Genomic DNA, 144,179 nt, shown 5'->3' on the forward strand with positions numbered 1-144,179 from the left:
ACATGTCATAAAACATCATACATGTACATTAATTAACACAACTGGCCATTTTATTTATTTTTGATTTTAAATATTTCATGAAATGGTATACAATTAGTGCAGGGCATTGTAGAAAATGTATATTGCCAAAAATGTGACTAACCTTTAGGTGTTTGGTAGAAATAACAACTCCAACAGATCTAATTTTTTTTTTTTTTAACATCAGTTTCCAATTTTCTCACAAGAATTTTTATGATTTGAGCAGGTTTTGAAGAATAGAAAGATAATAGAAACCAGATCCATAGAGCCATTGAAAAGAGTAAATTTAATGAAATAACGGATGCTCTCCTTAGCAGTTGTGGTTTTAGGAGTGGAGAACATTATAGAGACATAGAGCCTTCACTCTCAAATGATTAGAGTAAATGAAGGTGCCCTGGTAGCGCAGTAGTTAAAGCACTCAACTACAAACAAAACTGCCCCCCCACCATTCCAGTTTTTGCACTGTTTCTAGGGAAAATCACCAAACTCTTTTTGAATCTTACATATTACATATTGATGCCTCTTTCTCTGTAACACTTAATTTTCTTCTTCTTTTTTTTTTTTTAAGTTCCATGAGAGCAGGAGTCTTGCCTGCCATGTTCAATGATATATCCCAGACAGCTAACACGCACTAGGTGCTTAACAAATAGATGTTAACAAAACAGGTATCGTTTTCAATGATAGTTATCCCATATATCCCACAGGTATGGATCCTTCAAGTCCCTATTGTTGCTCATAAATTTTTAACTCTCTGAGGTTGACTTGATCTCATAATTCACTGAGAATATTGGGGCCATACAACATAGGATTCTTCACAGCACCTCTCATGATAAAATGTATCTGTACAATTTTTCCCATATGGATTTTTTTCTTTATAGAGTCTGATGAAGAAGTGTTACTTGTCATATCCAAGGCTATCCCTGTCCTTTTGATCTTATCACCTTTAGTCTTCTAACAGAAATTTTTTAATTACCTGCATCTAAATACTCTCTGCTTAGACTTCTTGCAACATATATTTCCTGGACCTTGCTGTATCTTTAATCAACTGCCCTGACCTTCTTCTTCAATTTTATTTGCACAATCTTTTTGAAAAAAGAATTTTACTCTACTGGCTCTTTATTACCATTTCTCCTCTCTTTAACTTCTAGCTGTATGTTCACTATCCACATTACTTAATCTAGATATATGAATCTAACCTTATCAAGTATTTTTGTTCTTTATTTTCCTCAATTTATTTTTATTGACATGTAATATGCCTACAATAAAATGCACAGAATAAGGGGTCAGTTTGTTGAGTTTTAACAGTTGTGTACACCATGAAACCACCACCCCAAACAAGATATTGAACATAGCCGTCAACCCAGAAAGCCCTCATATCTGTTTCTAATCAATTTCCTCCTCCAGAAGAAATCGCTTTATGAGTTCTTTAATCATAGAGCTGTTTTGCCTATCCTTAAAGTTCATTTAAATGGAGTCATAAAGTATATATTATTATTATCTGATTTCTTTTGCTCAGTGTGATGGTTAAGGTTGTAGGTCAACTTGGCTGGGCTATGATTCTTAGCGGTTTGGCAGTTATGATGTAGCCTGGCAGTTTTGTAGTGATGTGGTTTGGTGATTATGTAATCAATTCCATAATCAGATCTGTTAAAGGCAGCCAATCAGTTGAAAGGGAGTTTTCTTGGTGGTTTGGCCCTTTTCCAGTGCATAAACAGGTATTCCAGGAAGGCTGTCACTCTGGATCCTGCATCTGACTTCTGGTTCTTGGGACTTGAACTAGCAGCTAACCTGCCAATCTTGGGATTTGTCAGCCTTGGCAGCCTTTTATCCAGCAGCCTGCTCTCTGACCTTCTGATCTAGAATTCATCAGCACCTGCAGCTATGTGAGTCAGGAGAAGCCTTTAGTCTGATGCTTGACCCATGGACTTCGGTCTTCCCAGCCTCTACAACCATGTGAGCTATATTCTTGAGATAAATCTCTCCCTCTCTCTCTCTCTCTCTCTATATGCTTCACTGGTTTTGCTTCTCTAGAGAACCATCCAGCCTAAGACACTCAAATACCATTTTTTTTTTTGAGATTTGTCCATGTTGTTACATGTATCAATAGTTCTTGCATTTTTATTACTGTGTAATGTTCCACCAATCACTAAGGCCAAAGATGAAGAAATTGAAGATTTTTACCAGCTTCTGCAGTCTGAAATTGATTGAACATGTGATCAGGATGCATTGATAATTACTGGTGACTAGAACATGAAAATTGGAAACAAAGAAGAAGGATTAGTAGTTGGAAAATATGGCCTTGGTGACACAAACAGTGCTGGAGATCCCATGATAGAATTTTGCAAGACCAACAAGGTATCATTGCAGATACCTTTCTTCACCAACATAAATGGCGACTATATACATGGACTTTGCCAGATGGAATACACAGGAATCAAATCGACTACATCTGTGGAAAAAGATGATGGAAAAGCTCAATATCATCATGCAGAACAAGGTCAGAGGTGGACTGTGGGACACACCAATTGCTCATATGCAAGTTCAAGTTGAAACTGAAGAAAATTAGAACAAGTCCACAAAAGCCAAAGTACAACCTTGAGTATATCCCACCTGAATTTAGAGACCATCTTAAGTATAGATTTGAGGCACTGAACACTAATGAGAGAGGACCAGACAAGTTGTGGAATGACATCATACATGAAGAAAGCAAGGGGTTGTTAAAAACACAAGAAGGAAAGAAAAGACCAAAATGGATGTTAGAAGAGACTCTGAAACTTGCACTTAAACATCGAGCAGCTAAAGCAAAAGGAAGAAATGATGAAGTAAAAGATCTGAACAGAAGATTTCAAAGGGTGCCTGGAGGAGAAAAAGTAAAGTGTTATAATGACATGTGCAGGGAGCTGGAAATAGCAAACCAAAGGGAAGAACATATTCAGCATTTCTCAAGCTGAAAGAACTGAAGAAAAGATTTAAGTCTTGAGTTGCAATAGTGAAGGATTCTGTGGGGAAGATATTAAACGATGCAGGAAGCATCAAAGGAAGATGGAAGGAATACACGGAGTCATTATACCAAAAAGAATTGGTCGACATTCAACCATTTCCCCCCACTTAAAAAAAAAAAAAAACCTACTGCCATCGAGTAGATTCTGACCCATAGTCAACCATTTCAGAATGTAGCATATGATCAGGAGCCAGTGGTACTGAAGGAAGAAGCCCAAGCTGCACTGAAAGCATTGGCGAAAAACAAGGCTCCAGGAATTAATGGAATACCAGTTGAAATGTTTCAGCAAATGGAGATACAGCACTGGAAGAGCTCACTCGTCTATGCCAAGATACCTGGCCAACTGACTGGAAGAGATCCATATTTATGTCTATTGTTAAAAAAGGTGATCCCACTGAATGTGGAAATCATCGAACAATATTAGTATCAAATGCAAGTAAAATTTTGCTGAAGATCATTCAAAAGCGGCTGCAGCAGTATATCAACAGAGAACTGCCAAAAATCCAGGCCAGATTCAGAAGAGGACATGGAACCAGGGATATCATTACTGATGGCAGATGGATCCTGGCTGAAAGCAGAGAATACCAAAAAGATGTTTACCTATGTTTTATTGCCTATGCAAAGGCATTCGACTGTGTAAAAAAAAAACCTGTGTAGATCATAACAAATAATGGATAACATTGCGAAGAATGGGAATTCCAGAATACTTAATTGTGCTCATGAGGCATCTGTACATAGATCAAGAGGCAATTGTTTGGACAGAACAAGGGGATACTTCGTGGTTTAAAGTCAGGAAAGGTGTGCATCAGGGTTGTATTTTTCGCCATACCTATTCAGTCTGTATGGTGAGCAAATAATCCAAGAAGCTGGACTAAGTGAAGAAATAGGGCATCAGGATTGGTGGAAAACTCATTAACAACCTGCATTATGCAGATGACACAACCATGATTGCTGAAACTGAAGAGGACTTGAAGCACTTACTGATGAAAATCGAAGACGACAGTCTTCAGTATGAATTACATCTCAACATAAAGAAAACAAAAATCCTCACAACTGGACCAATAAGCCACATCATGATAAATGGATAAAAGATTGAAATTGTCAAGGATTTCGTTTTACTTGGTTCTATAATCAGTGCCCATGGAAGCAGCAGTTGAGAAATCAGACACATCGTATTGGGCAAATCTGCTGCAAAAGACCTCTTTAGAGTGTTGAAATGCAAAGATGTCACTTTCAAGACTAAGGTGGGTCTGATCCAAACCACGATATTTTCAATCGCATTATATGCATGAGAAAATGAATGAATAAGGAAGACTGAAGAAGAATTGATGGCTTTGAATTGTGTTGGTGAAGAATTTTGAATATACTGCCAAAAGAAGGAACAAATCTGTCTTAGAAGTACAACCAGAACGCTCCTTAGAAGCAAGGATGGCAACACTATGTCTTACATACTTTGGATATGTTGTCAGGAGAGATCTGTTCCTCGAGAAGGACATCATGCTCGGTAAAGTACAGGGTCACCAAAAAAGAGGAAGACCCCCAAAGAGATGGATTGACACAGTGGCTTCAATAATGGGCTCAAGCATAACAATGATTGTGGGCATGGCACAGGACTGGGCAGTGAGTGTTTCATTCTGTTGTACGTAGGGTTGCTATGAGTTGGAACTGACTCAACAGCACCTAACAACATCAATAATATTCCTCTGTATGACTATACTACAATTTGTTTGTTTACCTGTTTATTGGCATTTCAGTTGTTTTTAGCTTTTGGTAAGTATGAACAAGGCTGCAATAAATATTTTTACAGAAGTTTTTTTGTGAATATATGTTTTTATTTATCTTGAGTAAATATTGAGAAGTGGAATTTCTGGGTCGTATAGTATACATATATTATACATATATTTAACTTAAAAAACTGCCAAACAGTTCTGCACAATGGTTTTAGAATTTTACACTTCCACTAATAAGAAAGTTCCAGTTGCTCCACATTCTAACATTTGTTGTTTATACTCTTATTTATTTTAGTTGTTCTGGTGGATGTTAAACAGTATGTTGTTGCTCTTATAAGTTACATTTACCTGATTAATAATGTTGAACACCTTTGCATGTGCTTATTGGCTGTTTGCATATTTTATAATGTGAAGTGCTTATTCGGAAAGTTTTAAAGCATTTTTATTGGGTCGTTTATATTTTAATTGTTGATTCGTAGGAGTGTTTAAATATTCTAGATGAGTCCTTTGTCAAATATGTGTAATGTAATTATTTCCCTGGCTGTTGTTTGTCTTAATGTGGTATTTTGATAAGCAGAAATTTTTAATTTCAAGTAAACCCACTTCATCAAATTTTGATGTTATTGTTAGTACTCTTTTTATTATTTCTCTGAAATCATTGCCTAGCATATGGTTGTGAAGAGACTATCCTATACATTCTTATGGAAAATTTGCCCCTATGTGACACAAACATTTTGCCCTTGACTGCTAACCTAAAAGTTGGTGTTAAAACCCACTCAGCGGTATCTCAGAAGAAGGGTTTGGTGGTCTGCTTCCATTAAGTTTACAGCCAAGAAAACCCTATGGAGCAGTTCTACTTGCAATCTGCAAGTTGTTGTGAGTAGGAATTGACTTGATGGCAACAAATATTTTTGTTTATTTTTTAAATGATGTATCCCAATTTGATTTTTTTGGTATGGAGTGAGATAAGAGGTTGAAGTTCTAGTTTCCATGTACATATCCAGTTGTTCTAGCACTAAAATATTTTTTCTTTACCCATGGATTAAAAATCATTTAAACATATAGCCAAGAGTGTATTTCCGATCATTCTTATTTGTTGAATTTATCTATACTTATAATATCATGCTGTCTTGGTTTATATTATGTCCATAATTCAGGTAGTTTAAATTCTCTAACATTACCCTTATATATCGAGATGACTTTGACTACTTTAGATTTTTGTGTTCTTGTTTAAATTTTAGTATCAGTTTGTCGATTTCTGTAAAATATCATACTATGATTTTGGTTGAAACTGCATTAAAAATAGTTTGCTCAAGTCTTCTTTAATTCCTCTTTTCAAGACATTGCAATAACCTTTTGTTAGATTTATTAATAGGCATTTGATGTTACTAGATATGTCTGTAAATGATACTGGTTTCTATTTTTATTTTCTAATTGCCTTGGCTGGTAAATAGAAACACAAGTGATATTTTGCATAGTGACCTTTTATTCTGTGACTAATTAGTTTGGGTACTTTTTTGTAGTTTAAATATTTGAATAGCACTTTCTATTTACACAACAGTGTCAACAACAAATAGAGATTTACTTTTTCCTTGTTGATCTCTATACATTTCATCTCATTTTCTCATCTTGTTATACTGTCTAGGACTTCCAGTACTATGTTTAATAGAATTGAGTAACTAATATCTTTTTTTTAACCTTTGGGAAAAGTGTCTGATGTTTTATAATTAATTATTATATTGGCTTATGGTTTTGTACTGCAGACATTTATCAGATTGAAGAAATTCACTCATCTCATTTTTCTGAGAGCATTTTTTTAAACATGACTGAGTATTGAATTTGTCAGATGCTTCTTTTTTTCTGTGTATCTGTTAATGTGATTAATTGCGTTGTTTGTTTTTTGAATGTTAAACTTTGTATTCATGAGATAAAATCCAATTGGTTATGATCTAATATCCTTTTTATATACTGATGGACAAAATTTACTAATATGTTCTTCATGATTTTGTGGTTATAGTCACAAAGGATATTGGTCTCTAATTTTTTCTTATAATAGCTTCATGATATTTTGACATTTTGCCCCACATAACAAATTGAGAAATGTTCTCTTCTCCTCTATTTCCTGAAAGCACTTGTTTAAGACTGGTATATATTTTTTTTAATTTAATGTTTGAATTAAAACCCAAAACCCAATGCTGACAAGTCAATTCCGACTCCTAACGACCCTATAGGACAGAGTAGAACTGCCCCATAGAGTTTCCAAGAAGCGCCTGGTGATTTGAACTGCCGACCCTCTGGTTAGCAACCATAACACTTAACCACTATGCCACCAGGGTTTCCAATGTTTGAATTAAACTACTTTAAAGTTCTATCTAATACCATCTAATTAATATATCCCTTTACTATTCCCCACCTCAAATGGAATCTCTCTCTCTTGGCTCCTGTGAAAAATATATTTTTTATTTATGCCCATTTCACTTACTTATCTTGGAAAAATCTGAACTTAGTGTGTCTTTATCACTACTTAATCTCAATTTTGGCTTTCATGAAGCAGAACAATCTTGGTAGCTCCATCTACTACAGCATCTAAAGGGATATCTGTATATTCCCTTTTCTTCCCTCTTTAATCTAGCAGCTGCTCCATGATCCAAACATGGTGAATGGGATACTTATTCCTATACTTGATTGTGGAGGTAGTATAGCAAAGGTCCTGAGTCAGATTGTCAGATAACCTTTTGTTAGTTTTATTACTAGGCATTTGATGTTACTAGATACGTCTGTAAATGATACTGGTTTCTATTTTTGTTTTCCAATTGCCTTGGCTGGTAAATAGAAATACAAGTGACATTTTGCATATTGACCTTTTATCCTGTGACTAATTAGCATGGGTATATTTTTGTAGTTTGAATATTTAAATACTACTTCCTATTTACATAACAATGTCAACAACAAATAGAGTTTTACTTTTTCCAGGTCAGAGTCAGATAGCTACACTATGGCTGCAGCTGAGTGGACAGTCTATGAGTGCAACTGAGTACCTGGGGCAGGTAGTGTAGTGTCTGTCTAACACTATGTCAGGAGCTGACCAGTGGTAGTGGTGGCCCTAACCGTGTCAGAATAGTGATCAGTTTGCTCCCTGCCTTTGAGGGTAAAGACCGATAGAGAGTGACTGGGTAAGGCATAAGTGAGTGAGTGCATCTTGAGTTGATAAAGTAATAGTATCTAGATTTGGGCGGTGGTTAGAAGTGTACTGATGCTGTGAATGTCCATTAAGCTGTAGACATAGGATTTGTGTACTTTCTGTGCTTTTTATATTTTAATAAACATTTTATTACAGAAAAAATAGTTGACAGAAAATTTTAAAAATTTATTCATGCCATTTAAGTTATCTAGTTCAAACACATACTGCTAAAAATAATGTACAATAAGAACAAAAATGTTTTCTACTTAAAAAATATATTTTTCTTAGTGCATTGTCTTCATTGTTTATAAGGGATAAGGGACTACAATAAATGTAATGATTATTCTTCTCATAGTCAAAGTTGGTTATGAGTGTAGATTTCATGCTTTAGAATAGGTAAAAGAAATAGGGTAAGATTTTTATTTTCTTAAGCTCTGAAACACCCCAAATTTATATATATAACCTTTGTATATATTTCTTATAGAAGAAATGCTTAACATCTCATCTAGGTTGATAATATATATAGAGAAGGCACTTTGGTGCTTTCTGTACTGCTTTTTATCATTCATTCTATAGAAATCCCTGGTGGAGTAGTGGTTGAGTGGTAGGGCTGCTAACCAAAGTGTCGGCAGTTTGAGTCCACCACGTGCTCCTTGGAAACGCTATGGGGCAGTTTTACTCTGTCCTAATTTTTTTTTTTTGTAGGGTTGCTATGCGTCGGAATCGACTCAACGGCGCTGGGTTTGGTTTTGTTTTTTTGGTAAAAAAAAAAAAAAAAAAATTTATTTTAGTTTTTTTATAGAAAGCAGTCTTGAAAATCTTTATTATAGTATTTATTATGCTTTCAGGGAAGATTGAATATACAACTTGTCCCAATCATACATGGGTGACATGCTTTTTTTTTTTATAGTCTATAGCTCAATATTATTGTAATTTTTTGCCTGAAATAAGAATTATAATTATACATACTAAAAATATTAACTAAGTGAGAGTTGTCATACAACTCTTTTATTATTATTTTTAATTATATAAATATATATCCTTTATGCAAAATTAAAAAAATAAATAAATAAAATGAAACTATACTGGGATTAATTTCCACTGATTTCAACGGTATTTGGAGTGAGGTATTTTTCCACTGAAAGAAAATGATAAATGGAGTTGCATTCAACTCTTATGAAAGTGAAAGACCTCAATGAAATTTTACATTGATAGAGTGCCTTAGGGTGTCAACTTCCAAAGGTAAAGTATAAGGTCAAGAATTGATCCTTGGGGAAGCCAATCTTTAAAGTTTCATAAAGGTCAAAGCATTTCACCTCAAGGTTATTTCTTAATGGCTACTCTGAATCATTGTATAGTCAATTTGATTGATTGTGCCATTTGAGACACCTAAGAGAAAAAAAAAATCTGCCAAAAAGCAGTCAATATGTTAGTCACTTGTAGATGGAGCCTGAAGAAAGCAAAAAGTTTCCATTTTATATGTTGTTTTTCATGTACACATTTTGTTTGTTAGAGCAAAAGATTTGGAATCTGAAGTCATCATCTAGAAATATTTTAAATGTTTAACACATATATGTGCAGACATACACACACACACACAAATGCTCATACATAACACTAACTGTAAAATTACTTCCCAGAGAATGTTAAAGTAGCGTAGTCTTCCTAGGGTGGTATGAAAGGGTCCCTATTATGTATCTAATCTCTTGTCTCCTTTCCTGTCCTATATCCCAGCACTTTTTAGCCCCCATACACACTGGTCATATGTGTGGTTATTCAAACTTGTCTTCTTATTTTTTCACATGCTATTCTCTTTGGTTTTAATGGTCTTTCACACCTATCTGGGTAATAGTTTCCTCATCTATCTATATTTAATCAAAGTAATACTTTCTCTAATAATGTTTTCTACCATTCCCCCTCCTATCTAGCACAAAGCAAGGTGTTACGTGTATTCACTGCTTACGGCATCAGGTACACTCCTCTATTGAAGCTCTTCTCACAACGTATGAGAAGAAACTCTGGTTTCAGTGTCCTTCACGCTGTTTAATGGTGCGTTCCATTCATATTGTTTGACGCACAGTAGACTTTCAATAGATGTTTATTGAATAAAATATATTAATTAACATGATCACAGATTTGGGATTGTCTAATATGGCGCAGTGGTTAAGCACTGGGCTGCTAACTGAAAGGTTGGTGGTTGGAACCCACCAGCCTCAGGGAGAAAAATGTGGCAGTTGGCTTCCATAAAGATTCACAGCTTTGGAAACACTGTGGGGCAGTGCTACTCTGTCCTGTAGGGTCTCTGTGAGTCAGAATTGACTCAAAGGCAGTGGTTTTTTTTGTTTGTTTGTTTTAATAGGACCCCAGCACAAAATAATTTGAAATCATCTTGACATGTGCAGTAACAACAGAAGACGACTTGAGTGTCTCCTATGGGTACAGCAGTAAACCTAAGCTATTTGATTCTGGTAATTGATTTTTATGAAGGACTGTAATAAATCAGAAAGGACCCTACGGAGCCCGACCAAAGTGCTTAAAGGGCTGACAACTAAATTCTTATGAGGAAACACTTAATGAGTTGTTGTAGATAAGTTTAGAGAAGAGAAGGATGTTAATTCACTGTAACTATTTGCAGAGTTTTAAAAAAATGATTAGTTTTTTTTTTTTTTAACCAGAAGAGACAACAAGAAAAAAAGCTTAAATTATATAAAGAATTTGGATAGGCATTCAGAAGAGACTATTACCTAGGAGGATACCAAGAATGTTTCATCTGTATCTACTTTAAAATAACACGAAAAACCTAGAATTAAGGAAGTTGTCCAGAGAGCTTTGAGACTCCTCCTGACTATAGAAATAAACATAATATACAGCATGAGAAGTAAGGATGTGTGAATGTATCTTTGGGTGTGTTTATTCCCTTTAGTCATATTGTAAACAGATTATTTTATGCATATGACCAACGACAATCAACAAATGTAGTATTATGTCTATTTTGAGGACCCTGGTGGCGCACTGGTGAAGTGCTATGGCTGCGAACCGAAAGGTGGGCAGTTTGAATACACCAGCAACTCCTTGGAAACTCTATGGGGCAGTTCTATTTTGTCCTATAGGGTCGCTATGAGTCGGAATCGACTCGACGGCACTGGGTTTTTTTTTTTTAGTCTCAATTTAATTACCTACTTATATAACAGACAGCCATTGACTCCACAGGCTCTTAGAACATAATAGGGTTTTTAAAAAATAATACTTTTAGAAATCAGAGTGTAAAACCAAGTATAAAATGACACTTTTAAAATTAAATTCTTTGTTGTTTAAATAAGCATTAAATGCACTGAAAAAGAGTCCGATGCAAAAGAAGACAGCAGTAAAATTCTATTGTCCTCCATTGCTATTCAGTTCTCTTCTCCAACAGTAAACTTGTAGGATCAAATGCAGTCTCCTTAGGGTGCCAGGAAAGTGTCTTTATATTCTTGTATTTCCCCACTTTCTAACTCAACTAGTGTAATCTGTATTTTATTTCTCTGTATATGTACAAATACGTGTGCGCTTGTGCACATGTATGCGCTGTTCTGCACCTTGTTTTTTTAATTGCGGTAAAATTAACATAACATAAAATTAACAATTTTGTAGTGTACAATTCAGTGGCGTTTAATACATCCACAATGTTGTGCAAATATCACCTCTATCCAGTTATAAAACATCTTTATCACCCCTCAGAGAATGAGTCAGAATTGACCTGATGGCAACAGGTTTTTGGTAATGGAAAGGAAATCCTATACCCACTGAGTAGTCTCTCTCCCTCCCCTACTCCCACCCATGCCTCCAGTCCCTGTAACAACTAGACTGTTTTCTGTATCTAGGGATTTACCTATTCTGGGCATTTCATATAAATGAAATCATACAATATATGACCTTTTGTGTCTGGCTTCTTTCACACAGGTTAATGTTTTTGAAGTTCGTTTATGTTGTAGCATGTATCAGCACCTTATTACTTTTTATGACTGAATAATATTCCATAGTATAGATATACCACAATTTGTTTATCCATCCATCACTTCATGGATATTTGGGTTGTTTCCACCTTTTGGCCATTGTGAGTAGTGCTGCTATGAACATTCTTTACAAGTTTTTATTTGAATATATGCTTTCAACTCTTTTGGGTATATCTACAAGTAGAATTGCTAGGTCATATTGCACCTTGCTTTTTGACCTGAAAAAATATCTCAGAGGCAATTATTACATATTAGTACATGTCGATGTCGACTCAACGGCACTGGGTCTGGGACATGTCGATTTGACTCATTTTTAAAGTGACTGCATGTTATTACATTTTATGATTGTAAAATAATTAATACAACCCATCATTTATTATAGTATAAAACTTTCCCAGGCAGTATGTAAATGAAAGGAGCCTCTCCATTTGTGTTGTTATAATATGATGAACGAATGGACATATGAATAAAGGCCACTTGTCAGAGCATGTAAGACATAAAAAAAAAAACATGCTGAGTATTTATTCCTCAGGGATAACTCAGGACTGGACAGCATTTTGTTCCATTGTACATGGGGTAGCCATGAGCCAGGGGTGGACACAACGGCAGCTAACAAAAACAGCAAGGGCCCCAAGGAAACACAGAATCTCTTCATGGTGATTATATTTTGAGCACATACCAATGTCAGATTTCTTAATGGATGTCTTTAAGAAAAGTTTAGCTTAAACTCTTATATGTGCTATGAAATATTCAAATCTGTCGACTAGGATCTTTGACAGAGTCATAGCAAATAAAGATATAAGAGGATACTGGATAGATACTGAGCTTACTCAGCACCTGTTGGCTAGATAGTGGGAATCTGAAGCTTCTTGGGAGGAGGCAGAAGCAACAGATTTGAGGTTCCCCTCCTGTCTCATCCCTAAGGAGTGTTAGTACCAGAGAGACCAGAGGAATATCACTTCCAAAAATGACATCACCTTCTAGGTCCCAATAGAAGGCTGTCCCTGGGGCACTATGATTGTGGTCCATCATGCCTATTTGGAGCATGAAGGGGATTCTCTAATGTCAGAAACAACCATTCTCTCTATATGTTCTAAAGTCTCTGCTCTCTCCATTTCATTCTCTTTCTCTCTTTTGCTCTACTTGTTCTGTAAACTTTACTGTGTTTTTGATGAAATTTAACTAAAGTCTGGAAATTTTAGAGTGGCTGTATATGGTAGCATTGCTCAAGACCAAGGCATAAAGCAGACAGGGAAGAGGCATCTGAGGAGAGGCCAGAGTGAGTGCTGTTCTCCTATGCTCTGGTTAATAAGAGACCTGTCCGTTGTAGGTAAGGGCTCCCTCTTTTCCTTCCTAGATCTAATCTCTAAAAGCAATCTCTTCTAATCAGTCATATAGCCTCATTAATTATTTAGCCCACTTCTTCTGCTGTGGAAAGGATATATTTAGTAAGAAAGCCAACAAGGATAAAGAGACCCATTGTTTACAAATTCCTATAATCCTTGACCTCAGTAGAAGAGAAGGATGAATAAATCAATTTTCAAAACCGTTCAATTACCAGCCAAAAGGTTGGCCCTTCTAATGCACCCAGAGGTGCCTCAGAAGACAGGCCTGGCAGTCTGCTTCTGAAAGGTCACAGTGTTGTAGGGTTTCTATGGAGCAGTTCTGTTCTGCACACATGGGGTCACCAAGAGTCAAAATAGACTTGACCACAAGTAACAACAAAAAAAACAACAAGGCTTGTATAGAAAACACATGGCTAAAACACAAAAGTTTCAGTAAATTGGCAACTAATTCTCATGCCTGATTCATGAGGGTTAATAGCCTAGCACATGATCAAGTTCACTGACTGGGCACTGGAAAACAACCCAGCTTTCTGATGGTGACAGGACTTATGTCTTGGATGTCCAGGTCCCAGGTATAACACATATAATGTTTATGCAGAACTTGCCAAAGAACAAATTTTAAAATGGAATAATGGCCTATTTTTTAATTGAAGACATTTGTAGATAAGCAGTGCATCCCACCGGAAAGTTTGGTATTTGCTCTTCATGAAAACAGATGAGACATAATATAGGTGGGAAGAAAGAGACACGCAATAGGGAAATCATAGACCAGTGAATGAGCCTGATGACTGTCAATGGAAATGAGGCAGGGTTTCAGCCTTTTAGGCCATCTGTTTAGGTTCTGAAGATTTAATAAAGTCATAATAGCAAGGCTACATAGATGCTAGCGAGGAGAGAAACTGACAACTCTTCTAGGCCAACTGATGATCTAAAAAGTAATTAAGAGAATAAAATATTGAATGATAATGTATGCCAAAGGAGCTCTGGTGGTGCAGTGGTTAAGAGGTCGGCTGGTAACCAAAGGGCTGGCAGTTTGAATCCACCAGCTGCTCCTTAGAAACCCTATTGGGCAATTCTACTCTGTCTTATAGGGTCGCTATGAGTTGGAACCAACTGGACAGCACATAACAACAACAACATGTATAAAAATCTATATTCTTTTGATTAGGGGTGGAGCTGAACTACAGGGTGCAGTTAGGGGTCCTGTGTCTGTCTGATGGTAGCTTTTGGGCAGGAGGTTTGGCACATCCTTGGGATTTTGGGGATAGGTAGAAAAAGCATCATCAAAGTGAGCAAGGTTTAGAGCATGAGCTCCAAGTCAGAACCTAAAGAGCAAAATTGTGCCAGTTCCCCAAAGAAAAAAAAAAAAGTTCCCAGGAGAGACTTAAATAAATAGGAAGCAAGTTTTTGGGTCAAGAGTGAATAGAAGTAGAGTGTAAGCTGGGCATAGACAAGTGTTTCAGGTTACAGGTCCTTACTGAGGTTCACTTTTACTTGCTGGTAAAGGTAAGGCAAGTTTCCTAAACAAATCCAACCGACATGGACACGAGAGAAAAGAAGAACCTTCTTTTTCAGGACTCTGAATACATGGGTTGAATAACTTGGAGAATATGGAACCTTTTAGTTTAGATACAGGTAATGTCTTAGGCTGGGTTCTCTGGAGAAGGAAAACTAATGATATGTGTGCATAAATAAATATATAAGTATATATATATACTGGAAACCCTGGTGGTGTAGTGGTTAAAAGTTCAGCTGCTAATCAAAAGGTTGGCAGTATGACTCCACCAGGTGCTTCCTGAAAACCCTATGGGGGAAGTTCTACTTTGTCCTATAGGGTTGCTATGAGTTGGAATTGACTTGACAGTGATGGGTTTGGTTTTCTTTGGTATATATATAGAGAGAGAGAGAGAGATTTTTATCAAAGAAATGGCTCACACGGTTTTAGAGGCTGGAAAGTCCCAAGTCCGTGGGTCAGGCTGAAGGCTTCTCCTGACTCATGTAGCTGCAGGGCTGGTGAATCCAAGATCAGCAAGTCAGACAGCAGGCCTCTGGCTCACAGGTTGTGTAGGCCAACAAATCCCAAGATTGTCAGGTAAGCTGCTAGCTCAAGTCCTAAAAACTGGAGGTCAGTCAGACAAACAGGAGCCAGCTGCACAATACAGAGTGAGCAAAAGCCCATGAACCTTGCCAGAAAGTCCACCTTAATTGGATGCAGGCCACAACCCCAAGGAAAATCCCTTTCAACTGTTTGGCTACTCACAGTAGATCCGATCATGGAGGTGATCATAGTGATCACATTATATCAGATCTCATTGTGGGGGTGAATATATCATTATACAACTGCCAAAATACATCATAACTGCAAAACCACTGAGAATCCTGGCCCAGCCAAGATGACATACAACCTTAACAATCACAGGTAATAAGGTGTCATGGATTGAATTGTGTCCCCCCAAAAAATGTGTCAACTTGGTTAGGACATGATTCCCAGTATTGTGTCATTCTCCATTTTGTGATTTTCCTATGTGTTATAAATCATAATCTCTGCCTGTGGTTAAGAAGACTAGGGTGGGATGTAACACTCTTGCTTAGGTCACATCCCTGATCCAACATAAACGGAATTTCCCTGGGGTGTGGCCTGCACCACCTTTTATCTTACAAGAAATAAAAGGAAAGGGAAGCAGGCAGAGAGCTCGGGACTTCATACCACCAAGAAAGCAGGGCCGGGAGCAGAGCTTGTCCTTTGGACCCAAGGTTCCTGCATGGAAAAGCTCCTAGTCCAGGGGAAGATTGATGACAAGGACCTTCCTCCAGAGCCGACAGAGAGAGAAAGCCTTCCCCTGGAGATGATGCCCTGAATTTGGACTTCTAGCCTACTGGACTGTGAGAAAATAAAATTCCCTTTGTTAAAGCCATCCACTTGTGGTATTTCTGTTATAGCAGCACTACATGACTAAGACATAAGGGAACAGAAGAACTTTGAAGGGAGAATTGTCCTGTGAGAAATGAAGTTGTCATAGTGGGACTATTTCAGGTAGCTTTGGGGGACTTGGCAGATGAGGATTTCCTGTGAAGGAATTGACCTAAACTCTTTTTCCCCAATTTTTTCTGTTGGTTTGAAGCAGAAAGACAAGAATTTTCAAGAACAAGTTACAAGTTAGACAATGCCCAAAGGGATGTTGTTATGTGGAGAGGCTGATTTTGATACATAGCAAGTACTCTCTCAAATTATAAAAGGAGGCCTGGGTTAATATGATGCCGATGCCACATTTTGGCCATTCTTCTTTTGAGGTCTCCCTTCTCTCCTTTCCTCTTGCCTTCCCCTCCCTTCCTCTCCCCTCCCCTCCCCTTTCTGCCCTCCCTTCTCCTCCTATCCCCACCCTCTCTCACAGGCATACACAGTAAAAAAAAAAGAGGGTATGAAAAGTTTATTACTTAGATAAGGGAGGACTCTGGGGAGAGCAGGTCAGTCCTCTCAAGCAGGTCTTAAATGGCTTGGGAGACCAAGAAAAGGAGAATGTCTCAGGGTTTTTATCGTGGTTAGGAGATGTGGCCAGGGTGAGAATTCCCGCCCCCGAGCAGAATCTTGCATTATTTAAATTTCCTTCTGGCATCAACGGAGGGAACACCCACACTTTCTTTTTAGGTTGTCCAGATGTAGGGTACAAGGCAAAGAGAGAGGGATGAGGCTTAAAAACTGTCAGCAGTCAAACGTCAAAGAACAGAGTCAGACTTCGTGTTACAAAGGCACAATCCCCTCCTATCTCAAAGCTTGCTGTATTGTATTTCTCAGCTTGGTGATAAGGGGATGATGCGAAAGCAGCAGCATTGGTTTGGGGGAAGCTTCCCTTAGCCACTCTAAACCATAGAGCTTACTGACTATGCCTGTTTATACATTTTTCTTCCAGTAAAGAATACTGATCCTGGTTCTTTTAAATCAGTAGTTTTAATGAGGGGACATTTTCTCCCTAGGGGACATTTGGCAATATCTGAAGATATTTTGTTGTCATAATACATTTATTTTGTTTAAAGTTGCTAAATTTTGGGTAATTTGTCATGGCAGCCATAGAGCCTAACACAATGAGTAATAACTTGGCAGGATAATTTTTGGAAATACATTTTGCAATCAAAGAACTTCATACTATGGCAGAACCTGTGCCTTTGAGCAGGAATATCACAGATCAGGGTAAGGAATCTGCTTATTCGAAATATGCTGAAGCTATCTGTGGAATAAAGGTTTTGCACCTCTTATAGATATCTTTTCTCTAAGTATTTCACTTATCTCAGAGTATGAAGCTGGAGCTGTAACATTCTCTCCCATCTGCACTGTCATTTTCTTGGTCTGTCAATAGTTCTGCTTTACGATTTCATTCTACTGTTGTATATTCAGAGTGTACTTGTACTTGTTGGTCACCTGTGTAATTGATTAGGAAAACCAGTCTATGAAATGGCATTGTAGTGCTGGAAGGCTGTCTCTGTGGCTCAGCAACCTAGCTGTTGCTGCCAGAGGTACTCTCAGACACCACAGTTTTCTATGTAGGGCTATGTGGTTCCATTCGATGTTAAATTCAAAGTCTTCATATTGAAAATAGGATGCATTTAGCATGAATATGTGTGGAGCAGAAGGCACTGGTTTTAGACAAAATACTCAAACGGAATCTTCAAGGGAAGAGTAGCTAAGCAATTAAGAAAAGAAGGGAAGTGATTTAAATGAACCGAAAAAGACCAGAGCTGAGAAGTCTATCTGAGACTGGATAGGGGATTTTATCAGCAGTTCTAAATTTAAGAACAAAATAAGAGTAGTTAGTCTGGGGATAGTATCTAATACAGGCGGTTGTCTTAGTCATCTAGTGCTGCTATAACAGAAATACCAAAAGTGGATAGCTTTAACAAACAGAAATTTATTTTCTTACAGTCCGGTAGGCTAAACCCAGTGCCGTCATAGGCTAGAAGTCTGAATTCAGAGCATCAGCTCCAGGGGAAGGCTTTCTCTTTCTGTTGGCTCTGGAGGAAGGTCCTTGTGATGCATCAGTCTCGCATTGGTCTGGGAGCACCTCAGCCCAGGAACCTCAGGTTCAAAGGACGCGCTCTGCTCCGAGCACTGCTTTCTTGGTGGTATAAGGCCCCCAACTCTGCTTGCTTCCCTTTCCTTTTATCTCCTGAGAGATAAAAGGTGGTGCAGGACATACCCCAGGGAAACTCCCTTTACATTGTAACAGTCCCACCCAAATCCCTTTTAACATAAAATTACAAACACAAAATTCTGTGGACAACCACAGAATGCTGGGAATCATGGCCTAAGTTGACACATATTTTTGGAAGCACATAATTCAATTCACGAGAGAGGTAAATTGAGGATATGACTGAGCAGTAGAAAACTTTGATGACTGATTGTGCTGAGGTAGCTTAATTTCCAGGATGTCAAACAGTAATGAGTTACTCCCCCACGTGTGTCCTAACCACTCCCCACCCCCCCCTCCCGTGTTCTGGCCACGTTAACCTCTTAGCATCTCCTACTCTTCCCCTCTTGCTCACTTTGTTCCAGCCACACCAACCTCTGCCATCCCTGAACTTGCCAGGCATGCTCCCACCTTAGAGACTTTATAGTTGTCATTCTGTCTGCCTGGAAAAATACTTTTGTTTTGAATAGGCTCCTCATGGTGTTACCTAAAGCAAGTCCTGCTCAGTGTAGCTTTTTGTCAATAAAGAAACACCAAAGTGAGGAGGGAGGAAGAGCATTTATTGCAAGCACACAGGCAAGGTGCAAGGAGGTGTATACCTCAAATCAAGCTCCCCAAACAAAGGGAGGCAGAACCTTTTATACCATCTCTCACAAGGAAGAACATATAAATATTATGGGCTACGTAGATTATCACGATGCACAGGCGCAGTAAGATACATTGCATTTTTTTCCTTTGACAGGTAGGCTAGTAAATTGGGTTTGACTGGCTTGAGCCACACCCAGCACTTTGAGGACAATAGTTGGGAGGAACAGGTTGGCTCTGGTCTGAGCAGCTCCCGGTTGAGCCACACCCAATGCTATCATTTAAGGTTTTGTTTGATAATGGCTAAACAGTTCCTGGCTGCTTTGGCTATCAATGGCTCATTGGTTCCCTTCCATCAGCCATTTGTTCAAAATCTCCTTTTTAATGAGATTTTCCCCAACCATATTATTTAAAATTATAATTTATCTTCCGAGACACAATTATCCCCATTCCCTGCTTTATTTTCCATATCACTTACCATCATCTAATATAATAATATTTTACTTATTCATTTTACTTTTAAGACTCCACCTCCAACTTAAACATCAGGTCCATCACGGTAGGGATAATCATCTGTTTAGTTCAAGGCTACATTCCCTGCAACCAGAAAATACCTGGCACAAAGCAGGTATTCAATAAATATTGGTAAAAAAAGTGAAAAATTACTTTGAGATGGAGAAAAATGTTTGAATAGTATTCTACAAAGCAGTTGGAAAGCAGTAGGGACTGTGAATAGCAAACAGACATGGCAAGGATACAGACAAAACATATGGATTTTCTCCTTTATGGTGCACAGGAAATATGAATGAGCTTGATACCAGGAGATACCATGCAGAATGCTGCACTATTCAGTGAAATCTGAACTACCCAGGCCCTAATGTTGTTGCTGTTGTTAGGTGCCATTGAGTCAGTTCCAACACATAGTGACCCTATGTACAACAGAACAAAACACTGCCTGGTCCTGTGCCATCCTCACAATTGATGTTATGCTTGAGCCTATTGTTGCACCTACTATGTCAATCCACCTTGTCAAGCATGGATTGATAAGATGTCTTCTCCAGGAACTGATCCCTCCTGATAAGATGTCCAAAGTACATGAGATGAAGCCTTACCATCCTTGCTTCTAAGGAGCATTCTGGCTGTACCTCTTCCATGACAGATTTGTTTGTTCTTTTGGTGGTCCATGATATATTCAATATTCTTCACCAACACCAAAATTCAAAAGCATCAACTCTTCTTTGGCCTTTGTCATGGGTTGAATTGTGTCCCCCCAAAATGTGTGTACCAATTTGGCTAGCCATGATTCACAGTATTGTGTGATTGTCCACCATTCTGTCATTTGATGTTATTTTCCTATGTGTTGTAAGTCCTGTCTCTATAATGTTGATGAGATGGGATTAACGGCAGTTATGTTAATGAGACAGGACTCAATCTACAAGACTGAATTGTGTCTTCAGCCAATATCTTTTGATATGTAAAAGGGAGAATCGGTCAGAGAGACAGGAGGACCTCATATTGCCAAGAAAGCAGTGTCAAGAGCAGAGCAAGTCCTTTGGACACAGGGTTTCTGTGCCCTTAGACCAAGGGAAGCTCCTAGACCAAAGGAAGATTGATGACAAGGACCTTCCTCCAGAGCCAACAGAGAGAGAAAGCCTTTCCTAGGAGCTGATGCTCTGAATTTGTTCTTATAACCAACTAGAACGTGAGAGAATAAATTTCTCTTTGTTAAAGACCTCCACTTGTGGTATTTCTGTTATAGCAGCACCAGATAACTAAGACCGTCTTCCTTATTCATTGTTCAGCTTTCACATGCATATGAGGTGATTGGAAATACCATGGGTTGGATCAGGTGCACTTTAATGCTCAAAGTGAGGTCTTTGCTTTTTAACAATTTAAAGAGGTGCTTTGCAGCAGATTTTCCCAAAGCAATGCATCTTTTGATTTGTTGACTGCTGCCCCCATGGGCACTGATTGTGGACCAAGTAAAATGGAATCCTTGACAACTTCATTCAAGCCCTAACGGGGACTAATTAATAATCTAGCTAGCAGAGATAAGCATGCCTCACAGAAAAGGCAGGCCCTGAACAATGAAGAGAAATATTGGACATAATATGGTGGAGAGAACTGGAGAGGATTACTGACCTTTTTAATTTTGCCAGTGGATCAACCAGCTTGAATCCACACTTAAAATTAGTTCAAATTGCAGTATTTATCATGTACTCTTTTTTCTTTGGTAGGGTGAGCAGGTAATACACTATCCCCTCGCCTGACAAGGTTGTGATTAACAGCCCAGCACATATTAACAGGCTAACTGACAACAGTGCTGCTGTAGGGAAAAAAGTATCTTTGTGGCAAGTATTCCAGGACTGACTGATAAGAGAAGTTTGGACATGCTAAGCAATGCAGACAGGCCATTTATAGTAGTGAGTAAAGGATTTTCAAAATAGGAAATATTTACCAGTGTGTGATGGCCCAGTTGGAATAATTTGTGCAGTTTACTATCCAGGGCAAGAGACCATTTGCATACAGCTTCCTGCTGTGAAATTTTCACACAACCAGGCTGGTTAAGAAAGGCTTCTTTGTTTTTGGAGCCATTGATGTGATTGGAGAGGCTTCTAAGGTCACTCTTTCTGGGAGAGTCTCATCGTTTGATTGACTCATTGATAGAGTCATTCATTCAACCAACAGACATTAATTGGTAACCTACTGGGTGCTTATCAGTAGTGTGTCTGCTTAAGGACCCTGATTTTGAAGTTGGACAAAGTTCTGAGTTCTTGAAAAATTAGTTAACTTCTACACCTCAGTTTCAGCATCTATAAAAGTGAATAGATCTTAATTACCATATAGCATGGGTGGGAGATTTAAATGGGACATTGTATTTAAAACAGATGAGGCATCTGGCATACAATGAGCTCAATAAGTATATCAATACTTTTTTGTTCTACACAGTAAGAGAAAAGAGATACTACAGAGAACACAGAGGAGCTGCTCATGACAGACGTCAGACAGGGCTCAAAAATATTCCCAAGAATTTAGCAGCCCCTTTGAAAGCTAAACCAATATTGTCAAGTTGGATATGAAATATTAAAAGCCATGCACGGTGGGATATACAGCACATGTCAAATAAAAGAGGATATGTCACTTGGAAGAATGTTGGCACTTTTGAGGCCTGTGCAATAAGGCATATCTTCACAAGATAATATACCCTGTGGCTGGAGTTCATAACATGAGCTGAGACCCTTCCATTGAGGGTTAGCTGCAGGGAAAAGAGGGAAGAGATCATTCATAAGTGTCATAGGTTGGATTGTGCCCCCCCCAAAATATGTGTCAACTTGGTTAGGCCATGATTCCCAGTATTGTGTGGTTGTCCTCCATTTTGTGATTGTAATTTTATGTTGAGAGGATTAGGGTGGGATTGTAACACCACCCTTATTCAGGTCACCTCCCTAATCCAAGGTAAAGGGAGTTTCCCTGCACCACCTTTTATCTCTCAAGAGATAAAAGCAAAGGGAAGCAATCAGAGAGCTGGGGACCTCATAACCACCAAGAAAACAGCCCTGGGAGCAGAGCATGTCCTTTGGACTCAGGGTCTCTGCACCTGAGAAGCTCCTTAACCAGGCAAAGATTGAGGACAAGGACCTTTCTCCAGAGCTGACAGAGAGAGAAAGCCTTCCCCTGGAGCTGACACCCTGAATTTGGACTTGTAACCTACTAGACTATGAGAGAATAAATTTCTCTTTGTTAAAGCCATCCACTTGTGGTATTTCTTTTATAGCAGCACTAGATGATCAAGACAGTGAGCAAAGCCACCTGTTAACCAGTCACCTCTGAGACTTGAAACTCTGAATCCTAAAAGAAATTTTTCTCTTTTGACTGCTGGCCATTCCCATCCGGGGGCTGCATATTTTCCATGAATGCTTGCCACTGTCTAGTTGTCAATCATTCTCTCTGTGTAAGGGAATTAAAGAAAAATTTGAGGTACCTGATATAATCTGAAAATGTCCAATTTAAGGATTGGGTGTGATTCCATTTGCAGCTCCATCTTCACCCTGGAGATAGTCATCTTCCCTACTGTTTCTAAGAGAGGAATGTCCGGTAATGATGACGTAAATACACCGCAACCCCTCTCTGTCACATAACCATGTAATTGCTGCACTGTAATCAATCTAAGAAAGAGAGGTATACATACCGTTTTAAGCCAATTGCCTTACAGAACAGGGCACAGGAAGCCCTGCCTTAAAATGATCTACTACCATTGAGTAATGCCTTTCCATGATCTAAGCCTGTGCTTACCAATCAAATAATATCTTTCAGTGACCTAAGTTTGTAAATACCGATCAAGTAACATGTTTTATATTCATTGTTCTCCTATAAAATGTCACTGCTTAGTGGCCATATTGAATTTCTGGATTCCACTGTGTGGAGTTCAACTTATTCCTAGCTCCAACTGCCTCTTTTCTTTCAATAAATCTCTCAATTTTATGCTAATCAGAGTAGGGTGTTTACTCTATGACATCTCTCTCTGTTTCTCTTCCTCACCCCTTCCTTTCTTATTTCTCTCTTTCATTCCTACTGCTTTGGTGGCCTATTCTGCAATAAGGTCCACTTTGGAACATTAAATGAGTCAAGGATAAATATTTTTTAAAAATGGATTATTTATGGATGAAATGAAAGGCATTGGAAATTAGACTGACCCACCCCCCAAAAAACAAAAACCTAGACCTCTGGGGTCCTGGAATCTTGCTGTGTGATGCCCCTAGGGAAGTTAGCCGAAGGAAATTAGGGCTTTACTTGGCACTCCAATTTCTAACGTAGCTATATTTGGGTCCCTTTAAAAAAGCTCTGGTGGCACAATGGTTAAGTGCTCCACTGCTAACTGAACGGTTGGTGGTTTGAACTCACCCAGCCCAGGTCTGAAGGAGAAAGACCTGACAATCTACTTCAGTAAAGATTGCAGCCAAGAAAACCCAAGGGGCGGTTCTACCCTGTCACACGGGGTTGCTATGCATCAGACTGGACAACAGGTCCATTTTGAGAAATATTGGATGAGAGACTTCCTAGAAAATCTTGATTTGAATATTGTCAGCTTTTCAGTCTTCAGATTATGAAGAATCATTGACAGCAGTACTGGGGGATGATAATCTGTTACCTATTGCCACGGTTATCTTTACTGTACTTTCCAGATCACCTTGAAGAAAACAGTAAAGAACAAGACAGAGTTCAGTAGTAATAAAATCTACTTTTCAACACCAGAAATATATACCAAGTCTTGTGGCAGCTAGGGTGACTAAAAAAAGACAAATCACAGGCTGAGATCATAAACTTCATGTTTATGAACACTCTCAATGATGTGTCACAAAAGTAAAGAATTTTAGAGAACAAAAATTACTGTTGTAAAAGCTTTAAAATAAGAATAGCAGTATTGACTCTAGGGCTATAAAATTATTCTTTCCCTATTTTAACCTTTTATTATTTCTATCTTTTAATTATTTCCCATTTGCTTATTCTTTGAATGTTGCTATTTGTGTGTTTGGAGTATTTTTCATTCTGATAGTCTAGAGCTACTTCCTGGAATTACTCAATTGGAATACTGGGATGGGGGGTGCTGTTAGCAATCCACCATCCCTAGTCCTAACAAGACTGTAGTTAACATTCGTGTTCCCATTGTTCTCTTTCTTTTTCCTCTGAGTCTCTCTCTCTCTCTCTCCTTTTTTTTTTTTTTTTCCTTTACTTTGTTGTGAAGTTTGTGGGATTGTTCAAGAAGACTACTGCTTGAAATAGGAATGAAGGAAAGTAAGCGGCACTTGGGGAGTAGATAAACTATCTTTCCCAATTCCTCTGAGTGCTTAATAATAATGTAATAATACCCTTCTTCAACACTAGAAATACTCTTGAGGAACTCTGGCAAATACTGTGATTAGGAAGTCTTCAAACCCAAATCTTTAAAATATGCATTTAATAAACCGGATTACAGGAGAGAAGGACTATTGATATCTTGGAGAAGTAAATGTTGTGAGTAGAAACATCTCTGCCAACACGTGTCAGTAATGTTAATATTATGAGGTGCACAGCATGTTACTGAACAAGGACAAGAGCATAACAAATAAGTTGAAAGCACTTTTTAGATTTGGAAATAGTCATCATCCCAGCTGGAGTTATTTTTGCAATTTTCTCAGCTAATAAAAGCCCAAGGAGATAATCTTTGATTATTCAATGAAATACTCAGAGCAAAAAAAGCCATTGGTGCATAAATGTTCACAGGGTGTGTATGGCATTTATTTATTTTTTTCCAGTAGACTGGTGAAATTTTCATTAAATAAAGATCATCAAGATTGAACTTGAGCTTGTAAATGAATTGCTATTGCTCTCCCTACCTCTTTTTTCTCTCTTGTTGTCTGCTTTTTTCCATACAGCCATGCATGTATTTGGGCACATTTTTAGTCCATTGGCAGGACATACAATGTGAGTCTGAGCATGGAGTTCACCAGTGAAATTTGAAAGCCCATTCATGGAGTAGGGGTGAGGGCAGAAGGTAGTCTCTTTGAGGTGGCCAGAAAAAAAGTTCCTCGTGGCCTTAGTGACTAGAATTTTCTCTTACATGGAAAGGGAGCCATGTTAATACCATTATTAGACAAATAACCCCACACCACTATTTTCCATACCAGCAGATAATCTTACTGAGAATAATATTTCACACAGAATATCTTGAAGCAATTTTTGAGGAGCTGCATTCCAAAAAGATTATTCTAAAATAGAATCATCAAGATTTGATTGAGAGAATATGCATTAAATCCTGGAATTACTAAAAACATGTGAATAAAAGTCGAAGGCCTTATTAAACTTTGAGGAAACCTGGGGAATTGAAAATATGCCTGAGACTGGTTGGAGTAAATGAAATAATGTTTTAAGTTAAGAATGATAAAATATGAGAAGTTCTTATTCAAAGCCTGAAACAGTCATTAAAATGGTTTATTAGGAGTCTTTATCAGTTCTCAGAAAAGTGTTCTTGTGCTTCAGAAAGCTTTGGTGGTAAAATCGATGAGGAGGTTTAAATTGATGGAATGGCGTTAAGAGTTAGAAGTCCTTAAGATAAATTTCAAAAGGATGTGGAGAGAGGACTTCTGCATCAGGTTAAACTGTTGAAGGATTCAAAATACTTTATTTCCAATGTAACAAAAAGAAAAATTGCAACAAAATAAAGATTTTTCTACGGGGTTAATGAAGAACAGTGGCTGCACAGAAGACTTGATAAACTGAATTCTAGAGAAAAACGAAATCTTTCATAAGACAACAGAGAGTTTCAGGGCTGGTTTTGGAAATGAAAGAGGGAGGAATGGGCCTGCTGAAGGGGAGACTTCAGAGGGACAAGGAAAATTAATGGAGCGTTAGATGACATTATGAGCTGCATGGTTACAGTATATTCTTGAAATTGGCAAATGTAAAAATAAAGCACTAGACTTAACAATTCTCGTGAAACCCTTGATTTTGCCATAAAGTGACAGTGTAGAAGGGGCTAGAAAGTGGAGAGAAGTACTGTAGTCCTGTACTATTAAGACTTGTACTAGCCTATACATGGCATCTGGATTCTTGATATGTGTCAGAGTTAAAACTAAACATGATCCAAACGTATCTGAAACTTCAACCCCATCTGTCTCAGGTCAAATAATGACAGGTTTAAAAAGGAAGCATAGCCACATGAGATTGTCAGTTAGGCTAATGACAGTTGCCTGCTGTCTAACTAAAGCTAGTCCTAACATTAGCTCACCTTGTTGGTAGGAGAAATCAGAATGTTCAGCCTTTCACCCTATCACATACAGGAAGGGACATGGATTATCTTGTAATAAACAAAAGAAAATATTATATTTCTGTCTCCATAAATTTAAAACAATGTCAAGAATAATCCAGAAAAATAAAACACATACAAAGATGTAGGAAAGTATGACCCCAAATGCACAGAAAACACATTAGAAGCAGACGTAGGCATGGTATAAAAAAACCTGTCACCATTGGGTTGATTCTGACTCATAGTGACCCGAGAGGACAGAGTAGAATTTCCCCATAGGGTTTCCAAGGAGCAGCTGACCTTTTGGTTAGCAGCCGAGCTCTTAGCCACTGTGCTACCAGGGCTCCAGGCACAGTGTGGTTATGGTAATTAGCAAAGACCTTTAAAACAACAATTTTAACTGTGCTAAAAAAATTTACAGGGAAAGATGGAAATGATGGAGAAACAGATGGGGACTCTCAGAACAGAAATGAAAACTCTAAAATGAAATAAAGCAAGAATTCTAGAAAAGATTAACACAGATCTGTATTGTGTACTGGATGAGCTTAAAAAGAAATTGAAGACTAAAGAAGAAAGGATCAGCAAACTTGAAAGCAGGTCAGTTGAAATTATAAGAACTGAAGAGAGAAAAGTTGTTTTAAAAAAGTGTCAGTAACCTGTAGGATAATGTAAAGCAGTCTAACATATATCTGATGTTAGGAGTAAAAGAAAATAAGGCAAAAATTTTTTTAAAATTATTTTCTTCTCAAATTTTGATGAAAACCTCAGTCCACTGATCCAACAACATAAAAAAAAAATAGCACACCCAAATCAAGTGAAATACCCATCATAACCAAACTGTTGCAACAGTAAAAACACTAAAAATAAAATTTAAAAAACAGATCAGAAAAAAAAGACACATTACATACAAGTGAACAACAATAAGAAACACAAATAACTTCTCACCAGAAATGAGGCAAGATAGATAGGAGGTAATGGCATAACATCTTAATGTGTGGAAAAGGAAAAAAAATGTCAAGGTAAAATTCTTGGTTCAGTGAAAATAGCTTTAAAAAATGAAGGTGAAATAAAACTAAGAGCTTCTATCTCGAGAAGACCTGTATTATAAGAAATGCTAAAGGAAATTCTTCAAGCTAAAGTAAAAAATAACAGAAACTGAGATCTACTAGAAGGAATGAAGAGAATGGGAAATGATAAAATTTGTGTGAATATAAAGGATTATTTAAATATTTTAAATAATTCCTTTTAAAGAAAATGAACTATTTAAAGCAAAAAGATAAAAAAAAAGAATATCTTCTGAGGTTTGTAGAATTGATTTTGACAATAGTGTTTCATTATTCTGGATTCCTAGTCAGATTTCCCATTATCCAGTACTCACTAGTTGTGATGGTTAATGTTATGTGTCAAGTTGGCTAGGCCATGATTCTCATTGATTTGGCAGATATTATATAGACATTTTCCATTTTGTGATCTGATGACAGCAGTGAATCTGGTGAAAGGGTAGTTTCTTTGGGGGTGTGGCCTGCATCCAATATATATGGATGTTCTGGCAAAACTTGCATTCCTGTCTCTCAGTCCTGCATTCATATCATCATCATCTGACGTCTGGTTCTTGGGATGTGAGAAGCTTTCAGCCTGCTGCCTGACCTGCAGATTTTGGGTTCATCAGCCCCTGTAACTATGGAAATCAGGAGAAACCTCTGGCTTGATGCTCTGCTCACAGATTTGGGACTTGTCAGCCCCCACAATTGAGTGAGTCATTTCCTTGAAATACATCTCTCTATATATACTTATATACACATTTCACTGGTTTTGCTCCTCTGGAGAACCCAGCCTAAGACACCAGAGATTAGTCAGAAGAAATAAAAAAATAATTAGGGATTAGGAGTGAGGGAAGGAAACTAGTTCCTGGGACAGCTAACAGAGTGGCATCTGTTACAGCCTGGTGTGCAGAAGCTTGTCACTAATGTACATGTAGCCTCCTCACTGTCCTCCTGTTTTCTTCAATCCATTGTTTCGTACACATAACTGTTGGACCCATCTTTTGATCTAAAGCTCTGCATTATTAACTAGATATTTTCATATAAAGAGGCATTTCATTAAGGAGCTGATTCCAGAGAGAGTATCCAAATTCAAATTGTGTTGGAGAGAAAATGAACTTCTGAGCATTGAAACTTCAGGTTCTCTAAGCAAATATGAATAACAATTTTGAACCATATGCAGTTGAGGAACATTGTGGAAAGAGGACAAACACTGCTAGGTATGGGAATTTGGAAATCCACTCACATCCTACCATGGAGATATGCAGGTCCAGTTGTTAAGACAGAATAGGGCAGCTTAGCCTCCTGTATGTCTCAGGCTGGGCAGACAGTGCTTCCTTGCAATCTATGCCAGAGAAAGGGCAGCATACAGAGGAGATCCCATAGGTGACTACTTTTTCAGTTCACGTCAGTGTGTCACATAATACTGAATGATGAATATAAACTGTTCCATTGTTGTTGTTGTTTTTGTTGTTGTATGCTTTGAGTCTATTCTGATTCATAGTGACCCTATATGAGAGAGTAGAACTGCCCCTGGGAAAGCTGTAATCTTTACGAGAGCAAGTATCCAAATCTTCTCTTCTAAGGAGCCCTTGGCGAGTTCGAATTGCTGACCTTTCAGTTAGCAGCCAACTGCTTAACCATTGTGCCACCAGGGCTCTTTTAGCTGTTCCATAGTATTATAAAAGATTAAGTGACTTATAGTAATGGATTTTCATAATAGATATCTTCTCAGAGAAGATGTATCTATTAAGAAAGAGCAAGAAGTTGTAGGAGGATTTGAGTTGTGTAGAGCCTCAGGAGGAGGTGGGAGTTGGTAATAGGATATTTTCTGAGTAAACAGAAAGTTCCTGTGTCTGCTACAGCTGGGCTGTGTTCTCCTACCATACATGTTTCTCCCTGCAAGGGACAAGGGAAGCATCCATTACAGACATAAAATCACACTTCTGATAGTTTTTCTCCTTTTAGTACAAGAGTTACTCTCAGTTTGTATAACGCCTTTCTCTCGTCTATTTTTCTCTCTTGCTCTAACACACTCCCCAATTTGTGACAAATTTCCTTGCTCAATTAATGCTAGTTACAAGCTGAAGATTTTACTCCACTTGACTCTAAAATCAAGGTAAATGTGTGTGGTATTATTAATTGGAATTAACTGTGCATGCCAGGATTAGAAGTAGGATTGAGAAAAGAAAGAAAGGATGTGAGAAGTGGCCAGATTCCAGCTTCTCTGTGGCCTGGAGGATTAGACACATCTATGTACTGAAAAGTGAGACTCCTTTTTGTCCTTCTCTGATATACTTTTTATTCCACATTGAGCAAATAGCCCTGTTCATTGTCTGTAGTAATATTTGGTGCTGTGTGTTGTGACCTAATAGTAGTTTTGAGGTCTAAAGATGAATATATTCATTTAGGGAACAAGATTTCATATGAAATCCTGAAGCTCTGGGAATGAAAGTTATCCTAAAACCAAACATGTCTCTAAAGTTTATACTTTCTTAGCTAATACATGGACAAAACTAGCTTAGTTGTGGGGGAGACTAGATATACGGGAAATATGTTCAACCTTAGATGAACTTTATAAAGACTCCCAACAAGAAGGAATTGCTTGTTAGGGATAAGTCCATAGTTAAAAAAATATGGATAAATGGAAAAAAATCTGAAAAAAAAATCCAAACTCTAACAAGTTATAGCTCTGTGACAAGGCGTTTTATTGTTGTTTGTTGTGTTTGTTTTTACTTTTAGGACTTAGTTTTGAAATCTATAAAATGGAGTGAATATTATCTCCCTCATAAAGTTCCTTTAAGGACTGAATGAGACAATGCTTATAAACTGCTTAAAGTGTCGGCACTCAGCATGGGCTCAGTAGTTGTAGCTAGTCGTTTTTTATTATACTTCATTAAGAGAACAGAAACCCTGTGGAGACTGCAGAGGAGTTCCTTGTGAGTGATTGAAATATGGAGCTCGTAAAATATTTCAAAGAATAATAGATATTCTCCATTGAAAATTAAGCTGTCATATCAGAAACAAAATATTAAGAAAATAACACTGTACCATATTTACTACACATGATTAAAAAAATATGTTAGGGAAAATACAATAAATACTATGTCGAAGTTGAGCCAACTAAGCAAGTAGGAATTGTAGTTAGATATGTTTGAAGCTTGTGGAAAAGGGTGAAATTTTCTCACAGTAAATGGAGAATGGTTGATTCTGGGAATTTCTGAGATGACATTGCCTACCTACCCATCCTCTGACCCCCATATATAAGTACACACATGGTGACTGACAGAAAGAGAGAGTGATGAAACTCAGAAAGTCAAGTCTCAGGTGTATAGCCACAAACATTGAGAACCCTTTCTGGGAAGGACATACTGTGATATATCATCAACCAGTCTCTGAAGCATCAAGAAGGATGTTTTCCTTCTTGTGTCATTTCTTATCTTGTGCCATGTATTACTCTGACTCGACAGCCACGGGTTTGGGTTTTGGTTTGGTCAGCAGGGTCAATAGGTGGTACAGTCTCAAAAGAAGTTGAATCTGGGCTCTACAGGGGAACAAATTAGTCTCACAGAATATTTCATGAGATCGTTCTATACCCTGGACTTGATTTCTGGAACCATATATTGTTGACAAAGAAGTCTCAAGTACTACCCATAGTCTAAACAGAGCCCCAAATAATTGGGGTCAGACATCTTCCCAGGACTTAGTTGTTGTTGTTGTTGTTAGGTGCCGTCGAGTCGGTTCTGACTCATAGCAACCCTATGCAAAAAAGAATGAAACACTGCCCAGTCCTGCACCATCCTTACAATCGTTGTTATGCTTCAGCTCATTGTTGCAGCCACTGTGTCAATCCACCTCGTTGAGGGTCTTCCTCTTTTCCATTGACCCTGTACTCTGCCAAGCATGATGTCCTTCTCCAGGGACTGATCCCTCCTGACAATATGTCCAAAGTATGTAAGACTCAGTCTCACCATCCTTGCCTCTAAGGAGCATTCTGGTTGCACTTCTTTCAAGACAGATTTGTTCCTTCTTTTGGCAGTCAATGATATATTCTATATTCTTCGCCAACACCACAACTCAAATGCGTCAATTCTTCTTCGGTCTTCCTTATTCATTGTCCAGCTTTCACATGCATATAATGCAGTCGAAAATACTATGGCTTGAGTCAGACACACCTTAGCCTTCAGGGTGATATCTTTGCTCTTCAACACTTTGAAGAGGTCCTTTGCAGCAGACTTACCCAATGCAATGCGTCTTTTGATTTCTTGACTGCCGCTTCCATGGCTATTGATGGTGGATCAAAGTAAAATGAAATTCTTGACAACTTCAATCTATTCTCCATTTATCATGATGTTGCTTATTGGTCCAGTTGTGAGGATTTTTGTTTTCTTTATGTTGAGTTATAATCTATACTGAAAGCTGTGGTCTTTGATCTTCATTAGTAAGTGCTTCAAGTCCTCTTCACTTTCAGCAAGCAAGGTTGTGTCATCTGTATAACACAGGTTGTTAATGAGTCTTCCTCCAATCCTGATGCCCCGTTCTTCTTCATATAGTCCTGCTTCTTGGATTATTTGCTCAGCATACAGATTGAATAGGTATGGTGAAAGAATACAACCCTGACTCACACCTTTCCTGACTTTAAACCAATCAGTATCCCCTTGTTCTGTCCAAACAACTGCCTCTTGATCTATGTAAAGGTTCCTCATGAGCACAATTAAGTGTTCTGGAATTCCCATTCTTCACAATGTTATTCATAGTTTGTTATGATCCACACAGTCGAATGCCTTTGCATAGTCAATAAAACACAGGTAAACATCCTTCTGGTATTCTCTGCTTTCAGCCAGGATCCATCTGACTTCAGCAATAATATTCCTGGTTCCATGTGCTCTTCTGAAACCAGCCTGAATTTCTGGTAGTTCCCTGTCGATATACTGCTGCAGCCATTTTTGAATGATCTTCAGCAAAATTTTGCTTGCATGTGATATTAATGATATTGTTCTATAATTTCCACATTTGGTTGGATCACCTTTCTTGGGAATGGGCATAAATATGGATCTCTTCCAGTCAGTTGGCCAGGAAGCTGTCTTCCATATTTCTTGGCCATAGACGAGTGAGCACCTCCAGCACTGCATCTGTTTGCTGAAACATCTCAATTGATATTCCATCAATTCCTGGAGGCTTGTTTTTTGCCAATGCCTTCAGAGCAGCTTGGACTTCTTCCTTCAGTACCATTGGTTCCTGATCATATGCAACCTCTTGAAATGGTTGAATATCAACTAATTCTTTTTGGTATAGTAGCTCTGTGTATTCCTTCCATCTTCTTTTGATGCTTCCTGTGTCATTTAATATTTTCCCCATGGAATCCTTCACTATTGCAACTCGAGGCTTGAATTTTTTTCTTCAGTTCTTTCAGCTTGAGAAACGCCAAACTTGTTCCTCCCTTTTGGTTTTCCATCTCGAGCTCTTTGCATATGTCATTATAATACTTTACTTTGTCTTCTCGAGAGGCCCTTTGAAACCTTCTGTTCAATTCTTTTACTTCATCAATTCTTCCTTTTGCTTATCTGCTCAATGCTCAAGAGCAAGTTTCAGTCTCCTCTGACATCCATCCTGGTCTTTTCTTTCTTTCCTGTCTTTTCAGTGACCTCTTGTTTTCTTCATGTATGATGTCCTTGATGTCATTCCACAACTTGTCTGGTCTTCGGTCACTAGTGTTCAATGTGTGAAATCTATTCTTGAGATGGTCTCTAAATTTAGGTGGGATATACTCAAGGTCATATTTTGGCTCTTGGGCACTTGCTCTGGTTTCCTTCAGTTTCAGCTTGACCTTGCATGTGAGCAATTGATGGTCTGTTCTGAAGTCAGCCCCTGGCCTTGTTCTGACTGATGATATTGAACTTTTCCATCGTCTCTTTCCACAAATGTAGTCAATTTGATTTCTGTGTGTTCCGTCTGGCAAGGTCCATGTGTATAGTTGCCGTTTATGTTGGTGAAAGAAGGTATTTGCAGTGAAGAAGTTGTTGGTCTTGCAAAATTCTATCATTCAATCTCTGGCATTGTTTCTATCACAAAGGCCATATTTTCCAACTACTGATCCTTCTTCTTTGTTTCCAACTTTCACATTCCAATCGCCAGTAATTATCAATGCATCTTGATTGCATGTTTGATCAGTTTCAGACTGCAGTAGCTGATAAAAATCTTCTATTTCTTCATCTTTGGCCCTAGTGGCTGGTGCATAAATTTGAGTAATAGTCATATTAACTGGTATTAGGACTTAGTCATGGTTAAGTTAGATCTGCTGCCTCAGTAGTTAAAGCACACACTGCTAACCAAAATGTCAGTAGTTGGAACTACCACCTGCTCTGCGAGAGAAAAAAAGTCTGTTTTTGTAAAGATTTACAGCTTTGGAAACCCTGTGGAGCAGTTCCACGGTGTCTATGAGTTGGAATTGACTTGATGGCAGTGGGTTTGGTTTTTGTTTGTTTGCTTACCCTTTCCTCTACCAAATTTACATAAAACCACTATGGGGAGGACAGATATTTCAAAGAACCCCCTTTGAAATCTTATATATGAGCCAGCCTTGAAGGGAATGACATGGCCTTTCCCACTCTTCCTGCTGAAGAAGAGGTGAAGTGTGTTCCCCACCCATAAGCTAAGTGCAAGTAGTTCTGAGAGAATAAATGTAGAGATGAGGGATGCCTAAAAGAAGAGGAGACCATCATTTATTTCCAGAAAACCTCTAGGCAGCAGTGAACAATCCTTTTCTTTAAAGAGCCTGTTATGGATTGAATTGTGCCGCCTTGAAATATGTGTCAAAGCCCTAACCCTTGTATCTGTAAATATGACCTTGTTTTGCAAATAGGAGCTTTTTTGGTGTAGTCATACCAAAGTAGGGTGCATCCCAAACCCAAGATTACTTCTAAGTGCTGTCTTATCAAAAGAGGAGAATAGACACAGAGACACACATAGGAGGAAGACAGACGCCACGTGAGGACCCATCTACAGGCAAGGAATGCCAAGGATTGCCCACAGTCAGCAGAAACTAGTAGAGAGGCCCACAGAAGGAATCAGGATGACTGTAATGCTGATTTGAACTTTTAGCCTCCAGAACTGTGAGAAAATATATTCTTCCTCTTTAAAGTCACCCACTTGTGGTATTTCTTATTATGGTAGCACTAGGTAACTAAGACAGAGGTAGATCCTAAATATTTTAGGCTTTGCAGCCCATATGGCCACAACTATTCAACTCTGCCTTTGTTTGATGAAAGCAACCATAGACAGTATGTAACTGAATGGGTGTGACTGTATTTTTAAAACTTTATTTACAAAATAGTCAGCTGGCCTGACTTTACCTCCAGACCATAGCTTCGTACCTCTTCTCTACAGTAAAGCAGAGGAGATCTGGGATGGATAGTTGTCTACACCTAATTTCTGGGCCTTCTTATTTGGTGTGAAGAGAAATAAGATGGAAGTTTGATTTGACTGTGGAACCCAGACATTCTGGAGCCATGGCGGCTGAATGAACCCCTGAAACTATTTCCTTGAGAGAATCTTGAAACCTTAAACCAAAAGTATCCCCTGAAGTCTTTTTAAAACCAACAATAGTTTAGCTTAAGTAGTAAAGAATGCATGCCTTGAACATGGTGTTCTTTTAAGAACTATCTATATAGGATTAATTGACAACACCAACTTGAAAGATTAGATAGAAAACTTAGGAGGCAGTAAGTTTATGTTAATGGTGGAGGAATAGTTTGCTAAAAGAGGATGAGAATGGTTACATAACTGAAAGAATGTAATCAGTGTTGCTAAATTATACATGTAGAAATTGTTGAATTGGTATATGTTGTGCTGTGTATAGTCTCAACAATAATGATAACAAAATAAATTTTTATATGTAATAACTGTTAAACAAAGATTCTAAAAACAAAATAAAACAATAAAAATCATTTGGCTTTATGAAGAGAACTAGTGGGGTTGAGGATTAGGAAATTCATAATTCTCAGGCCAGGCGGGAATGTGGGAGCAGGGCTTTGGGGAGCAGCTTAGCCTGTAGCTAACTCTGCACTCAGAAAAAAAGTGCCCCTGCTGCACAAATCCCTTGCATGTGAGACCAATGATACTGCTGAGCTTATCGGAGGAATCAGCTAAAATAATGCAGACATCAGACATTCTGTAGGCTTGAAACTAAAGCTGGGCAGTGGCTGGGTGGAAATACCTTTTGGATTTTGCATTATACGGGTAATGTCAAAGCAGTTTTCTGCAACATCATAGATAGACTCATAAAAACATCATAGGCTAAGGGTAGTGATAAATTTTGTATACTCTTTGGAAGCAAAGAAGATGAGGCTTTACCTCCCTTACTTTGGACATATCACCAAGAAAGACCAGTTACTAGAGAAGGACATCATATTTGGTAAAGTAGAAGGTCATCAAAAATGAGGAAACCCTTAATGAAACGGATTGACACAATAACCACAACAATGGACTCAAACATACCAAGGATCACAGAGATGGTAGAGGACCAGGCAGTGCTTCATTTTATTATGCATAAGGTCCCAGCCCACTGAACACAACTAACAACAACAACAACAAAACCATCTGAGTGGCTAAATATTTTTCCCTTTGAAATAAATTCTTCTGTAGTGAAATTGATTCTGTTTTGCTGGACTCATCAAGACTTTAAAAGTGATTTTGTTATCTCAGCTGGCATTTCCTACTGTGTAAATCTAGAAACCAAAACTTACTCAGCTTTCATTTGTGTGCCTAGCCTGTTGCCGTCAAGTCGATTCTGACTCATAGGACCCTATAGAACAGAGGAGAACTGCTCCATAGGGTTTCCAATGAGTGCCTGGTGGATTGGAACTGCCGACTTTTTGGTTAGCACCTGAACTCTTAACCACTACACCACCAAGGTTTCCTTTGCGTGCCTAGAGTGATGCAAATAGTCACGCTAGCCCAGAGGCAATAGAGTGAAGTAGCTAACCATGTGATATCAGACATCTGCCTGGTTTGTCTCACTGTATAACCTTAGAACAATCACTTATCCACAATATCCTCATCTATGAATCTGGAATAATAATATTGACTTCATAAGGTTTATTGAGGATTAATAGACATGTATTATCCCATTGCCTAACAAATAATTATTCATATTCAATAAAACATGACATTTTTGTTGTTTTTTTTTTTTGCTGTTACGCTTCAGTAACAAGAAGATAAGTTGCCCTATTGAAAGTCTACAGGCATTCTTCAAGACGGTCTTATTTTCTTAGCTGACAACAGATTGTCCCAGAATAATGGATGCCTCTATGGAAAATTAAGCCAAAAGTCTCATGTGAGCTGTGAAATATTAAAAGCCTTACTCTGTGGGATTTTTGCATGTTCTCTGAGAGACAATACAAGTAATCAAGTAATAGTAAGACACTGAGGAGGCATTAAATCTATTTAGAGTTGTCAGCCAGTCAAAAATCTTAATGGGAAATTTAAGGCAAGAATAATGGCAATAGAGCTTAGATTTCCTCTCCAGAGTATTTCTCAGAAGCACTGTGGTAGGCAGCAGAACATTTAGGAGCCAAAGGCTATGAGATGTCATTACTGGAGCCATCCCAGAGGGTATCCATCCGAATGACTGTAAAGAATTAATTCTGCTTGATCATCTCTCTCTCTCTCTCTTGCTGAATGAGAGGAAAGGGGATATGGGTGGGGCAGGAGCTGGTACTTAGAATTCCCTCTAGACACAAATCTAAGTCCCAATGGGGAAATTTATGTAGCTTTGATTAAAAAAAAACAAAAAAACAAAAAAACAAGCTTGGGCAGTGACATCCTTTCTGTGTTTAGTCAGAGCTTCTGTTAATATGGTTCAGGGGTAACTGAATGTTCAAGGTGAGCCGGCAAGTGGTGGTGACTGTGGAATTCGCTGGGGAAAACTGTATTTGAAGTAGGTGTAATAGGAGAAGGTAAGTTTAAGAGAACATCGTAGTGGTCCTTAGTGGTTTGGGTTACCAGAGACTAGTTTCTGTTGGTCAGTGGACTCTCTCCTAATTGCCCTTACTGGACATCTCTCAAAACCCATTGCTGTTGAGTCAATTCCAACTCATAACATCCCTTTAAGGACAGAGTAGAACTGCCCCATAGGCTTCCCAAGTCTGTTCTCTCTACAGAAGCAGACTGCCACATCTTTCTATCTCCCAGGAGCATCCAAAGAGTTCTTTTATCTAGCACTAGATCTGTTCCCACAATACTTCTAACTTGAAGAGTTGAGAAAACCAATTCCAGGAATATTCAGTGTTTGAACAGGAGAAATATCGAGGTGAGCATCCTCAAAACACTAAAACGCCTGAGAAAAGAGGAATAATAAAAGAGACACATGTAGACTCAAGGAAGACTAGGACTTTGTGATATCTGAGTTTGGGAGAAAGTTTAAATTACCCCAGTGTTAGAAAGAATAAAACTAGTATTTGTTCTTGAAAAATACTATCATAAAGTATTTGTCCATGCATTGTCCTGGAAACTTTAGAGCTGTTAAGAAGGAATCACCTCCTAGCTTATAACTAATATCTTTGCCTCCTTCGATAATCTTTAGTGTCCTCATATACAAAACTTACATTCATTTTATGGTTGTAGAGAAGATAAAGCAGGACACAGTTAGGACTTATTAAGTGTTAGCTATTAATAGTAACTTATTTTATTTTTATTGCAATTATAAAGGGGACAATCAGATACCCTACAGGAGGCACAAAGATAAAAATGAAATTTCTTTGGTTGTAAGTTTATGTGTCAGTTTTTCTCCTTCTTTTGCCAGATTATGTCTCTTTTTCTCTTTTTATTAAAATGTTGGTGTTCATTTGGATATTTAACTATACTGGTTGAACATTTAAGTTAAACTTGTGGTAAAACAGGTAGTAAAACCAGTTCTTGTACTTGAGATGAGGATGACCTGTGCTGAAATTGGGGATGTTACTTCCTTGTTTAAAGCCCCCAATGTCTTTCTATTGGTGTAGATTGCTATTGCATTTAGAATCAAATGTTAAAAAAAAAATCCTCCCCGTGACCTACAATGCTCAAGATGACATGGTTAGTGATGATCTGAGAATTAGATTAACACAATCTTTCAGCCTTGAGATACCTTCATTTTAAGTACAAGATACATCTAGTTACTCCCAGGCTTGTGATCCAAGTGGAAATTTTGAATAGCCTTTAAAGTATACATGGAATTTCCAAATTGTTTTTCACTGCACGTTTTAAAGTAAAATTTATTTATGGAATTTTTTTCATGTCTCAGAAGGAAATTGATAAATCCTAATATACCATTGCTGTTGAAGCATTTCCAAGTCAGGTGAGACCAGGGAATACTCCAAATGCCAAAGAAGGAGATGTATTATTTAATTGTATAGATGATTTCATAATGCACTCAGAGTAATCTGAAAATGTACATTGGGCCAGACACATATCTTAAATGATGCAGCAAAAATTGGAAAATAAAAATAGGTTGGAAATATGTTTTCTTGGTTGTTTATTAGCATTTCTAAAGTTGTGTTTCTACCAGAGTAAACTAGAGTTCTTTAGATTACAAGGTATTACTACAATTTGAGAGGTATGATCGTGTATTACTTTGTGATAATGACTCTTATTTTTCCTAATTCTCTGGGGGAAAAAAAGCCCCTCTTTTTCCTAAAGCCTATTGGATGTTAGCACTCATTCTAGGTGCCAGTTTATTACCCTTAAGAACATTAAAAGGCTCTGTTCATATTTGCATGTGACATGTTTGTTCATATCATATAGGACATGTTAAGCAATCTATTAAAACAAAAAGAAAAACCCAATAGCCCAGTAACTACAAAAATTATGAAATAAATTTTGCTAGGACACATAATTCAAGGTCAACATACAAAAAGCAGTTGTATTTTCCTTTAGCCTACAGCAATTCTTTTAACATCTCTTTCAGTACAGATTAAATGGAAATGAATAATTTTATTTTTTGCCTATCTGAAAATGTATTTATTTCACCATCATTACTTAAGGTTTTATTTTTTCAGTTTTTATGATAAGCTCTAATCTATATACAATAAAATTGCCCCTATTTAGTATACAATTCTGTGTTTTCACAAATACTTACAGTCGCATAACCACCACCACAATTAAGATACAGAACAGTCCCATCATCCCCCCAAATTACCCGTAACCCTTTGTAGTCAAACTGTCTTGCCACTCCAGTCCCTGTTAGCAAAGTTGAAGCATTTATATTATTTGATTTCAAGATTTACTATAAAGCTGCAGTAATCAAGAGAGCATGGAATTGGTGAAAGGATAATCAAATACAACAATGGATCATAATATACAGTACAGAAATAGACTAGCTTTTATTCATTCTTCAAATCTTAAGCTAAAGTCACTTTCTCATGAAAACTTTTTATGGCCCCTGAAACTAGAACAGGCTGCTCTACTAATCCCCTTCACGGTCCTCTGTCTTTTTGTCTACTTCATAGTATTTATGAAAGCAATACCGAATAATTATTTCTATAAATATTTGTTCACTGTTAGTCTTCCCCATAAGAAGATATTTTTTATGATGGGAACTATGTGTTTTTTTGTTCACCATGTATGTTAAGATTTAATACAAAGACCAATACCTAACGGGTATATAATAAATACGAAATGAATTAAAGATTTGAGAGTTATGTGAAGAGCAGTAAATAATTGGAGATCATACTGGCATATAACCAATGGCCATTTATGAACAATATTCTCTGAACTACAGAAAGAGAACATGTGTGGGAGACAATTTTGTTGTTTTGTTTTTGTTAGCTCTTTTTCTTCACTGCTTCTCCCTTCCTGTTCTCATCCAGTCTTTAGGTATTGCCACTAGATTGCTGTATCAGTTGGTGCCCTTAATTTCAAGCAATCAGAATCAAATGTGTTTTTTTGATAGTCATAATGTGCAGCAAATTGTCATTGCTTTAAGAATAAACTCTTTAAAATGAAACATTGAGTTCCCCAGCATTTCATGAGATTGTAGTCCCATTGCCCCCTTTTTTTAAAGTTTGTGTTTTGAAATAATTTCAGAATTATAAAAAGTTGTAGAAGTAGTGCAATGATTTTCCCTTAAGATTTTATCCAAATCCCCTAAATGTTAACATTTTCACATACACATGTCATTCTCTTTCTCATTTATTTTTTTTGTGCATATATATAATTTGTATACACACACAGATATATATAAAATTTGTACATTCATACACAAATAAGGACCTCTGATGGTACAATGGTTAAGTGCTTGGCTGCTAACCGAAAGCTCAGCAGTTCAAACTCACCAGGTGCTTTGTGGGAGAAAGATGTGGCAGTCTGCTTCTGTAAAGATCTCCAGCCTTAGAAACCCTATGGGGCAGTTCTTATCTGTCCTATAGGGTTGCTATGAGTCAGAATTGACTCAATGGCAATAGATTTGGTTTGGGTTTTGGGTATATACGTATATATATTTTTTCCCAAAATCTGAAGAAAATTTGTAGATATCTTTACCTCTAAATATTTCAGGTGTATTGCTTAAAAACAAGGATATCCTCCTACATAACTAAAGTACAGTCATCAAAATCAGGACATTAACATTGATACGATACCATTATCAAATCTACAGATTATAAGGGCACTATGAGTCGGGATCGACTCAACGGCAACTTTTTTTCTCTTTTGATTTATTATAGTATATAGGAGCCCTGGTGGCATCGTCACTAAAGTGTTCAGCTGCTAACTGAAAGGTCAGCAGTTCGAAACTACCAGCAGCCCCACAGGAGAAAGATGTGGTGATCTGCTTCCACAAAGATTTATACCCTTGAAAACCCTATAGGGTTGCTATAAGTCACAATCGACTCAACGGCAATGGGTATTACAGCATATACTCAAAAACTCAATAATGACTGGTTATTTTGGAAGTTCCACTGAAGGTACGGTGAGGTTGATTCATTTAATTGCTCTGTTGAATGCCTAATTCCTATAAACCTCCACACAGACTGGTAAACAAAAACATGCAGTGTAGGTCCCCCAATAGTGTTAACCAGTACCCAGTAATCTAAATACATAAATACCTTAAGTACTATAATTGACACTTAAAAGTATTATTAATATATTATCTATGTTACGTATATTACATCCCCCACGTATCTGTCAGTTTGTCATGCTCGGGGCTTGCATGTTGCTGTAATGCTGGAAGCTATGACACTTGTATTCAGATACCGGCAGGGTCACTGTCGTGGATTGAATTATGTCACCCCAAAAACGTGTGTGTTAACTTGTTTAGGCCATGTATGGTTATCCTCCATTTTGTGATTTTCCTATGTGTTATAAATCATAATATCTGCCTGTAGTTCAAAGGATTAGGGTGGGATGTAACATTCTTGCTCAGGTCACCTCCCTAATCCAACGTAAAGGGATTTTCTCCAGGGTGTGGTCTGTACCACGTTTTATCTCTCAAGAGATAAAAGGAAAGGGAAGCTAGCAAAGAGTGTGGAGCTCATACCACCAAGAAAGCAGCACCAGGAGCAGAGTGTGTCTTTTGGACCTGAGGTTCCTCTGCCAAGATATTCCCAGACCAAGGGAAGACTGATGCATCACAAGGACCTTCCTCCAGAGCAGACAGAGAGAGAAAACCTTTCCCTGGAGCTGATGCCCTGAATTTGGATTTGTAGCCTACTTGACTGTAAGAGAATAAACTTCTCTTTGTTAAAGCCATCCACTTGTGGCATTTCTGTTATAGCAGAAATGTAACCTGTGGCGGACAGATTTCTGCTGAGCTTCCAGACTAAGACAGACTATGAAAAAGGACCCAGCAGTCTACCTCTGAAAAGATTTAGCCAGTGAAAACGTTATGATTAGCGGCAGAACATTGTCTGATATAGTGCCAGAAGATGAGCCCGTCAGGTTGGAAGGCACTCAAAAGACGACTGGGGAAGAGCTGCCTCCTCAAAGTAGAGTCGACATTAATGACGTTGTCATGGATTGAAGTATGTCCCCCCAAAAATGTGTGTATCAACTTAGTTAGCCCATGATTCCCGGTATTGTATGGTTATCCTCCATTTTGTGATTGTAATTTTATGTTGAGAGGATTAGGGTGGGATTATAACACCACCCTCACTCAGGTCACCTCCCTGATCCAAGGTAAAGGGAGTTTCTCTGGGGTGTGGCCTGTACCACCTTTTATCTCTCAAGAAAACAAAGGACAGGGAAGCAAACAGAGAATTGGGGACCTCATACCACCAAGAAGGCAGCACCAAGAGCAGAGCGCATCCTTTGGACATGGGGCCCCTATGCCTGAGAAGCTCCTCGACCAGGGAAAGATTGAGGACAAGGACCTTCCACCAGAGCCAACAGAGAGAGAAAGACTTGCCCTGGAGCCAACACCCTGAATTTGGACTTGTAACCTACTAGACTGTGAGAAAATAAATTTCTCTTTGTTAAAGCCATCCACTTATGGTGTTCCTGTTATAGCAGCACTAGATGACTAAGACAGACAAGGATGGAGTCAAGCTTTTGGGACCTTCATTAGCTGAAGTGGCATGACTTGAAATGAGAAGAAACTGCTGCAAACATGCATTAATAATCAGAACCTAGAATGTATGAAGTATGAGTCTAGGAAAACTGGAAATTGCAAAAAAGGAAATGGAACGCATAAACATAGATATCCTAGGCATTAGTGAGCTGAAATTGACTGGCATTGGCCATTTTTAATCAGACAATCGTATGGTCTACTACGCCAGGTAAGACAACTTGAAAAGGCACGGCATTGCATTCATTGTCAAAAAGAACATTTCAAGATCTATCCTGAAGTACAACGTTGTCAGTGATAGGATAATATCCATATGCCTACAAGGACAGCCAGTTAATAGGACATTCAAATTTACATACCAACCCCTAGAGGCCAAAGATGAAGAAATTGAAGATTTTTAACTTCTGCAGTCTGAAATTGATCAAATATGCAGTCAGGATGCATTGACAATTACTGGAGATTGGAATGCGAAAGTTGGAAACAAAGCAGAAGAATCGGTAGCTGGAAAATACAGTCTTAGTGATAGAAACAATGCCAGAGATCACATGATAGAGTTTTGCAATACCAATGACTTCTTCATTGCAAATGCCTTTTTTCAACAACATAAACAGTGACTATACCGCTGGACATCACCAGATGGAATACACAAGAATCAAATCGACTACATCTGTGGGAAGATACAATGGAAAAGCTCAATATCATCAGTCAGAACAAGGCCAGGGGCCGATTGCAGGATGGACCATCAGTTGCTCATATGCAAGCTGAAGTTGAAACTGAAGAAAATTAGAACAAGTCAACGAGAGCCAAAGCATGACCTTGAGTATATCCCACCTGAATTTAGAGACCATCTCAATAATAGACTTGATGCAATGAACACTAATGACAGAAGACCAGATGAGTTGTGGAAGGACATCATACATGAAGAAAGTAAGAGGTCATTAAGAAGACAGTGAAGAAAGAAAAGACTGAAATGGTTGTCAGAAAAGACTCTGAAACTTGCTCTTGAACATCAAGCCCGGCACCCAGTGCCAGCAGCTAAAGCAAAAGGAAGAAATGATGAAGTAAAAAAGTTGAATAGAAGATTTCAAAGGGCAGCTCGAGAAGACAAAGTAAAGTATTATAATGACATGTGCAAAGAGCTGGAGATGGAAAACCAAAAGGGAAGAACACGCATGGTGTTTCTCAAGCTGAAAGAATTGAAGAAATAATTCAAGCCTAGAGTTGCAATAGTGAAGGATTCTATGAGGAAAATATTAAATGATGCAGGAAGCGTCAAAAGAAGATGGAAGGAATACACAGAGTCACTATATCAAAAAGAATTGATCAACGTTCAACAATTTCAGGACGTACCAACTAAGCAGGAATCAGTGGTACTGAAGGAAGAAGTCCAAGCTGTGCTGAAGGCATTGGCGAAAAACAAGCCTCCAGGAATTGATGGAATACTAATTGAGATGTTTCAACAAATGGAGATGCAGCACTGGAAGTAGTCACTCATCTATGCCAAGACATTTGGAAGTCAGCTACCTGGCCAACCAACTGGAAGAGATCTATATTTATGCCCATTCACAAGTAAGGTGATCCCACTGTATGTGGAAATTATCAAACAATATCATTAAAACCACAAACAAGTAAAATTTTGCTGAAGTTCATTCAAAAGCAGCTGTAGCAGTATATCGACAGGGAACTGCCAGAAAGCCAAGCTGAATTCAGAACAGGACTAGGAACCAGGGATATCATTGCTGATATCAGATGGATCCTGGCTGAAAGCAGGGACTAGTTGTGGGGAAGATATTTTCAACCATTTTATGGACATTGGTTAGACCCATGCCTGCATTCTCCTCTCCTGAAATATTTGAAGTATTTGCATTATGCCAGGGACTGTGGACATCTCAATTCCACAAAGAATATCCATCACCACATACAGGTGTTTGTTTGTTTATTAACTACAGAAGGAAACATTAGAACTGGTCCCAGCTGTTCAAAGTAGCACATTGAATCCAGTGAAAAATATGTGGGATGTCTGTACCCACACTTACACATTGAGCCTGACCTACAAATTTTTCTCCCCCTTTACCGAATCACTTTCAGAATCCACTTGTATACATCGTCAAACACAACTGGTTTGGTTTTGTTTTTACCCCAGGTTTATGCTGATTATGCTAACATGCTTTTTCAAATGTGTGTCCTTTTTTTTCTTTCTTTTTTTTTTTGGTATTTAAGCCTCCCTTCCTAGTATTTGGTTTGGTTTTTAATTCTTAGTATTTACTTTATAAGGAAAACTGAATAAGAATTGATGCTTTTGAATTATGGTGTTGGTGAAGAATATTGAATATGCAATGGACTGCCAGAAGAATGAACAAGTCTGTCTTGGAACAAGAATAGCCAGAGTTGTCCTTGGAAGAAAGAATGGAGAGACTTTGTCTGATGTACTTTGCATATGTTATCAGAAGTGATCAGCTCCTAGAGAAGTACATCATGCTTGGTAGAGAGTCAGGGAAAAAGAGAAAGACCCTCAACAAGATGGATTGACACAGTGGCTACAACAAAGGGCTCAAATATAGCAACCATTATAAGGATGGCACAGGACTAGGCAGTGTTTCTTACTGTTGTACATAGGGTCAGTATGAGTTGGAACCAAACTTTACGGCACCTGTCACAGATTGAATTGTGTCCCAAAAATATTTGTCAACTTTGTTGGGCTATGATTTCCAATATTGTGTGGTTGTCCTCCATTTTGTGATTGTAATTTTCCTATGTGTTAAAAATCCTTATCTCTGCCTATGGCAAGATTAGAATATGTTAAAGAGTCTTAGGGTGGGATTGTAACACCCTTAGTAAAGTCACATCCCTGATCCAATATAAAGGGAGTTTCACTGGGGTATAGCCTAAACCGCCTTTTATCTTACAAGAGATAAAAGGAAAGAGAAGCAAGCAGAGAGTGGGGGACCTCATACCACCAATAAAGAAGCATGTGGAGCATAGCATGTCCTTTGGACCCCACATCCCTGCATGGAGAAGCTCCTTGACCTGGAAGATTGATGATAAGGACCTTCTTTCAGAGCCAACAGAGAGAGAAAGCCTTCCCCTAGAGCTGATGACCTGAATTTGGACTTCTAGCCTACTAGACTGTGAGAGAATAAACTGTTTGTTAAAGCTATCCACTTGTGGTATTTCGTTACAGCAGCACTAGATGACTAAGACAGCGCCTAACAACAACAACATTTACTTTATAGTTTGTCTGTGATACAATCTCTAGTTACAATTTTGTAACTGGGAAGTTGGGTGTAAGAATTGGCTTTACCTTAAAGGGTAACTGCCTCATTTGAGTATGTTATGAAGCCTTAAAGAGAGGCCAAAAACTCTTTATCGGACAGGTGAGAGAGGACCTGCTTCATCTGGCAGAGGAGACTCAGGGAGGGCTGAAAAGTAGCCACAAGTTCTGGAATTGCCCGTGTATATATATTTGACTTTGTAGAATCCACGCTTTTATGATCCATGTCCAAACTTTCACATAAGGGACGAGGAGTGTCAGTGAACAAAATCATCACTGCAATTTGGCAACGTACAGGATAAAACTTTTAGTTTAATTATTAGTTACCTTTGTCCTAAGGCTGCTAGAAACCACAGCTTTTTAAAGTTACATAGTATCCCTGGGGTCCAAGCTACGTAAAAAAACAAATTTTAGGGATTTGACTTTGTCATTCTTTTCCTTTAATTAAATTGTTCAATGTACTTAGAAATAGCCACCCCACACTGCATTTCTTGAATTACTTTTTCCCAACATGCAATTATATCATAGCAATAGCAAGGGTAGCCCAAACTTGCTTGCAATCCACTCTTTAATCATGGTTATCATAGGGAATAATTTAATTTGCTATTTCATAACTGAGTGTCATGGGCAACCAGCTGTTCATCCTTGAATGACAATGGGATTTTCACTGCCTTAGCCATGAAAGCAGATAATCAAGCTTGCATTTTTCTCATTTTACTCCAACTCTTTTCCTACAATGTACTCTTGATTCCAAAGGACGACTATGACCAGGTCCTCATTTGCAAGCTGAGCAAGTCAGCTCATTGTAAGCAACAGAGAAAATATCAAATAGCTCCTGGAATTGGAAGGTTCTCTGGAAAACCAGGCTAGGAATGTGGGCAGGAACCAGTAGTTTGAAAATAGAAAACAAATGTCCAGGATGCTTCTACAGCCCGTCTCCACTGAAGCACCACAAAAATTAAGAAATACATAGCAAGTTTGAAAAACACATTTAACAACTTGATTTAGGGTGGTGTAAATAGTTGACACATTTGGCTGCTAACCAAAAGTTTGGAGGTTAAAGTCTACACAAGGACACCTCAGAAGACAGATCTGATGATCTATTTCCAAAAAATCAGCCATTGAAAACCCTATAGAGCACAGTTCTACTGTGACACTCAGGAGGTTGCCAGGAGGTGGGCTCAACTGAACGGCAACTGGTACTGGCTATAGAACAGTGCACCCAATATTGCATTCATTCTTCACCAAGATGTATAGGACATTTTCATAGCTGTAGGCTGCCTTTCCCACAGGATAGAGACTGGGATAACACTTAGTCATTTACGGGTCTTCCTTCCCTAGTGAATCCCAAACTGAAAATAGCAAGTATCAAAAAGTTCCTGTACCCCAGGTGGCACATTTTATTAGACTGTGATATCTATGCAAATATCAATAGTGTATAGATAGATATGGACACCCTTGTACCATAGTGGTTAAGTGCTATGGCTGCTAACCAAAACGTTGGCAGTTCAAATCCACCAGGTGCTTCTTGGAAACTCTATGGGGCAGTTCCACTCTGTCCTATAGAGTCGCCATGAGTTGGCAGCGGGTTTGGTTTTTTTTTTTTTGGTTTATAGATAGATATAATTAATGTGATATATAATGAGTATATATTGTGGTAGTTTCCAGGATTCTGAGGAAAAATGAGAGCGTGAGCACTGGCTCAATAGTTAATCAATTTCAGCAACTAATTTATGGGAAAATATAAATCCTGACAAAAGTCAGTCAGGAAAATTTTAACTGTCAGTGGCTAAGGTTCAATTGGAATAAAAATTTATTAATAGGTAATTTTATATAGAATCTTTATAGAATAGTCATTTCAATGATACTCCTACCCTAAATAATTATTACAAAATTAAAGCAATCAGGATATTACAACAAATTTTTCTAGCTTTGAAAAAGCCCCACGTTGATCAAAATATCCAGCTTCTGTTTAATTTTTTGAATGGTATTGTGTCACAATCACATTATATTCTATGACATTTTATGCCAATCAGTGTACCAATTTAAATTTTATGAGGAAGGCCCTTATCCTTTGATTTTTAAATCTCCTTTTTTAGTTTCAGGCATAGCCAAAGTTCTACATTGCAGTTTCCTTATGCAGAAAGTAATTGTGTTCTGTTTAATTTTTTTTTAACATCAAGTAACATTTAATGAGTACCCAATGGCCACATGACAGTGTAATAAGCATTCTTCTCTGTAAATGCCTATTTATTCCCATATTGTAGTGTCTTTTCAAGATGCTGAGAATGTTAACAGTTTCATAACATGCAAAATGCAGTAGTGCCCTTATGAAGAATTAACACTCTCTGAAATACCTCATAAACCAAAGAAAAAGAAACACCAAGTCTCTGAGTATTAACAACTCCCATACTTATGTGTTATTACAGAAATAACTATATTTTTTTCAGATATTAAACACCATTCAGAATAGTTCCAGCAAATCATGAAAAATGTGCGCCTAATATTGGCAAATTTTACCAGTACTTAATGGTATTGTATTCCACTTACTGTGAAAGTAATAGATGAATCTTCCTATAGAGGAAAATATATCAATGATATCAATCAGTAGTATAACCGAGCAGAAATAGAAATCTTATCTAATACACATATCTTATATCTGAAAATATTTTCCAATGATAAAGGGTAACTAGGGTTAGAGTTGGCACTACAAGTGCTTTCTTTGGTGGATGGATGCAGATGGGATATTGAGGCCAGGGACTATGAGCAAATCTAAGAACACTTGATACAGATTGAAGATCTGGATATTGCTTTACCTGAAAGATTGGTATGGGGGTTTGGTATGAAAATATAATACATATGCTTTGCTCATCTAAATTTATATGTTGGAGAATGATGATGGGTAACAATTGGTTAGACAATTATCAGAATCTACCTGTTGGTGGGGACAGCTGCAGAATCTCATCCACTCCACAGCTGGGTAAGACACAGCCTAGAAGCGAGCATCAGGGATAGGTGAGGTATAAGTGAAATAAGCAAAGAGTTCAAAAAGTTTACTGGTATACCTTATCTGATAGGTACTGTACCATGACTGTATCTAGTTGGGGGACAGATCTATATTTCATTGATTCATTTCATTTGTTAAGCATGCTGGCAGGATTATATTTTTTTAGGAAAAATATGACATATTTTAGCATTCAGGAGAAAACCCCCTATGAAAACTGCATGTATGCTAACAGTGTGCTATATGGAATGCAGCAAGAAGAATTTTCCAAGGAAAAAAATGGCTGTCTTATGAAAGCTGTCAGTCATTGCAACCATTTAGTTCCCACTCTCAGGAGCAGTGGAAAGTGCCTTTTTAATATGAGAGGAATTGTAGCCCTGGCCTCCAGGAGAAAGAAGACTTCTGTAGTGGCTCTGTCCAGATACAGGTTGGGAAGAATAGGTGCCATTTCAAATACCAGGCACAAGGTGTGTGACTTAACCTGCACTCTAAAAACAAATTGCATCAGATTCAGAAAGAGTAATCACTTTACAGATCAGATAACAAAGAATAAGGATGTGTATTGAATCTTTCACTATACATTTTAATGCACTGCTGCTGCTGAGTGAGTGGGATACATGTCCTCCTCTCCCTTACAACCAAAGGCTTAGTGTTCCCTAATATGGAATGGATGTAGTAGCACTGTTATAAACCTTGAGGTGGGTCAACAAGGACTCAGTGTGCCAATGTGTGAACTTGCCATAGCTGTATCTGTCATGAAAAGGGCCACCAACATTGAGGGCTATTTGCCAGGCATTTTTCTCAGCACTTTTATGTATCTCATCTAGTCCTTTCAACAGCCCTAAAAATGAGGTGATATCATTATCCCCATTTCTATACATGAAGAAATTGAGACTCAGGGTGTTTTTTTTTTTTTTTTCCACCAAAGATTCAATGATGGATCTATGACCAGAACCTAGATATGGCTGACTCCAGATTCTTGCTCTTATTTAATTTGTACTGCCTTACAAGGTAATTTTTACTTGGCTCTGATCTGCTAGCAGAGAGGAAGAGGACTCTATACTGAAAAGAGCGTTTATTTGTATGCTAGTAAGAACCTGTAGTATGCATTCTCTATTAAGGGAAGAGCCACCTAACTTGCACACAGTGATTTCCTTTGTAAGATCTCTGGAAGAAGAATTAAAAAAAAAAAAAAGAAAGAGAGAGAGAGAAAGGAGTTCAAGTTCATGATAAGAAATTCATGATAAAAACTTTAGAGAACTATATGTATATTTGAAACCGTGGATATCATGTTCAGAGTATCCCTGTTCACAGTTTAGGGAATAAAAACAGGCCTCTCACCTAATAGTATAGATACCTCCCTCTTAAGGAGTTAATTGTCCTGTACTTATCAGTCCTCTTCATATTGTCCTGGAACTGTCAGATTCTTGAACTTTTTTTCTAGATGAATAATACTGCTGAGAATAATAGTGAAAATTGTGATGATGATAAAAACTCCTCTTAATTCAGGACTATGTAACAAGTACTGTCTTAAGTAATTTCTTGTATTATTTAATTCTCATCATATTCCTATGCATTAGTTATCATTTCTGCCACTTAACAGATGAAGTAACTGAGTTTTAAAAATATTAATTGCAAAGTGTCACAATTAGTGAGTGACAGAGCCAAAATATGAACTTTCTGAGTATAAATTCTTTGTGCTTTAACACTATCACACACTAATTTTGAAGATATTCCTTTTGAAGTTTCCTAATGCATATTGGCACACTAGGAAATCCAGCAGCAATCCTGGCTCTATCCCCAGAATGCCTTGGCCCATGGGGACAGCCATGGCATCATTTTTGAGAATAGTGATTTCAGTATGAGTTAAGAATCTATAGGTACTTGGAACAAAAGCATTCCTTGGGGAACAGAATCCCAACAATAGCATGAAAATAAATAGAAAAAATGAAAACCACAATTTGGTTCATAGACCTTTGCACAACACATAACTTATTTGGAGAGCCTCAAATTGAGACAAACAGGTGAATTATTCATCAAAACAAAACTCGAATAGACAGAATATGGTACTGCCATTTTTAGCAGACAGTACGTAGAATATTGAAAATCAGGAATACTACCTGCTCGAGAGGATTTTGGAGATGTAAAATAGCTGCACTGTAAGTCTGTAATTTCATTAAGACTCAAGCACATTAAACTTTGGAAAATGTGAGTCGTTACTAAAGACATTTTAAAATCGAAGTTTGCAAGTACTCATGTGCCAGATATTGGCATAGTTTCAAAATAGCCAATATAACAAACCCACAGGGTACATGTTTCAGACATTTTGCCCTAGCAAATTACTCATTACCTCTGCCATAATCTCTTGGTGTAGATGTGTGAAACGTAGAGAAAAGAAAAATACATAGATAATTATCAGTGAAATAAGATAGAGGTAGACGCCCTTGGGTAAGATCTTTTTCCATGTCTTCTCTTGCCATACATATCTCTGCCCATTAAAATCTAGTGGAAGTGTTTTTTGTTTTTTAACAACTTTGTTTAGATATAATTCAAATACCATGCAAACCACCCATTGAAAGGATACAATTCAATGCTTTTCAGTATATGCACAGAGCTGTTCACTGCTCTCTAATTTCAGAACATTTTTATCCTTCTTAAAAGAAACCCATACTTATTAGTGGTCATTCTCTGTTTTCTCACAGCTCACTCCCAGCCCCCTAGCCCTAAACCAAAAAATATCAAACCCATTGTGTCAGTCAATTTCAACTTACAGCAATCCTACAGGACAGAGTAGAACTGCCCCGTAGAGTTTCTAAGGAGCAGTTGGTGGATTTCAACTGCAGACTTTTTGGTTAGCAGCCAAGCTCTTAATCACTGCACCAACAGGGTTCCCCCATCCCTAAAAAACACCAAAACCAAACCCAGTGCCGTCGAGTCGATTCAGACTCATAGCGACCCTGTAGGACAGAGTAGAACTGCTCCATAGTTTCCAAGGAGCCCCTGACAGATTCAAACTGCCCACCCTTTGGTTAGCAGCCGTAGCACTTAACCGCTACACCAGCACGGTTTCCTATCCTAGTCAACCATTAATCTACTTTCTTAGATTTGCCTATTTAGCACATTTTACATAAAAGGAATGGTATAATATATATTCTTTTGTGATTGGCTTTTTCTCCTAAATGTCATAGAATAACTATTCACACTCTGATTAATGTGAAATTGAGAGATTTATTGAAAGAAAAGAAGCAGCTGATCTGGAACTAAACTGAACAAGATGAGGTGGAATTCAGAAATTTAAAATGGCAACTCTACAGTGACCTTTTATAGGAGGAGAACAATGAATATGAAACACCTTACTTGGTTGCTATTTACAGGCTTAGATCATTGAAAGACATTGCTTGATTGGTAATCATGGTCTTAGGTCATTGAAAGGCATTACTTGATTGGTAGTAGATCATTTCAAGGCAGGGCTTCCGGTGGTGGGAACCCATTAAAAAAAAAAAGGTTTCTGTGGCAGGAACTCATGAAGCATGAATTCATGTAGTGGAATTTCTAAGGAGGGCTTCCTGTGTCAAGCTCTGTAAGGAGATTGGCTTAGAAAGGTATATATCTCTTCCTTAGATTGGTTACAATGTGGCAATTACATGGATATGTGACAGAGAGGGGTTGAAGTGTAGCTATGTCATAATTACTGGACCTTCTTCTCTTAGAAACAGTATGGAAGATGGCTGCTGCTAGTGTGAAAACTGAACCAGCAGAGAATCCCACCCAATCCTGAAACTGGCCATTTCAGATCATATCAGGTACCTCAATTTTTCTTTGATTTCCTTATACATTACCATGCTTTCAAGTTTCATCACTGAGGTAACATATATCAGTACTTCATTCCTTTTTATGTATGGCCAAATAATATTCCACTGTATGGATATACCACATAATGTATTTACTAACATTGTGGTTATATGACAAATTCAGCTGAGTAGTAGGTAAATATCTACAAATACAAAATAACTAGATACTTAAAGTTTTACAAAGTAACATTTCTTAGAAAACTTTTTTTAAGTTTCTGTTTTGAGACCGCAAAAGGCACATGTATTTCAGTGGCAAAGTCTGATTTTTCTGAAAAATGTACATCTGACAAAAGAAAAAAAAAGAAATATTTACTAAACTCTGCCTGTTTTCACAGAAAAAAAAATCACATTAACTATAAGTTTATGTCTTTAATAAATAGCTTATAAAAAGCACTATCAATATCATAATCAAATTAAAAGTTTATGGCATAAAAAGTCTTCAGGGGATATTTTTGGCTTAAGGTTTAAAGATTATCTCAGGGCAATAGTTTGCATGGTTGATGCAGTGATGGATTCCATGGGAATTTGAAATTCAGTTCTGTATTTTTTCCTTTTAATTAGAATGTCTTGAGTGTTGTCCTCTTTTGAGAACTGTGTATATGCGATCAAATTGACAACAATAACTTGAAAGATTAGATAGGAAGTGTTTTTTAATTTTGTCCCCTCAAAAATGTATTAACTTGGTTAGGCCACGATTCCCAGTATTGTATGGTTGTCCTCCATTTTGTGATTGTAATTTTATGTTAAAGAGGATTAGGGTGGTATTGTAACACCCTTACCAGGTCACATCCCTGATCTAATATAAAGGGGTTTTCCCTGGGGTGTGCCTGGACCACCTTTTATCTCTCAAAAGATAAAAGGAAAGGGAAGTAAGCAGAGAGTTGGGGACCTCATACCATCAAGAAAGCAGTGCCAGAAGCAGAGTGCGTCCTTTGGACCTGAGGTGCCTACACCGAGATGCTGCCAGATCAACAGAAGACTGATACATCACAAGGACCTTCCTCAAGAGCTGACAGGAGAGAAAGCCTTTCCCTGGAGCTGATGACCTGAATTTGTACTTGCAGCCTGCTTGACTGAGAGAGAATAAACTTCTCTTTGTTACAGCCATCCACTTGTGGTATTTCTGTTACAGCAGCACTAGATGACTATGACAGGAAATTTGAGGGGCAGTGAGTTTATGTTAATGCGGGAGGAATAATTTGTAAAAGGAGGGTGAGAATGATTGCTCAACTTGAAGAATGTAATCAATGTCACTGAATTATACATGTAGAATTGTTGAATTGGTGTGTTCTCAGCAACAACAAAAAATAAAAATAAAATATAAAAAAAATTATGACAAAATATGAGATACTTTAAATATATAATTAGCAACATTTTCTGTAAGGAAAGTGATTTTTGATAAGTTACCTAGTCTAGTACACAGAAAGTCATGTATGGCTCTTCTCCATCACCCCTTCTTGCAACCAGTCACTAAATCCTGCTGACTTTAACTCTTTATTCTCTTTTGAATCCATCTCTTTGACTTTGCTTCCACTTCCACTCACTTAATTTAGGTTCTTATTATTCGATTAGTAAACTTCCATGATGATTTCTTAATTTGTCTATCTTCTTTTAATCTCTTCTCAGGACTACTGGGTTATATTCCTGAAACTCTTCATCTTGATTTATTAATAGATTCCTTTTATTCACAACGTAGAGCACAATCACCTTATCAAGGCAATCATGGACCATCATGATCTTTTCCTTGACTTCTTTCCAACATGGAAATGAGGCCATACCAATGCTTTACCATAATAGTGCCCAATAAAGAGGAGTGGGGCCAAGATGGTGGAGTGGTCAGATGCTTCTGGTGATCCCCCTTACAAAAAAGACCCAAAAAACATTAACAAAACCCCAAAACCCCATTAACAAAAACAAGTGAAATGATTATATTTATGACAACCTAGGAGCCCTGAACATCAAAGGCAAAGTTAGAAAATGGACGGAGCAGCAGAGGGAGGGTGAGATTGTTTAGAAGTGGAAAGAAGTTGCTGGACCTGAATCGCTGGAAACATTCAGGCACCATTCCCAGGAGCGACCGTGGCAGGGTGGTGGTAGTGTTTGGCAGCAGTTTCCTTAGAGAAAAAAAAGCCAGCCACACAGCCTACACACACCTCTGGAACCAGAGAAAAACAGCACTCTTGGCAAAAGCTAAGTACTTTCGTATATTTTACTGTGCCCCCAGCCCCCAAGCTGACTTCAGGGACTGTCAATTTCCCTGGGCCTGAGATAGGTCCTGCTGAGTGTTATGAGCCATTCTCCTTGCCTTGGAGAAGGAATAAATTCACAACTGGGGGAAAAGATAATCAATCTGCCAGCTCCACTAACCTGGGGAGCTCAGGAGAGAAGAGGCTCCTGTCCAGGCATAAATGGTCCATGGACTCTGAACACCTTTCCCCCTGCATGGAGCTGTGTGGGCCTATTTCAGGAGAATAGGCCTTTGTTGGCAGACTGCAACTGTTTCAGCTGTGCGATGGGGAGGTGGATGTTTGATGTTTGACACTCACCTACGCACATCAGGGTCCTAAGGACTGGTGGCTCTACTCACATCACCGAGCCACACACAACAGGGGTCCAAGGATAACTGGTACCTCCCAGTCCTTACAACCAAAAGCATTGGGTGCCCAGGGTCTGTCTGCAGAATCCACCCAATTGTGCGCTTTAGGGAACAGAGATGCACTTTCTTCACAGACACTCAGGGGAGAGTTGTCAGCCACCTGCCATTCAGAATGTGACACCCTGTTGCAATCAGATAGCAGTATCTACACCAATCAACCCTGCTCATCTAAGACTGTAGGATGGAGCATGTACCACATACTTGATGACCAGCTACCTGGACACCTGAGCTGAATCCATACAAGAAACGTAAATGGACCCATAAGCTCATATACCTGGTAACAGCTCCAGCTATCTGGTGACAGGACATTAGAGCTTCAAAGCAAAAATAAAAAAGCTAGCTCACTCAAGTAGCCTATTCTGGCAATATCAAAACAAAACAAATCAAGAAACTAGGACACAGTAAGTAAAGATAAAGTAAATTGCTACAATAACTTATAGATGGCTTGTAGACAACAGTTAATATCAAATCACGTAAAGAAACAGACCATGATCATTTCAACAAACTCTCAAACAAAGAATCAAGGGATCTTCTGGATGAAGGTGCCTTTCTGGAATTACCAGATACAGAATAATAATAATAAAAAAAATACAGAATACATAAGATTAATATACAGAATTCTTCAAGACATCAGAAACGAGATCAGGAAGGAGATCAGCCAATATGCAGAACAAGCCAAAAAACACACAGATAAAGCAGCTGAAGAAATTAAAAAGGTTATTAAAGAACATAATGAAAATTTTAATAAGCTGTAAGAATCCATAGAGAGACGGCAATCAGAAATTTAGAAGATTAACAACAAAATTACAGAATTAGACAACTCAATAGAAAGTCAGAGGAGCAGAATCGAGCAAGTGGAAGGCAGAATTGGTGACCGTGAAGAGAAAGCACTTGGTGCCAATACATTTGAAGAAAAATCAGATAAAAGAATTTTAAAAAATGAAGAAAACTTAAGAATCATGTGGGACTGTATCAAGAGAAATAACCTACAAGTGATTGGAGTACAGAAAACACAGAGAGAATTCTTGAAGATTTGTTGGCAGAAAACTTCCCTGATATCGTGAAAGATGAGAAGATATCAATCCAAGATGCTGCTCGAACTCCACATAAGGTAGATTTTAAAAGAAAGTCACCAAGACATATTATAATCAAACTTGCCAAAACCAAAGATAAAGAGAGAATTATAAGAGCAGCGAGGGATAAAAGAAAAGTCACCTACAAAGAAGAGCCATTTGAATAAGCTCAGACTACTCGGCAGAAACTGTCCAGGCAAGAAGGCAATGGGATGACATATTTAAAAAATTGAAGGAAAAAAACTGGCTGCCAAGAATCATATATCCATCAAAACTGTCTCTTAAATATGAAGGTGAAATTAAGACATTTCCAGATAAACAGAAGTTTAGGGAATTAGTAAAAACCAAACCAAAACTACAAGAAATACTAAAGGGAGTTCTCTGGTTAGAAAATCAATAATATCAGGTATCAACCCAAGACTAGAACACAGGACAGAGCAAAGAGATGTCAACCCAGATAAGGAAATCACAAAAATAAATTAAGATTAAAAAAATGCTCAAAACAGGGAAACAGCAAAGTCATTATGTAAAAGATGAAAACATTAAAACAATAAAGAGGGACTAAGAAATGTCACAAATCTTTCATATGGAGAGGAAGACAAGGCGATATAAAGAAATAAAAGTTAGGTTTAAACTTAGAAAAATAGCGGTAAATATTAAAGTAACCACAAAGGGAGCTAACATTCCTACTCATCAAAATAAAAGAAAAAAATAGAGACTCAGCAGAAACAAAATCAACAACAATGAATAAGAGGGAAATGGCATTATATATAAAAAAAAATACTGAGCACAAAAGATTAAGTGGGAAAAAGAACCTGTCAACAACACACAAAAAAAGACATCCAAATGGCAGCACTAAACTCATACCTATCCAAAATTATGCTGAATGTAAATGGACTAAATGCACCAACAAAGAGACAGAGAGTGGCAGAATGGATTAAAAAAACAGGATCCGTCTATATGTTGCCTACAAAAGACACACCTTAGACTCAGAGACACAAACAAATGAAAACTGAAAGTATTAAAAAATATATACCAAGCAAACAACAATCAAAAAAGAGTAGGAGTGGCTAGATGAATTTCTGACAAAATAGACTTTAAAGTTAAATCCACCACAGAGGATAAGGAAGGACACTATAGAATAATTAAAGGGACAATATACCAAGAAGATATAACCATATTAAATATTTACGCACCCAGTGACATGACTGCAGGATGCATAAAACTAACTCTAACAGCATTGAAAAGTGAGATAGACGGCTCCACACTAACAGTAGGAGACTTCAACACACCACTTTTGGTGAAGGACAGGACATCCAGAAAGAAGTTCAATAAAGACACGGAAGATCTAAATGCCACAATCAACCAACTTGACCTCATAGACATATACAGAACACTCCACTCAACAGCAGTCAAGTATACTTTCTTTTGTAGTGCCAATGGAACATTCTCTAGAATAGGCCACATATTAGGTCATAAAGCAAGCCTTAGCAGAATGCAAAACATTGAAATATTACAAAGGATCTTCACTGACCATATGGCCATAAAAGTAGAAATGAACAACAGAAAAAGCAGGGAAAAGAAATCAAACACTTGGAAACTGAACAATACCATGCTCAAAAATGAGTAGGTTATAGAAGACATTAAAAATAGAATAAAGAAATTCGTAGAATCCAATGAGAATGAAAACATTTCCTATCAGAACCTTGGGGACACGGTGAAAGCAGTGCTCAGAGGTCAATTTATATCAATAAATACACACATCCAAAAAGAAGAAAGGACCAAAGTCAAAGAATTATCTCTACAACTTGAACAATTAAAAAGAGAGCAACAAAAGAAACACTCAGGCACCAGAAGAAAGCAAATAATAAAAATTAGAGGAGAATTAAATGAAATAAAAAATGGAAAAACAACTGAAAGACTTAACAAGATCAAAGGCTGGTTCTTTGAAAAAGTTAGCAAAATTTATGAACCGTTGGCAGAACTGAAATACACACAGAAAATCCTAAAGAATCCTCAAGAAAACTACTGAAACTAATAGAAGATTTCAGCAGAGTATCAGGATACAAGATGAACATACAAAAATCATTTGGATTCCTCTACATCAACAAAAAGAACATTGAAGAGGAAATCAATACCATTTACAATAGCCAACAAGAAGATAAAATACTTGGGAATAAATCTTGCCAGAGATGTAAAAGACCTATACAAAGAAAACTATGAGACACTACTGCAAGAAACCAAAAGAGACCTACATAAGTGGAAAAACATACCTTGCTCACAGATAGGAAGACTTAACATTGTAAAAATGTCTGTTCTACCGAAACCAATCTATAGATACACTGCAATACCGATCCAAATTCCAATGGCATTTTTTTAATGAGATAAGCAAATCACCAACTTCATACAGAAGAGAAAGAGGCCCTGGATAAGTAAAGCATTATTGAAAACGAAGAACAAAGTGGGAAGCATAACTCTACCTGATTTTAGAACCTATTATACCGCCACAGTAGTCAAAATATCCTGGTACTGGTACAACAACAGATACATGGACAAATGGAACAGAATTGAGAATCCAGACATAAATCCATCCACATATGAGCAGTTGATATTTGACAAAGGCCTAAAGCCAGTTAAATGGGGAAAAGACGTTCTCTTTAACAAATGGTGCTGGCATAACTGAATATCCAACCTCGAAAAAATGAAACAAGACCCATACCTCACACCATGCACAAAAACTAGCTCAAAATGGATCAAAGACCTAAGTATAAAATCTAAAACAATAAAGATTATGGAATAAAAATAGGAACAATGCTAGGAGCCCTAATACATGGCATAAACAGTACACAAAACATTACTAACAATGCACAAACACCTGAAGAGAAACTAGGTAACTGGGAGCTCCTAAAAATCAAACACCTATGCTCATCCAAAGAGTTTAGCAAAAGAGTGAAAAGATTACCTACAGACTGGGAAAAAGTTTCTAGCTATGACATTTCCGATGAGTGTCTGATCTCTAAAATCTAAACGATACTGCAAAAACTCAAGTACAAAAAGACAACCCAATTAAAAATGGGCAAAGGATATGAATAGACTCTTCACTAAAGAAGACATTCAGGTAGCTAACAGATATATGAGGAAGTGTTCACGATCATTAGCCATTAGAGAAATGCAGATCAAAAATACAATGAGATTTCATCTCACTCCAACAAGGCTGGCATTAATCCAAAAAACACAAAATAATATATTTTGGAGCAGTTATGGATAGACTAGAGCACTTATAGACTGCAAGTGGGAATGTAAAATGGTACAACTCCTTTGGAAGTCGTTTTGGTGCTCCCTTAAAAAGCTAGAAATAGAACTGCCATACGATCCAGCAATCCCACTCCTTGGAATATACCCTAGAGAAATAACAGCCTTTACACGAACAGATATATGCACAGCCATGTTCATTGCTGCACTGTTTATGATAACAAAAAGATGGAAGCAACCAAGGTGCCCATCAACTAATGAATGGATAAATAAATTATGGCATATTCACACAATGGAATACTTTGCATCAATAAAGAACAATCATGAACCCAGGACACGTTTCATAACATGGAGGAATCTGGAAGGCATTATACTGAGTGAAATTAGTCAGTTGCAAAAGGACAAATATTGTAGGAGACCACTATTATAAGAACTCAAGAAACAGTTTAAACAGAGAAGAAAATATTCTTTGATGGTTACCAGAGTGGGGAAGGAGGGAGGGAGAGGGGTATTCAGTAATTAGATGGTAAACAAGAACTATTTTAGGTGAAGGGAAAAACAACACAATACAGGAGAGCTCAGCACAACTGAACTAAACCAAAGCAGTTTCTTGAACAATCTGAATGCTTTGAAGGGCAGCATAGCAGGGATGGGGTTTGGGGACCATGGTTTCAGGGGACATCGAAGTCAATTTGCATAATAAAATCTATTAAGAAAACATTCTGCATCCCATTTTGAAGAGTGGCATCTGGGGTCTTAAACACTAGCAAGCAGCCATCTAAGATGCATCAATTGGTCTCAACCCACCTGGAGCAAAGGAGAATGAAGAACACCAAAGACACAAGGTAATTATGAGCCCAAGAGACAGAAAGGGCCACATGAACCAGATACTACATCATCCTGAGACCAGAAGAACTAGATGGTGCCTGGCTACAACGGATGACTACCATGACAGGAACCCTTGAAGGAGAAGTAGAGGAGTGGGATGTAGACCTCAGATTCTCGTAAAAAGACCAGACTGAATGGTCTAAGACTAGAAGGACCCTGTAGGTCATGGCCCCCAGACCTTCAGTTAGCCCAAGACAAGAATCATTCCCAAAGCCCACTCCAGAAGGGGATTGGACTGGACTATGGGACAGAAAATGACACTGGTGAGAAGTGAGCCTCTTGGATCAAGTAGACACATGAGACTATGTTGAGAGCTCCTGTCTGGATGGAAGATGAGAGAGCAGAGGGGTTTAGAAGCTGGTAGAATGGACACAAAAATAGAGTGGAAAGAAAGAGTGTGCTGTCTCATTAGGGGGAGAGCAACTAGAAGTATATAGCAAGGTGTATGTAAATTTTTGTATGAGAGACTGACTTGATTTGTAAACTAGTTAAAGCACAGTAAAAATTAAAACAAAAAGAAGTGCCCAATAATTCTGAACCTGTCATATGCCTTAAATGTCCTCTACTTCTCCTTATGTCGTTGTTGTTAGGTGCTGTAGAGTTGGTTCTGACTCATAGCAACCCTATGCACAACAGAACGAAACACTGCCCAGTCCTGAGCCAGTCTCACAATTGTCGTTATGCTTGAGCCCATTGTTGTAGCCACTATGTCAATCCACCTTGTAAAGGGTCTTCCTCTTTTCCTCTGACCCTGTACTTTGCCAAGCATGATGTCCTTCTCCAGGGTCTGATCCCTCCCGACAACATGTCCAAAGTATGTAAGACACAGTCTCGCCATCCTTGCTTCTAAGGAGCATTCTGGTTGTACTTTTTCCAAGACAAATTGGTTTGTTCTTCTGGCAGTCTATGGTATATTGAATATTCTTTGCCAACACCACAATTCAAAGGTATCAATTCATCTTGGTTTGTTCTTCTGGCAGTCTATGATATGTTGAATATTCTTTGCCAACACCACAATTCAAAGGTATCAATTCATCTTCGGTCTTCCTTATTCATTGTCCAGCTTTCATATGCATATGATGCGATTGAAAATACCATGGCTTTGGTCAGGCGCACCTTAGTGTTCAAGGTGACATCTTTGCTCTTCAACACTTTAAAGAGGTCCTTTGCAGCAGATTTACCCAATGCAATGCATCTTTTGATTTCTTGACTCCTGCTTCCATGGCTGTTGATTGTGGATCCAAGTAAAATGAAATCCTTGACAACTTCAATGTTTTCTCCGTTTATCATGATGTTGCTCATTGGTCCAGTTGTGAGGATTTTTGTTTTCTTTGTGTTGAGGTGCAATCCATACTGAAGACTGTGTTCTTTGATCTTCTCTTTATACTTGACTGTAAATCCCCTTTTGGACTTTAAAATTCAGTTGAGATGATTGTTTCGTTCATAGTAAATCCATCTCTATTTGGGCATAGTGATTCCTTCCTGTGTTATTTAACAAAGTTCACATGCAAATAGGTGCTTGTCTCACTGCATTGAAATTGTTTGCCTGTATTCCATTCACCTTAAACCAACTTCAGTGTAGGATACTTTTATCTATTTCTATATCCCTCATAGTTAACAAAATAGCTAACATACATTTAATGGGTTTTCTGTAATTTAACAGAGTTATTAATTTCTACTTCTTCCTTGCTAGATTAATTTTCCTATTTCATTTCCTACATTGCATTACAACTAGGCAAGGCCATGTGATGGTGTTCTACTACCAATGGAAGGTCCGCAGAGGTGCTCTGCTTCCAGGTTTCCTGTCTATGGTCTGCGTGTACTTTTTTTATTCCAACAAGATAGAAGAACCACAAGTAGAAGGATGCTGAGCCCATGGATATTTCCTCAGAAGAAAGCTACCTGCTGATCATGAATGCCCATCTGGAATTTATCTGAGCGAGAAATATACTTCCATTTGTTTTAAGCCATGAGATTTAGAATGTTCCTCTAGCAAATTTATACCATAGAATAAATACATTTTTGAATATAGTATGTTTTTGAATATTTTCTCACTATATTTGGTTTACCTATAAAAATTCTAATGCAATACGCTCTATTGGAGTTATGTTGGATAAAAGTAAAAATTAACAACAGAGTGCTTGCTCTGTGTCAAATATTTTATATTCATTATCTTTGATCTGTTACTATTCTGCTTTTATAAATGAGAAAGTGAGAGTTAAGAGGATAAACAATTCTTCTTGAAGGACACATAGGCAGTTGTAGAGCCTTGACTCAGACTCACTAGTGAAGGTTCATGTTTCTTGTACTACACCACAGCATACGAAAATAATTTTATATAACCCTGATGATTCAGAAAGCTCTTGAAGATCAAGCTTATTAATGTGAATATTGGCCATCATTTTTCATGTAGGGTCCCTGTATAATCTTTAGCTCAGAGAGGAAACTTTCCAAGAAAGTGTCTTTAATAATGAAGACTTGACATTGTCTTATGGATTTGTTGCTGGAGTTGAATAAGGTTCTTGCCTCTCACTGGTCAAGAATGAACAGGTAAGGCACACAGAATTTTCCACAGGAGCAAAGCTTTATTGAAGAGGCTTGTAAGTGGAGATGAGGAGGCCCTAAGGTACGCTTACCCTTGTCTCACAGAACAAAGGACTTGCCTGGGTTTTTAAAAGTTCTTGGGTGGGAAAAGTTTCACTTTTATTCATAGGCATAGGTGGGGATATGTTAAATACGGTGTGCACAAAGCAGCTTTCTAAGATGACTCCTGTCCTGGAGGCCTCTGGGATTTGTAGCAGGACTTATTATGGAGTGTCACAGCTGCCCAGTCTTTTGCTCCCCAAGTTTGATTCCCCAGCTGTGGCTGCAGCCCCTCACTGCCCCCGGTGGAAGGTCACACAGGGGTCGCAGGTGGATGTTCTGCACATGTCCCTGGGGTTGGTTTTATCCAGCTGCTTCTGAAAGGCAACTTTAAAGAAGTTTGTGGGCTATTTTCTGATGCTCTGCCCATTGTTCTGTGGAATGGCTTTGTTTCTGCACCCTGGCCCATTTCCTGTTACTTTGCTTGCAGATTTGGGGGCCTCTCTGTTTTTTCTGTTCCCTATCTTAGATTTACCACTTAGTTCACTACATATTTTCAAATATTTAAAAGTGTTTTAATTTATGAATTTTGCAAGGACATTTACTCACATTACCAATTATATATTAATTCATTTGTATATGGAAGAAAATATTAAGAGTACATCCAATTCAAATTGGCAGCAAACATGGGATTTTGACTGGATTTTGATCTGACACAGAAATCATTTAAGCACAATGGCACTCAGTTGCTACTTTGTTGATTAGTAATGACAACTATAGATTTGTTTGGTCACTAAAAGCTTTAATTAGCTAATGACTCTCGAAAAACTTTTGTTACCTTAGGTGAAAGGGATTCTATAATCCAGAACACAATATAGATGGGAGTTATCTTTTGAATGAGATGAAATAATAAATTGTTAAAACTTTATTACTATTGATGCTATAGTATCATTAAATAAGCATTTTTATAAATTAAATATAATTTCAACTTATTAAAATAAATGAGATATATTTGGTCTTTTTCATAATTTATTATTTCTCTATGTGTCTGGCCTAAAACTGAAGGGTAATCTTCTCCACTGTTACATTTGAAGTGCCTTCGTATGCATTAATTTTTACCAACTCACCTTTTCCTTTTTATCCGAAGGCAGGCTATTGTTTTAGCCCAATTTTTTTTTTATCATTCATAACATTCGTTTCTTAGTGTCTTGCCTCATTTTCATAACATTTATTTCTCAGCATCTTTGCCTTATTTCTACCATTACCTTCTGAAAGCTTTTGTCCAATTACCCACTTACCTAAATATATTCTAGCTGTCTTAGTTATCTAGTGCTGCTGTAAGAGAAATACCACAGGTGGATGGCTTTAACAAACAGAAGTTTATTCTCTCACAGCCTAGTAGGTTAGAAGTCCAAATTCGTGGTGCCAGCTCCAGGGGAAGTCTTTCTTTCTCTGTCAACTCTAGAGGAAGGCCCTTGTTATCAATCTTCCCCAGTTGAGGAGCTTCTTAACACAGGGACCCCAGGTCCAAAGGACGAGTTCTTTTCCTGGCTCTTGTTTCTTGGTAATATGAGGTCCCCATGTCTCTCTGCTTGCTTCCCTTTTTTGTATCTTAAAAGAGATTGATTTAAGACACAACCTAATCTTGTAGATTGAGTCTTGCTTCATTGACATAACTGCCACTAATCCCACCTCATTAACATCATAGAGGTAGGATGTACAACACATAGGAAAATAACATCAGATGACAAAATTGTGGATGATCACACAACACTGGGAATCATGGCCTAGCCAAGTTGATATATTTTTGGGGGACATAATTGAATCCATAACACCAGCATTCCCAGACTCCTCAGGGAGGATGGAGTCACTATTTTCCTTAGGCTCTCACAGCACCGTCTTTACACATCAGTTACAGCACTTAGATGGTATTTCAGTCATCTTCTAATTTTCTAAGTAATAGCCTATGTTGTTTCTCAAAATAATTGAGGTGAATCTTAACAGATACAAATGAAAAGATCATAAACAAAAGTAGAAAATCACTGGTACTGAGAAAACCTTAAGTCCAGGGTAATGAGAATTTTGATAATTTAGAGAGAGTTTCCTCTCAGATAAGGTGAAAAGGGAAATACTATCACTGGGAAAATATTGTTTTACAACTTGATTATAAAATAATTTTTTCATGTGGTATTCTTTATGCAGACAATGATTAGAGAATGTCAACACCAGTTTGAAAGTAAATATTTTGGAAGAAGATATAGTGTTGACTATGTAGGCAGACTATTACTTTCTTATACATGTTACACTTAAAAACCCAAAGCACAATGTCAGTGTGAAACTAAGCAAAAGAATTTTATACACAGTTAGGCAAGTAGATCCAGTACTAATTTAAAAGAAAGAATTAATGCTATAATTCTCTGTTAAAATATCTGTCATTCCTCACTACTGAAAGATAGAAACTGAACTTTAAACTTCCTATCTAGTTACAGTAACTAGCTAATTATCAGATACGTAGTGTCTTAGTGTTTGCTAGAGAAACAGAACTACTGATGTCTGCATCTATCTATATCTATATATTTATACTGGGGAGAGAGAGAAATTCTGGCAAGATGTCTATTTATAGCCTGAAGGCTGAATCATCCCTAGAGACATCTCCATTTTTGCTCTTAATGCCTCCTACTGACTAGATTAGCTCCACCCACATTATGGAGGTTAATCTGTTTTACTTAAGGCCAACTGATTTAAATCCTAATCACATGTAAATGCCTCATAACAACATATAGACTAGTGTTGAACCAAACAACCAGGCACCATTACCTAGCCAAGTTGGCATATAAACTTAACCATCACACGTAGTAAACGCTAAAAAATTTTAGTATTTTTAGGTTGAATAAATGACTGAAACATTGTTAACAGTTGGTCAGTATGTGTAGTACCTAATTTTTTTTTAATACTTTCTGAACACGACATCAAAATTCCAAGATGGACAGGAAAACAAGTCAACTTTGATTAGCACATATTACTGTGTATGGTTATAGACATTCTCCTTTTCTGTCTCTTTCAAACATACATACACACACATGCAACAACCCTCCACACACACACCCATGCCCCACCCACCCACACACCTACTCGCCCCCCCCAAACAATTAATTTTATTTACAATCTTTCCCCAATTGATGCAGCTGACCAAATGGCATTTTCAACTTTTGCACATGTTGGTCCAGGTCCTTTTGCAGTAGCAGTGTGTATTTATAGGTATTTGGTTCAACATTCCCCAGAGTAACAGTTTGCGTACACAGTCTACTATTCTTTCTTACGGTTATCATCTCTCATTGTTATCTTTCATGTGGTTGACTTCACTGTGCAATTTTCTCGTTTGCATTATCAGACTTGGGACATTGAAATTTTAACATCTCAACCTTGGCTGAAGTTTTCTTTTGTCCAGCTGCAAGGATTAGAGCTATGCTGTGATGAGGTTAAATATGGGTTGGCTAGAGCTTTGTGTGCTCTTGCACAGTTTCATAGATAAAAAGCTCCCTTTTGTTGTACTTTTAAATCACAGAATTAATGACAGAATATACAACATGTTGTACTATAAAAGTTCCATAGCATAATTGGAATCCTAAACAAACTTTGTGACATTTCCAGCCAAAAAGTTATGTGGAGTTCAAAATTTCACTAAAAAAACCTTTTTAAATTCAAGGAGATGGTAAAGAATAATGGGATAAAATAAGGGCTTAAATATTCCTAACTACTTTAATAAGTTAATTATGAAATGAATTATTCAGTTAATGTGCACTTTACTTGCATGCAGAACAATTTTCATTTAGTATTTCCTAAAGATTTAAAAAAAAAATTGAAAAGGGCAGGTTTTAATGTTGACATTTTTACTAATAGTCTTTGTTATCTAGTGCTGCTATAACAGAAACAGCACAAGTGGATGACTTTAATAAAGATAAATTTATTCTTTCACAGTTTAAGAGACCAGAAGTCCAAATTCAGGGTGTTAGCTTCAGAGGAAGGCTCTCTCTCTCTGTTGTCTCTGGGGAAGGTCCTTGTTATCCATCTTCCCCTGCTCTAGATGCTTCTCAGTGCAGGGATCCCAGGTCCAAAGGACATACTCTGCTCCCAGTTCATCTTTCTTGATGGTAGGAGGTCCCCATCTCTCTGCTGGCTTTCCTCTCCTTTTATCTCTCGTAAGACAGAAGTTAATGCAGGCCACACTACAGGAAAACTTCCCTTACATTGGAAACTCCCCTTATGTGGGAAACTCCCCTCACATTGGGCTGTGACCTGAGTAAGGATGTTGCATTCCACCCTAATCCTCTTTAACATAACCTAATCTTGCCTCATTAACCACAGGCAAGAGATTAAGATTTACAATACATAGGAAAATTACATCAGATCACAAAATGGAGGACAACTGCAAAATACTGGGAATCATGGCCTAGCTAAGGTGACACATATTTGGGCGGGGGAGCAATTCAATCCATGACACTAATAGATCCTATTTTCCCAGCATAGGTTTTATCTAAATATAGATAGTGGGGATTTTCAATCTAAAAGCTTTTCTTAGGTCAAAAACTCAGGTGTGAACTCCTGTAATTATGTAAAAAGGTTTTGTTCCTCTGTTCTACTGGTCTCTATTGCATTCACCAAACTTTGTCATGGTTACACATTCATTTGTCTTATCTTTTTTTTTTTTTCCCTCATTTGGTCCTTAAATTCATTAATAAAATATAGCATTCAGCGGTCTTACACATGAAGTTTTTGTACTAAAGCTCTATGATGTTTTCAATATTCTTTAGTTCATTTTGCTGATAATTCTTTGTCAGACAGCTCAAATACAGTGGTGTTGAAAGAATCTAGTTGCTGCACAGTTTGAGCTATACAAACTATTATTTTATTAAGGCAAGAGAGGAATTCAAAGAATAAGTCCGACTTCTAAAGGGTAAAATAATCATTACTGAAGATAAGAAGACAAGAGTAGACTATAAAAAATGGACAAAAGCTTCTAAGTACAATTTTTGATTTCCACTTTAGACCTTGAGTCTTTGTTATCTTATTTATTCACTCAGTCATAAAAGCTTTCTGAAGTGTATTCAAGGCAAGGATTTCTGGAAATTAACCTGAATTCTTCCCACTCTATAATTCCAGGAAACCATGATCTAATAAGTGAATAAAATACACACACAAACATTTGTAATATTAGATAGAGATATATAGATAAGGTGCTACAGATTTTAGAAAATGCAGAGTATTTCTTCCAACTGAAGAAATTAAAAAAATCCTTCAAGAAAAGACAGCATTTTGTGTGGTACTAAGACGAGTAAGAAAAGGAGACATGGTAGTACAGTTGTTAAGCAGTTGGCTGCTAACTGAAATGTTGGTGGTTCGAAGCCACCAGCCACTCCATAGGAGAAAGATGTAGCAGTCTGGTTCCATAAAGGTTTGCAGCATTGGAATCCCTAGGGGGCGGTTCTACTCTGTCCTGTAGAATCACTATGAGTTGGAATTGGCTTGGCAGCAACAGGTTTGGTTTTGTTTTAAGAAGAGTAGCAGAATTTGGATGAATATTAGACTAGAAGAAGGTATTCTAGCAAAGGGAATAGATAGAGTTGAGTCACGGGATTTTGTTATGTTTTGCTTTATTTTGTATTTTTAATAAAAAGTGTGAAAAATATAAAGGACTGTGTTTAAGTAAATTAAGCTTTTGACAGATATAGAACACTGTATCTAAATCTGTGGATATATTTTCATGTTTTCAAGTCCACTTAGGACATTTACAAGCATCAGGCATATGCTGAGACATAAAGCAAATATGAAGAAGTTTCAGGAGGTAGAATGATACATGTATTTTTTATGACCAAGAGCTATGAAACTAGAAAGTAATTTTGAAGAAGAAAAAAATTCTTGTACTGTAGAAATTAGAAAGCATCATTTTAAATAACTCATAGTCAACAAGAGATCACATTGCAAATTAGAAAATATTTTGAATTCAGTGGTAACTAAAATACTACACATCAAACTTTTGGAATAAAGCTAAGTTTGTGCTCAAAAGAAAAAAGATAAAACACACATAAGAGTAAAGAAGAGCCTGATGAAAACAATGAATTAGCCGAGTGGTTATAAACATCACAACAAATAAAACTCAAAGAAAATAGAATAAATAAAATAATAAAGACTGGAAATTAAAAATTAATAAAATGGAGAAAATATACAACAGAAGGAAGTTGTATTTTGTAAAGATTAAACCTCTGGTGCAAATTTTTAAAAAAATAAAAGTCATCACTGCAGAAATAGAAGACATCAAAAATTCATACATGAATATTGTAAAAAATATTTTACCAATAAATTAGACACTTGGAAGAAATAGACAAAATTGATTGTATTTTTGCAATTCCAGTGAAAATAACAACAGTTTCATTTCTGGAGGAAATTCACAAGCTAATCTCACAATTTACATGGGAACACAGGAGAATGAGAATATCTGAGACATTAAAGATCATCAAAGATCATCGTGGATTAATTTTTTGCAGGACCAATTGGATATCTGTATATTAATAATAGAAATTTGATTCCTACCTGATACTGTAGAAATTATTCCAGATTGATAATAAATAAGGATGATACAATTTAATATTTAAACTGGCACAATTTTTAAAGTTTAAAGAGACACTATTAATAATTATAGTGTGAAAATAGCCAAATCTGAGACTAAAGCGAAAAAAGGGAAGTGTGTTCACTCTAAATATAAATCTAAATATGAAAGACCAGACAATAAAACTTCCAAAGAAAGTTAAGGAAAATATCCTAATGACTTTGGAATATATGACAACTTTTCAATGAGGTCGCTAAGAGTCAGAATCGCCTTGAGGGCCCACAACAACAACAAACATATCTGTAAAGGAATACATAAAATCTTCTATGAATGAAAATTAAGACCTTCCTTTCATCAGAAGGTAACTATTCAAAGAAGGAAAAGATAAGACCAAGAATGGGAGAAAATATTTGTAATACATTATACCCTGTTGTTGTTGTTAGGTGCCATTGAGTTGATTGCGACTCATAGCAACCCTATGTACCATAAAACGAAACACTGCCTGGTCCTTCTGCATGCTCACAATATTATGCTTGAGCCCATTGTTGCAGACACTATGTCAATCCATCTACTTGAGGGTCTTCCTCTTTTCCGCTGACCCTGTACTTTACAAAGCATGATGTCCTTCTCCAGGGAGTGATTCCTCCCGACAACGTGTCCAAAGTATGTAAGACGCTGTCTCACCACCCTTGCTTCTGAGGAGCATTTTGGTTGTACTTCTTCCAAGATGGATTTGTTGGTTCTTTTGGCAGTACATGGTATATTCAGTATTCTCGCCAACACCACAATTCAAAGCCATCAATTCTTTGGTCTCCCTTATTCATTGTCCAGCTTTCCCATGCATATGATGTGATTGAAAATATCATGGCTTGGGTCAGGCGCACCTTAGTCTTCAAGGTGACATCTTTGCTTTTCAACACTTTAAAGTGGTCCTTTGCAGCAGATTTGCCCAATGCAATGCGTCTTTTGATTTCTTTTTTCTTTTTTTATAATTTTTATTCTTCTTTAAGTGAAAGTTTACAAATCAAGTCAGCCTCTCACACATAAACTTATATACACCTTGCTACATACTCCCAATTACTCTCCCCCTAATGAGACAGCCCACTCTCTCCCTCTGCTCTTTCTTTTTGTGTCCATTTTGTCAGCTTCTAACCCCCTCTACCCTCTCATCTCCCCTCCAGGCAGGAGATGCCAACATAGTCTCAAGTGTCCACCTGATCCAAGAAGCTCACTCCTTACCAGCATCCTTCTCCAACCCATTGTCCTGTCCAATCTATGTCTGAAGAGTTGGCTTCAGGAATGGTTCCTGTCCTGGGCCAACAGAAGGTCTGGGGGCCATGACCACCAGGGTCCTTCTAGTCTCAGTCAGACCATTAAGTCTTGTCTTTTTATGAGAATTTGGGGTCTGCATCCTGCTGCTCTCCTGATCCCTCAGAGGTTCTCTATTGTGTTCCCTGTCAGGGTAGTCATCGGTTGTAGCCGGGCACCATCTAGTTCTTCTGGTCTCAGGATGATGTAGTATGTGGTTCATGTGGCCCTTTCTGTCTCTTGGGCTCGTAATTACCTTGTGTCCTTGGTGTTCTTCATTCTCCTTTGCTCCAGGTGGGCTGAGACTCGTTGATACATCTTAGATGGCTGCTTGCTAGCATTTAAGACCCCAGACGCCACTCTTCAAAGTGGGATGAACAATGTTTTCTTAATAGATTTTATTATGCCAATTGACTTAGATGTCCCCTGAAACCATGGTCCCCAAACCCCTGCCCCTGCTATGCTGGTCTTTTGATTTCTTGACTGCTGCTTCCATGAGTGTTGATTGTGTATCCAAGTAAAATGAAATCCTTGACAACTTCAATCTTATCTCCATTTCTCATGATGTTGCTTATTGGTCCAGTTGTGAGGATTTTTGTTTTCTTTATATTGAGGTGTAATCCATACTGAAAGCTGTGGTCTTTGATCTTCATCAGTAAGTGCTTCAAGTCCTCTCACTTTCAGCAAGCAAGGTTGTGTCATCTGCATAACACAGGTTGTTAATGAGTCTTTCTTCAATCCTGATGCCCCATTCTTCATGTAGTCCAGCTTCTCAGATTATCTTTGGCCTACAAAGGACAAATATACAAAAAGACAATGAAACCTCCCAAATTGATAAGGAAAAATTCTATACCAAAAAAGTGGGTGAGAGATTTGAACAGATTGACCCAGTGGTTGAATCTCAGCTTCTAACCCAAAGGCCGGAAGTTCAAATCCACTAGCCACTCCTTAGAAACTATATGGGACAGTTCTACTCTGTCCTATAGGGTCGCTATAAGCTGGAGTCAACCTGACTGCAACGGGTTTGTTTCTTTTTCCTTCACAAAGAAGGTCTTCCAAATGGTCTATAAAGGTATAAACGGTGTTCAATATTGTCATTAGAGTAATACAAATTAAAATTGAAACATAACAACACTGCACACCCTCAGAAAAGTTAGAATGAAAAAGATAGTGCCAAAAATTCCTAACACGTGAGTTAATGAAAATGCTCATACACTGCTGGCACAAATGTAAATTGGTACATTGCTTTGAAGAACAATATCTACTGAAGCTGAACATATGGTAAACTACGAAGTCATAATTCAACTCCTGGTTGTGCTGACAACAGAAATATGTGCACATGTGCATCAAGAGATATTAATTTTTGATTTGCTTTTCTTGTGATGTCTTTGCCTTTTGTATCAGTTAATACTGGGTGGCATTATAGAATGAGTTAGGAAGTGTTCCCTTCTATTTTCTGGAAGAGTTTTTTGAAAAATGGTTATTTTTTCTTTAAATACGTGACAAAAATATCAACAGTGAAGCTATTTGGGAATGGAGTTTTCTATGTGGGGAGTTTTAAATTGTAATTTCAATTTATTTGTTAGAGATCTATTCATATTTGTCTATTTAAGTCATGTTTGGTAGTTTGTGTCTTTCTTGGAATTTGTGCACTTCATCTAAGTTATGCAATTTGTTGGTATGAAGTTGTTCTTACAATATTTTGAATTCAGTAGAATTGGTAGTAATCTTTCCTCTTTAATTTCGTTCCTATCATCTACCAAAGGCTTTGTCAATTTTGTGAATCTTCTCCCAGACTATCTGTTCATTTTTCTGCCTTTAGTTTGGGTTGTTTGGGTTTGTATTTTCTATTGTTTCACTATTTTCTTTCCCATTGTCCCCCTCTAATTTTTATTTTTCCCTATCTTCAGGTTTCATTTTGGTTAGTTTTTGCTTCTTTTTCTAGTTTTATAAAGGTTTAAGTTTAGAATATTGATTTGAGATCTTCTCTGGTAAATACATATTAAAAGCTATACATTTCCTTGTAAGCACTACTTTAGCTGTATCACATAAACTTTTACATGTTTTATTTTTGTTTTCATTCAGTTCAATTGTTTTTTCTTTGTGTTTTCTTCTTTGACCTGTGGGCAATTTTTAACTTTTATTTTTATTTAAAAAATTAAATTTTTTAATGTTTCCAAATATTTAGATTTCCTCAATTTAATTCTGTTGTAAATCATTTAATTCCCTCATGTTTAGATAGCATACTTTGTATAAATTTAATCTTTTACAATTTTTTAAGACTTTTTTTGTGGCCTACCATCTACTCTGTCCTGCAGAATGTTCTTTGTGTGCTTGAAAGGAATGTTCATTATTTAAACATTGAGTGGAGTGTTCCATAGATGTCAGTTTAAGTTGGCTGATAGTGTTCAAGTCTTCTCTATCATTGCTGATTCCCTGTCTAGTTGTTCTATCAGTTGAGGATGGTGTATTGTAGAGTTCATATTTCTCCATTTAATTCTGTCAGTTTTTCTTAATGTATTTTGTAGTTCTATTTTTAAGTGTGTATACATTTTAGTGTTTATATCTTCCTGATGTATTAACGTATTATCATCATGAAATGTTCCTCTTTGTCTCTGGTAATATTTCAATTCTATTTTGCCTTATGTTAAGATACCTACTCCACTCTTGAGGTTACTGTTTCTATAGATATCTGCTTTTTTTATCCTTACTTTCAAATATTTGTGTCTTTGAATCTAAGGTATGTTTATTGTAGACAAAAAATTGTTGGATTTTTTTTTTTTTTTTATCCTGTCTGTCAATGTATGTCTGTTGAAAGGGGGTATTTACTCCATTCACATTTAATGTAATTATTTATATGGATAGATTTGGCTGCCCATTTACTATTTGTTTTATATTTGTCTCAGGCCTTTTTCTGTTGCTCTATTGTTCCTTTATTTCCAATTTGTGTTAAATAAATATTTCTTATTGTATCATACTATTTCCTATGTTGAGTTTTTTTACTTTTTTTTTTTTTTTTAGTGATTGGTTCGGGGATTACAATATCCTTTTTAATGTATAAAAATCTACTTCAGAATATGGCTAACTTAGTTCCAGAAAAATATAAAAACTTTACTCCAATATATTCCTTTTTTTCTCCCTCCTCCTTTGTCCTAATATTTTCATCCCCAAAATAATTCATTTACTTGCACATTTCCAAATGCTGGTAACTGTACCTTCCTAATAACATGACGGAAATACTAAACATATTTGCAAGCCTTACCTCACTGTACAGAAGCCAAAAGACACAAATTTTTCACACAATCACTCCTCTGGGAAGCGTTTCCTCATATAAATGGCTCTGAACTCTCAAATGCAGCATAGACTAACTTCGTTGTTGTTTAGGCAGTTTTTTTTTTTTTTTCCCACCAGTATCTGCCATGATGCCAGAATGTACTAAAATGGCTCAAATGCCTGCCAATAAGCTTTCAAGGATGGAAAATGTAGCTGGAACATATATGTGCCAATGTCTTTAAAAGGATGATGTATACACCCACAGTGGACACGTTTCAGTGGAGCTTTCAGACTAACACAGACTAGGAAGAAAGGCCTGGTGATCTACTTCTGAAAATTAGCTAATGAAAATTTTATGGATCTCAGAAGAATGTTATCTGATATAGTGTTGGAAGATGAGTCCCCTAGGTTGGAAGGCACTACACAAACACTGTAATAATGGACACAAACATAGCAACAATCATGAAGATGGCGTAGTACAAGCCAATATTTGTTCTGTTATACATAAGGTCTCCAAGAGTAGGACTCAACTCAACAGCAACATATATAGGCATGAAATAATATATTATAAAATATACATTTTAATGATAATATCCAGTGTTTTTTTAATGTATGGATATTTGGGCCCATTATATACTCCTGGTGGGAATATAAATTGATACAATTTCTCTGGAGAGCAATTTTCTAATACATTTCAAAATCTTTAAAAATATGCCTAATTTTTGACCTAGAACTTCCACTTCTGGAAATGTATCCTAATAAATAATTATGGATTTATATACATTAATATACATCTTTTTTTTTTTTCATGTGTCATTGGTCATTTTTTTCCCCTTTGGTGATTTTACCCATTGATGTGTCTGTTAGAATATTTAACATTTTCTCTAAACAACTTTTGACTTAACCATTTAACCCATTACTGTAGAGTCAATTCCGACCTTTTTGTTAGGAGTCAGGCTCTTAACCACTGTGCCACCAGGGCTCCACCATTTACAATTGCCCCATTCTAATTTCCGGTTTCAAAGTGATGGAAGTCTTTATTAATATAAATAATACATTACACATACACAGCTTATTATGCTTTTTCAATGTATATAATTCTGTAAAATTTCTCTTCTTGAAACTATCTCTGGTCAGTGTTCAACAATTGGCAAAAGTAAAAATTTAAAATCCTGATACATGTTTGTACTAACCTCTAGACATCTCACACCCTGAAAAGTAGCAAAAGTGGTAAAAATTCTGTATTTTGCCAATTTGGAAAGTGGTGTAGAAAGCCAATATATTTATATTCTCATCAAAGTCCAAGAGGTAGATTAAAAATTGCCATTTTCCTGTAATATTTTTAGTTTTCAGTGAACAAATATTGTTTCAATGTTTATTTATAAGATGATCATTTCATTGCCTTTTCTTTATGGTGATTAGATATAATGTAAAGCTTATGTCCCAAGTTCTCTACCAGGTATAACATAATGAATACCTTAAAGTTTTTCCAAGAAAAGATGGAATGAAGGAAGAGTCTGCTTTTTGCCACTTTTAAGAGCATGAGATGTCTAGAGGTTAATACCAACACATATCAGGATTTTTAGATTCTACTTTCAATAATTACACTCTCTGGGAAAATACTTAACCTCTCAGTATTACAGTTTAACCATCTTTGAAATGTGTATAATAGGCATAAGGTATGATTTGAAACTTAATTGGTGATTTAAACATCATTTTCAATTCTTGGATAAAAGAGGTACTCAGATTGAAAATCTATGAAATTATAAAATGATTATTATTTCAAATTTATTGAGTATTGTTGATACAGAAGCACTAGAGAAAACCAAAGGTTAATTTTTGGAAATTGATCACATTTTTCATCTGTATATAATTGGGGGGTAAACATGACAGTCTTCAAAAAAGAGACAAAAGGCAAGGTCATTTAAAACGACTCCTATCTCCAATTTATTTCTAATACGAAATGTCTTATTTCTTCAACACAGCATTGGGAATTCATTTAGGCACATCATTTATTGTAAAGCTGTATCATAGTTATACTGGGAATTTCTTTCATTGTCATTATGTAAGAAAACATTTTAAGATATTGACCCTGTCAGGCTATGACTTTAGTTTTTTGGGATAAATTTCTCCAAAAGTGTCTCTCTGACTCTCTTTAAGTGGTGCGTGTGTAAGGGTGCTATGGAAAATGTTTCTGATTTTAAACCAGTCAGCATTCCCTTTTTCTGATCAAATGGCTGCCTCTTGGTCTATGCACAGGTTCCGCATGAGCGCAATTAAGTATTCTGGAATTCTCATTCTTATAATCTTATTCATAATTTGTTATGGTTCACATAGTCGAATGTATTGCATAGTCAGGAAATCACAGGTAAACATCTTTCTGGCATTTTCTGCTTTCAGGGAAGATCTATCTGACATCAGAAATGGTATCCCTCATTCCATATCCTCTTCTGAATTTGGCTTGAATTCCTGGCAGTTCCCTGTCGATAACGTCTGCAGCTGCTTTTGAATGATCTTCAGCAAAATTTTAATTGCATGTGATATTGTTCAATAATTTCCCACATTCTGTTGGATCACCTTTCTTTGAAATGGGCACAAATATGGACCTCTTCGAGTTGGTTGTCCGGGTAGTTGTCTTCCAGGTTTCTTAGCACAGATGAGCGAGCATCTCCAGCACTGCACCTGTTTGTTGAAACATCTCAACTGGTATTTGATCAATTCCTAGAGGCTTGTTTTTCATCAATGCCTTCAGAGCAACTTGGACTTCTTCCCTCAGTACCATTGATTCTTGATCATATACTACCTCCTGAAATGGTTGAACGTCAACCAATTCTTTTTGATACAGTGATTCTGTGTATTTTTTCGATGCTTCCTGCATCATTCGACATTTTGCCTCTAGAATATTTTGATGTTGCAACTTGAGGTTGAATTTTTTCATCAGTTCTTTCAGTTGGAGAAATGTGGAGCATGTTCTTTCCTTTCGGTTTTCTAACTCCAGGTCTTTGCACATTTCATTACAATACTTTATTTTGTCTTTTCGAGCTGCCCTTTGAAATCCTCTGTTCAGCTCTTTTGCGTAATAATTTCTTTGTTTCCCTTTAGTTGTTCTACACATTCAAGAGAAAGTTTCAGATTCTCTTCCAACTTCCATTTTGATCTTTTCTTTTTTTCCTGTCTTTTTAATGATCTTTTTCTTTCTTCATGTATGATGTCCTCGATATCATCCCCCAACTCATCTGGTCTTTGGTCGTTAGTGTTCAGTGCATCAAACCTGTTCTTGAGGTGGTCTCTAAATTTAAGTATACTCATACTTTGTCTCTCATTGACTTGCTTTAACTTTCTTCAGCTCCAACTCAAAATTGCTTATGAGCAATTGATGGTCCGTTCCACAGTCAGCCCTTTGCCTTGCCCTGACAGATGATATTGAACTTCTCCATTGTCTTTTTCCACAGATGTAGTCAATTCAAAAAAAGTTTTTTTTTTTAGTAGTCAATTTGATTCCTGTATAGTCCATCTGTCAAGGTCTACATGGATAGAAGTTATTGAAGAAAGGTATTTGCAATGAAGAAGTCATTTGCCTTCCTTTTTTCTATAAGGACTTTATTGCAGCTAACAAAATCACAAGATAACATTTTAAATATGTAAGAAAGAGGGGATGAAATGGAAATAGAACTGAGGCTGACGTAAAGTAGACATGCTATGAAATAACAAGTAAAATCCTTGTAAGAGTGAGCTATAAATTTGCCTCTAAGCAGTAGCCAAAACAAAGAGGATAAAATGGCACTTTACGACATTTACGTATTTATATAATAAAAAATTAACAAATTGTTTCTAAGGAACATGATAGTTGCTTGTAATAAATGTAGAAAACTTTCCCAGTTATCTTCAGGAAGAGCAACCAAATTAAATAAATGAAAAACACCCCCAACAACAGCCCTATAATTAATAATTATTCTTAGTATATTCTTCAGTATAGGCCATTTGCATCATGCCACAACACAATTCCTTAAAGGCATTTCCATCAGGGATCAGTGTTTTATGTCCTAGGACTGTATCTTTCTGCTTCTCGGGTTTAGCTTGGGGGAATTTTGACTATACTCCTTTAGGAAACTATAGATTTTTAACATACAGTTAGGTAATAGGTTCTAGATTTACTCTCTTTCCTATACTTTGAAATGCTGATACATTCATCTAATTAGATAAACTTCTGTAATTTTCCAGGGAGACCAATTCCCTGGGGCAGAGGTATATATGATTTCTCCAGACATGCAGTCTGCACTTTGAATGAAAAGACATTTTCATCACTGGAAGGATCCTTGCAGGAAACCCGAGGACACAATGAAAGACTTAAAACTAAAAAAAAAATCAATAATCAAGGATATACAAAATGAGGCGAAATTTGATCAAACACCCTCATAGTGGTTGTGTGAGTGAAACTTGATGCAACCTTGACCGATTTGGCATGAAGTTCTTATTACTGAGCATAACAGAAAATATGCATTTCCATTCCTTGAACAAAACTTATGGTGGGTGCAGGGTTTTCTGCATGGTGTCTGAGGTACAAGCCGGAGCATGGATGTGGGGATTTAACTCCAGTAACATGAATTTGGGTGTAGTTGTTAAGAGCTACGGCTGCTAAGCAAAAAGTCAGCAGTTCAAATCTACCAGGCAGTCCTTGAAAACCCTGTGGGACAGTTCTACTCTGTCCTGTAGGGTTGCTATGAGTCAGAATCAGTGCAACGGCAATGGGTTTTTTAGTTTTTGCTTTTTTAACAGTGATTTGGACATATCCCTCAGAGAAAGTGAACTTTGTCTTTCTTGCCTTAGATATCTCCTTTTCTTTAGAGACAAAAACTTTCCTTTGTATTTTAAGTTCAGGACACACAGTAAGAAACAGAATACAAAATTAGATATGAAAATATATATTTATTGAGAATGAGAGAAACAATTATAGTTTTAAAATAATAATGAATATCACCCAAAACCAAACCAAATCCATTGCCGTTCAGTCGATTCTGACTCCCAGAAACCTTTATAGGATAGAGAAGAAATGTCCCTTGGGTTTCTAAGGCTATAAAATCTTTATGGAAGCAGAATGCCACATCCTTCTCCTGTAGAGCCAGCTGATGAGTTCGAACCTCTGACCTCTCGGTTAGCAGCTGAGTGCTTAACCACTGTGCTACCATGACTCCTTGATAAATACAACAATCATCACAAAACCCAGACACCTGTGCTAGCAAGAGGTTGTACAGCTTAAACTTCAAAAACTGGAAAATCCCCTGTTGTTCATCATTATAGAGCTCCAGAAGGGCTTAAAAAGCCATAATCACAAAAAGAATCCAGATGCTTTTGGCCACAAATTCCCCTTGCTGTGATCTTGCACTAGGTGATGGGATGGTTCTTCCTCAAAGAATTCCCTGTAAACTGGCTAGTAGCAGTGAGAAAGATGCCCCTCTAGTCTTGCTTTACAGCAGCTGCCACACTGGCTCCTCAGATGGAGCAGCTGTGGCATTTTCCAGACTCAAATGGCATTAATCTGTGGCCTACTCTCACAGATATTCTGGAACAAGTAGGACTCCTTTTTCCAACCAGTATAATCCCCTTCCCACTTTTCCTGCCCATCTGGTGTACCAGTTCTCCAACCCTCACACAAGTGCAGGCACATTTCTAAGGCCATGAGCATTTCTAAACTGATGCAGAAAGACTGGACTTTCTGTTCATCTGGAAAGGCGGGGGTTCTGGCATATGGGTCTTATGTACACCTCAGCCATAAATCCTGACATAGTTGTTACAAGAGTTATACTGAAAATATGAGTTCACAAAGAACAAGTTTGTTGGGATTATCTTCCTTCAAGGATACTTCAAGGAGAGATGGATAATAAATCCTGTGCTTATTTTAATTTGATCTCACCCCCTTCCCAGGTCACCAAATCTAATCACATTGGTGGAAAGTTGCCAGTACATTTTAACAACTCATATTTCCTAATTTTACATGCGTTGCATACATAAAGAGTGTTGAGCTCCTTCAGAGTTGGGAACTATATTTTCTTGACTTCTTTAATATCCTCTTGTTCCATATTGCCAGCCCAATACAGTGCTTCGGGCATAAGTAGGGCTTGTCTGGACTAAAAGCACAGTTTTATATTTTCTAAAAGATGTAAATAAGTCCAGAATATTGCTAAGAATCTACAGAATTCATTTATACTAAATAAAAAAGAATGGCATTTGCTTTACGATATGATCATATTTATAACGATAGTAAAACTTAGTATTTTGCAGAAATGTCCGTACTCGACAACGTGCTTTCATACTCAACTCGGTTTCTTATTCGTTCATCACAGGACTTTCATTCGTGAGGCAAGACAGGCATCTATTTTTAATTATACCCTTTGATGAAATAACATACAAGCATTTATACTTTCAGGTACACAAGGATGGAAGGAGTCGTTTTTGTTTGCCTAGGCGTTTCACTATATTTTCAGTTATTTGCACATCAGGCAAAATGGCAACTGGCCCTTTATTTAGAGAAACTTCATTTTCAGCTGTTGGCACTGCCATCTTTCAGCTGCTCTTAGCCTCTAGAGCCCACACATAATAAATAATACAATCTGCTGGGAGCCACGAACAGCTTTAAATGTTTCTGCTAATGTGCCTGTGGTATTTTAGACCAGACTTTTAAAACTTCCCTAAAATCTAGAAATTACAAAACATTTCTGGGTTTAAAAGGGCATAAATTAATGAACTGCTTGACTTTCTTTTAGATGAGACGTCCATTTTCCGCCTCAATCACTGAGTGCTTCTTGCTGTCTGATATCTAAATGGCTGGGGCAGCTAACCACCTATTGTAAATGACCATACTCTTTACCATATCTCCATTAAGCTCAATATGCGGAATTGCACTACTAGTTTGGGAACCAGTGTATTAGAGCTGCAAACCCCAAATGAAAAATCGGCTCTCTTTCAATTCTGAAAAAAGGCTATTTGTAGCTCATTCACGCCTCCAAGTGCTGCCTTCTCACTCTTTCAAATTCTATTCCCTGAAGCAGGTTTCTCATGGCCATTAGAGAAGGAGACAAAATTCCCTAACGCTTCCAGTGGAATATGAGTATGAAAGAAAATACAAAGACAAGGCAAGGCCCATATTTTCATCTCAGATTATTCCCTGCGAAAGCCCTAATGAACAAGGAGGGATGTATACTATTACTGGGGACAAATACTATCTTAGGATGCTCTCAAGCCTCTCTAAGTAAAGCAAGTTTCACTATAACAGCTAAAAAAGAGCTATTTTGTAAGGAGGATCTTTGCATTTGTTATTTTTGTGCATATAATGCAAAACTTTCCAATTTGGGGGTTTTGTACACTGACCAGCCTGTGTGTTGTTCTGTTGTACATAGGGCCTCTATGAGTCAGAACGGATTCAATGGCACCCAACAACAGCATATATCAAGAAGTTAGATTTTTGCTCAAAGTGCTGAAAACTTATCCCATGTAGACTCCAATAAAACTTTAGTTCCACAATTTAAAAATGCCATTGCTTGTCAATAGTCTACATTTCCATTCATTATAATTTAGCTCTTCCAATCTGGGAATGAACTTGGTCATTCATAAATTTAAAGTCTTTTAATTCTGCATACTTTGCTATGATTTGGCTAAAGGCTGAAATGACATCATTACAATAGAAATATCCTGTTAAAGATAGTGAGCTCACTCAAAAGAGCATTTGATTTCATGAGTAAGAACACCTCAAATACATGTCAATTATACTTCAAGGCCGTAAGTATGGCATCTATAAGTAATTCTTTTTTTCTTTTTCTTCTGTGACTACATGTTGTCCTGGCCTTCTTGACACTTCTCTTTTTTTTGGTATTTTGGCACCAATATTTGAATATTAATTAAGGGCTTAAAGTTGGTACTCCACCTTTTTCTCAACATGCAATATAACTCTTCTCTTGGAAAGTGCAACCTCTCTCACAAGTTTAATAATGCATTAACTGATCCAAGAATCTTTGTTTTCGATCATGTTTTTTCTAAGGAGTTCCAGCCTATTTATTCAAACTACTTGTTTAATATTTTCTTTTAACTTTCTTGCTATTACATCAAATGAAAAATATCTAAAGTAATATTCAATTAAAATCTATGTAATTACTTCGTAACGATTGTGTGCAAGAGATTATAATAGATCTAGTAATTCACAATATCTACCCTTAGGTTGACATAATAATGGACTTATTTTTGTTAATGCAACTCTTCAATTCTTTTAAGAATTTTAGAATTTACCCTATATGTTGACAGACTCAGTGATACTGTGGAATCAAGGATAAATGAAATGCTGGCCAGCCTTTCATAGCAGAACAGTATAAAACAACAAGTTTCTGAGTAAATTGTCACAGAAGATGTTTTAATTGCACTTATCGATATTCAAGTAGTTAGCAGGTTTTCTAAGAGACAAAAAAGAAAAACGAATAAGGTATAATAAACAAACAAAAAGAAGAGCTAGTTGAAAATGGGCTTATGAAGCAAAAACAGAAAAATCTTGAGTTGTTCTGGTATAAACACCAGTGTACAACAAGGATGAGAGGAATGACAAAGAAGAAAATCTTGTACTCTGTTAGAAGTGAAAGAAAGAGTTTTATGAGAAATAATACAGCTTGAGCTGGGTGGCACTAAATAAAAATACAAAGCACTCCACTGTTGAAGTAGAGAGAAGGGTCTATATACGTAGAGAACAACAACAACAAAAAAAAAAAGGTAGGGAATTAATGATTGATTATGGATAAAATCAGCTTCGGCTTGAAGTCCTTTGAAATGTAAAGGTTGGCACTTGTCTAGGAGGGAGTGATCACCTAGGCAAGTGGTGTCAGCCTCTTCTGTTGTACATGACTGCAGTAATGAACACATTTTTCCTGGGAACAAATTGTTTACATATTAACACATTCTTCCTATGAACAAACGGTTTACATTCTGTCCTTTTGCTTCCTGGGAATGCGTGTTGGCCCCGTCATTCTTACTCGTGACACAAGTGCCTCCAGTTTGAAACTTTATATTTCTCCCTTTTGATCAAGTCTCCGCTAGGGGGTGCTGATCACACACAACGAAGTAGCCTTTCTTCTGCAAGGACTTTGTCTAGTTTCTTAAGGACCTTTGATTAATAAAAGTTATTACCTTCACCTTGCCGAGCTAATAGACCTCATCTTCAGGGTGAATAGGTTTCATAGAGAACATCTTAATGGACAAGGCCACATCTGAGGAACATTTCTCAGTCAGGGCTTAATGATAGCAGTCAAGATTAAACATACCCAGGGAAATAAAAGGATCACTGGTGAAAGCCTGTGAAACCAGCATGATTTTATGTGAAGGGTCAAATGGTTTTCGAGTACAACATTTTGTGGATAAAATGTGTTGAAATTAAGAAAAATAGCAGTTTATAATTACAATAATAGAAACAATGGGGAATATAAAGATTCCAAAATAAAGTAGCAATTTTTTCCACCATCCATTCCAAGAGGAAAATCAATGTCTTCTAATATCAGTTGAGGAAGGAACAAGATCATTAAAGCAAGATACTACATGTTGTATATGATTAGCATATAGTGTAATATTAACACTATTGTCAGGAACATAGACACAGCAATCAGATTTTATTATGGCACAGGTAACTTCTTGTGCTGCAGTAATGTCAAGGGCCATTCTATTTTGGAGTAATACTCTCTCATCACTGCTATCTTGGTATTGATCTCTTGAGCCCATGGGTACTGTCATTTAGGGAGGTTTATATATATTTGGTTAATATTTCTACATGTGCCATAACATCTTCAACTCCTATCTGAGGTGCCAATACTGCCACTAAATAATCAAGCCAATGCAAGACTGATTAAGACCATTGAGATCTTAATATGGGTACATTAGCTGGTAGAGGGAGTTCAGTTAAAGTACGTCCTTGAGTTCAGCTCAGGCCCACAGTGCATCTACCAATCCAGTCTGGTGGGATCCTTGACCAAAAGTTGGTTCCACGTAGCCAAAATGTGCCATAGGGGCTGCCCAACAGACACCTGAGTGTTGTAGCAGTCAGTGATGAACAAATCAGTAGCTTGTAAGGTTATAACTGATGAACATTCAGACATTGGAAGCTATCCCATAGATCTAGTGATGGCTGGGTTAGTCATATGGGTGTGGTTAGATTTTTCTCAGCAAAGAGGAGCAACATGACTTAGCCTCACCACATGGGGAGTTAACCAGATGAGTCATTGTTGATATGGACTTAAAATATGTAGAGTACTGTTTATGGATTTGGAAAATTCTTTAGCTAACTCTTCATGGGTGACTTCATTTAGCAAAATAAGAGTTGTATTAAGACTAAATGTTCTTATGGCCTGGGTTTCTTTCAGATCTGAAAAGAGGTCATATATCAATGAAAAATCTAGTAACAGTGATTTCCTGTAGTAATGAACTATTTCTCTATTGTTCTTGTATCCATAGATCAAGAACAACCCAATCAGATCCCCGCAGTGGAGAGACACACCAGAGAAGGCCAGACTGATTTGAGGACGGGAGGGCACCACACATTCTAAAAGTAAACCTTTAAAAATGTTGATCATAAGCATCTGCCCAATCTAGGAAAACATTAGTAGAGGAAAAACTGTAACAAACTTAAAAAGAAAAAAAAGATAAAGAGATGCATTTTCAAACTTGGCCCAGGGTCTTGGATTAGCCATTTGTCTCAGATGTCATCTGCTTTGCCACAGGGACATTTAAATGTAACCTTCAATCCTCCTGTGGGCTGGCTAGTCCCAAAGAGGACTATTAGCCTTTTTTAACTGTAAAAAATGGATCCAAGTTTTTTTTCCTCTAGTTTGGCTTCATAATGATTGATGAGGAGGACTAAGTATAGTCCCTTCCAATGAGGTTATAATGAGGTTTCTATATGGTATCTCTTCTAATGCACATATTCTCCTGAGGTGATGTTAAGCAGACTTTGGGAGTCTAGTTTCTGTTCACCAAAGACTTCTCTGACTTGTGAAAAAAAATTTCAGAAGACTGGATTAAAGACTGACAATACTTCAGTAATTCGGGCTGAACAGTGTTCAAGTATGTACAAGCAACATAAAGAAGGATAATGGGTCCCCCAGTAATTATTTCATAGGGGTTAACTTTGTGAAGAAGGACCTCGCAATCCAGTACTAAAAAACAAAACAAAGAAACAAAAATTGTACAGTGAAAACCTTATAAATAGCAGTGGAACATTGTCTGATATGGTGCCAGAAGATGAGCCTGTCAGTTTGGAAGGCACTCAAAACATGACTGGGGAAGTGCTGGTTCCTCAAAGCAGAGTCAAGCTAAATGACATGGGGGAGGGGGGTAAAGATTTTGTGACATTCACTTACTGAAGTGGCATGACTCAGAATAAGAAGAAACAGCTGCAAACATTCGCTAGTATTTAGGCTGTGAAATGTACGAAGTATGAATCTAGAATATTGGAAGTCATTAAAAATGAAATGAAATACATAAACATCGATATCCTCGGCATTAGTGAGGTTTAAAGTGTTGAAAAGCAAAGATGTCACCTTGAAGACTCAGGTGCCCCTGACACAAGCCATGATGTTTTCAGTCACCTCTTATGTATGTGAAAACTGAACAATGAATAAGGAAAACTGAAGAAGAATTGATGCCTTTGGATTGTGGTATTGGTGAAGAGTATTGAATACACCATGGACTCCCAAAAGAACAAAAAATCTGTCTTAGATGAAGCACAACCAGAATGCTTCTTAGAACCAAGGATGGCGAGACCATGTCTCACATACTTTGGACGTGTTATCAGGAGGGATCAGTCCCTGGAGAAACACATCATGCTTAGTAAATGGTCAGTGCAAAAGAGGAAGACCCTTGATGAGATGGATTGACACAGTGGTTGCAACAATGGGCCCAAAGGTAAGAATTGCAAGGATTGCACAAAATTGGGCAGTGTTTCATTTTGTTGGACATAGGGTTGCTTTAAGTCAGAACTGACTTGATGGCACCTAACAACAACAACGACAGTGAGCTGAAATGGACTGGTATTGGCCATTTTGATTTAGATGTTCTACTATTCCAGGAATGACAAATTGAAGAGAAATGACATCATATTCATTTTGAGAAAAAACATTTCAAGATCTATCTTGAAGTACAACACTGCTAGTGATAGGATAATATCCATACGCCTACAAGGAAGACCAGATAATACAATTATTATTTACATTTATGCACCAAACACTAATGCCAAAGATGAAGAAATTAAAGATTGTTACCAACTTCTGAAGTCTGAAATTGATGAAACATACGATCAAGATGCATTGACAATTACTGGTGACTGGAATGTGAAAGTTGTAAACCAAGAAGAAGGATCGTTAGTTGGAAAATATGCCCTTGATGATGGAGACAACACTGGCGATCACATTGTAGAATTTTGCAAGACCAATGACTTATTCATTACAAATACCTTTCTTCAACAACAGAAACAGTGATCATACGTGTGGTCCTTATCAGATGGACTACACAGGAATCAAATCATCTATATTTGTGAAAAGAGAAGATATAGAATTTTAATATCATCAGTCAAAACAAGGCTTGAGGCCAACTGTGGAACAGATCATCTATTGCTCATATGAAAGTTCTAGTTGAAGCTGAAGAAAATTAAAACAAGTCCATGAGAGCCAAAGTATGAACTTCAGTATATCCCACCTGAATTTAGAGATGATCTCAAGAACAGATATGACACACCGAACACTGATGACCGAGGAACAGACAAGTTGTGAGATGACATTAATGACATCATACATAAGAAAGCAAAAGGTCATTAAAAAGACGGGAAAGAAAAAAAAAGACCAAAATGGTTGTCAGAAGAGACTCTGAAACTTCCTCTTGAATGTAGAGTAGCTAAAGTGAAAAAAGAAATGAAGAAGTAAAAGAGCCGAACAGAAGATTTCAAAGGGCAGCTCTAGTAGACAAAATAAAGTATTATAATAACTTATGCCAAGATCTGAAGTGAGAAAACCAAAAGGGAAGAACATGCTCAGCATCTCATGCTGAAAGAACTGATGAAAAAATTCAAGCCTCAAGTTGCGATATCGAAGGATTCTATGGGCAAAATATTGAATGATGCAAGACACATCAAAAGGTGATGGAAGGAATACATAGAATCACCGTACCAAAAAGAATTTGTCGACATTCAGCTATTTCAGGAGGTAGCACATGATCAAGAACCGATGATACTGAAGGAGGAAGTTCAAATAGCACTAAAGGTGTAAGTGAAAAGCTAATCTCCAGGAAATGACAGAACACCAGTTGAGACGCTTCCACAAATGGATACAAAGCTGAAAGCATTCACTCATCTATGCTAAGAAATTTGGAAGACGGCTACCTGGCCAACCTACTGGAAAAAATCCTTATTTGTGCCCATTTCAAAGAAAGGTGATCCCACAGAATGTGGAAATGTAGAGCAATATCATTAATATTGCAGGGAAGTAAAATTTTGCTGAAGATAATTAAAAAAGGTTGCAGCAGTACATGGACAGAGAGCTACCAAAAATTCAAGCCAGATTTGAAAAAGGATGTGGAATGAGGGATATCATTTCTGATGTCAGATGGATCTTGGCTGAGAGCAGAGAATACCAGAAAGATGTTTACCTGTGTTTTACTGACTATGCAAAGGCATTCGACTGTATGGATCATAACAAATTATGGATAACATTTCAAAGAATGGGAATTCCAGAAAACTTAATTGTACTCATGAGGAACTTGTACATAGGCCAAGAGGCAGTTGTTTAATCAGGACGAGGGTATAATAAATGGTTTAAACTCAGGAAAGATGTGTGTCATGGTTGTATCCTTTCACTATACTTAATCTTTATGCTGAGCAAATCATCTGAAAAGCTGGACTATATTAAGAAGAACGTGGCATCAGTATCCGAAGAAGACTCATTAACAACCTGTTATGTACAGGTGACACAATTTGGTCGCTGAAAGCGAAGAGGACATGAAGCATTTACTGATGAACATCAAAGACTACAGCCTTCAGTATGGATTGTACCTCAACATAAATAAAAACCCTCGTAACTGGACTAATAAGCAACATCATGAAAAACAGAGAAAAGATTGAAGTCATCATGGATTTCATTTTACTTGGATCCACAATCAACATCCATGGAAGCAGCAGTCAAGAAATTCAACAACTTTTTTCACTGGGCAAATATGCTGCAAAAGATCTCTTTGAAGAGTTAAAAAGCAGAGATGTCATTTTGAGGACTAAAGTGCACCTGACCCAAGCCATGCTATTTTCAATCACCTCATATGTATGCAAGTGCTGGATATTGTATAAGAAAGACTGAAGAAGAATTGATGCCTTTGAATTATGTTGTTGGCTAGGAATACTGAATATACTGCCATAAGAATGAACACATCGGTTTTTGAAGAAGTACAGCCTGAACACTTTCATCTTTATTTTGTTTACAACAGTGAGTTTTTGTCTATTAGAGGAGGAATGGCCTTTGGGATAGCCTCTAGCAATTTTTTACTCATGAGCTGAGAGTCTTCCAACAGCTTGTTGGCCATTTTATTCATATTTGAGGCTAAACTGTCCCTGGAGCCTTTCCATTCTTTCAGCTTTAGACATAATTTGGCTTCCCCTGGGCCAGTATTCATGTCAAAAACAGATATAAGTCAGGGAGTCCAGATTGGTAGACTTCAACAAAGATTTTAAATTCTTTAGGAAATTTGTATGAGTCCTTACAGAGTTTAGGAAAGTATTTCACAATCTACATAATTCCAAACATGTCCATGGGACAAAAGTGATGTGAGGGAAATCTTCGGCATCAATGCTGGGGCAAATTTTAAAGGGCATTTTAGGCAAGCGCTTATTTGCTTGTTTTCTACGGAAAAAAGGAAGTCCAGATGAAGTGTTACCATAGAAGAAGGAAGGCAAAGAAAGGTATAAAGAGGTAGCAGCCAGCAGGGGAGCAAAAGTGGTGGGAGCTGATATTTCACATTGTAATTCTTTATTCTGCTTAGTTAATTTAGAGACAGTACTTTGCAGGGCAGCAATTTTACTGTCTTGATATTTCTCAGAGGCCTCAATATGCCAGTCAAAATAGCCATCCCACTGGGACTGTTTAATCTGGGAGCCTTGGTTCTCTAACTTACTCTGCAGAAGAGTTAACCTAGAGATATCAAAAGAAGCTCAAAGTAGTCACTGATTTACCCAACTGTCTTGAGTGAGTTTGTGCCAGCCAGACAAGAATATGCGTGAAAAGGGACCATAATGCTTGTTTATGTAGTAAGCATGATTTACAGAAGGTGGCTTCAAATCTCCTTTAGACATGGCATTCCCCATTTTATCATAACAGTAGTAACAAACAAACCTTTACTTGCATGTATCAAAACAAATCCACAATAAAACTCAAAGAGCTATCAATGCGAGAGAGCAGAATTTGGATTTTAGAGATTTTTTACTGTACATGATTCTAGAGAATTTGTGGAAGTGAAGAACCCAAAGCAGCTCAGCAGGTATCTTGCTCATGTCCAGATGCACTGGGGATTGTCAAAGATAATGCACATTGGAAATCCTGCTTCTGACACCAGAAATGTCATAGAAGAAAATCACAGACTCTGTTAGGTATGAAAGAAAAGGAGTTTTATTGAGGACTGATACAGCTATAGCTGGGCAGTAGTAAGGAAAAGTACAAAGCACTTGGCATTCAAACAGAGAGAGAGGTCTATACACATCGAAAACAAAGGAAACCTAGGGGGTTAATGATTGCTTATAAATAAAATTAGCTTCAGCTTGAAGTTTTTTGAAATATAAATGTTGGCCACTTGGCTAGGAGGGAGTTACCACCTAGCTGAGTGGTGCCAATTGAACACATTTTTCCCAAGAACAGATTGTTTGCATATTGACACATTTTTTCCACAAACAAATGGTTTACTTCTTGACCTTTTGCTTTCTGGGAATGAATGTTGGCACCATTATTCTTACGTCTGACACATGCACCTCTAGTTTGAAACTTTTCCATTTATTGCACTAAGCTTTGTACCCATTGTAAGGTAGGATGAGAAACTTGCAATCACAAAATTTAGTGAGAACATTTAAAGCAGGTAAATAGTGCCCTCATGTCCCCAGTGGAGAGCAAAACTAAATCATCTCTGTGGTAACAACACACAATTTAGACTTTCAAGATTTCAGCACGTTAGGGTCAACACAATAACTCACTGAGTAAGCAAATGAAATTAAAAGCTAAATGGGTATACTTCTGGTTTAGAAATAGAAAGTTCTGAGAGAATATTCCTCTTGCCCTAACAACAATAGCAAGCCAAATCAGCTAAGTATTTATAGCTATTATTATTATTTTTACCATCATAGAGGACATAGAAAAACATAAATGAGCTATATAAACTCAACTCCAGAGAATGAAAAGAGAAAAGATGTGTGCATGCCCTCATCCCTGATAGAAACTGAGAGAAGGTATTTGCAAGAATTTATAGTAAGGATAATTAGTCTAAATTTTAAAAATCTTTTAATGGCCATATGATAACTTTCACGGTAGATTAAGATCAGAGGAGCCACAGACACAGAGTAAGACTTCCCTTACTTTAAAACTTTTATCCAACAGCCTCCACAGAATTGTACAATGAAATTGTACATTTCTAAGAATTGTATGATAAAAACAGGAACAAAGATGGAAAAGTAAGAGAATCTATCCAGAGATTCCAGGCTTTCAAATAAGGAAGACAATAGAAGTGACAGAAGTGGGAGTGTGTCTCTTACTCAAGATAAATATAATTCTCTTCATTCTCTGGTAGGCTTTTTTTATGCCACAAAATAAAAAAGTATGGGAAAAAAAGTCATATTTAAGAAAGGAAACAGCCAATAAAAGCAGGCAAAAACAGAATCCAGATTTAGGAATTTTTAGATAATTTAAAATAACTATGATAAAATGTTAAGGACTCTAATGGAATATGTTAACAACATGGGTTAGAAGATAGGGCATTCCAGGATAGGCATATAAACTGGCAAAAAAAAAAAAATCTTAAAGAAAATGTTTGCGATAATAATACTATAGTAAAAGTAATGGGTTCAAAAAAGACAAAACATAAGTCTGTAGAAAAAGATCGAAATGAATCACAAAGAGAGAAAAAGAATAAAGTATTAACAGTGTGTTGGAGAATATAAAAATGTTTAACATACCCATAAACGAAGTCTCAGGAGAATAGAGAGGAAATGGAACAGATGAAACATTTGAGGTGATAATGGCAGAGAGATTTCCAAAATTTGGATGAAAGGCACCCACCTGCAGATCCATAAGTTCAGTGAACCCAAGGCAGGGTAAACAAAAAGATAATAACCACATCTAAGTATACTGTAGTCTAAACAATGAAAATCATATATAAATAGAAAACCTTAAAGGCATTCAGAGAAGAAAGACATGACTACTAATATTTTATCAGAAACAGTGAGGGCCAAAGGTAAATAAAATTCCATCTTCAAAGTGCTTAAAGGAAGGAAACAAAACAACAACAAAAACCAGGGCTCTCTTCCATAAAGTTAGGTGCTTAACATAACACAAATTATTATTTTATGATTCTGTAAGTCAAAAGTCCAAAATGGATCTCACTGGGCTAAAATCAAGGTGTCAGGAGAGTTTCATTACTTCTGAAGTTTCTAAGGAGAATCTGTTTCCCTTACTTTTTGAGCTTCTAATGACTTTCTGCATGCCTTGGCTCATGGTCCCCCCTTCACAGCCATCACTGGCCAGTCCAGTCTTTCTCATGTTGTATCACTCTGACAGAATCTTCTGCCTTCCCCTTTCATCAACTCTGGTGGCATGGTGTTTAAAATTCGGCTGCTAAGCAGAAGGTCAACAGTTTGAATCCACCAGCTGCTCCTTAAAAACCCTGTGGGGCAGTTCTATTCTCTCCTACTGGGTCACTATGAGTTAGAATCAACTTGAGGGCAATTGTTTTGGTCTGGGCTTTTAGTGATTACGTTGGGCCTATCTAGATAATCCAGCCAAATTCCCCTATCTCAAGATCCCCTGATTAGCAATTTTAATTCCTTTGTCAACCTAAATTCCTTCTTGGCATGTAACATAACAAATATATAGATATCAGTGGTTAGGACATGGACATCTTTTGAGGGTTATTATTCTGCTTACCACAGTCTGCTTCATAGGACCAAAAGAGTCATATCTTTCTCACATGCAAAATACATCCAACCATCCCAAGGCACCCAAAAGTCTCACTCCATTACAGTATCAAGTCAAAGCAAAAATTTAATCTAAATAATGTCAATTTAAAAGTTCAAATTCCCATCACGTAATTATCTAAATTAGGTATGGGTTAAATTTAGCTGCACTGAAGGCATTGGTGAAAAACAAAGCTCCAGGAATTGACAGAATACCAATTGAGATGTTACAACAAATGGATGGACTGCTGGAAGCACTCACTCATCTATGCCAAGAAATTTGCATACCTGCCCACCTGACTGGAAGAGATCCATATCCTTGCCAATCCAAAGAAGATGATACAATAGAATGTGGAAAGTATAGAACAATATCATTAATATCACATGCCAGCAAAATTTTGCTGAAGATGTTTCAAAAGCAGCTGCAGCAGTATATACACAGGAAGCTGCCAGAAATTCAAGCTGGATCCAGAAAAGTATGTGGAAGGAGGATTATTATTTCTGCTGTCAGGTGGATCTTAGCTGAAAAAAGAGAATACCAGTAAGATGTTTACCTGTGTTTTATTGACTATGCAAAGGCATGTGACTGTGTGGATCACAAAAAATTATGAATAACATTGCAAAGAATGAGAATTCCAGAATACTTCATTGTGGTCATGGAGAACCTGTACATAGCCCAAGAGGCAGTTATTCGAACAGAACAAGGTGATATTGCATGGCATAAAATCAGGAAAGTTGTGCGTTAGCGTTGCATACTTTCACCACACTTATTCAATCTGTATCCTGAGCAAATAATATGAGAAGCTGGACTATGTGCATAAGGATTGGAGGAAGGCTTATTAACAACCTGTGATATGTGGATTATACAACCTTGCTTGCTGAAGCTGAAGAGGACTTGAAGCACTTACTGATGAAGATCAAAGACTACAGCCTTCGGTATGGATTATATCTCAACATTAAGTAAAACAAAAATCCTCAGAACTGGGCCAATAAGCAACATCATGATAAACAGAGAAAAAATTGAAGTTGTCAAAGATTTCATTTTAATTCGATGCACAATCAACATCCATGGAAGCCACAATTAACATCCATGGAAGCCACAATCAAAGGAAGTATTACATTAGATAAATGTGCTGCAAAAGACCTCTTTAAAGTATTAAACCCCCACATGTGTGTCAGTTTATTGTACTGTGGGGGTTTACATGTTGCTGTGATGCTGAAAGTTATTCCACTGACATTCAAATAATAGCAGGGTCACCCACAGTGGACAGGTTTCAGTTGAGGTTCCAGACCAAGAAAGACTAGGATGAAGGACTCAGCTGTCTACTTTTGAAAAGAATTAGCCAGTGAAAACCTTATGAATAGCAGAGGAATAATGTCTGATACAGTGCTGGAAGATGAGCCCCTCAAGTTGGAAGGCACTCAAAAGATGACTGGGGAAGAGTTGCCCCCTCAAAGTAGAGTCGACTTAATGCTTGGATGGAGCCATGCTTTCAGGATCTACATTTGCTAATGTGGCGTGACTCAAAATGAGAAGAAACAGCTGCACACGTGCACTAATAATCAGAACCTAGAATGTAAAATGTAAAAAGTATGAACCTAGAATGTAAAAAGTATGAAGCTAGGAAAATTGGAAATCATCAAAAATGAAATGGAACGCATAAACGTTGATATCCCAGGTGTTAGTAAGCTGAAATGGACATTTTGAATTGGACAATCATATGGTCTACTATGCTAGGAATGACAACTTGAAGATAATGCTGTTGCATTCATCCTCATAAAGAACATTACAAGATCTATCCTGAAGTAAAATGGTGTCAGTGATAGTATAATATCCATACACCTACATGGAAGACCAGTTACTATGACTATTATTCAAATTTACGCACAAACCACTAAGGCCAAAGATGAAGAAATCAAAGATTTTACCAGCTTCTGCAGTCTGAAATTGACTGAACATGCAAACAGGATGCATTGATAATTACTAGCAATTGGAATGCAAAAGTTGTAGACAAAGAAGAATCGGTAGTTGGAATATATAGCCTTGGTGATAGAAACAATGCTAGAGATTGCATGATAGAGTTTTGCAAGACCAGCGACTTCTTCTTGCAAATACCTTTTTTCACTAACATAAACAGTGACTATACATTTTTTTATACATGAGAACCTTGCCAGATGGAATACACAGGAATCAAGTCGACTACATCTGTGGGAAGAAACGATGGAAAAGTTCAATATCATCAATGAGAACAAGGCCAGGGGCTGACGGCAGAACAGGCCATCAATTGCTCACACGCAAGTTCAAGCTGAAACTGAAAAAAAGTAGAACAAGTCCATGAGAGCCAAAGTACAACCTTGAGTATATCCCACCTGAATTTAGATAACATCTCAATGGAAGAATACGTTCAACATTTCTCAAGCTGAGAGAACTGAAGAAAAAAAATCAAGCCTCAAGTTGCAATATTGAAGGATTCTACAGGGAAAATATTAAATGACACAGGAAGCATCACAGGAAGATGGAAGGAATACTGTCACTACAACAAAAAGAATTGGTTGACGTTCAACCATTTCAGAAGGTATCATATGATCAGGAAACGATGGTAGTGAAGGAAGAAGTCCAAGCTGCACTGAAAGCATTATCAAAAAGCAAGTCTCCAGGAACTGACCGAATACCAACTGAGATGTTTCAACAAATGGATGCAGTGCTGGAAGTGCTCACTTGTTTATGCCAAGAAATTTGGAAGACAGCTACCTGGCCAACAAACTGGAAGAGATCCATATTTATGCCTATTCCCAAGAAAGGTGATCCAACTGAATGCAGAAATTATCAAACAACATGATTAATATCACCTGCCAGCAAAATTTTGCTGAAAATCATTCAAAAGCGTCTGCAGCAGTATCAACAGGAAACTGCCAGAAATTCAAGCTGGATTCAGAAGAGGATATGGAGCCAGGGATGCCATTGCTGTGTCAGATGGATCCTGGCTGAAAGCAGAGAATATCAGAAAACTATTTAAACTATTTACCTGTGTTTTATTGACTATGCAAAGGCATTTGACTGTGTGGATCATAACAAATTATAGATAAAATTGCAAAGAATGGGGATTCCAAAATACTTCATTGTGGTCTTGAGGAACCTGTATATAGAACCAGAGGCAGTGGTTAAAGCAGAACAAGGGAATACTTCATGGTTTCAAGTCAGGAATGGTGTACATCAGGGTCGTATCCTTTCACCATACTTATTCAATCTGTATACAGAACAAGTGATCAGAGAAGCTGGATTATATGAAGAAGAAAGCAGAGTTAGGATTAGAGGAAGACTCATTAACAACCTGTGATATGCTGATGACACAACCTTGCTTGCTGAAACCAAAGAGGACTTGAAGCACTTACTGATGAAAATCAAGGACCATAGCTTTCAGTATGGATTACACCTCAACATAAAGAAAATAAAAATTCTCACAAGTGGACCAATAAGCATCATCATGATAAACGGAGAAAAGATTGAAGTTGTCAAGTGTGATGGTTAAGATTGTGTGTCAACTTAGCTGGGCCATTTTTCTCAGTGTTTATATGTGATTGCCCCTGTGATGGGATCTGCTGTGAGTAGCCAATCAGTTGAAAGGGATTTTCCTTGGCCTGTGACCCACATCCAAATATAAGTGGACATTCTGCCTTTTGCCCTCTCTGGATTTGGCAGCTGTCTCCTGTTCATCTGACCTCTGGATCTTGGGACTTGAGGTAGCAGCTTATCTGCTGATCTTCTGATTTGTTGATCTTCACAGCCTGTGAGCAAGAGCCCTGTTGTCTGACCTTCAGATCTTGGGTTTGCCAGCCCCTGGAGCTACGTGAATTAGGAGGGGTCTTGCAGTCTGGCAATCTTGGGATTCATTGATCTTCACAGCCTGTGAACAAGAACCCTGCTCTCCGACCTGCCAATCTTGGATTCACCAACCCCTGAGGCTACCGAAAAGCATCTATCCTGATCCACTGACTTGGGAAGTTCCAGCCTGTACAATCACATGAGCTATTTCCTTGATGTAAATCTCTATGTATATCTATTTATACGCTTTACTGGTTTTGGTTCTCTAGAGAACCCAGCCTAAGACATCAAGGATTTCATTTTGCTTGGATCTACAATCAACACCCATGGAAGCAACAGTCAAGAAATCAAAAGACGTGTTGCATTGGGCAAATCTGCTGCAAAATACCTCTTTAAAGTGTTAAATAGTAAAAATGTCACCTTGAAAACTAATGTGTGCCTGACCCAAGCCATGGTGTTTTTAATCACCTCATTTGCATGCAAAACCTGGACAATGAATAAGGAAGACTGAAGAATTGATGCCTTTGAATTGTGGTGTGGCCGAAGAATATCGAATGTACCACGGACTGCCAAAAAATTGAAAAAATCTGTGTTGGAAAAAGTACAACCAGAATGCTCCTTAGAAGCAAGAATGGTGAGACTACATCTCATACTTTGGACATGTTGTCAGGAGAGACCAGTCCCTGGAGAAGGACATCAAGCTTGGTAAAATATAGGGTCAGCAAAAAAGAGGAAGACCCTCAACAAGATGGATTGACACAGTAGCATCAACAATGTGCTCAAGCATAACAATGATTTTGAAGATGGTGCAGGACTAGGCAGTGTTTTGTTCTGTTTGTACATAGGGTGTTATGAGTCGGAACTGACTCGAGGGCACCTAACAATAACAACAACAAAATTAGATATGGGTGAGGCTTAATGCTGGGCATAAACTTAATGCTGGACAGTTGCCAGAATGAAACTCTCGTAGACAAATATATCACGATGAGTCTACTATATCACAGTATTTTACTGTAGTTATTTCCAGTTATTCAAGCTTAAATCTTTGAGTCGTTGCTATTCCCTCTTCCACAAATCTCACACTCAATTATTAGCAATCTCTCAAACTTATTGTTTTTTTATGTCATTTCCATCACTCTATATTTGCCTTGTAATAATAGCCTTCTATCGATGGCACTGGGATCATTCAAAAATTTACTTTCTTTACTTTTAGATCCATCTATGCACAATGCCTGTGACATATATAATGTCAGAAAAAAAAAGAGAGATTAAAATTAGCCAAACACTTAGAGGAAAACTAAAATGTGGAACATCTCTGGATTTTACAGTAAGCTGGATGCAACAGAAAATGTTGGGCTTGACAAAGAGCCAGGTCATAAAACTGGGCCTTGTCTTGCTAAAACAACTTTTCACATCACACAGACAGTAGGAAAAAGTTGACATACTTTAGGGTAAAGAGTTATAGAAGAATATAATTACCAGGAAGAGGAGTATTACAACAATATAAAGTATTAATTTGAAATAGGAAAAATAAGAGAGAGGCCAGAAGGGAAGTTATTGCAATAAGCCTGTTTTCTTAAGTGCCGTGTGTTAATGTGAAAAGCTTTAAACATAAGCTGATGCTCAATATTGTCTGTTAGTATTTCTGTATGGACTTGTCAATATCACTAAAGTTTCATATCCTTCAACAATTAGCAAAATGTGTAATAATTACAGAGAAACTAGAATCCATATTCCTTTGGCTGCAATTCAGAACTAAAAAGTTGTAAAAACAAAATATATATACATTTTTTTATAAATCATTTGATGACCAAATTTGAAGTAAGCTGATGTGTGGCTATTTTCTAGTCTTTATTCATCCCATTCAGTGTGAGTATTCGTATGTTTCACTGCAGGAGTATTCATGCTTTTGCATAAAAGGCACTACACTAGATCCTAAAGGGGGCCTCACAAAACGTAGGCTATAGGCAAATGTTCCTAAAAAATTCTGAATTCCAAGATACATTTGGCCTCAAGGATTTTAGATAGGGGGTTGTATACCTGTAGTACGTTTTGAATAAATATTTGTACATTAATTTAAAACAATGTCAATGTCATACACAAACACTGGTTTGCAATTCAACTGATCCTAAGTTTTAAGCTTACCTATGCCTGTAATTATTTCAGTGGTTCTAGAATTATTCATTTATATTGCCTGAATTTCAGTTTTGGCTCATGAAATTGCTTTGCCTCTTAATTCCATGATTCGATATTAATTTTAGGAGATTGTTAGCAAACTATTGGGTGCCACAAAAAATAAATAAATAAATGATGATTCCTGTAGTTACGGTTACAAGTAACTTTCTACTTCTTGACTTTTGGAGCCATGGTAACAAACTAGTTATGAGTGAGTAAACTATGAAAAGCCATTATATCCAATTATTCTAACAAAGATCACGTTCTGCTGAAATTTCACATAAGGATTTTTTTCTTAAAATGTTCATAGTTTATATAAGGTATAATCGGGCTCAACATCTGGTTAATTATGTGACTATAGCTAGGTTGAGGGTAAAAAGAGGTAAAGAACTCTGAAGAAAGCCAATCTAGTTATCCATGTTGTTTGGAATGTCTACAGAATAATGTGATAGGTCAGTTTTAATATATTTTCTTTCTGCCCTGCCCTAGAGTAACCATCCGTACTCTGATTAGTGTAAAACTGAGGTATTTACCGAAAGAAAACAGACAGCTCAAGCGGGAATAGACTCTGGAGTGGAATCCAGTAATTCAAAATGGCCATTCAGCAGTGACGTTTTATAGGAGAGCAGTGAATATAAAACACGTTACTTGATTGGTGTTTACAAACTTAGATCATTGAAAGACATTACTTGATTGGTAATCACAGGCTTAGATCATCGAAAGGCATTACTCCATTGGTAGTCGACCATTTTAAGGCAGGGTTTCCCGAGCCCAGTTCTGTAAGGCAATGGGTTTAAAGGGCATACGTCTCTTTCTTAGATTGGTTATAGTGCAGCAATTACACGGATGTGTGAGAGGGAGCGGTCGCAGTGTAGGTACATCATCATTACGGGACATTCCTCTCTTAGTACAGAAGATGGCTGCTTCCAGGGTGAAAATGAAGCCACAAACAGGGAATTGCACCCATTCTTCAAATTGGCCTTTTCATATCGTATCATGTGCCTCAGTTTATTAATTTTTTTCTTAATTCCCTTACACAGCCCGTAGGACTTACTCTATAAAGAGAACCATCGTAATCAACTCTCTTGTATTTTTTCTAAATGTTTACATGCTGTTAAGTCTTTAAAGCCCCCGCCACCCCCCCCCCCCAAAAAAACTATTGCGATCCAGTCTGTTGGGACTCATAGCAATCCTATAGGACAAAGTAGAACTCCCTTTAGGACAGAGCAAAAGTGCCTGGTGTATTTGAACTGCTGACATTTTGGTTAGCAGCTGTAGCACTTAACCACTGCTGACTACTGTAATTAAAAAAAATAAAATAGTTGTTTCAATAATGTGATAACAATTCAAGATAATAACTACATATTTTTATATTCTATGCACTACACCAAACACGCTTCATCTATATTATGCCGTAAAATTCTCAAAGGAGGGTTATGAAGTAGGTACAACTACTAATGACCGACTTTACTGATGAAGAAAGGATGTTATGGAAGATGTTATTTGCCCAAGATCAAACACTTAGTGTGGAGCCATGACTCTGAGCGCAGGTCTGTCCGACATCAAAAGCTATGTTCTAAGCCCCTGCGTTTTGCAGTCTACGCTGGTGTAGTGGTTAAGCGCTTGGCTGCTACCCGGTAGATCTGGGTTCAAACCCATCAGCTACTCTGTGGGAGAAAGATGTGGCAGTCTGCTCCCTTATAATATTTATAAAAAAGAATTTTTAATATTTACAGCCCTGGAAACCCTATAGGGCAGTTCTAGTCTGTCCTATAGGATTGCTATGAGTCGGAATCGACTGGATGGCAATGTGTTTGGTTTTTTGGTTTTAGCTCTGTACCAGCATCTCAAAAAATTTTGATACTTTATTTGTTCACAATATTTTATCTTGAATACTACACATACTAATGGTACATATGTTTTGTACTTTGTTAAGACATGTAAGATTAATTATTGTATAACTTTACCTGGTACTAAAAATGTCATTATTTAATGTAGGCTTTTTTAAAATTCTGTGGATCTAATGTTTAAATATTTATAAAATGCTTTTTAAACATTTTGCTGAGCCAAATATATCGGATCACACTAGGAAATGCAACCCTTGTGGAAGTAAATAATGTATGCTAATCTTCCTCTTTCGTATTTCTAACAGATGGTGTCACGTTATCTGTCAAATTGAACTCATGATTGTGTTTTTATTTTTAATCATTTACGTAAACTATATCTTAAAGAAAAGGAGCTATTTTGTGATTTTTTTTTTTTAAAGTTATTTTGTCCTTGTCATCTACCATGCTGGGAATACATAGGAGATCATGTTTGGCATAAAATTCCAAGTTTAGCATCAGAAAAGTAAAATATTTATTAGATACAGAATCAGTAATATGTTTCAAACACATTGGTACTTTTTGGATTTTAGTGGGAGAGCTTTGGGAAATGTCTTTAAAAATGAAGTGATTTGTTTAAAAAGCTAATGAATGTAGTTATTGAATTTTACAAAATCCATGCACTGGTTGATATATTTATTAATACAGATGACTCACTCTAAAGAATAGACATCTAATAGATTTATAATTTTTCCATTTGTGAAATGAGATCATTCTAATGTAATAAATGATAAAGGAGACCTATGTTAGCTTTTACAGAATTATGAAATATTACATTATACATTCCTAGAAAAATAATTTTGTGTCCCTGGAATAGCAAGTTCATAAGACTGTTCTGTTCTTGTACTTTAGCTCTTTTTAATATATTTCATACAATCCCTCTGTATTTATTTCCCTACATCTAAGAAGCATTAACTCTGTGACAAGTTCCTTCAATGGAAATCTGCTGCTTAATTATTTTTTAAATGTATTTAATTGTCTCCACTGAAAAGAGAAAGAAAATCCTTCTATTGACCACACATTTACCTCAAGTTACAGCCCTAATTTCACCTTTCTTTCACAGCCAAAAAGTTATTTGCTGAGTTGCATACTGCCACTATTCACCGTTTCCTGCCCTAAGTCCAACACATTCTTTCAGTCAGATTTCCAACCCTTGCTTTCTTTCCAAAGTAGATCAGCAATGACTCCATATTGCTAAATTCAAATGGCTTGACTCAGTTCGTAGTTTGTATTTGAATCCTAGTCAGCACTCAATACTTTTGATTCTCTCTTTCACTGAATCACTCTCTCTCCTTGGAATTCACCTTAAGCTCTGATTTTTCTCTTACCTCAGATCTGTCCTGCCCAAAAGGAGCCCTGGAGGTACAACTGTTAAGCACTCAGCTGCTAACCCCCAAATTGGAGGTTGGAACCCACCCAGTGGCTCTGTGGGAGAAAGACCTAGCGATCTGCTTCTATGAAGATTACAGCCTAGAAAACCCTATGGGGTAGTTCTACTCTGTTCCTATGTGTTGAAATCAACTCAACAGCACCCAACAACAATATCCTGCCTAAATAAATTTTATCATGTTGTCATTTGTTACCTTTTTTTTTTTTTTTTTAACACTTTAGGAGGCAGTGGTAGTTCGGTGGGAAAATTCTTGCCTTCCACGTAGGAGAGGCTGGTTCAATTCCTGGCCAGTGCACTTAATCCACAGCCACCACTCCTCTGTCAGCGGAGGCTTGCATGTTGCTGTAATGCTGAACAGGTTTCAGTGCAGCTTCCAGGCTGGGTGGATGGGTCTGACAGGATACATCTACTCTAACAGTAGAATTATCACTAAGCCTTTGTATAACTTATTCTACAGTATACAAAGGCAGTTCTGCCATTTCATCTTCTTTTAACGTAGAGCACTTTTTGTCCATGGTTCACCAACCAACCAAATGGTTAGAGCCCTTTCTAACCCCTCACACTAAAACTTTGAATCCAAAATTTCTGCTTAGTAACCCATATCAATAAATTCAACCTAATCCAACTTTATGTTCCTTTTCCCCAGCGCACAATCACCCTGGTAAATGCTGTAGTTTCCTTTTGGAAGGACTGAGGGAAAGATTAACAGAATAAGATATTGGCAATGTAGTGCAGTCCTTCCTCAACGGGATCCAGCTTCACTCAACTGGTTGTCTGTAAACTGCCTCAAATCTGGGAATTGATTGATAGGCTGTAACTCTTTGTTTTGGTTAGACTTCCTCTGTTTACTTGACCTAGAACTCTTGCACTTACACAAATCAAGTAAAAATTTACTAGAGTTTTTCCAAATGTTGTCTTAGTCTTCAAATCCATGTTTTATCAAGGCTTCTATGTGACTATTATTTATTCTTAAATTTCAGAATCACTGTGCTAGTTTATTCTCTTTGTTTTTCATAGCATGGTGTATTCCCCTTTTGAAATATTTTTCACTTATTTTTCTTCAATGTCAGTTTACTCCATTAATTTAAGAGTTCTGTAGGAGCAGTGACTATGATCAATTTTTTAAATCACAATGTAAATAGACATTGTGAATATATTTATTGAAAGAATAAATAAATCCATTGAATAATACATTTTAAAGCCCTGAATTCCAAAGATTGGGCTGACTACCTACTGATAATCTTTAAGGTTTCCCTCTGTGACCTAGAGTTAAGGTAATTACTTCTCAGACTTTAGTGTGCATAGAAATTGCCTGGAAGTTCTTATTAAAATACAGCTTCTAATTTAATAGGCCTAACAATTTTTTTTTTTTTTAGGGTGCAGCCTGGAGCCCTGGTGACACAGTGGTTAAGAGCTGGCTGCTAACCGAAAGGTCGGTAGTTCAAATCCACCAGCTGCTCCTTGGAAACACAATGGGTGGTTCTACTCTGTCCTATAAGCTTGTCATGAGTTGGAACCGACTTGATGGCATCTAACAATAACAACAGGGTGCAACCTGAGAGTCTGCATTTTAGCAAGATCCCAGTTGGTGCCAACTGCCATTCTTTGGACTATAATTTGGATAGAAAGGCTAGCATATTCTTTGAAGTTTTTGGTATGTCTAATCTTTGGCTTGAACCCTCAAGTGTAAAATATAATTTTATTTTTGCTGACTAGTATTTTAATAAAACCATCACTTTCTTCCTGTGATTGGGACAAAGATTAAAAAAAAAATCTACCAGTGACATGTTGGGATAAGTATATATGAGTCAGGTTCTATTTGGTTTTATGTAGGTGAAAAAAGAAAAATAATTAAGCACTGTGTTGTAATAGCCTCACGTGCATTGGGAGCTATTTTATTTCAGTGTAATAAAAATCCATCCATTGAATCAATCCATCGATATTAAACAAAGATTTAAGAAGAATTGGTTTGTAAACAGTGTTACTTTTCAAAGTAACAATTGATACTTGTCGATCAGAAATAGGAAATAAAGAGATAAAGTCATTGGGAAAGAAAATGGGATTTATTTAAGTGTTGCCACCTATAGACTTTGGACCTTATTGTGCATGCACGCTAGAAAAATTTTAGCATAAATAGTTTCTGGAAGCAAACTTATATAAGGAACTGAAAATATCCCTATTTAAAAAAGGAGAAGATTGTGATGAAGAAGAAAGGGAAGAAGAAAGCACTAACAAGGAAATCACACTCAAAATTAAAGTGGGAAGAGGAGCACTTGGAAAGGGTGGATAATTCCAAGATTAACACAGTGTCCCCTGTTCCAGCGTCATTGAACTCACAGTTGATTCCTAGGAGAGATGATGATGATGAAAGCGCAAGTAAAAGCCAAGTGAATTGCTGCTCTACTGCACCTCTGAGACACTGATAACACCAGTATTGGGCATATTATTAGGATTATTGGAAAGGGCATTGGCAAACATGGTGGTAGGATTAGCAATGATGGATTTGGCAAATGTGGTAGCTGGCAATGACAAGAGAACCAGCTGTGAGGCCCTCATTTATTTCAACGTTGGTCATAACCATAGATTTACACTCTTGAACATTGCTAGTGTGGCGTTAATGGTGTTCTTGGTAGGTAGCAACTCTAGTCATGTAGCTCCGCCTATTGGTGATGGTTAGAAACATGGTATTGAAGGCAGTTATCTGGTCCTTGGAGATCTCGTAAAGCACCCCTTTGTGATTTTAAGAACACTTAAGGAAAAACATGGAGCAGACTAGATTGTGGGCAAAGACAATGGAAAAGTGTCAGTGAAATGCTATTTAATGACTGTCCTATTTCCCAATTTGTGTGACCGAAAACCAATAGTCATATCTGTTTTATTATGATTTGGATAAGCAAAATAGAAAAATGTTTCATTTTACCACAAACAAATGACATTTAAAATTTCAAACCAAAACCAAATCCATTGCTAGTTCCAACTTATAGCAACACTATGAGTAATTTAAAACTTATTATACCAATATTTCTCCTTTCTGATAACAAGATTAAAAGCTACTATTTATCAAGCATCTGAGATATTTTAGTCAAAGCCCTTCTATCTAATCTTTGTAACCAAAGCATTTTGTGCATTGGTTACTTCAGTTCTCTGGCATCAACAGTCTTCTACTAGCTTACATCACTCCACATAGCATGCTGTGGAATTCACCGTTTAAACAATGACATCAACATAACCTTTCCTTCGCTTTCTCCATTAATCTGATGATGTTGTTCATGTTAAGGTCATTGATGACATGCTGTTAAGTTCAGGGGAGTCAATTTTGTCTTACCTGAATGACATTCATCAACATCCAACATAAATTACTACGCATTCCCTGACACTCTTCTCACCACACTCAGTCTACTAATTTTTTCTCTTACTTCTCTGGATACTTACGTTCAGTATTCCTTATAACACCTGATCTGTAAATGCTGTAGTTTGGGTTTGGGGCTTGGGCCCTCTTCCTTCTTTCTTTGTACTTTGACCTTAGGTGAGTGCATTCATTCTGATGACCTCACGTAACATTCATATGGATGTGAGAGATCTTTCCCATGAGCTTCACTTGCATAATCAAGCATCTACTTTACATCTTTACTTAAATATCTTGCAAAGATATAAAACTGAACTTATTATTTTGCCTTCTCCCAATTTTTTCTACTAATCTTCCACATCTCCTTCAAACAGAATTGCCATTTGATCACATCCTTTATTTCTTTGCTCTTTCTCCAACCATCCACTCAATCCAACCCATAAATCCTGGAATTTCACCCCTCACTCCATCGCTTGCTACCTGTTAGCATACCCTTTTGGCATTGCAAATTGAAAATAATAATGTTTCTCTTACATATTCCATTCACTCAATCAAAACAGAAGGACTGTGTATCTAAAATCAATACCAGACTATACAAGGCATTGCTTATTTGAAGATGACTAAGCAAATAAAAGCTCCTGCCTTATAAAGTTTACAAGGTCTTACTGATAAGGGTCAACTCCAGAAGACTGTGTTATGGGCTTCACAAGTGCAAAAGGTGCAATAAGAAGACGGCAATGAATGGTTTTATGTAGAGGAGTGACATGACCAGAATTAAATCTGTTATTTATTACTTTGGCTATTTCGTAGGGAATAGGTTTGAAGATGTGCGTACTGGATGGGCATGGAGAGAGGCACCTGAAAAAGGTGAATAGAAAGAAAAATTATCAGACTTGCATAGGAGACCATGTTGGTACTTTGGTATAGAGTAATGGCAGTAGAAATGGAAAGAAGTGGATAGATTTGACGTACATTTTAGAGATAGGTATCACTTGCTGAGGAAAAAAATTTCAAAAAGAAATACTGTTTAATATCTGCTAAAATAATCATTTATGCCTCTGCAATTTAGATGCATTTCTGCAGAATTTGGGAATAATAGCCACTTAATATTTTAATACATGTTGAATGGTAAATGGATGGATAGGTAGACCGATGGGTGGTTGGACAGATGGATGGGTGAATATATGCATTCATGAGTCAGTGAGCCAAACTTATTAAACTGATGGGAGCCTACCCATGTTTATTTAAGCTAAATATTGTATTACTTTAGCAGCATGTATAGCGCTACATACACACGTTTTTGTTTGATGTATGTTTTGTTAAATATTCCTTTTTAAATTTTTGTAGGAGATTTTTTAAAAAATGGATTTCTCTGTACTTACATAAAGGCCCTTGGGGAAGCTTGTAAAATAAGAAAGAAGCAGTCACCAGTAAGAAGTATCCATGTTTACTCACTAAACAACTGCGGCTGAATTCTATTTAGAGAAATAAGCAAGCTATTCAGCCCCTTTAAATTGATTTTTACCTTTATGTGCGTTATGCTCATGGCCACCTCTTTTTAAAAAAAAAAAAAAACTACAGACTATCAAGTACTCTGCAAAGTCATTTCTGTCTAAAAGTAATTACACAAGAAAGAAAAAAATAATATTCCTCCCTCTTTTCCTTTAAAGAGAATGTGCTTTCTTCAGCCTGACTTTTGCCTTAATATTTGTGAAAATTAAGAGGATGGTACATCTTAAAGAGACAGCTTTGATTTGCATAAAACACAAGTTTGCCCAAGCTCTGAAAGCACTTCAGAGGGTACTTAAAGGCTGAGTATCTTTTCTGCTCTTTATACATGCGGTAGTAAACCGCGGCCTGCATCAGCAATATATATTTTATTTAATAGTGTTTCCCTATCACCTGCCCAAATCTGCTGATGGCATCCTTTTTACCTCCACTTTGTCTCTGCTGCTATTGTTTTCCCATCAAATTTTCTTCTCTTTTCCTATCTAGACAGAACACCATGGTGTGGGTGTGGGAAGAGGAAAGGATTTTTGAATCACTGTTCAGCATGGGCCCCAAGATGACGTGGATGAGAGCTGGTTTCCTTTTGGAAAGGGCAGTGCCAGTCTCAAGCCTGCATCTGAAGACAGGCACACAGAGTCAGTTCAGACAAGGGTCCAGAGTGGGTTAGGCCAGAGAGGTTGTGATTAACTCAGTTCCGTTAACTGTTCTTCATCCAAACTTTATTCAAGAATAATAACATTTCAAACCATGCAGCCAATAGAAATTATTCATGACTTTTGGTATTTGCATCTCAGCAAAAAATATTAAGATGTTGTGGCAGCTGAACAGACACCTTCATTTTTTTTTTTTTTTTGGTTTTCAAATGTTTAACAGAATCTAGAGATAACCCCAACTCGGGTATAATTTCAAAACTTAGTTTTCAATAAAATCACTATAAGTCCTCCTCATCATAAAAACAGTAACTATTATGTATGAGCTGATGTCTGTAAAGGATCTGCCTTAACTTGCCATGATAGATGGATAGATGAATAGATAGATACAGTGTCTACAAGTTGTCAAGAGTTGTTATTAGCCTCAATATTTAGACAAACCTTTCATAAACAAATATCAACACTGGAGGCCCTACAGTGTGGGAAAACACCCTTACTTTCTGTGATTATATCTTTCCTCATCTTGTTTTCTTCTCTATCATGTTGATTTTAATTAATTGCTGATTAATTAAATGTTTATCTTAACTCACATTTTTGCTGCCCCTAGTCTAGGCAGTGTGTCTTTAGTTTTTACATTTGAGAAAACCATGAAGATATGCTTTAATCAGTTTTTATTACACATTATAGGCTTGTATTTTCACTGGGCCCAAATATTATCTCATCAGATCAGAGTTCAGCACAGCACCTGGAAATCAGAATGTGGCAAGTGTCCTGTATTTCAATACAGGTTCTCATTACTGCTCGCCTGGACTATTGTGACAATCTCTTGAGCTTCCAAATTCAAAATTTTCCTTTATAATATAATTTTTTAAAAATTCATATGACACAGGTTTTTTAGAAAATAATATGGACAGGAGTATAGTGCTCATTTGCTTGGAAAACTTTGATGGTTTCTTGATACTTTTGGGCAGAATAAACTTGTATAGATTTTATTAGAAATACACATGCCCAAGATCTATGCCCATGTATCTGTTTTATTAGCTTTTGAATGGTGCTTAGGAATCACATTTTAAGAACAAAGCAATCCGGTGTTTGACAGTCTAATCACATCAAACTTATCATCATTCCTGTAAAGAGCACCTACTTTTCTTCTTCTTGATCTTTGTAGATTCCCTTTCTAGAATATTCTGAAACATACTCTCACAAAGCTCAGGTCAAAAGGCTCTTCCCCTGGATTAGCTGTAATGAGTAACCCTACCTCATCAGTCCTCTCCAACATGTCACTCATGCCCTCAGCTTATCTTCTGTGGTATTACATAGAATTACATGGAGATACTTAGCTCCTTTTTTTGAGCTCTCATTAATGTTTACGTTCCTTAAACCTAGGGCGGTGACTGACCCATAATAGAGACATGGAAAATGATTTTTGTTTTAGAAATAAGTATAACATTTTTCCTTTTATTTTAGAATATTTGATATATAAACATATATGCTGACATCAGGAATTACTTTTGGCTAGCTATGATTATCCTCATCCTTTTATTTGGATTATAGAAATATTTTTACAGAATAAAAATATCAAAAAATGCAAATAAGCATAAATACATAAATAAAACACCAAAAAAAAAAAAAAAAAACTACCACACAACCCGGAGAAAATGTTTGCTGACGTTTCTTTGTGTATCTTTTCTTACCTTCTTATATACAAATATATACTTTTTTCATCAGTGGAAACATGATAGCTATATTTTGTAATTTGCTTTCGTGTATTTACTTTGAAATTTCAAAATCATGGCTTTCAAATAGTTACATACAACGAATGTGGATCTTTTTTTTTTTACCAATGTCTATTTTTTGACTGCATATAGAAAAAGTATCTTAGAAATATTTTTGGTTAATGTGGTCTGTGTTGTTTTTCCTAAAAATATACTTATATCAATATTTTATATTTATAATAAACAGATCCTCCTAAGTTAGGTAGTGCGCCAATCTAAGTTTGCTGTGTAGATGACTAAGGTTAGTAAGTCTCTCTCAATAGCAAAATACAGACAGGCATTATTTACAGGACTTTTCCACTCATGTTCAGTCTTAGCTGGGGGCTCTCAAATTGGTTTCTGTGATGAAAGAAGCATAGAAAGGAGCTATTTAATAGAAAGACCTAAGCATGCAACTATGACAGCAGCTTCGGCATATGTTTTTGACTATGAAAAAGATATGGCATCATCTGATATAATAAACAACATGGCAGGTAATTGATATGATTCAAAAATTTATGTCATTAAGGGAGAATTATTTTGTTAGCAAGTTGCCAAGTGTGACAAAATAACATTTTAAATAAATATTCAAATGGATTAAAAAAGTTGTCATTTTTTGCTTTAGGATGTTTAAGGTTTTGAATCAAGAGAGTGTAATTGGAAGAGGATAATACATATTATTTGATAAAATTTCAAGTACATATGTGAGTGAGAAAAAAATTCTAGCGAGAAAAATGTCTAAGGAGGTATTTCCATATGCCCGTAAAGATTTATGATTTAACATGTTGGTATTTACTTCGCACTACAATTTGAACTTTGAAACCTTGTTTGCAAACGGTATGATTAATCCATTTTCCTATTCAGGATTACGGAGTCCTCACCAGAAGCCAAGAAGTGAAACAAAAGGTGTTAATTTAAGTAGCAATATGCTTTGTCTTCTTTTGTAGTCTCATATGAATGTGCTTCAGTGATATATTTTCTATAGCGTACTGAGAAATTCAAGGTTAAAACTTCCGTGGCATGGTTACAGAGTTATATTTAGAACAACAAAGAATGGGGAAGTTTTACAAAACAAAAACCTACAAAAGCTTTTCATTACTGTTGTTATATACGTTTGTCCTGAGTCACTAAAATAAAGCTTGAGGGCCAATGTAAACGTATTCACTCCCAGAAATCTCCTGGTGGATATTTTCTGGTGTATTTTATACTGTAAGGCTGTTTGTTTTGTTTTAGCAAAGCAGCTTATAGGTGATTAAAAAATCCTTGTAATTTGTACAAAACCACATAGTCATTGGTTAGTATAGCTTGGAAATACAGTGGTTAATTAGGATGAGCGGTACCAGATATGGAAAATTGCAATTCAGTTTACTTTCAAAGTCTGTAATATATTCAGCTCTGTGCTAGGTGCCATGGAAAATTAAAAATAAACATCTCTTGGTTCCTACCCAAGCATCATGTAATCTAGTGGTTAAATGCATCAGTAGATAAAGTGTTATGGATTGTCAAACATCAATCCTCCTTGCTTGAAATTCTAATAACATCTCAAAGTTAACATTTCCAAATATGAAATCCTATTTCCATTGCCCTTCCAACCCCTACGTGCTCCATCCATGCCCTTCCACATCTCAGTTAATGGCAACTCTACTCTTTCAGTTGTTAGGCCATAATCCCAGGAGTCATCCTCGATTTTTCTTTCACTCATGCTCTTCATCCAAGCCTTCAGAAAATTATGGTAACCTTACTTTTACAATATATTAATAACTTGAATTTACATTACCTCTCCTACTACTAGAAACCCTGGTGGCACAGTGGTTAAGTGCTACGGCTGCTAACCAAAAGGTCGGCAGTTTGAACCTGCCAGGCACTCTTTGGAAACTCTATGGGGCAGTTCTACTCTGTCCTATAGGGTCACTATGAGTTGGAATCAATGGCAGTGGATTTGGTTTGGTTCTGGGTTCTCCTACCAGCAAATTGGAGTTACCATCATCTTTCTTCTAAATTATTGCAATAGCCTGCTAGATATTTTCCTTGCTTTTAATCTTGGCCCCCTATTTACTTTCCAATTTCATTGTTTATTACCCATACAGCAGCCAGAATGAATATTTCAAAGCCTAAGCCAGAACATGTCACTCAAATCTGATCAAAACACTACACTGAATGGCTCCCCATTTCATTCACAGTAAAGCTGGAGTCCTTAAAATTGTCTGAAAGGAACTGCTTGACCCACCTCCCATTACATCAGGATCTCCTTTCCTCCTCCTCTACACCTTCTTCACTTAGCTCTTTGATGTTCCTGTAACATCCCAAGCACACTCATGCCCTAGGGGCGTCACTGTATTCTACCTGCTGCTACTTTTCCCTAGGTGCTTGGCAGGGCTTTGAGCTGGCTTGTTCTGGTATGAACCCCTGCTGAGAATTTTTTTTTTTCCTTTTGGTATTCCAGATACACTGAATCAGAATCTACGTTTTAACAGGATCCCAGGTGATTATTATGTATGATAATTTTTAAGACCCACTGTTCTACTAGTGGGTCTCAGAATTGGTCCCTACCCAGTAGCATCATCATCACCTGGAAACTTGTTCAAAATGCAAATTCTCAGGAAGGGCTCAAACAGGAAGGAACTTGTTCCAAGCCCTGGTGCTTGGCTGTATTTCTAACCGCCTTCAAGCTTTGCTTAATTTCTTACTTTCTCAGAAATGCTTTTGTTAATGAGCCTAATTAATACTGCAGCCTGTTTTCTTTACTCTCACCTCACCTCAGCATGCTCAGTACTCCTAATCCTCCCAAAGATGCTGGACTGTCTATATTTGTTTTCATTTCTGTTAGACGATAGAACGATTTCTTCTTCAATTCAACTCTCTCATCTTGTTTTTCTTTATCAGAAGCAGCTAGAAGAACCTGGGAATCTCAAACTGGAAATCTCACTAGCCAAAGCAACAAGGTTTATTAGTTACTCTTTTTATTTCCTATGTTACTGTAGGCTAAAATGTTGCCAAATTTTCCACCTCTGTGTAACATGGGCTTCCTAGATTTCAATAAACATTTCCTCCCCATTATTCAAGCTCTCACTAATAGTCTGCTCCATACCCTTTCATCTTCCACTAAAAGTCTCTGACGTCATTATAGCTCCCCGCCCCACCACAAAGCCAATGCCATATTTTAGTGTTTCTGTATTTCAATGGCAGAACTCTACATGCAGGCACCAAATTCTATTCTAAATAAGCTATTTCAAAACTTAGTAGCTTAAAACAGTATTGTGAAATCACATGATCTCATGTTTAGAAATTTGGGCTTTGGCTGTGTAATTCTTCTGTTTCATGTGGACTTTTACTGGCTCCCTTGGTAGTATTCAGCTGACACCTGGAATAAAAGATGGCTTCACTCACAATCATCTTGCCTTGGCAGGAAGGGCTGGGGGGTGGCACTCAGCTGGAACCTTTCATTCTCCATGTAGTCTCAAAACCTCTCCATGTGTTCTCTCCAGCAGGGTATTTGACTATCTTACATGTTACATCAGGACTCCAAGAGACCAAGGTACAATCTACCAGACTTCTTAGAGGCTTGACCAAAAACTTGCAAAAAAAAAAAAAAAAAATTAACTTCTGCCATGCTTTTTTGGTCAAAGTAGTCACATTTTGTCCATATTTCAGGGGAGAGGATATAGATCCCACTGGTCAATGGGGGCTTTGAAAATACTTAAAATCATCTTGAATCTACCACATTTATCGTTATTGTACATGTTTATAAGTATGATCAAAACAAACGTGCAGGCCATGCACGTCTAGGTTTCGAATCTTACATCACAGTATTTAAAGTTTTTAATTATACATAATACTATGGTATTTTTAGATAGCTAAATTGGAAATTAATTTTTTAATTAAAATAGTATAATTTTAGGATTTTTTCAGAACACTTTTTCCAAAACTAAGAAACATACATAAAATCATGATGCATCTTTTGCCATTAATTCAAATTCTGAAAACTGAAGATCAAATTTGAAAAAAGCAAATAACCTTTGTAAGACTCAGCTTGAATCATGAATGAGTAGCTTAGATAAAAGTTGGCCTCCCACAGTAAAAAATTAGTAAACAGAACAAAGTATGAAACAAGTCTCTTTAGCCAGGGGAAGACAGGTGGCACTGGACTGTGATGCTGGAAAGAGGGTCTCAAAGTGAGACCTGTGATCGTCTAGCTTTCTGCTGGATTTCAGGGAAGAGACAGCCAAGAAAAATATCATGATCTCACTGAAAGCAGAAAACTGAGAATGGCTAAGGAAGTTGGAATTTGTTATGCAGAGTATCAGAAAGGAAAATAGTTCACACAGAAAGAGTTCCAGAAGTTTGCATAAAGGTCCTTTTGAGTCTGTTGCTTCATTTTTAAGCCACACAGAAGTAGGATGAAACTTCACAAGGCTGGGAGAAGAATGACTGGAGAACTGTAATCAGAACAATTACAAGTGATTATACTGGGCATAAGGAGCCCTGGCGACTCAATGGTTAAAGTGACCAGCTGCTAACAGAAAGGTCGGTGGAGCGAATTCATCATCTGCTTAGCAGAAGAAAAGACCTGGAGACCTGTTCCCGTAAAGATTACAGCCTAGGAAGCTCTATGGGACAGTTCTACTCTGTCCTATAGAGTTGCTGTGAGTCGAGGGTACACAACAACAGCATTAGGCAGAGAGCTATTTGAGGTTTGAACAGCCAGATGGTTGAAAAACAAACAAAAAAAAAACTGATAAAAGAAAATGTTTAGTCATTGGATGTAGAAGCTCCTTATCTTCTCTTTTATTTTCAAAAATAAATGGAATCAGTAAACCTGATATTATGAGTACACATCTACCTTTTATATATGCTACAACTTTTACTAACACAGTTAATTGCCATGTTTTTCTCTTAACAGTTCTTAACATATCAAAATATGTATTTAAAATCTAATGAAATGCCATTAAGTACATTCTTCAAAGGGGAAAAGGTGGTAATAGACTCTTTACACCTAATTTCAATAGAAAACTGCTTATGATGTATAACACCTTTTTTTTTTTTTTAAGGAAGAAGTCTAGTTTCTGGTTCTAAAGTTCGTAAGTGTTTAAGTTTTTGGATTATATAATTCTTAGTATATGATGTAACAAAAACTTTGCAGAGTTTTTAATTTTAAACAAGAGGTATCCAATAGCTAATTTTTAGCAGCATGTCCTTTACCATTTAACTACAAAATATGATGATTACTTAGACAGACTATAACCCTCATCCATTACTGTCCTTTAGAATTTCCTAGGAATGAAAAATAACATTTCTACCAAAACTGTAAAATGCCATGTATCTTAAAATTTTCTAAGGTTTCTTCATAAAAACCCACATTATATTCCAAAATTCTTTAACATTTCTGACTATTTTACTTTATAGGAATCTAAGATTAAGAAATAAGAAGAAAGTATCCCTCCCAAGATGAAAATTATAGCTTACTGGCTAGTTAAAAGTTTTTTCAAATATTGGGCTGAATGCCAATATTTAGCTGTGACATTTCATTTCATACTCAGATTCGGAGTTTCATTATCTTTTCAGTCTAATTCACACTGAGTATTTTTTATATTATGATCAATTTAAAAATATGTTGCTAATATTTGAGCTAAAACACTGGAATGATGAAACTTTAAATACTTACAAATTATTTCATAGAATTGTTATTACAAAAAATATCTAGTGCATTTTTCCTGATATATCTAAGTTAATAAGGTTTATTTTCAGATTTAAGCCTTTATATGTGGTACTATTAATGAACTGTAAGTCCTATATTTATTGTTGTGCAAATGAGAAAAACCAAAACATTTAATTACTTTCATTCTTTTTAATACTTCATTAAAGTATAAAAAAGAAATGTAATTTTTTCATTTAAATCATTTTGAGTAGTTCAGTTTAATCTTGCTGGTTGAGATATTCATCATACTCCATTTGTCTCTATTGCTGTTAAATTTACTTATTAAAGATAACTTTCAAAAATATGATTATGGGTCCCTAGGTGGTACAAATGGTTTGTTCTTGGCAAGTAACCAAAATGTTGACAGTTGGAATCCACCCAGCAGTGCCTTAGAAGAAAGACCTGACAATCTATTTCTATAAGATTGTTGCTGTGTACTGTCAAGTTGATTCTAACTCATAGCAACTGTACAGGTCAGGGTAGAACTGCGCCATAGGGTTTCCTAGGTTTACGTCTTTATGGGAGCAGATCATTAGGGCTTTTCTCCCACAGAGCTGATGGTGAGCTCCAGCCACTGATTTTTATGTTAGCACCCAAGTACTTAGCCATTACACGACCAGGGCTTCTTCCGAAATATTACCAAAAAATCAGAAAAACCAAACCCATTGCTGTTGAGTTGGTTCCAACTCATAGCAACCCTAAAAAGCAGAGTAGAACTACCCTATAGTGTTTCCGAGGAGTGCCTGGTGGAGTCGAACTACTGACCTTGGCTTAACAGCTGAAACTCTTAACCACCACGCCACCAGGCTTTCCTCCAAAAGATTACAGACATTGAAGACTACAGAACGCAGCTCAACTTTGAAACCTGTGGCAACATGTATGACTATTTTCCCACAGGGTGTGACAGGCCTATTAATTTTTTGGTGCTGTATTTAATGAGCATATATGTTTTCAGTTTTAGTGAAGTTCAGTTAACTGATTTCTTTTTTGACTAGTGCTTTTTGTGTCGATCTTAGATATCTTTGGTGCCCCAGGGTCAATAAGTTATCCTCCTGTTTTCATCTGCAAGGTTTATGATTGTAACTTTAGTACTTGGTCTATAATCTATCCAACATTAACATTTGTGCATGAAGTGAGTGAGATCTGAGGAGATTTTATATGTATATATATACATATATATATATACGCACACACACATACATGTATATAAAGAGTACACCAACAGGGAACAGCCAGAAATTCAAGCTAGATTCTGAAGAGGACATGGAATGAGCGATATCATTGCTGATGTTGGATGGATCCTGGCTGAAAGCACAGAATACCAGAAAGAGGTTTACCTGTGGTTTATTGACTATGCAAAGGCATTCAACTGTGTGGATCATAACAAATTATGGATAAAAATGCTAAGAATGGAAATTCCAGACACTTAATTGTGCTCATGAGGAATCTGTACATAGACCAAGAGGCAGTTGTTCGAACAAAACAAGGAGATACTATTGCATGATTTAAAGTCAGGAAAGGTATGAGTCAGGATTGTATCATTTCATCATACTTTTTTTTTTTTATTCAATATGTAAACTGAACAAATAATCCAAGAACCTGGACTAGATGGAGAACGCAGCATCAGGATTAGAGGAAGAAGCATTAAAAACCTGAATTGTGCAGATGGCACAACCTTGCTTGCTGAAAGCAAAGAGGACTTGAGGCATTTACTGATGAAAATCAAAGACCACGGCCTTCAGTATGGATTATGCCTCAACATAAACAAAAATCTTCACAAATGGACCAATAAGCAACATCATGATAAATGGAGAAAAGATTGAAGTTGTCAAGGATTTCATTTTATTTGGATTCATAATCAATGCCTATGGAAGCAGCAGTCAGGAAATCAAAGGACATATTGCATTGGGCAAATCTGCTGCAAAAGACCTCTTGAAAGTGTTTAAAAGCAAAGACGTCACTTTAAGGACTAAGGTCCACCTGACCCAAGCCATGGTTTCAGTCACTGCATATGCATGCAAAAGCTGGACAATGAATAAGGAAGACTGAAGAAGAATTGGCACCTTTGAATCTTAGCATTGGCAAAGAATATTTAATTACCAGGGACTGCCAGAAGAGCAATGAGATCTGTCTTGGAAGAAGTACAGCCAAAATGGTCCCTAGCAGCAAGGATGGCAAGACTTCATCTCACATGCTTTGGACACTTTATCAGTAGGGACTAGTCTCTGGAGAAAGACGTCATGCTTGGTGAATTAGAGGGTGAGTGAAAAAGAGGAAGACCCTCAACAAGATGGATTGACACAGTGGCTTCAGCAATGGGTTGAAGCATAACAATGATTAGGAGGATGGTGCAGTACCTGGCAGTGTATCATTTTGTTGTACATAGTGTCACTGTGAGTCAGAACTGTGTCAGTGGCACTCAACAACAACAACATATATATATAAATATATATATACACACACGTAAATATACATATGTGTATTGTATGTATTATAAGCCAAAAAAAACCCAAACCTGTTGCTGTCGAAGTTGATCCTGACTCAGTGAACATACAGGACAAAGTAGAATGGACCCATAGGGTTTCTAAGGAGTGCTTGGTGGATTCGAACTGCAGATCTTGGTTAGCAGGCGAACTCTTAACTATGACACCACCATTATATACATATATATGTATGTATCTATAGCCCTGGTGGTACAGTGATTAAGAGCTCATCTGCTAACCAAGAGGCTGGCAGTTTTAACGGACCAGCCACTCCTTGAAAATCCTTTGGGGCAGTTCTCGTCTGTCCTATCGGATCACAGTGAGCTGAGATTGACTTGATGGCAATGGGTATATATATATATATTATATATGTACGTGTGTGTGTGTGTGTAATGTAGTTTTAGACCCTCTGTTTTGTTCCTTTGATCTATTTTTCCTTTCCTGATTCTACATTATCGTGATTATGATAGTATGATAGTGATTCCAATTATGTCATTTTAAAAATAGTTTTAGCTCTTCATTCTCATAAATAGTCACATAAAATTAAGAATGATCTTATAATTTGCTTTAAAGAAAAGTCTCCTGGGGTTTTGATGGAGATTGATTGAATCTATAGATTGATTTGGGCAGAATTTTGAGTCTTCTTCACCATGAATATGTTATAGGTCCTCATTTAAAGTTTTGCATTTCTCTAAGCTATGGTTGTTGTTTTCAGTGTAGAGGCCTTACCATTTTCCAATAAATTTATTCCTTGGTGTTGGATATTTTCGATGCTGTTGTAAATGGTATTATTTTCACATTTATCCTTCATTGTATATTATACAATTGATGTTTTGCATATTAATTTTTGTCCTGAGACTTTGCTCAGTTGACTTAGTAGTTCTAGTGATGTGTGTGTATGGTTGTGCGTGTGCATGAGTCTGTATGTTTTTTCTACATACAATGCCAGTTCATCTGTACATACAGTTTTTATTACTTCCTCTCCAGTCTTTTTGCACTTATCTCTTTTTCAGCTTAGGGCTTTCCAGGGAACTGGAGTAGGAAAGAACACAACAACAACAAAGAGATTCTTCTCTCTGTTCCATGAGGATGCTGTTTCCTGCTCTTTGAAATATAGAGAGGGCTTCTCTTGGAACATTTTCAGTCCACACTTGGTGCACAGTTATGGCTTACCAAGACATCCAGGCTTTAAAAACCACCATCAGTTTGACCTCATCACTTTCCCCAATTCCCCCAACTCACACATCTCTCTTAACATTCCAAGTATACTTCTGCCTCAGTACTTACTGTTCCTGAAACACTCCTGTCTTAGTTATCTAGTGCAGCTATAACAGAAATACCACAAAGGGATTGCTTTAACAAATAGAAATTTCTTTTCTCACAGTTTAGGGGGCTAGAGGTCTGAATTCGGGGCAGTGGCTCTAGAGGCAGGCTTTCTCTCTCTGTCGGCTTTGGGGGAAGGTCTTTGTTTCTTCAGCTTCTCTTCCCTGGTTCCTTAGAGATCTCCATGTGGCTGGGCATCTATCTTTTGCCATCTCTGTTCATTTAATGTCTTTTATATCTCATAAGAGATTAAGACACACCCTACACTAATTCTATCTCATTAACATAACAAAGAAATCCATTCTGAAATGGTATTATAACCACAGGTAATGGGGTTAGGGTTTACAGCACATTTTGGGGGGACACATTTAATCTATAACAACTCCTTTGCTCAAAAGCCAACCTATTGGAGAAGTGTTCTCCAACATTCCCAAATAAAATAGCAACCTATCTCCACTCTATCCCCAATCACTTCTTTTTTTACTTAACCTTTTTTTTTTTTTTTTAATTTTGCCATCACATTTATTATTTTCATGAGGGTAAATTTGTCAATTTTGCTTATGGATATATCCCCAGTTATGCCTTGCATTATGTTCTGAATAAAAACTTTCAATAATTAGTGAATAAATGAATGAATGAAAGAATTTTGCATTAAGAAACATTCATTTTTGTCAATTTATTTGTGCTTTCTTATTTTTCAGTGAGTTTATACTTTTCTTCACACGTTGTTGTTAGGTGATGTCCAGTGGGTTCTGACTCACAGTGACCCTATGTACAACAACAGGAAACACTGCCTTGTTCTACACAATCATCATAATCATTATGCTTGAGACCATTGTTGAAGCCACTGTGTCAATCCATCTCATTGAGGGTCTTCCTTTTTTTCACTGGCCCTCTACTTTACCAAGCATGATGTCCTTCTCCAGAGACTAGTCCCTCCTAATAATATGTCCAAAGTATGTGAGATGAACTCTCGCCATCTTTGCTTCTAAGGAGCATTCTGACTGTATTTATTCCAAGACAGATTTGTTTGTTCTTCTGTATATTCAATATTCTTCGCTAACACCATAATACAAAGGTGTCAATTCTTCTCCAGACTTTGTTATTTGTAGTCTAGCTTTCGTGTGTATATGAGGTGATTGAAACAACTACTAAGGCATACCTTAGTCTATAAAGTGACATCTTTGCTTTTTAACACTTTGAAGAGGTCTTTTGCAGCAAATTTCTTGACTGCTGCTTCCATGGATGTTGATTGTGGATCCAAGTAAAATAAAATCCTTGACAACTTCAGTCTTTTCTCTGTTTATCATGATGTTGCTTCTTGGTCAGTTGTGAGGATTTTTGTTTTCTTTATGTTGAGGTGTAATCCACAGTGAAGGCTGTAGTCATAGATCTTCATCAGCAAGTGCTTCAAGTCCTCTTTGCTTTCAGCAGGCAAGTTTGTATCATCTGCATAATGCAGGTTGCTAATGGGTCTTCCACCAATCTTGAAGGTGCATTCTTTTTCATATAGTCCGGCTTCTCTGATTATTTGCTCGGCATAGAGATTGAATAAATATGGTGAAAGGATATAATCCTGACACACTTTTCCTGACTTTAAACTATATGGAGTATCCCCTTGTTTTGTTCAAACAACTGCCTCTTAGTCTATATCTTGGTCTATGAGCACAATTAAGTGTCCTGGAATTCACATTCTTTGCAATGTTATCCAAAATTTTTTTATGATCCACACGGTCAAATGTCTTTGCATAGTCAATAAAACACAGGTAAACATCTTATGGTATTCTCTGCTTGCAGCCAAAAGCCATCTGATATCCCTCCTTACACTTCCTCTTCTGAATCCACCTTGAATTTCTGTCAGTCCACTGTTGATGTACTGCTACAACTGCTTTTGAATGATCTTCGGTAAGATTTTACTTCTGTTTTTTTTTTTTTTTATGATATTAATGATGTTGTTCAGCAATTTCTGCATTCAGATGGAATGGGCCTAAGTATGGATCTCTTCCAGGTGGTTTGCCAAGTAGTTCTCTTCCAACTTTCTTGATGTAGATGAGTGAGTACTTCCAGTGCTGCATCCGTTTGTTGAAAAATCTCAGTTGGTATTCCATCAATTCCTGGAGCCTTGTTTTTCACCAGTGTCTTCTTCAGTGCAGCTTGAACATCTTCCTTCATTACCGTTGGTTCTTGCTCAAATGCTATGTCCTGAAATAATTGAGTCAACCAATTCTTTTTGGTACAGTGAATCTGTATTCTCTCCATCTTCTTTTGATGCTTCCTGTATCTTTCAATATTTTGCCCATAGAATCCTTCACTATTGCAACTTGAGGCTTGAATTTTTTCTTCAGTACTTACAGCTTGAGAAATGCGGAGCATTTTTCTTCTGTTTTGGTTTTCTAACTCCAGGTCTTTGCACATGTCATAATACTTTGTTTTCTAAAGTCATCCTTTGAAATCTTCTGTTCTACTCTTTTACTTCATCATTTCTTCTGTTCACTTTAGGTACTCAGTGTTCAAGAGCAAGTTGCAGAGTCTCCTCTGAGATTCATTTACGTCTTTTCTTTCTTTCCTGTCTTTTTAATGACCTCTTGCTTTCTTCATGTCATTCCACAACTCATCTGATCTTTGGTGTTCGGTCTAAATAACTCTTCAGTCATTAGTGCTCAATGAATGAAATCTCTTCTTGAGATGGTCTCCAAAATCAGGTGTGGTATACTCAAGTCTGTACTTTGGCTCGTGTGGACTTGTTCTAATTTTCTTCAGCTTCAAATTGAACTTCTATATGAGAAATTGATGGCCTGTTCTGCAGTCAGCTCCTAACCTTGTTCTGACTGATCATATTGGGCTTTTCCATTGTCTGTTCCCACAGATGTAGTTGATTTGATTGCTATGTATTCTATAGGTGAGGTTCACATGTATAGCCGTCCTTTGTTTTGCTGAAAAAGGTATTTACAATGTAGAAGTCATTGGTCTTGCAAAATCCTATCATGTCATCTCTGGCATCGTTTCTGTCACCAAGGCCATATTTTCCAAATACTTATTCTTCGTTTCCGGCTTTTGCATTCCAATCACCAATAATTATCAATGCATTTTGATTGCATGTTTAATCAATTTCAGATTGCAGAATTTGGTAAAACTCTTCAATTTCTTCATCTTTGGGCTTAGTTGTTCATACCTAAATGTGAGTAATAGTCGTATTAACTGGTTGTCCTTGTAGGCCTATGGATATTATCCTATCACTGACAGTGTTGTACTTCAGGATAGATCTTGAAATGTTCTTTTTGGTGATGAATGCAAGGCCATTCCTTTTCAATTTGTCATTCCTGGCATAGTAGACCATATTGCTTGTCTACTTCAAAATGGCCAATACCAGTCCATTTCAGCTCACTAATGCCTCAGATATCGATCTTTATGCATCCCATTTCATTTTTGACAATTTCCAATTTTCCTAGATTTGTATTTTTTGCCTTTCATGTTCCAATTATTAGTGGATGTTTGCAGCTGTTTCTTCTCTTTTTGAGTCATGCCATATCACAAATGAAGGTCTTGAAAGCTTGGCTTCATTCATGTCATTAAGGTTGACTCTACTTTGAGGAGACAGCTCTTTGCCACATGTCTGTCAGTTTTTTGTACTGTGGTGGCTTGTGTGTTGACATGATTCTGGAAGCTATGCCATCGATATTCAAACACTAGCAGGATCACCCACGGTGGACAAGTTTTAGTTGAGCTTCCAGACTAAGACAGACTAGGAAGAAGGACCTGGCAGTCTATTTCTGAAAAAAATTAGCCAGTAAGAACCTTATGAATAACAACAGAACATTGTCTAATATAGTGCCGGAAGACGAGCCCCTCAGGTTGGAAGGCCTCAAAATTTCTCCACATAGTTCCCTCTTATTTGTTGATATTTATTTCTATTTATTTTGATTTTTAGTTGTGGTGTATGTATTTCTTTTCACTTTGTATGTTTATGTTTTATTCAGAAAGTTGTCTTCACTACTTATTCATTGTACTAATTTTTCTTTGTAATTAGTGATAGTAATAATCTTTAGAAGGCTTTTTTAAAATTGTAATTTAGATGACGGTTTACAGAAAAAACTAGCTGCTCATTAAACAGTTAGTACGCATTGTTTTCTGACATTTGTTACCAACCCCACAACATGTCAACACTCTCACTTTTCCACCTTGGGTCCCCAATTACTAACTTTCCTGTATCCTCCTGCCTTCTAGTCCTTGCCCCTGGGCTGGTGTGCCCCTTTAGTCTTGTTTTGTTCCATGGGCCTGTCTGATCTTTAGCTGAAGGGTGAACCTCTGGAGTGACTTCATTTCTGAGCTAAAAGAGTGTCCGGGAGCTGTACTCTCGGGGTTTCTCCAGCCTCTGTCAGGCCAGTAAGTCTGTTCTTTTTGTGAGTTAGAATTTTGTGCTACATTTTTCTCCAGCTCTGTCCAGGATCCTCTATTGTGATCTCTGTCAGAGCCATTGGTGGTAGTAGCCGGGCACCATCTAATCATACTGGATTCAGTCTGGTGGAGGCAGTGATAGTTGTGGTCCATTAGTCCTTTGGACTAATCTTTCCCTTGTGTCTTTAGTTTTCTTCATTCTCCCTTGCTCCCAAGGGGGTGAGACCAGTGGAGTATCTTAGATCGCTGCTGAAAAGCTTTTAAGATCCCACACGTTATCTACCAAAGTAGAATGTAGAACATTTTCTTTATAAACTATGCTGTGACTATTGAGCTAGATATTCCCTGAGACCATTGTCCCGACGGTCCCCAGACCAGTGATTTGGTCCCTCAGGGAGTTTGCTTGTGTCTATGGAGCTTCCATGACCTTACCTTGTACAAGTTGTGTTGGCTTCCCCAGTATTGTGTACTGTCTTACCCTTCGCTAAAGTTACCGCTTATCTATTGTCCGTTTTTTTGTTTTTTTTATTATAAATGGTATTGTTTTCCTGATTTCCTTGTTCTCTTTATTGGTGTATAGGAATCTAATTAATTTTTGTATGTTCATCTTGTATCATGCAACTCTGCTGAATCTTTCTATTAGTTCCAGTAGCTTTCTCATGGAGTCTTTTGGGTTTTCTATGTATAGTATCATATTGTGCACAAATAGGGACAGTTTAATTTCTTCCTTTATTCCTTTTTCTTTCATTATTGCTCTAGCTAGAACTTCTAGCACAATGTTAAATAAGAGTGGTGATAAAGGGGATCCTTGTCTTGTTTCCATACTCAAGGGGAATGTTTTCAGCCTCTCTCCATTAAGAATGATGTTTGCTGTTGGTTTTGTATGTCCTTTATTATATTGAGGAATTTCCCTTCTATACCTATTTTATTGAGAATTTTTATCAAGAATGGGTGTTGAACTTTGTCAAATGTCTTTTCTGCATTGATTGAGATGATCATGTGATTCTTTTATTTATATTGTAGGTTACATTAATTGATTTTCTAATGTTGAATCATTCTTGCATACCTAGTATGAATCCCACTTGATCGTGGTGTATTTATTTATTTTTTTCAATATGATGCTAAATTCTATTGGCTAGAATTTTGTTGAGAATTTTTCTGTCTATATCCATGAGATATTGGTCTGTAATTTTCTTTTGTTTGTGGTGTCCTTGCCTGGTTTTGGTATCAGGATTATGCTGGCTTCATAGAATGAATTCAGAAGTGTCCTTTCCTTTTCTATGTTCTGAAATAGTTTGAGTAATGCTGGTATAAGCTCTTCTCTGAATGTTTGGTAGAATCCTCCAGTGAAGCCACCTGGGCCAGAGCTTTTTTATTTTGTTTGGAGTTTTTTTAAATTACCTTTTCAATCTCTTCACCTGTTATGGGTCTGTTCAGATTTTCAACTTCACTTTGTGTTAGTTTGGGTAGGTGGTGTGTTTCTAGAAATTTGTCCATTTCTTCTAGGTTTTCAAATTTGCTGGAATATAGTTTTTCATAGTACTCTGTTATGATACATTTGATTTCAGTTTGGTCTGTTGTAACATCTCCCATTTCATTTCTTATTTGGGTTATTTGCATCCTCTCCTGTTTTTCTTTTGTCAGTTTGGCCAGTGATTTGTCCATTTTGTTGACCCTTTGAAAGAACCACTTTTGGTTTTGTTGATTCTTTCTATTGTTTTTCTGTTCTTTTTTATTTCTGCTCTAATCTTTATTATTTCCTTTCTTCTGATGGCCGTGGGCTTTTTTTTCTGTTCTCTTTCTATTTGTTTGAGTTGTGTAGCTGATATTTTGATTTTGTCCCTTTTCTCTTTTTTGATGTGTGCATCTGTTGCTATAAATTGACATCTGAAGGCTGTCTTTGCTGTGTCCCAAAGGTTTTGGTATGATGTGTTTTCATTCTCGTTTGATTCTAGGAATTTTTTGATTCCATCTCTGATTTCTTCTTTTACCCAGTGCTTTTTAAGCAGGGTGTTACTCAGTTTCCATGTAATTGATTTTTTTTTTTTCTTTGCTCTTCCAGTTGTTAATTTCTTCTTTGATGGCATTGTGATCAGAGAAGATACTTTGTATTATCTCAGTGTTTTAGATTTTGTTGAGTGTTACTCTGTGGCCTAAGATGTGGTCTATTTCAGAGAATGTTCCATGTTCTTTGGAAAAGAAAGTGTACTTTGCAGCTGTTGGGTGGAGTGTTCTATGTATGTCTATGAGGTCAAGTTGGCTGATTAAATCTTCTCTATTCTTTTTTTTATCTTTGTTGAGTTTCTTTCTAGATATTCTGTCCTTTACTGAGTATTTTGTGTTGCAGTCTCCTACTATTATTGCAGAACTGTCGATTTCTCTTTTCAGTGCTGTTTAAGTTTGTTTTATGTATTTTGGGGCCCTGTCTTTGGGTGCATAGATATTTATTATTGTTATGTCTTCATGATGGATCATCCCTTTAATCGTTATATAATGCCCTTCTTTGTCTTGTATGGTGGATTTTGTTTTAAAGTTTATTTTATCTGAGATTAGTATTGCCACTCCTGCTCTTTGCTGGTAAAAGTTTGTTTGATACATTTTTTTTCCCATCATTTGATTTTTAATAAATTCATGTCCCTGTTTCTAAGGCATGTCTGTTGTAGACAGCACATTGGTGGATTCTGTTTTATAATCCATTCTGTCACTCTCTGTCTCTTTATGGGTGCATTTACATTCAGTGTAATTATTGATAGGTGTGAGTTTATTGCTGTTATTTTGTAGTGCATTTTTTGTGGTGCTGTTGTTTTTCTTAGTTCCTCTTACTCTCCTGTGCTGAATTTCTTTTGTTCGTGTATTTTTTTTTCATTTCTTCTGTTTTTGTAGATTTTGCATTTACTGAGACTTTGTGTATTTCTTCTTTATTTTGATGAGTAGGTTTGTTAACTTTCTGTGTGGTCACCTTGTGTGGTTACCAACCTTATCTTCCTAAGTTTCAACCAGCCTTTTACTACTTGGTATTGCCTTGTCTTCCTCTCCACTAGAAAGTTCTATACCTCTACTGTTTATGGCCTTTTTTATTGTTCTGATGTTGCTGTCATTTACAGATTAATGTCTCTGGTTCCCTTTTGTAAATCTTTTTGTTTTGAATAATCCTTGAGAGTTCTTTTCCTATTGGTATCAGGCTGGTGTAATCTTGCACCCTAGATTCAGGTTGTCAGCTGATGTTGTTTGTTCTCAAACCGAAGGACTCCGTTTAATAATTCTTGTAAGTTTGTTTTGGTTTTGACATATTCCCTTAAATTCTGTTTATCTTGGAAATGTCCTAATTTCACCATCATATTTGAATGAGAGTTTTGTGGGATGTATTATTCTTGGTTGGCAATTTTTTTTTCAAGGTTTTATATATGTCATTCCATTGCTTTGTTACCTGTGTGGTTTCTGCTGAGTAATCAGAGTATATAGTCTTTTTGTTTCCCTGCTGTATGTGACTTTTCATTTTTCTTGAGCTGCTCTCAGGGTTCTTTTTTTGTCTTTGGTTTTAGTGAATGTGATTATGATATGCCTTGGTGATTTTCTTTTGGGGTTGATCTTATTTGGTTTTCACTGAGCTTCTTGGATGGTCAGTTTTTCATCTTTTGTGATATTAGGGAAGTTTTCTGTCAGCAGTTCTTCAATGATCCTGTCTGTGTTTTCCAATTTCTTCCCCTGTTCTGGAACTCTAATCACTTCCTAATTTTTGCTTTTGATTGTACCCCACACCATTCTCAGGGTTTCTTCATTCTTTTTTCTGATTTTTCCCCAAACAAGGTGGTATCAAAGTATTTGTCTTCGATTTCACTGATCCTGTCTTTCATTATTTCAAACCTGCTCCTCAGACCTACTAGGACAACTGTCCATTTCTGAAATCTTGTTGTATATCTTTTGGATTTCTAATTGTTGGTTTTGTATGATTTGTAGTTGTGAATTTATTTTGACATTTTGTTCCTGTATTATTTTCCTGAATTTTCCATTGTGTCTGTTCCAAGATTTTGTTTGCCTTTTCCATGATTTTGCCTATGTTTTCCTCATTTTTGTCTGCTTTTTGCTTCAACTCTTGGATAGGTCTGAATATTTAGAGATTTGAAATTCCTATCAGGTAGTTCCAGTGCCTTTTCTTCTACTGGAAAACCATCTAGGGTTTATATTGGGTTCCTACTGGAACCATCCTCTCCCATTTTTCTATATGTATTAATATTGTCTGTTGTCTTTAGGACATTCAGTAGTTACTTTTTCATTTATTGATTGTAGATTTGTTTGCTTTGTCCTGCTTTTTCATTTTATTTGGTTATGTCTGAGCTGGTGGGCTGCGTGTTCTTTGTTGTTTGCTCATCTGTGGGAATAATACTAGTGGTGACCTTGTCCAATGGGCAGGACCAGTTGCTTAGCTATGGTGCAGCAGGGCACTTGCAGCTAAAGGAGAGGTGCTGGGATGGGTCATTTATGGCACATACTGGGGCCGACAGGGTGAGACCAGAGGTAGCATAGGGCAGGTTCTGGTAGACCATGTCTGTGCTACTTGTGGGTTCATTGTTCAGTGTATGGTGCAGATAAGCAGGAGGGACTGGGGAAGTTGTGATGTGTGGAGCTAAGTAGGTATGGAAAGAAGAGAAATAGGAGTGAGAAACAGGAGCTAAAATAAAAAGGGGCTGAGGGAGCCTACCATTGGAGTGGTGTAGACCCAAGGAAGCTGTGTGCTGGTGTCTTCATAGCCATATGGTGAGGCTCAGCCTGTTAAGAAGGGACATATACAGCAAATACAGCTAGAGGGGCAGGAGAAAGGAAAGGAAGGAAGGGTGAGAGATGAGAAACTAGATTTTAGAAAAAGGACACAGAGAGGCACACGTGATTAGGTGGCTGGGGGAAAGGAATGGAAGGAATGTAGAGAGAGAAGAAACCAAGAAAGAGAGAGAGAGAGAGAAAAAAAAGATGCCAGGTGGTTGGGAAGATGGAAAGAACGGGAGGTAGAAAGAAACAAGAAACTGAGGAAAAACAAAAGAAAGAAAAAAAAGAAGAACACCCCCAAGGAAACACACTGGAAGCTGGTCACCAGGTGAGCAGCACTGCACAGCCTGTCAAGAAGAAGTAGAGATGGCACACAACACTAGGTATTCAGGAGAAGTGTAAGGAAGGAAGGAAGGTATAGAGAGATTAGAAACCAAGAAAAAAAAAGAAGAAAGAAAGTAAAGAAGAAAAGAGATGCCCCAAGGAAGTCTACTGGAAGCAGGTCCCCAGTTGAGTGGCACTGTATAGTCCATAAAGAAGGAGTGGAGATGACACACAGCACAAGGAATTCAGGAGATGGGTAAGGCAGGAAGGTAGAGGGAGACTGGAAATCAAGAAAAGGAAAGAAGAGAGAAAGAAAAAGAAAAAATAAGATGCCCCGAGGGAGCCTACTGGTGTGGTGGTGTGTACCAGGGAAGTGTCTCCCCAGCTGTGCAGAGCTGCACAGCCCATCTAGAAGGAGCAGAAATAGCACACAACACCAGGTGAAAATAAGGAAAGGATGGTAGAGAGAGGCAAGAAACCAAGCAAAGAAAAAAAGAGAGAAAAAAAAAATCCCCAAGGGAGCCCACTGTTGTGGTGGTGCAGACCAGGGAATTGGCTCCCCAGCTGCATGGAACTTCACAGCCTGTCTAGAAGGAGAAGAGATGGCACATGCACTAGATGTTCAGGAGAAAAAAGGGAAGGATGGTAGAAAGAGAGCAAATCAAGAAAAGAAAAAAAATCCTCAAGGGAGCCCACTGACTTGGCGGCTTGGAGTGGGGAGTTGGCTCCCAAGGCAGTGGGCACTGCACAGCCCATCTAGAAGGGGCAGAGATGGCATACAGCACCAGATATACAAGAGACAGGAAAAGAAAGTAGAAAGACAAGAAATTAAGAAATGAAGAAAAACAAAGAGGAAAAGAGAAAGAAAAAAAAAAAAAAAGGAAATGCTCCGGGGATTCCACCAGCATCTGGGGAAGTGGCTCCCAGAACTTGGGGCACAACCTCTCTTGAGAGGGCAGAGATGACACACAGTGCCAGGTATTTAGGAGACAGAAAAAGAAGGAAAGTAGAGAGAGACAAGAAACCAAGAAATGAAGAAAAACAAAAAGGAAAAAAGAAAAAAAAGATGCCCCCAGGGATCCCACCAGTGCGGCTACACAGACTGGGGAAGTTACCGCCAAGCTGCGTGGAACAGCCCATCAAGATGGGGCAGAGATGGCACACAGCACCAGATATTCAGGAAAAAGGAAAAGAAGGTAAGTAGGGAGAGACAAGAAACCGAGAAATGAAGAAAGGAAAAAAAGAAAAAGAAAATGGCCCCCAGGATCCCACCAGTGTAGCAGCATGGGCCTGGGAAGCAGTTCCCTAGCGTCAAGAAGCAGCAGAGATGGCACATGGAGCCAGGTGTTTGAGAAAAAGGAAGGCAAGGAGGTGAGAGAGAGGGAAGAAACCAAAAGAAGCCAAAAAAGGAAAAAAGCAACAACAGCAACAAAGAAATGGCACTGAAGGAGCTGGCTCATGTGGGCAGGGCGAATCCAAATGGCATGGAGCTGGTGCCTCCCCAGCCAAGCAACTGATGCCCACCGGGAAGCAGTGGAGTCTGAGCAGGGGGATAGAACAGTGAGGGGTAGGAAAGCATGTATTGCCGATTACTCGATGCTCTGTCTCCTGCTGGGAGCTCCATGAAGCTCCTTTCTCATACTCCCTGTCTGCCAATCTCCGACAGGAGTCCAAGATGAGGAATCCATGCTGCATCAGCTGATAGGGGAACTCCAGTCCATATCTCTCCTAGCTCTCTGTTCACTGTGAGTTTCTTATTCCATTTGGTGTTTGGTTGAGTTCTTTATCTCTTCATTTGACACTTAGAGTTCCAGGATTGATGTTTATTTCTGTTTTACTTAGTTTTTTGGTCTTTGCTGTAGAGAGATGATGTGGTGCTTCTGTCTATACCACCATGTTGGCTCTACCTTGTTGTACTAATTTTTAAGTAATACTTCTACATTTCCTTGATAGATAATCATACATCTTTTAAATACTGCTAATTTTATTTTCTTAGTGCTTTTTTAGGTAATTTCTTCTTGCATAATCCAGAATTTTAGAATAAAAATATTAAATTTCAAGCTTTTATAGACAAATACATTTTCATATAATAAATATTAATATATCAGAGTAAATAATGTGTGTAATATATACATTCTGTTTTTTTTAGGTGTGCCTTTCACAGCGCTTCTATAATATACATTAGTCGAATTAAATAAACACACACCATTATTCACACTCCTATGAATGTATGCCTACTTTGTTTTTTATAAGCTGAAACAATTATATTCAAGGTCATCAATGCCTAATTCACCTTTACTAGATCACTTATGTTTAATTTTCTGTTGTTTCCTTTTGTTTTAATTCTGTCCCTAGATGTATAACACATTGATATTAATACTGTTTATAAAAGATTCCTGTTCCAAGCCACAGTATGCAAAGTTAAAAAAGAAAGTATATAGAATAATATTTATTGTTTTAGTTTGATTTACTTTCTGTGAATTTTATATTTGTTATAAATATTTCACACAGTGCTTAAATTTATGATTTTCAAAGACCCTGGAAGTATTTGTCAGTACAAAAATGTAACAAAATTTTTGTTCTTTTAAAATCATACTTCTTATGTAAGGGCTGAGTGTTGTTTAAATTACTTTTATTTTGTTCTAAACTGTATTTTTTTAAACTCTTCTACAGGATGTTATTAGTTTTCTCCCTAAAGAAAAAAAAATATGTGTCAAATATTTTTAGTACTACTAGGTCATGATAAGTTACAAAGGTGAAGTTTTCTCTCCTGTAGGACTATTCAGAGCCTGCAGTATGTTAAGGTCCGTTACTAATTTATAAGGAAAAGAAAAATAGCGTTGAGTATTTCTAAAATATTTTTCACAATAGACTCGCTTCCCTCATTTTTAAAGTAACAATTAAATAATATCTAGTAATTATGCTGCAAAAAGCAGTTTGAAATATACCTACTTAAATCTCAGAATGAGGACCCTTAAATTGAGTAAAAAAAAAAAAAAAAGTCACCAATTCTCTATTCTCCTTGTTGAATTTCCATAGAGTCCGAAACTGTATTTAATGTAAATTACTATCTTAAATCTCTTTATCTGCCTGTTTTTTTGTAGTGTTTAGCCAAATATCTCAATGTCTCTTACTGAGAAGCAGGATTATTTATTTCTCTTTTAACCGAAATGGAAGTAGAGATAAAATTGACCAGACTTCTATCCAAATAATGATTCATACATTTACAGACAGTTTTTAGATGACCTTTTCACCATAGTGAATGATTCTGATGTTTTAATGTTTCCTGATAGGCCCAATTATCTGACATTCTGATATTTTACTTCTCTTCTCTGGGCCCTGTTGCTTTTCTGATGAATGACTCTGCATTGAAAAGGGCTAAACTGAGTTCAGTATATTTTCTGGTAATCTCATGACGTGGAATGCAAATTATCTACCCATAAAAGATTCCTTTTTTTCTGATTTCATCAGTGGGACATGATGGAGTTGAAATAAGAAAGCTTTATATAATTCAAATTTGGCTGCTGTATGGAGATTCTTTTTTTTTTGCCTGTGGATACTTTAATAAACAAATGTTACATAAGCCTACTCGTTACATTCTTATTGTTTTAGTCATGCAGATAGTGGCAGCAACTGGTTTGATCGTTTGGAATTTTGGTTATTTCAGGCTAGTGATAGTGTCAGATTAAGGGCACAGATTAAGGGTAATACGATTGTGCCACCAGCATGGAAATCCAAAATTAAACATGTTTTTGATACTGCAAAATAAATCACAAACTTTCTCTGTTTGGAAGACGTAATTACCAAAAGTTAGTATGGTGATGACCAATGCACTAAAGTCTGACAATTAGAACAAAGAAATCCCTATGCTTACTAATTTGAATTACTGGGCAAGAAATCATTTCCATGCTGATTAAAATACTGAACACTACTACTCCCTGATTCAAGTGGCTAGTCTTCAGTGGAATAGTCTGCAACATAATTCACTAACTTTAATTCCACACTTCCTTATACCATTACTTTAAAAATGATCTAGAACTCAAAATTACATTTCAAATTTTTTTCCCACTGCTCTTCTAAATATACGCGGTAGACTTCGAGTTGTTCCCTTCAAAGTCATTATGTTCATTTCAGCTGCTGAATAAATTTGCATAGGTTGGACTATGAAAATAAGGATGTTGAATTAAATGGTTTATATGTTCCCTTAGTAAAATCTGGAAGCCCTGTGGTGAAATGCTACAGCTGCTAACCAAAACGTCGGCAGTTCGAATCCACCAGGCGCTCCTTGGAAACTTTATGGGGCAGTTCTACTCTGTCCTATAGGGTTGCTCTGAGTCGGAGTTGACTCACAGCAGTCGGTTTTTTTTTTTTTTTTTTTTTGGTTTAGTAAAATCTTGGAGAAGAAGAGCAAAGGAAGTAGTCACAGAATACTACAGAGACAGGAAAAGAGATAAGTTGAAGTGGTCGCTAATGTCAAATGTCACAGTGGGTTCCATGATTGTAGTTACTGCGTTTGCTGTTAATTCTCTCACCAGGGTAATTTCTCAAAGACGCACTTTCGGTTTTTTCCTTTTTCTCTTCCCCTCCCACCGTGATGGTTTCTTTTGCTAATGGAATTACACAGATGAAGAATTTCAGAGCTGGAAAGGAACTTAGAAACCACCTAGTTCAATAAGCTATGTTTTTATAGGGGAAAAGACAAAAGTTAAGGGGCTTATCCCGAGTTCCCTGGCTAGGGAACAGTGACGGAAGACAATAGTTTGGCCTCATCATTGAGGATTCTCTATTGTACCAGAGCCACATTCTCATTTACTATTTTCTTCTGTGTTTTTTCTTCAGATATTATTCAAAGGAAGTGCAGTATATCTTGATGATAGATCAGGATGCTTTTTTAAAGTAAATGATTAGAGAAGTGAAATCACTGGCTGTTGCAACATTTTATTACAATAAAGATCAGGGTTTTAGGTGTGTTTTGAGATGACACTTAGCAATTTCCTGAAACAATGCGTACTCTAGTGGAGTCAGGTTTATTATAGTTATAAATCACAAGTGCCAGACAGGAAGAAAGTTTCCATTTCCTCAGATGTTTCTTTTGTTCCCTCAAGGAAGGACCATGATGTAAAAGTCGTTTATATCATACTACTGTGCTGATAAAGGAAATGCCACACCATGTGCTGTAGCTACTATCTCATACTGAGCTATGAAGCATTTAATGGAGGCTCAGCTTTAGATAGATAATGTTTGCTCCCTTAATTTTATTAAACATGTGCAGAAAGAAGGCAATCGGTAAGGCCCTTGAGTAGAAATCTTAAATGCTGTGTATTTTATAAGAGTGGAATTATTCAATTTTGTTAACAATCTGGAGATCAAAGACATCAAACAAAGCAAAAGTCCTTATGAAGAGGTGTAGTCCATGTTTTCAAAAATGCTATTCTTATTTAAATTGTACTCTGTATTTAGTATAGTATTTTTTCTTCCATTCAAATTATAATAATGAAAACCACAACAAAAGCAACTAAAATAGAAATAACTAATCTTTGTATATCATGGTACTTACTTTGTACTACGCATTGTTCTATGAATATGTGATAGTATCTCCACATACCTGATGAGGAGGCTGAAGCACTGACATGTTAAATAACTTTTACAAAGGCACACAGCAAAATTTACTGCTATATGCTAATCAGTCATTCTGTTTTTCTTCCTTTTATCTAAACTACTGTAAAGAAAGGAGTCCCTGGGTGGTGCAAATGGTTAATATGCTGACCTGAGTACTAACCAAAACTTTGGATGTTCAAGTCCAACCGGAGACACCTAGGATAAAAGGCCTGGTGATCTACTTCCAAAAAATCAGCTGTTGAAAACCATATGGAGCACAGTTCTACTCTGACACACAGGGGATGCCACTATGGCTTACAGTAGACTTGACGGCAAATATATCTATATTTTTCCTCTCATAAAGACAACCATACACATAATAATTTATGGTCTCATACTTGATATAAGTTTAATTTTGGATATATGAGGATTTATTATACTACACATACTTAGTAACACTCCCTAACATTTAAGACCTATGGGAAGCTTTTAACACTTCAGAAATAATTTTTAATTCAAATCTTTACTGAACTATGTCACTATGACTATATCCTAAATAATCAATCAGAAATACAATAAAATATATTTTATGATATTTATTATAGCATTAATTATAAAGAAAAATTTGAAACAAATGTTTATCATTTGAGAACTATTTAAGTGAATTATGACACATCTATATGCCATATACAGAGTATTATAGAACCATTAAAACTGTCTTTTTTGTTTTGAATAAAAGTTAATATCATAAAGAAATAAACGGGACAAAATACTGAGTGAAATAAATGATATTCATTAAGTATGATATTGAGTAAAATCAACTTCATATTCAATATTATCTCCAATATGAATGCAGAGAAAAGCAAAGTAATACTAGATGATGGAGTCATGGGAAATTTTTGTGTATTTATATGTTTTTTACTTTGATAATTTTATTCTGTATATGTAAACAAAGAAGTTTACTTAAAACTCTATTTACTTATTGTTGCATATATTCTCATTACAGAGCTACTATTTCTGAATACCTTAAAGGAATATATGCAAAAAACTTCTATGAAACAAATACCGATCTTGACAAGCAGGAGACTGCCATTTCTAGCCCCTTATCGAAAGATGAGAATTCTTTAAGAAAATACTATTTAGGTTTGTTTCCAGGTCTAATATTTAAACAAAATTGATCTGCAATGATCAATTAAAAAATAGTGAAATTCTGATCAAGGAATTTCTGGTAAGTTCATTAAAGTGTTATAGGAAATTCTCTGATATAGAACATATTAACATAGGAATATATGGATATTATGTGAAATTTGATTGATAAAACATTTACATAACTTCAAACTGTTGCTTCACTTTTGGAAAAAGGAAAATAATGTGAAAGCAAACACGTATCAACAATTCAGGGTTAATCAGTCACGGTCTAGGGAATGAGGAAATCCTGGTGGTGTAGCGGTTAAGAGCTACAACTGCTAAGCGAAAGGTCGGCAGTTCAAACCTACCAGATGCTCCTTGGAAACCCTATGGGGCACTTGTTCTTTGTCCTGTAGGGTCGTTATGACTTGGAATCGGCTTGACAGCAATTTTTTTTCCCCCTAGGGAATGATCTGGAGTTGTTGTTTATTCCCTTTTGTCTATTGGACTTTCCAAAGATGTTATTTTTTATGATGAGACTTAATGGTGTGACTGATGCGTCTAAAGAAAGTCAAGATCCTGAGTTACTCAGGTAATATTCAAATATATACTGGAGATTGCTATATCTTAGAAACATTTTCTGTTGATTTTTTGGTTTCCCGTATAACTTAGTTCATCAGTGCACATCGATTTCCAGAAAATCACAGTAACCTTAGCATTCTGTTTTCCAGAACATCCCAATTAAGTAAGATTTTCCTAAACTTGCATAAAGCACAAGAACTTGTGAACCAAACTAGGAAACCTTTCCAAACTTATTTCTCTTTTCTTGCTAGCTCATATACCATAGCAAAGGGCTGCCACAATTAAGTTAATTTTAAATACGGGTAAAGTATAACTTGCCTGGTAAGATTCTGAACTGACTTGCTTAATTAATCTCCTGCGACATTTCTATTTCACAGTAATGACAACCGACTGGTGAAAACCATAGTTATTACTGTTGCATTCATGCAGACACGGGAAGATGAACATATTAGGCTGGCTTTGCAAGAGGAGAAAAAGTCTTGCTTCCATATTTCTGCATTAGCTATTTGGAATCAAAAAGGATAGGTTACTGGTATTTCAATGAGTTAACCCTGAGTCCATTTAAGGCAGTTAACAAAGTTAACAGGCATTTGAAGATCTGAGCAGAAGCATGTGCTACTAGTTTATGTCCAAATCACATACAAGTAATGTGCAAACTGACAATGGGAACCAAGTGCCCCATATGAGCTGTCACGGTATCTTGCTCACTCTTCAATCAGAGCAGTTAGTAATTATTTAGATGTTCTGTTGACTATTTTTTTTTTGGCCTCAATATATGTGGAATCCATGAGGGAAGGAAGGTCTTTGATTTTTATAACTTCAGGGCTTAGCACAGTGGGCATGCTATTATTGATCAATAAATATTTGTTAAATGAATGAATAAAAAGCATTTGAGTGGAATGTTTGTGTAATGGACACTGAACTGATTTGATGTATTTTAATTTGAAGAGGCAATTTTTTACATACAGCCTCAAGTTTTAATTCTTAAAAATTTGGAATAAATGAAATATACTTAAGTCTGCAATATCATAGAATATGTTTTGAGTATCTCTGACTTGATCTAAACCAAGTATCTGAAGAGTGTTTTCATGATGTTCTTTTATTTATAATGTAATCACATACTTGGGCTCTGAGGTCAGCATTATGGCAAATCAAGTGAAATCTAGTAAGGAAAAAAATGAAATATTGCACAGAAAACTATAAAAATAAGGAAAAGCTGTGAATGTGCATGAAAAAATTCCAAATATAAATGATTTTATTTAAATGTAAAGAATATTTAAGTGAACCCAGGCATGTGGACTTTCTGTCCAATGAAATTCCATTAGTTATGTAATAGCTTCATATATAATAGCAACAAATAGGTAGTCTTTCAAGGTGAAAATTACTTAGAATAATGAAAATTAGGAAGAATAATCTCTAGAAATATCATGCAGGATAGCCCAAAATAGGAGTGATGAGTCACATTTACATTTAGCCTGCATCTTTACAAAGAAACAAAAAAAAATGTTGAGGAAATTATCTAGAAGATTTATTAAGGAAAACAAAAAAGAAAGAAAAAAACTTCTGGTTATAGAAATGTGGATTTAGGCCTATTTTTGAACTGAGTTTATTTTCAATCAATAGCCTCTATAACTTATATGAATTACATAAGTATTCTGTCTTCTAGCACTGTTAATAATTATAAACAGAGAATTAAAATATGGATACTAGGGTTGAAGAGTCCCTGAATGGCACAAATGTTTAAACACCACTAACTGAAAGGCTGGTGCTTCAAACCCACCCAGAAGCACCTTGGAAGTAAGGCCTGGTGATCTGCTTCTGAAAGGTCACATCTTTGAAAGCCTTATGGAGTTGAGTTGTACTCTGCACACATGGGGTTGAGATGAATGGGAATCGACTCAACAGCAACCATCAGTAACATCAGTAGGGTTGAATTCAGTATACAAAACCAAACCAAACCAAACACATTGCCGTAGACTCACAGGGACCCTGCAGGACACTGTAGAACTGCCCCGTAGGATTTCCAAGCCTGAAATCTTTACGGAAGCAGACTGTCACATCTTTCTCTCTCAGAGTGGCTGGTGGGTTCAAATCACTGACCTTTCGGTTAGCAGCCAGGTGCTTAACCACTGAGCCAAAAGGGCTCCAAGGTTTTAGTATAGTCAAAGGATAATGATGTGTGCAGTTGATGCTCAGTGAAGGATTCCTAGTGTGTTTATTCCCCTAATTATTTGACAAATATTTATTAAATGCCCATTATATGCAAGAAGACATACATGCTGCTGAAGCAAAAATAATATCAGATTCAATGATTAAATGCTTAATTCTCAACTTTGATGTATATTGTAGTTATTTTGGTGGATGATGTAAACTTAGCCCCTTTGGTGAATTCAGTGGGACCTCAGGCCACGAAATACACTGAGATTTGGGAAGAGGTGATATGGAACTAGCATAGAAATATGAAAACACAAAACTGGATCAAACAGGAAAAATAGAAAAAGCTAACATCTGTAAAAAAAAAAAAAAAAAAAGATTCTGAAACTTAACAACTTGTTGTTGTTGTTAGGTGTTATGCAGTCGGTTCCAACTCATAGCAACCCTATGTACAACAGAATGAAAACTGTGCTTCCAAGGAGCACCCTGGCTGTATTTCTTCCAAGACAGATTTGTTCATTCTTCAGATAATCCACTGTGTATTCAGTATTCTTTGCCATACCACAATTCAAAAGCATCAATTATTCTTTCATCTTCCTTATTCATTATCCAGCTTTTGAATGTACATGAGGCGATTGGAAATATCATGGCTTGAGTCAGGCGCATCTTAGTCCTCAAAGTGACATCATTGGCTTTCAACACTTTGAAGAGGTTTTTTTGTAGCAGATTTGTCCAATGCAATATATCCTTTGATATCTTTACTGCTGCTTCCATGGACAGTGATTGTGGACCCAAGTAAAAAGAAATCCTTAACAACTTCAACCTTTTCTGCATTTATCATGATGTTGCTTATTTGTCCAGTTATGAGGATTTTTGTTTTCTTTATGTTGAGGTGCAATCCACGTTGAAGGCTGTAGTCTTTGATCTTCATCAATGAGTGAGTCAAGTCCTCTTTGCTTTCAGCAAGCAAGGTTGTATTATCTGCATGATGCAGGTTGTTAATGAGTCTTACGCCAGTCCTAATCCCGCATTCTTCATATAGTCCAGATTCTTGAGTTATTTGTTCAGCACACAGATCGAATAAGTATGGTGAAAGGATACAACCCTGATGCATACCTTCCCTGATTTTACACCAGGCGGTATCGCCTCATTTTGTTCTAACGACTGCCTCTTGGCCTATGTACAGGTTTCTCATGAGCACAGTTAAGCTCTGGAATTCCCATTCTTTGCAATGTTATTCATAATTTGTTATGATCCACATAGTCGAATGCCTTTGCATAGTCAATAAAACAGAGGTAAACATCTTTCTACTATTCTCTGCTTTCAGCCAAGATCCATCTGGCATCAGCAATGATACCCCTTGTCTTAGTCATCTAGTGCTGCTGTAACAGAAGTACCACAAGTGGATGGCTTTAACAAAGAGAAGTTAATTCTCTCACAGTCCAGTATGCTACAAGTCTAAATTCAGGGCATTAACTCCAGGGGAAGGCTTTCTCTCTCTGTCAGCTCCGGAGGAAAGTCATTGTGATGCATCAGTCTTCTCTTGGTCAGAGAGCACCTCAGTGCAGGAACCTAGGGTCCAAAGGACATGCTCTACTCCCAGCACTGCTTTCTTGCTGGTACGAGATCCCCATGTTTCTCTGCTCACTTCTCTCTTTCGTATCTCAAAAGAGAGTGGCTTAAGATGCTATCTAATCTTATAGACCTCATCAGTATAACTGCCACTAATCCATTTTGTTGCATCATAATGATAGGATTCACAAAATATAAGGAAATCACATCAGAACATAAAATGGTAGACAATCATACAAGAGAATCATGACCTAGTCAAGTTGACAGATATTTTTTGGGGGCACAATTCAGTCCATGACACACCTCCTTCCACATCCTCTTCTGAATCTGGCTTGAATTTCTGGTAGTTGCCTGTAGTTGTACTGCTGCAACCATTTTTAATTATGTTCAGCAAAATTTTACTTGTGTGTGATGTTAATGATGCTGTTCAATAATTTCTGCATTCTGTTGGTTCACCTTTCTTTGGAAAGGACATGGTTGTGGATACCTTCCAGTTGGTTGGCCAGGTAGCTGTCTTCCAAATTTCCTGGCATAGATGAGTGAGCATCTCCAGCACAGCATCTGTTTCTTGAAACATCTCTACTGGTATTACGTTAAATCCTGGAGTCTTGTTTTTCATCAATGCCTTCAGTGTAGCTTGGACTTCTTCCTCCAGTACCATCAATTCTAGATCATATGCTACCTCTCAAATGGTTGAATATCAACCACTTCTTTTTGGTACAGTGACTTTGTGTATTTCTTCCATCTTCTTTTAATGCTTCCTAAGTCATTCAATATTTTGCACATAGAATCCTTCAAACTTGCAACTCGAGGTTTGAATTTTTTCTTTGGTTCTTTCAGCTTGAGAAACGCTGAGCGTGTTATTCCCTTTTGGTTTTCTAACTCTATGTCTTTGCACATTCGTTGTGATATTTGACTTGGTGTTTTCTAGCTGCCCTTTGAAAATATTCTGTTCAGCTCTTTTACTTCATCATTTCTTTTTTTGTCCTTAGCTACTGTATGTTCAAGAGCAAGTTTCAGAGTCTCTTCAGACATCTATCTTGGTTTTTTTTTTTTTTTCCTGTGTTTTTAATGACCTTTTGCTTTCATCATGTATGATGTCCTTGATGTCATCCCACAACTCATCTGGCCTTTGTTCAGTAGTGTTCAACGTGACAAATCTATTCTTGAGATGGTATCCAAAGTCAGGTGGGATATATTCAAGGTTGTATTTTGGCTTTCATGGACTTCTTTTAATTTTCTTCAGCTTCAACTTGACCTTGCATATAAGCAATTGTTTGTCTGTTCCACAGTCAGCTCCTGGCCTTGTTCTGACTGGTGATGCTGAGGTTTTCCATAGTCTTTTCCACAGGTATAGTCAATTTGATTCATGTGGTTTCCATCTGGAGTCACCATTTATGTTGTGGAAAAATGGTATTTGCAATTAATCAGAAGTTGGTCTTGCAAAATTCTGTCATGCTATCTCCAAGGTCATTTCTGTCACACACGCCATCTTTTCCAACTACTGATCTTTCTTTGCTCAGCTTTCACTTCCAATCAGCAGTAATTATGAATGCATATTGATTAATTTCAGACTTCAGAAGCTGGTGAAAATCTTCAATTTCCTCATCTTTGGCATTAGTGGTTGCTGTGTAAATTTGAATAATAGTTTCATTAATTGTAGGCATATGGATATTATCCTATCACTGACAGCGTTGTACTTCAGGATATACCTTCAAGTTTTCTTTTTGACAATGAACACAATCCCATTCCTCTTCAATTTGTCATTCCCAACATAGTAGACCCTATGGTTGTCTGATTCACATTGGACAATACTGTCCATTTCAACTCACTAATGCCAAAGATATCTATCTTTATGCATTATCTTTCATTTTTGATGACTTCCAATTTTTTTAGATTCATATTTCCTGCATTTCACATTCCAGTTATTAATGGATGTTTGAAGCAGTTTCTTCTCATTTTGAGTTGTGCCATATCAGCAAATGAAGGTCGTAAAAGCTTTACTCCATCCATGTCATGGAGGATGATTCTCCTTTGAGGAGGCAGCTCTTCCCTAGTTGTATTTTGAGTGCCTGCCAACCTAAGGGCTCATCTTCTTGCACTGTATCAGACGATGTTCTACCACTATTCATAAGGTTTTTACTGTTCAATTTTTTTTTTTCAGAAGTAGACCTCCAGGTCCTTCTTCCTAGTCTGTTTTAGTCTGGAAGCTCCACTGAAACCTATCCACCAAGGGTGACCCTGCTGATATTTGAAATACCAGTGGCGAACCCTCTAGTAGCAACATGAAAGTCACCACAGTATGACACATGACCGATGTGTGGTTGAACTGACAGAAGACTCTGAAACTTATCAACATATCCATATTAAAACAGGTTGAGGTTAAAGATGTCTTCCTCCAACTCTGAACAAATTTTCATATTGTTAGGGCTAGGCCAGTGACTTGTAGTAGATTGTGGAAACTCAGTAATTTCATGTAATATTGCAATAGTCCTACAGGAACATATTTTGTCACTTCTACATTGTTCCAAAATATGCATAAGACTTTGAGAAAATAATATAACCACTTTGTTCTTCAGTTTTCTTATGTTTAATAATATATAAATACTGGTATTTCACTCATTTGATAAATCAAATTGATAAAAAAGGAAAATGAAACTCCTATCTAATTCTTGGTGCAGGTTAGACACTTAGACACTTGCTAAGTATTTATTCCCTTCTCTTATAAGATTTGCATGAGCTATGAAACAAATCCATCACATATTTGAATTCACACTCATACCTTTGGCTTTGACTCATATGAATGTTCTATTCACTCATCGCTCTCTGATGAAATTTTGGTTTTTAGATGTTTACATTTAGCAAAAACCATAGGATTCCAAAATTTAAAGCTGATAAAACCTAAATTTTGTTTATTTTAGACCCAGAAAATCATGCCTGAATTTCAGCTAAGGTCCTGTTTACAACCAGTCTTGAACTGTTATCCTTTCTAGGCCTGTAGTTTAGTCTCATTTCTTGAATTATTAGTGTGGTATGTGTGTGTGTGCACACATATGTGTGTTTGTGCACATGTACATGTTGTGCAAAGAAAGTTAGATTAGAACTAATAAATAGATTAAGATTAGAGATTGACTTTTCTCTGCCCTTGTTGACAAAAATTGACATGAAAGGCAGCTATGGCTTTGCTTTCTGGATCATGTGGCAATAGTATTCCCAATTTCAGTTTTCTAAAAGCGCAATAGCTATGGCAGAGGGCATTCCTGACTGGTCTTAGAATGCTTGACCAACTGAACCTGTCACCATTGCAACTTGCTGAGTCACTTAAAGTGGACTCTATGAACATCATAATGTGGATGCTCCAACTACGTTAAAACTATAGGAGCTGGTGCCTTTGAAACTCCTCATCGCTAATTATTGATTTATGTCTATTGATCCTGGCTAATTGACTAGGAAGGAGCTTCTTTCTTTGGCTTAATCATGTAATACGCATTTATCAAACATGTGCATACTGCTTAGAAACTGTGGGTAAATTAAAAATATAACATTTTTGGCATGTGCCCTCCAGGAAAGCTTAACCTGATTGTGCATTTGATAAGTACATATGAAAACTGAAATGACAGGATAAGGCAATTATATGCCAGATGTCATAAGGCAGTATGTGATTAAGCCTCCAATTAAGGTCAAATGCTAGTTAGACTTCTTAATTGTTGCAAAAGTATATCAACTTCTCAATATGTTCCTTACCATGACCTTGCCCCAAGTAATTCAAAGAATAAGCACTCCAGACTTTGTCATCTAATATAAATGCCTGCTCTTATCACATTTTAACTCAGTGGAATTAAATTCTATTTTAGGATATTTTTGGCATCCATTTTTGTTAGCTATTTCTATGGACTATACTTCTTCAAGCCAGCCCCTTAGACAGACATATACTTGATCTGCTCAAAGAACTATGCTCCCTGAGTCTCAGTCTAATGTTAAGATTTGGCTTTTATCCAAGATCACCATAAGACGCAGCCATGCAAAACTCATTATTGTATTAGCTGTAGAATGTTCTTTGGACATCTGTTCATGATATTCCTCAGTTTCTTCTATATGATTTCTCTTAAAATAACATTATTTAAAAACTGTTGCAGAAACCTTTGCTTTCACTTAGAATCAGGTGAATTACTTTCCAAGTAATGAGTTGAATCTAACTGGTGGCATCTCCCTCTATTTGTTGCTGTCACGAGGTGCCAAACTTGAAGCTTAAATCAGTAAGCTTGTTAGCTC

This window comes from Elephas maximus, chromosome 9 (assembly GCF_024166365.1).
Source record: "Elephas maximus indicus isolate mEleMax1 chromosome 9, mEleMax1 primary haplotype, whole genome shotgun sequence".
In the NCBI taxonomy this organism is placed as follows: Eukaryota; Metazoa; Chordata; class Mammalia; order Proboscidea; family Elephantidae; genus Elephas; species Elephas maximus.